Source organism: Solanum dulcamara, chromosome 3 (genome assembly GCF_947179165.1).
Source record: "Solanum dulcamara chromosome 3, daSolDulc1.2, whole genome shotgun sequence".
NCBI classification, from domain to species: domain Eukaryota; kingdom Viridiplantae; phylum Streptophyta; class Magnoliopsida; order Solanales; family Solanaceae; genus Solanum; species Solanum dulcamara.
The window spans coordinates 4,719,195-4,843,404 of NC_077239.1; the positions used below are offsets into that span (position 1 = coordinate 4,719,195).

Genomic DNA, 124,210 nt, shown 5'->3' on the forward strand with positions numbered 1-124,210 from the left:
TAGTCCACTAGCAGGAGTGATGGAGCAAGTTGTGTGTTATGCAGACGAATAAAACATACCTGCATGGTGTAAGTTTTGCCACTCCCTGTAGCACCATAAGCAAATATTGTTACATTGCGACCTTGTAATATCCCGGGGATCAAAGGACTGACTTCTTTGCCAAATATTTTTCTTATATTGTTATCTTCTTGACCGAAAAATGCATCCAACTTGTAGCATTCATTACGACTGCAGTCAAAAACAAAAGGGCTCCCAGGATAAGGTTGTAGAAAGACAGATATAATCTTAGTGCATGACAATAATTGAGGAAAAACTGACCTAGTTTCATGATCTTTGAGATGAACTGTGACATCCTCAGAAGGCTCACATTCTGAATTGAGAACAGAGACACAAGAGATTGGTTTTCCATCTATCGAGTTAATTTCTCGAGGAAGAAAGGGACGAACTCTAACTATAACTCTAACTTTTGTGACCACAGTGGATTCTAACTGCTGTACTTTTCCAGGAGTTGAGTTTTCTGTTTGACATGTTTTAAGACCATTCATTTGCATATTACTCCCAGGGACAATAGAACCTGTTTATTTAACAACAATAAAATAAATACCATTAGCATTTTAAAAAATGTAGTCTTGTTGAACAAAGTATTTTCTCAATAAACAGCATCCCAGATTAATCTTTTGAACAAATGATTCTTCTTTTTATGGAACAACTCATCTACTTCTGAAAGGAACATCACGAAAAAGTTTCAACTGAGAGCATAAAGCAATTTACAGTTTGATTTGTTCTATGAATACTTCAGTATCATGGGATATTTCCTTTTCCTTTCAATCTTTATTTATCTATCCTGTCTATTTGAAACTGGTTAAACACCTACCCAAGAATAACAACAACAACAATATATCCGGTGTAGTTCCACAAAGTGGGTCTGGGGAGGATAGAGTGTATGTAGACCTTACCCCTACCTTTATGATAGACCCTCGCCTCAAGAAAAACCAATCCAAAGCAATCTAAAAAAAGAAAAGAAATGACGGATGTGAAAGCATAACAAAGCAATAATTCTATAATCAAAGTACAAGAAACAACCAAATCCGATAGTTACAAAAGTAGAACAAATAGAAACTACAAGAGTAATACTACGACTACTACTAGTATGGAAGGATTAGCCAGACACCTCTACTACCTTACTAACATACTACCCTAATCCGTGTCTTCCGCAACCTACCCAAGAATGTGAAATAATTTTAAAATCAGTTTAACAACCTCAGAAAGTGAGGATTTTTAACTATTTAATACAAAAAAATATATATATTCTCAATTCTACAAAGAATTGAGCTCAAAATGTCCCCTTTAATCAACATTGTACCAAATTACTAGCTTAACCATCCATTTACATTAGGGTTTAAGTTCTATTCACTGACATCATACTTTAAAACTACTATGTGATAATACAACTTAAATCCTTTAAAAATAAAACAAATAGCTCTCCGATCAAACAGTAAACCCAGTTCTTTTTCCGGCAAGAATAATCAAATTTAGAGTAAAATTGACTAAGATCATTCAATTTTTTTTTAAAAAATAAAATATTTATCGACAAAATTAAAACCAAAACTCAAGAGAATCTTAGTAGCTTATTTGATTGGCTAACTAAACTTCCATCTTGTTCGTGAGAATTGGATTCGTAATCCCTTACTCATTTCCCCTTCCCCTGTTCCCAATTTTTACAAAAAAGAAAAATCAAAGAATTATGTACTTACTTTGAAGATTTACTAACCTTTGGCTTTGTAGATCAGATCACACTCCAAAATTCAAAACTGTTTTTCCCTTTGTAACACTGTGTGTTTATGAAGAAAGAGTGCGTTTTTGAGATTAGTAATTTCAAATTCTCAAATGGCGGTCTCGGGTTTTGAAATTTTTTGAATTAAAGTGTTTTGGGCCTCTTGACTTTGGTACTTGGGTTTGCGTGGCCCACCCCCAACCCATTCCGCTATTTCCATTACTAAAATTTTTAGTCAAGTTTTCAAAAATTACTGAAATTGGTCAAAACTTCTCCTTCTTCCTTCCAATTCGTCATTAATGGCTTCTAATCTTCTTCTTCCTTCCCATTTCGCCATCAATGGCTTCTTTTCCTTTTTCCTTCCTCCTTCTCCCTCTGCATCGTCTTTCTGAGTCGTCGTTTTTTCTTTAAAATTTGACGTACAATCTCGATCTCCTCACTCATGGCACACTTTCTATATTTTCATTTTTTATATGCTGTGGGGCTTGTGAATCGTTTCGAACGAATTATATATCAAAAGACATGAAATATCAAAATAAATTCATAGCTAAAATTTAAGACTGTTTAGAGGTGATTTCAAGTTGATTGAGATTGAATAATCAATGTACTTCTAACAAATTTTTTTATCGTGCATTATATATAAATGCAACCAGTTTTTATTGTACAATATCGATACATACACTATATGTCATATATACACATTTATACACAACTATACAATATTGATACATTATATAATCTATTTATATAATGTATATGTATAGTATAAACAATGCATATTGATATATATACATTTTCATACGTAGATATACATCATATATATATATGATTATACAGTATGTATATAATATCGATATACTGCATGACTATTTATACAATATCGATACATTACATGTGCAACAATTATTTTTGTTGAATTTGTTTTGGTCACATATATGAAAGAGGTAAAAAATTGCTCCATCACGTTATTTTCATTTTTAATGTGAGAAATACCTTGAGAAGCCGTGTATATGTATAAGAAGGGAAAATAAAAAAGTTTGGCTCATAGTAGTAGCAGAGTTGCATATTGTGTGGTGATAATCTAGAACTGAAAGATGGACAGGAGTATGATTGGTGATTTAATTTAGATACTCTTCCTCAAGAAGACCAGCTTAGAATGGCTGCTATGATTGACTAGCTTCATAGTAGCCAAAGCATATGGGGTTGGGATGTTTTAGTCCTTCATATATAGCAAGTAGTCGAAATCATCTTTAATGTAGGAAAAATTGATTATTTTAATGCTTCATATATACCACGAAGAAATATTCCATAATATATAAAAAAAGTGATCATTTTAATCCTAAATCTTAAAGGCGACAATGCAAGATCAACGTATTGTGCCCATTTATTGGAAACAATTCTCCATATAATTATCAATAAACATTTGATGAGATCCAAAGTTTTTCTTTAACTTTGTAAGATAAACAAGACACAAGAAGTTTTAGCTATGTCAAGTTTGAGTACCAAATTACTAATGTGATTTTCGTATTTATTTTGGATGTAATGAAGAAGGTTTTCTTCCTATTAATAATACTAATAAAACGAGATAGGCTTCGTCCACTACATTTTTGGTATGGAATAGGGGTTAGCATGGTATGGTATGATACGGTACAGTATTTGAAACTTTGGTATGATAATTTCGATATTCGATTTTTAAAACTATTATACCATTATCATACTAATTTAATTCGGTATGGTTCGGTATTTTGAAGTTCGGTCTCGATATTTTGCAGTATGGTAAATCGGTAACTATAGTTTGTTCAACTTTGACTAATATATACTCGTATAATAGAGTATTATGACTTCAACAATTCAAAAAAAATATCATAATTTTATCATACTAACACATTACATATGTAGAAATGTATATTCAAAGGAAAGTACAAACAACTCCTTTTGTTAATCAATTACATTTAAAATACATTTCAATCAAAATAGAGTATTGGAAATTTCTACTTCTAAGCATTTAGCTTATACTAATACTATGTTGAATATTTGGAAGGGGAGTCTTAGAGTAACTGGTAAGTTGTTGCCATTTAATCAGGAGGTCACGGGTTCAAGCTTTGGAAACAGTCTTTGGCAGAAATGCAAGGTAAGGTTGTGTATAATAGACCCTTGTGGTCGGGCCCTTCCCCGGACCCTGCGCATAGCGGGAGCTTTAATGCACCGGACTGCCCTTTTTTATTTTGAATATTTGTTAGTATTTTAATAATATATATATATATATATATATATATATGTTATTTATGTAACTATATACTTCGATATGGTATTCGATATTTCTGTATGTTATTTCTAAATACCAAACACCGTATTGAATACCAAAAATATTTAAAATGTTTATCATATACCATACCAAATATCATAATAACAAAAATGTGGGGTCCAGTCCCCACTTTTTTGGTCAAAAGAAGGTTGCTGCCCATTTCCTTCTTAGTAAAAAAAATGGCTGCCAATTTTTCCTGCAAAGGTTTGTCAATAAAATGGGCAAGGTTGTGGGAAGAGTTCCTATAAAAGGAGTTCTTCAACTCCTCATTTTACACAACCAAGATAAGAGAGGAAAATAAATTAAAGAGCAAAGTAAGGTATTCCATAGACTATAAGAAAATAGTTTGTGGGAAAAAAAGTGAGAGCGATATTTTTAGTAAGGTGGAGATCAAAAAAATGTTATTCCTTTTGAGTCTGTGATAGTCATTTTTGAGTATTGTATTTGGTACTATCCAGTGTAAAATTTTATACTATAGTGATATCAGTTGCTCCTCTTAGCCTGTGGTTTTTTTCATTACTTAAAAGAGTTTCCACGTAAAATTCTTAATGTCATTATTTTCTCATTTTATTTCATTATTTGGACCATATATATTTTTGTATTAGTCCGTATTTTTCTAACAAATTGGTATCAGAGCAAGGTTTTATCTGAGTATGCTATGTGATTTCGGCATAGTCTAAACTTTCACATTAGAAAAGATTTTACTTTGATTTGCTATAGTTATATTTTTTGGGAGAAAACGATGGAAGCCAACACTAGTAAAATGATTACTCTGAATGGTGTTAATTATGTCATTTGAAAAGAGAAAAGAAGATTTGTTTTATGTCAAAAAATTTTATCAACCAGTTTTTACTAGTGTAAAGCCTGATAATAAAATAGATGAAGAGTAAAATTTGTTACATAGACAGATTTGTGGATTTATTAGGCAATGGATTGACGATAATGTGTTGAACCATATTTCTGGGGAGACACATGCTCGTATCCTATGGGAACATCTTGAAAGCTTATATGCTCGAAAGACTGGAATATAAAATGTTCTTAATAAAGCAGATGTTAAGTTTAAAGTATCATGATGGTTCTCCGATGACAGATCGCCTCAATAATTTTCAGGGAATTATGAATCAGTTGTCTGCTATGGGCATTAAATTTGACGAAGAAATTCAAATCTTGCTTCTACTTGGTTTTCTATCAGACTCTTAGGAAATATTTAGAACTGCATTGTCTAATTCTGTTCTGGATGGTGTGATCTCTATGGATTCCGCCAAGAGTAGTGTCTTGAACAAAGAGATGAGAAGAAAATCTCAAGGTTCTTCTTCTTCGTCAGATGTTCTACTAATTGGCTTCAGGGGAGAAATAAAAATCGTGGTTCTTAGAATAGAGAAGATAGCAGAAGCAAATTCAGAGGCAGGCTTATGGATATTGAGTGCTATCATTGTGGCATGAAATGGCACACAAAGAAGTTCTGTCGGAAATTGAAGAGGGAGAACAAAGACAAAGAGGAAAATAAAGAAGATGGCAATGAAAATTGCCTAGCCACCGTCTCCACCAAAGATCTTGTTACAGTATTTGATGCAGATCTGATAAATATAGCTTGAGATGAGTCAAGTTGGGTTGTGGACACTGGTGCCGCATCTCATGTGACATCAAGGAAGGAAATTTTCTCTTCATATACTCCTGGTGACTTTTGAACTTTGAGTATGAGTAATGAGATTGTATCTAGGGTGGTTGGTGTTGGTACAATTTGTTTGGAAACTAGTATTGAAACTAAACTAGTTTTGAACAATGTAAAACATGCACCTGATGTTCTTCTGCACTTAATTTCTGTTGGTGTTCTAGATAATGAAAGATATGTTAGTATTAGTGGAGGTGGAAAATGGAAACTTATTAAGGGTTCCTTGGTTGTGGCTCGTGGTAACAAACGTCGAGGTTTATATTGGACTACGACTTCTACTTGTGCCAATATGGTGAATGCAGTTGAGAGCGATAACTCCTCAACGTTATGGCATAAGAGGCTTAGCCACATCAGTGAGAAAAGACTTAATGTTTTAGCCAAGAAGAAATTATTGTCAAATTTCCAAAGTGCTAAATTAGAAAAGTGTGAGTACTGCTTGGCTGGAAAATAAAATAGAGTTTTCTTTAAGTCTAACCCTCTTTCAAGAAAGATAGAGTTGCTTGAGTTGGTGTACTTTGAATTATGCGGTCCAATGAAGACAAGGACTCTAGGTAGTACACTCTACTTTATCACTTTCATTGATAACTGCTCAAGAAAGCTTTAGATCTATGTCTTGAAAACTAAAGACCAAGTCTTGGGTGTCTTTAAGCAGTTTCAGGCTTCAGTTGAAAGAGAAACCGAAAAGAAACTGAAATGTATCGTACTGATAATGGTGATGAATATTGTGGACCATTTGATGAATACTGCAAGCATCAAGGTATTAGACACCAGAAGACTCTTCCTAAGACTCTTCAGCTTAATGGGTTGGCTAAGAGGATGAACATGACCTTGATAGAAAGAGTTAGATGTTTGCTTTCTGAAGTAAAGTTGTCGAATTTCTTTTGGGGTGAAGCCTTATTAACCGCTGCACATGTTATTAACTTATTTTCTGTTGTTGTTTTGCAAAATAATGTTCCAAATAGAGTTTGGTATGGAAAAGATATTTCTTATAACCATTTGAGAGTAATTGGTTGCAAAGCTTTTATACATGTGCCGAAAGATGAGAGGTTAAAGTTAAATGCCAAGACAAGGCAATGCATCTTTGTTGGATGTGGCCTTGATGAATTTGGTTACCTGCTATATGATCCAATCGAAAAGAAGCTTGTAAGAATCCGCGATATCGTCTTCATGGAGAATCAAATCATTAAAGATATTGACATAGCGAAAAAGCTAGAATCTTCAAGTTCTGATGGCATAGTCCATCTTGATCAAGTTCCTCATACAAGTGTGTATGACGTTGGTGGGCTTGATAATAATGGTGATCCTCAAAATCAAGTTCCAGATCAACATATTGATGATAAAAATGATGTTGTTATTAATGATGAACTTTCTTATGAAGTTGTGGACAAATCAAATATTTCTCTTAGTAGGTCCATAAGACAACGAATTCCTTTCTCTTGTTATTCACCTAATGAATATGTGCTACTCTATGACGGGGGTGAACCTGAATATTATGAGGAATCCATGAGAGATGAGATTAAATCTTTGCATGAGAACTATGCTTATGAGTTGGTGACACTGCCTAAAGCCATGAGAGCTTTAAAGAATAAGTGAGTGTTCAAAGTTAAAGTTGAAGAACACAGCTTGAAACCCAAATACAAAGCTAGATTGGTTGTTAAGGTATTTGATCAAAGAAAGGGTATTGACTTTGACGAAATATTTTCTCCTGTCGTAAAAATGTCCTCAATTCATACAGTTCTTGATTTGACTCCTAGTCGTAATTTAGAGATTGAGAAGATAGATGTGAAGACGACTTTTCTTCACGGTGACCTAGAAGAGGAGATTTATATGGAATAATTTAAGGGCTTCAAAGTAAATAGTAGAAAATTTTTTGTGAGCAAACTCAAAAAGAGTCTTTATAGGCTAAAGCAAGCTCCTAGACAGTGATACAAAATGTTTGAATCTGTTATGAGAGAGCAAGGCTATAAGAAGACTTCTTCAAATCATTGTGTATTTGTACAAAAAATTTCTGACGATGATTTTAGTATTCTCTTGCTATATGTGGACGATATGTTGATTGTGGGCAGGAATACTTCCAAGATTGATGAGTTGAAGAAAACATTGTGTAAGTCTTTTGCTATGAAAGACTTGGGTCATGACAAGCAAATTTTGGGCATGAGAATTACTCGTCTCAGGAATGAAAGAAAAATTTATCTATCATAAGAGAAGTACATGAACGTGTACAGAAACGCTTCAACATAAAAAATGCTAAGCCTGTTAGCACACCTCTTGCTGGTCATATAAAGTTGAGCAAGAAGATGTGTCCTACAACTCTGGAGGAAAAATGAAACATGACCAAAGTTTCATATTCCTCCATCGTCGGAAGTTTAATGTATGCAATGATATGCACTAGACCTGATATTGCTCACGCAGTTGGTGTTGTCAGCAGATTTCTCGACAATCCAAGAAAACAACATTGGAAAGCTGTAAAGTGAATACTCAAGTATCTGAGAGGAAGCTCAGATAAATGTATGTGTTTTGAAGGATCAAATCCAATCTTGAAAGGCTATGCAGATGCTAATATGGCAGGGGACCTTGATAACAAAAATTTCACTATTGGATATTTGTTCACTTTTTCAGAAAGAGCTATATCATGGAAGTCAAAGTTGCAGAAGTATGTTGCACTATCTACAACTGAAACTGAGTATATTGCGGCTACTGAAGCTGGCAAGGAGATGATATAGCTCAAGTAATTTCTTCAAGAGCTTGGCTTGCATCAGAAAGAGTATGTTGTCTATTGTGATAGCCAAAGTGCAATAGACTTGAGCAAGGACTCCATGTACCATGCAAGGACGAAACACATAAACGTGAGATATCACTGGATTCGAGAAAAGATAGAAAACAAATCTATGCAGGTTCAAAAGATCTACAAATAAGAATCCTGCAAATATGCTGACCAAAGTGGTAATAAGGGATAAGTTTAAATTGTGCAAAGAACTTGTTGGGATGAGCTCTCTTTGAGAAGATGAAGATACCTCCTTCTAGTGAATGAGACTGGAGGGGGAGATTTGTGGGGTCCAGTCCCCACTTTTTTTTTATCAAAAGAAGGTTGCAGCCTATTTTCTTCATAGTCAAACATGGCTGCCAATTTTTCCTGCAAATTGCAAAGGTTTGTCAACAAAGTGGGCAAGGTTGGTGGGAAGAGTTCCTATAAAAGAAGTTTTTCAGCTCCTCATTTTACACAACCAAGATAAGAGACATAAAAAATTAGAGAGCAAAGTAAGGTATTCCATAGATTATAAGAAAATAGTCTGTAAAAAAAATAGAGAGTGAACGACATTTTTAGTAAGGTGGGAGATCAAAAGAGTGTTATTACTTTTGAGTATGTGGTTGTCATTTTTGAGTATTATACTTGGTACTATCCAGTGTAAAATTCCTTACTATAGTGGTATCAGTTGCTCCTCTTGGCCCGTGGTTTTTCCCTTATTTAAAAGGGTTTTCACGTAAAATTCTCGGTGTCAGTTTTTCATATTTTATTTTATTATTTGGACCAGATATATTTTTGTGTTAGTCCGCGTTTTTCCAACAAAAATCACGGTATCAAAAATTTCGAAATGGTATGATAATTCGGTGTATACCATACCATGCCCACCCCTAGTATATGGAAGGTAGGCTTCGTCCACTACATTTTTGGTATGGGAAAATGATGCGAATAAGCAAATATATACAAGTTAATTAATTAACATAGTTATATTTTAGCTAATTTATAATTTGCCACTAACATTTAGCATTAATTACGGTTCAAATTTGTATAATTCGAAATTTGTATAACTTTTGTTTAATATAATTTTATATAATATAATTTATATAACTATTTAAAATTTAGATGTTTGTGCTTGTATAAATTTATTATTTTGAGTTTACACAAAAACAACTCAATCATCCGCAAATTATATAAATGGGGCAGCTTAGACTATAGCTACAACCCGTAAATATGCAAACTATAGCTAAGAAACCTAATTAAGTTTATTATAATGGTTATCTGCGAAATTTCCCATTTTGATATTGTATCAAGTTGATTTTTACCATAACAAAGTAATAATCCACACAAAGCTTCAAAGAATTAGATGGTTGTATAGATATAAATAAAAATAGTGTCATTCTTCTTACGTAAATCCAATATATTTTATTCTAATTATACATTGTGCCATTATTTCACTCTAAACTTCAAAAGAAGTTGAGTGAAAATAATCTATCCACACAAAATTACAATATTTTTTTTTAAAAAAATGCATCTCCACATACAATTTCATTTTTAAATATTTTTTTTTAAAAAAAATTAACTTCAAATACTTTTTCTTAAATATCACTCGGCACATGTTCAAATGCCTACTAAATGGTTCTTACATTCAATTTCTTTTCTCAATGTTACTTTAATTTGTGGGTTAACTAATATATATACAAAAAGCAAATAGAGTAGAAGGAATATCATAAAGATTTAACAAGGTTCGATCAAATTCGAAATGAAAAACAGTGAGAGTTTCCATATGCTCATGGAACTTCTAATTCTTATTAAGATGAATAACACTTTAATTGTTACTAATTACTAAAATCTTCTTCTGATATAATCCAAAATCACTTATAAGCCTTGAAGCCAAATAACCTCTTTCATGCTTCCACAATTGCATTTGTAATATCAAATAAGGAAAATGATATAAAAGTTTATAATCAATAGTATATGCAGAATTTAAAGGAAGTGGTATTATTTTATTGTCACAATTTTAATTAGTGGATGAGGATGTGAAATTTTAATGAGATTTTACTTTTATTTTCAAACTAAATATTTACTTTACATTATTTTTAAGCAATATTAATCTATTGTGTAGTGTTTCCAGAAAAAAGATATTGTGTACATATATATATATATTCAAAAGTATCGACAAGAATTCTAGTAGAGTGGTAAGTACTCCTTCATCCTTAATCAGAGGTTTCGGGTTCGAGTTCCCTTGGATTAAGTTGAACTCTAATGTGGATATCGAACACCGAATGAAAAAAAAAAGGGCAGTCCGATGCACTAAAGCTCCCGCTATGCGCAGCGTCCGAGGAAGGAACCCTGTGAATAGATATTTCTGCCACGTGAATTTATTACTCCTCTAGCAAAAGAACTACGAACCTAACATTAATAAATGCTTTAAAAAAATTTCAATTATATACATTCAATGTTTGAGTCGAAAGTGATGGAACCAAATTGTTCCTTGAGAGACTTGATAATCAACTAAGATTTTTTCATCACAAACAAATTAGATTAGAGGTGATGGAATTTTTAGTTTATAGATTCTAAATTATATTTCTTTTTGTTTATTGAATTTTAAGTAAAACATATATTAAATACTTTTTTAATAAAAAAATCAGTTTGGATTAGCTAATCGTAATAACTAATGAACTTTAAATGTTGAAATTAGTTACATTAATAAATGGTTATATGTTTGGATAGAAATAATCTTTTTCTACTTTACAAGATAGAGGTAAAGTGTGCATACACACCACATTTTATATACTTTGCTTGTGGGGTTACACAATGGATTTATTGTAGTTGTTGTAGTAGTGTTTCAATAAAAGTGTTGGAACCACTAATAAGCTATTGATGTAAGTAGTAAAAAAATATCGATAAGTTATTCTATGTTAGAATGACTAAAATACCCTTATATTTTTTTGTCAAAAATTATAACTTTAAAAGTATCATTGTAAAGAAATAATAAACAACGAACAAAATGAAGGGGAAAATAAATTAATAAAATATTTGATGAAAATAAAAGTGCTTATAAGCGGAAAAGCTATAAGTTAGGATGATCATCTTATGATTTTTGATTTGATTTTGAAAAATAAGTATTTTGGTTTTTATCACATGTGTAGTATGCTGAAAAATACTTATAAGGTTGAAATTGCCCGACTTGCCATTAAACTGGGTTGAGTTTTAATTTTTTCGCTTTAGCAGCTGAACTTGTGACATAAGTTTTTGAGAAAGTGAAATCATGTGGGAAATAACTTAAAAATATTACGATACAAAAATATATGCTTATGCTGCACAATTTTTTTTATGAGGGACATAAATTAAAAATCAACACGAAATAAAGGACGCTACTGCACACAACAAAGCTTTATAGGAGTGGAGGGGTTGGGATGAGGTAAGGGGAGCACAATTCTTTGAATCAAAGGTTCGAATGAATTCTTTTTAGATATCAAAATCTAAATCAAATGGCACAGATAGAATTACAAATTGAACCTATTCACTTTTGACAGTATGATGATTGATTGTTCACGATCTAGCTATTCAACTGAGTTCTGGATGAATTAGCTCCTTGCTTGCAATTAAGGGTGGCCTTATTTCAATAGGTGAAAAATAAAATGCCACACTAGAGAGTTAGGAATGTTCACTACAACGAAAGAGATTCACACTTTTCATCAAGATAATCTATCAACAGAAAGAACCGAGGTTAATTTCTTTGTCGTGGTTGTTCTACACTAACCACAAGGATATAGAAAATCTTTATTTCATCTTTCGTGCCATTGCTAGAATCACGAATACATTACATCATATTTGCAACGGTCTGAGAAGTCGAAAGGAGACAAATGCTCCCAAAACAGACCTAACATTTGCTCCAATTAAAGCTTATTCTCTTCTACTCTCGAAATTTTGATAGTTATTTCTTGAAGTCTTATAAAAGAATTCATGACTAGCACAAATGTCACACATCTTTTTTAGCCAAATCTATTGAGTCCTACCGGATCATCCGCTTCGGAATTAAATCTCCACCACTCATTTCTAATCTAACGGTCAACAATTGCCCGGGAAGGGTAAACACCACTAAGAACAAAGCTTTCCACATTTATTAATCCCTCAAAAGTGTGCCGTTTGATGTTCAAACTTTTGTCTCTTAACGTACCCCAATAAAACCGTTAACGCCGTTACTCTATTTTCACATCCCTTCCATTTCCATAAGCACAAAAACGTAACGACTAATTAACGGCACCGTCAATTACCCTTTCTCCATATATTCGTTATGTACAAATATATATATATATATATATTTTTTTTATAATATTACGAAGAAATATACACTTTTTTTTTTCATTCAACGGGCAAAGGTTTTCTCAATTTCTCTCACTAGCAACTCTTAAGATTATTATTTTTTGCTTTTGTGGTTCAAAGGGTTCGATCTTCGATGAGTTTTAGCTGATTTTCTTGTCATTTTTCTGCTAATTTGAGGTTTGTTTACTGTTGGATTATTGAATTTTTCGTGAAAAGTTTCGTTTTTTCCATCAATTTTAGCTTTGATTTCATCTAATTCAACTGGATTTCGGTTAATTTCAATTGGGTTTTGGTTATTTTTTTGATGGGTGTTGAGTTTTGGGATTGGGTTGTTTCTTGTTTGATATGAAGATGGGGTTGTGGGATCTGGGATTGTTTATATTCCAAGTAATTGTGTAATAAAGTTACTTATTGGGATTTTTATGAGTTTTACTTAGTTGGGTATTTGTTATCTTTGAATTTGTTGAAGTTTTTTTTATTGATTTGCTGATGTTTTCAATTGATTGTGGGATTTAATTGGTTATTATAAAGGTTATGGTAAGAGGAAGATGGATGAATTGAAGGTAGAGGAGTGCTGTACTGAGAATAAGCAATCAGCTGCTGCTTCGAGTTCGTCGGTTTCTGAAAATAGTGGTAGTGTTACTTTAAGGTCACCAGCAGTATCTAGCCCAACCCCTGCATCACCAACTCACAGGTATTTTTTTTTAATTTGCTAAATTTGTTTAGCTTGGTACAACAACAACAATATACTAAGTGTAATCTCATAAATGGGTTCTGGGGAGGGTAGTGTGTATTGTATGCAGCCGCACCCTTACATTGTGAAGGTAGATTTACTATTTTCGATAGATCGTCAGATCAAGTAAAGGATAATAAAATCAAGTATGGAAAGGAAAACATAGTAGTGAAGCAGTCATGCTGAACATAGTGGAGAAATTTTGTTTAGCTGGGTAACAAAACTAGAATTTCACCTCGTAAAGTTTGGTTCATAATTGGTTTTAACAATAACAAAATTCATGATTATTTCTTTTAGTACTTCAGCTGATAGTTTGGGATCTTCCAAACTGGTATCTCTGTGCATCTTGTTGCATTATAGTTAATTATTTTCGCGCTTTAATTTAGATAAGATTAGAACTAACTATGTACGCGTGAGCGAGCATAGTATAGCTGGTTCACACCCTGGATAAAGGAAGAGGATTGCGGTAGGTTGTTAATCAACGTATAATAACTAGTTTAACTATGATGAATCCTTTGAATAATGAACTTAAATAGAGCTAGTGCATGCAGAGAGTTCATTAGCCCCAACCCTAATGAATTTGTAATGGAGGCATAGTTGAATGTTGTGAACAAGAGACAAACTGAGTGGAATCCATTTTCGAGACATAAGAAAGTGATTGAACTTTGCATAACTATCAAGCTTATTATTAGAACTATTACTGAAAATGTCCTGGTCCACAATCAGCCAAATCAGACTGAAAATCACTTGAAGCAAATTACTCAACTATAGGGATTCTTTGATATCATGTATTTTGTGCTAATTCTCAAGTCCTGGATGAAAATTTAAAATTAACATTTTCTGCTTGTTTTGTGTGAATTTTGCAGGAGAACCACTGGTCCAATAAGGCGAGCAAAGGGTGGTTGGACTCCTGAGGAGGTGAAAAGAATTCTTTATATTTCTAATGAATAATCTTTTTTGCAAGATATCTTCATAGCTTTAAAGCCTAAGATAAGTTATCACAATTTAAATAATTTCAAGTTTTCGACAGTGAATACTACTGGCTGTTACTAGTAAAAGGTAGAATACTGGAACAGTTTGATTTTGGCATAATGATTTGTGAATGTAGAGTTCTTGATGCTTGTACAACCCTCACTCCTTCAGTATCATTGTTATTGTGCACCAGTTGGAACTTCTTTATAATTGCTTCTTTTATTTTAAACAGAAAGTTCAGCTTTTGGTTTTGCTCCTTGGAATTATGTGTTGATTAGATAAAATCTCCTTTGCCACAGGATGATACTTTGAAAAGGGCTGTTTCAGTTTACAGAGGGAAATGTTGGAAGAAAATAGGTATTATCTCTTAGCTAGTCTCTTTAGTAACAATAACAAATAGAACAATATCGTGATGCAGGTGTTAGCTTTTAATGAGGCAACTTCGTTCACCTTGACATGTCTAGATGCTTTGAATTAAATAGGTATCTGATGTGGAAATATTGCTATATGACTTATTTGATGATCACATTCAATGTACTTGATCATTGGTTGGTTGTAGTCATGAATATATTGCCATATGAACTTTTGATATATGTATGTTTGGGTGCCATAATGTTCTTAGTGCATCTTTGATGACATGCCAAGTCAATATATCCATACATATCATTACTTGTATGATTTGGTTGCTTAGATTTAGGCATTTGTTTATGCAATTTGGATAGGGAAAAGGGGTCAAATTCACCGATGTAGTATTTGACATTCAGAAACTTTGCCCTCCATTAGACTTTTGGTTTAATTTTACCATGCCATTAGGAAAAAGTTTCATTATTTCCCCGTAACGGAGCTCACGGAGCTCCAATCTGAAGGTGATTTCAAACCCTAGTCAAAAGTTTTGGGGTAAATTTGGACCTTTTCTTTTGGAAAATTTGGACGTGTAGTGTCCACCCATTTTACGATGGAGCTCTGTTAATGGTGAGGACAAGTACAAAGGATTTAGTAATTGCAAAGGAATGAATGGACCATAGGCGTTAGGACAAAATTGAGCAATTCCGAATAGCACATGGGAAGATTTGGTTCTTCTCCAATTAGATATCATTACAGTCATCCCCTATCTCTCTCGCACACTTTTCTTTTCAAATTTCAGACTTTACCCTTAAAGATTTGTGTTTGTAATTTGAAATAGAATTGAGAATTTGGAAATTATGAAGTCTATATTGATGTTCTTCAAACTTAGATTACTAGTTGTTGGCTGGAATTTTTTATTTTTATTTTTTCATAGAGGTGGTTTTCAGGTCGGCTTATACATACATAGAGTCCTAGACGTATCCGGTTACTGCTACCTTCCATTAACATAGGTATCGGGTAACTCTGTTCACCAAGGCATAGTTAGATGGGAAGAAATCATCTAGTGTTTTGTCTCTGTTAGGATTTGAATCCTAGTCTCTTGGGTGCTTGGTAGCAGGAAATTATAGCCTTGTATCAAAGGATAGATCTTTGACTTCGTTGATCTCTGAAGTCTTTAACTTTTTTGACCAATTTGTAAGTCAGTCCAAGTGGTTATCATCTTGTGTATGATGGATTCTTTTGGTTTCATGGGTTAACATATTGTATCCATGTAAATGAAAATGTGAATTTAGCCAAATATTGATTCACTTGCAGCTGAGTTCTTCCCGGATAGATCAGAAGTGCAATGTCTGCATCGCTGGCAGAAGGTCATCAATCCAGAACTTGTTAAAGGACCCTGGACTCGGGAGGTTTGTTTGCTTTCTACTTTTTAGTTGCCCTCTGTGTTAATAGGATAATCTGAATTGTGATTAGACTCTCTGGATGATTCCTGATGCTTTTCAACTTTTTGTTAACAGGAGGATGATAAGATCATTGAACTGGTCGCTAAGTATGGGCCTATAAAATGGTCTGTCATAGCTAAATCATTGACTGGTCGAATAGGGAAGCAATGTCGTGAGAGGTATGATCAGAAATAGTTTGCATATATACCTGTAATGTGTTGTCTTTGCTATGGTTCCACTGAATAAGCTCTTGTATTAATGAAGGTTAATTGTTTTACGACCAGCTTTGCCTTCTTTTGATTTATTACCAACTTAGTAAGAGTTAATCTGCTGATAACTTTCCTTCTGTTGTTAGCTGTAAGTGCTATAGCTTCAGTAGTGCGTATCTATCTATCTTGCTCCCGATACAAGTGCTTTGTGTTCACGAGGCTCTTAAAATTCATATTGATTTCATTGTTCTCAAGTTCATTTTTAGGCACTTGTCTTTGTTTGTCTGACAGTTTGTCAGATAATAAAGCCTACTATGTGGTTGGTTGTTGTGGGTTAATTGTTATTGCTTTAAATTTGATCAGATGGCACAATCATTTGAATCCCAATATCAAAAAAGATGCTTGGACACTAGAGGAGGAACGGGCACTTATAGATGCTCATCGGATCCATGGTAACAAGTGGGCTGAAATTGCTAAAGTTCTACCGGGAAGGTAATAATGCATAAAGAATTGATAGTTTCTTCATTCAGTTGAATAAAGAGATCTGAATGGCTTCCATATTGAAGCCTTTTTATTAAAACTTACTCGGTCGCGTAATATATTAGTAGTTTGTATGACTATGGTTTAGTCCAACATTTCCTAAATATTTTTAACTTTTAAATAGTTTGTATGACTATGGTTTAGTCCAACACTTCTATATAGCTTGTAATATGTCAAAATTTCTTTTCAAAGATCAAGCACTTGATGTGAGAAATCACCCCAAAAGATTACAAGGTTTGACTCTTAAACTCTTGAACCAGTAATTCCTTTGGGACAGAGGGAGTAAAAAAGGTTCCTGAAGATTGTATCAGAAGCTTCTGATCAGTTATTCTTCCTTTCCGCTGAAAAAAATGCCACTATCAAGGAGCTAATGAAATAAGCTTATTAAGACAGTTGCTGATGCTTCTAATTGTCCAATGTGACTTGGGTCCATACTGCAAAGACCTCATCTATATGTTTATAAAGCACATGGGGTAGAGGGTAGTGGGTAGTTTAGTTGTTAAGGTTGAGGACCAAGGGCTAAGAACGTAATGTTTGTTATTTTACTTTTATCTAAGATATGTTTGCCCCAATGATCATACGGGTTGTCTATGTCCCAATGAGTAGAGAAAATATCATTGGCCCTGAGTTTGGCTCTTAAGATGGCTAGGTACTGAAGTTAAAGCAAGACTTTTCCTCCATTATAGATAGAATATTTCTTATGCATTGTTTGGTTTAGTGTATTTAAAATAGCATGCATAGCATAAAATATTTATTTACAAAAATATCCTCAACAATTATGGTGGAAAAGATGTAAAAAAGATTTTGAGGGGTAACTGGGTCTTTAATCATATTAATGCATGCATTAAATCCCCTTGCATTACTAATACCTAGAAATCCATGGTATTAGTAATACACACCTTAATACACAATAGAGTGTACATAATATGAAAAAGTGTACCAAACAAGGTACTACTAATACACCTAATTAATGCATGCATTAATTTTGCTAATACACTCTACCAAACGACCCCTATGTCTCTTAACTTTAATTCTTTCTTATTCCTGGGCCTAATTTTATACACAGGACTGATAATGGTATCAAGAATCATTGGAACAGCTCCTTGAAGAAAAAGTTGGACTTTTATGTAGCTACTGGAAACCTTCCACCTGCTACTGGAACAGCTAAAGCTGAAGAGTTGCTAGTTTGGTCAAATAAAACATCAGAAGGAGCTGAAGTAGTTTCATCAGGAACTACAGATACATGTAAAATAGAAAATGGATGGCAGGTGGCAGAAATCAGTGCTTCCAATGGTGGTCCTCAAACTGAGCCCACTGATTCTGAAGTCGTCAGGTTGGAATCTCAATCACCAGAAGAAGATGCTATTCAACACATGAAACCAAGTACAGAACCAGAAAACAGGTATGAAGGATGGAGCATAGATAGTGCAGTAGGTCGATTACAAGTTTTTGAACCACCATTTCCTCGTGAAATCCCTACATGTGGTATGTTATGCTATGAACCACCAAGGTCAGAAAGTTGTATTCCACTGGACTCAGATCTTCTAAATATCTGCTGGGCACAATGTGAATCTGATGCAAGTCCAAGTCCATCACCAAATGGTTTCTTCACTCCACCTAGTACAAAGGGCCATAGTCTATGTGCACAAACTCCTGAATCTGTACTGAGAATTGCTGCTAGAAGCTTCCCAAATACGCCTTCGATATTAAGGAAAAGAAAGACTCAAGGTGAACTTTCGACGCCAACTAATAAAATGGATAAGTCAGATGGAGATTTCTGTAAGGAAAAACCTATTGATGCGCGTGACGAGATCCAATATGGCAGCTCAGACAAATCTAGCATGCATAATGGAGTTTCTTCAAGAAATACTTTCAATGGTGGTCTGTACAACAGTCAAGCATTTAATGCCTCTCCTCCCTATCGATTAAGGTCTAAACGGACATCTATCTTTAAGTCTGTGGAGAAGCAGCTTCAGTTTGCACTCAACAAAGAGAAGCATGATACAAGTAATGGGTTCAGTGATTCAACTGTTAATGAGATATCACATGCAGCCAAAGATTGTTCACAGTATACAGTAAGTTCCATCTTTTCCTTTTTCTTCTCTATCTTTCTGTCCCCTTGTTTTTGGGTGAGTTGGGAGTTGGGTAGCTGAGGATGGAATAAATTAATTGCCATGGTGTCTGTCCCTCTTTCTCTTTACAATGTAGTGTGTAAATATCATTCATTTCCAAATGAAGAATTTTTCCCTCTTAACATTGTAGTGCCCGAATTGTCTTTAAGTAAAGAATCTGTCTTCCGGTCAGTTGATTGGGTAAAACTTTGATGTCAATATGCATTTCTAGTGTTTGAGAAGAATAGGGAGGGATGTTAATAGCCTACAAGGACTGCCTTTCTAAGCTTGATGTTCTGAGGTGGTATTGATGCCAATTTGTTCGTTGCCTAATGTGATTTCTTCTGTATCTTGGCGAATTAACATTGTGGTGGGTTAAAAAGGTAGCTATTCAAATTTTTCTAATAGATGATTTAACCATCCTTTCTGAGCTGATAACTTAGAAAGGGATGCTGTTGGAACAATTTTTGGATGGGATTGGCTACAATGCAGATAAAAAAAAGGCAGTTCAAATCAATTTTTTGTGGGAAAAAGCAAACCATTCCAAATAACCAAGGATAGACAACTAGACAGGAACCAATTGAAATGGATCTTTTTAGCACAACTTTTTTTTATTTTTTATCTGAACACATTTCATTTCAAATATGATAGTTCATTTGATAACCAGTTTGGTAAATTATCATATAGTATCATTATCTTGAGAGGCTATACGAAACAAGAAGGGTCTAAATTTCATGAAAACAATCAAGCATAGAGAGTATTATTCACCTGACTTCTAGTAAGTGAATGAGTTATTACTTTTAGCAAATTTTTCTTTACATGCACTGGTCATTACCATAGTTTTATTTAGAGGACGTCACATCCAGATCCTCAATTGCTGCTTTAGCTACTGGCAGCAGTAACAGAGTTTTCCGACTTGTGGCTGCCATGTTTCCTCACATTCTTGTAGACTTGAGTATCTCTGAAAAGGAATTCTAAAGTTATTTGTGTAATGCAAAATATTATTTACTCTTGGATGTGACCTTTTTAACAATTGGATCTTTTGGTTTATTAGGATAACAAGGTGGAATAAGTGCTGAATGCTTGCAATTTCTAACAGTGGCTGGTAAGACCCATGGGATGGAGGTTCAGAAGCAATCAGTAATGGTCAGAAGAATTTTAGTTACCTCTTGAAACGTCGAAGGACTCGATCTTCCAGATACAGTTTTGTCAATTGTTAGGTGTACAAAGATTTCAGGTTATTGGCTATTGGTTGTTCGTAGATGTTACAGGCGATTTTCCTTATACGTTGAAAGATATTTGAAGCTGCAATTGATTTGTACAGAACAGCTTGAAAGAAGTCTTTGGAATAGGTTTACATTGAAATAAGTTGCTTAATAAGAGCACTTATCTGTTATATCATATAGCTCAATACTATTAATAAAATGTTTGGTAAGATAGCTTATAAATATTTTTAACTTATTTACGCCTTTGGTAAACATCTAAATGGCTTATAAGCTAAAATCAGTCCCAAAAAAAAAAAAGGCGCAAGTTGGATCGTGTTTTGGGAGGTCAAATGTGTTTTTTTTTTCTTTTTTAAAGAGTGCTTGTATTTGAAAAGTGAGGTGTTTTTTTAGTACTCTTTCCATCTTATTTCACCTTTTAACTTGAAACGGTATTTAAGAAAAACATTAAGACTTTTAAAACTTTGGTCTAAAATAATTTTTAGATATTTGTGTTAATGAAATTATTTTATTTAGGGTAAAAAAAAATTAATATTAAATTATTTCAAATTATAGTAAGTTGACATTCATTTTGAGACGGACTAAAAAAAAGAACATTTCTTTTGAAAACCTTTTGAGAAAATACAATTGGGGCCTGTTTGGTAGTGCGATATGAAATCATATTGATGTGAAGTTGAAGTTTTATTTGGACATGCAATTATAATTTTTTAAATTGTATTTTTCTTATAAACATGAAAACTCTACAAGTTGTGAAAACTATCAAAAAAAATTCTAATCTAATAAAATCTTACCAAATGAGAAAATCATAGTTCATAAACAAGATGTCAGAATATCCCGAAGCATTGATAAATCACATATCTCTATGTTTCTTTTATAAATAAATGTTTGCGATTACTTTTTTAAAAACACTTAATTTTATAAAGATTCACTAGTCAATAGTAGTAGTAACTAGTTATACTTTAATATAATTCTTCCACATGGTATGGACAATCTCTTCACGTTGATTATGAGTTTTATTTTTATTTTTTGCAAAAGTTAAAATAATGAATTTCTTACAAAATATAAACTTATGGGTCAAGTTTCATAATCTAAAAGATTTGAAATATGATTTGAATTTTTGGAGAATTTGAGATATGAAGTCATGATTTCAAATCATAATCCCAAATTGCAAACGTTGATATGAAACCACTACTTCATATTGCATGTCCAAACGCAACATTTAAAGCACTTTTTAAAATTGACCGAACATTAATTATCGTACAAAAGTGTTTTTTTGAATTAACTACTCAACCACAAATTGTCTTGCCACTTTTTTAAAACGTACTTTACAAAATAAATTAATTTTAGAAGTTTGAACAAACATGCTATTGATCATCCCAACTTATGATTTTTGGACTTATAGATCAAGTATTTTATTAATTTATCCTTAATATATATTTTTTAGTTTTCAAAATACTCTTCCTACATTAGGACTCCCAACTCCCTCTCCATCCCACTTTCTTAGTTTGTCCTATTATTTATACTTTTTGAAAATTACTTTCAAGGAAATATTCATCATTTTAGTAAGAAATATTGCTCGTCAGCAATTACTAACTAAGCACATCACAATTCACAACTGCATATTATTAATTTCAGTACTTTGTATCGAAACACAATTATTTATTCCTAAAATTTCAACGATTGAAAGGTGCTTTAATACTTATGAGTAACTTATAATTGGCTAATCCAAGCAGTCTCCAAGACCACCAAATAATTATTTTTTTCTAAAAAGAAGCATATTATAAATTCAGAACTGTACATACACAATTCATCCATTGCTTGACAATACTTCAATCATCATTGACATCAAGAACAGAAGAAGCCAAAGGGGAGGGAAGACCATATTGTTATGTAAAATGACATTCCATATACACTTGAAGGAGACCTTTGCAATTATCATATTACACATGAAGTACCATACTTATTCACATTTTCTGTACAACGAGGTGCCAACAACCAGCCATTCCATCTTCACCGCTGAGTCACTTTCATGGAATACAGGCATTCTATTCCGGTGGGCAAATCCTAATCATCTGTCATGAAGGAAACTTTAATTAATTAAAGATAAGATGAAGCAATGCATGATAAATTAGCCTCTCAAGACCTCACACAAGGAAGTATTCATCAGGAGAAGAAGGAAAACGAAATACAAACAAGAGTGTGCTGGTATACCTGAAAGGTGCATTCAAGTACAAATATCAAAACAAATAGGAGGAGATGATGCAAATTTGGGCAACCATAGTGAGGGTTTAAACAAACTTTAAGCAATGTTATAAGAGGCGATACAGTAAGGAAATTAAGCTCGCAGATATGGTTGCAACTCTAAAACATTTTTCAATTCAGTACTTGTGCTGTAGCAGGAGTTGATTTAGTAGCCCAAACGCATGACATTACACCCATCAATTTCTTTTTATAATCGATCGATATTACTGTGAAATTATCTCAAACTTAAGTCTTACACATTTTTCTGTACATTTGTGCATGTTAAAATGTTGCAAACAGACCTAGTCTAAAATTGGAAAGTGGTTGTGTTGCTGTATTAGCATCTGTTACTGCGCCGCACCTATGGGAGTGTTGACTTGGAAAATGTAGCACTGTCTGATCCATCACACAGTAAAATCATGTGCAATCCTTTGTTCTTTTTGAGAAAGTAAAATTTCATGTGCAATAAGGATGCCTAATATTTGTTTGCCATCTTTCCGTAGGTTTCCTAGTTTTCGGGACACTTATTGTATACGGACCCATTTTTGCCCAAATATTTAATAAAATTTATGTCCTACCCAAGTAATCTAACCCACCTTATATCTAAAATTATATTGATATTTTAAGGTTTCACCTGAATTTTTCGTGACACGGTTGGAGCTTATCATTCTTAGGAGGTCCGACAATTTACAAGTGTGCCTTCAGGATATTTTAATTCACCTGCTAACTGAAATCTACAGGAAGGAATGTAAAAGAGTGTTTTGGCAATGCACTAGTGACTATACTGATGCAGCCATGTGTCAGGAACTACGTTGCTCAGATTCTTCTAAAATATCCACGGGTGAATGTCGGATCCTCCAGAAGTAGTGCATTTTTGAAAGATTCGACACAGGTGCGACAACATTTTTGGAGAGTCCAAGCAACATAGTTCGGGAATAGGCCAGATTTTTAAAATATTTGAAGTACCATCATAAGAGAATGTTAAGATATTCTGATGATGAAATAATTTTAAAAACAGTCTTTTAAGAGATTTTGATGTTGAAATAATCATAAAATACTGTCTGATGAGTCTCGCTGATGAAACAAGCAAATGAAACTGCTACTATTCATAGTGCAGAATAGACGAAGCGAAAATATAGGGAGGAGATAGTTACAGACTAACCTCAATAATCTATACATGAACAGCACGAGAACACATTAACAGAGGACTTCCTGTATCCTAGGGGGTAATAACAAAATTGTTATCATCTTTAACATATTTGAGTCAGATATAACCTGCAATTGTCAAATGAACTAATGAAAAACAATACCGAAGGTAATAATTGAAGAAACAGATAAAGCAAAATACGACTAATATTAAACTTTCATCAAACCTACACAAGCATAAAATGGCAAGCTAAAGCATGAAGAATGCGCCAATAGTTGTCTGACGAAGCACATTTGAACTTCGATCTAACCCATGAGAAGCCACCTAGAATTTGGAGAGAAAAAAATCAGCAGGCAAGTACAACCTTGGAAAATAATAATTGTCACTCGATGTTCATTCAACAGAAATGACAAAAGTTTAATTCCTTAGTAAAATAACAGGACAACTGTTTGAGGAATGGGGAGGAGGGTTGTACTAAGAGATGCTTGGAAACAAATCAACAAAAAAGTATTAAATTAAAAATAATAAATAAAAATATTTTTTTGAAGGGGCAAATTTTGTGGAGCATCAAAAGTTCCCTTTTGCTACCTTTTTTTCTTGTGTATATGTAAGAAAGGACATAACATATTGTATATAGTTGGATGAAAGTTTCGGGGCAGATTGGTGTGATATAAGTGAGATCATTTTGACTTATCAGAAGATAAAAAGAACCACGAAGCAAAAATGACCAGACTGCCAGCTTAATTTTTGGTAAATCAAAGATGTATTACCACAGTGATAATGTAGAACATGTCTAAACTCTAGTCTACAGAAAGTGCTCTAAGCAGTTGATACAATGACGTCCTCTAAACCAGCTAACTAACAAAATGATACCTAAGTTATCACTCAATTTTCGCACTTCAAATGCACTGCATTATTAACTCTCAGCACTTAAAGTTACATGATTCTGTCATCACCATCTTAGTTTGCTTTCCCATCAGACCATTTATCAGAGAATTCCATGCTTCCTACTATCAATTATATATTTGCTTTTACGAATTATGAAGAATTCATTTTCAATAATCAATTTAAATTTTGACTCTGGTGTATCTTGCTCAAACTGATAAATAGACCTGAAGTTATAGCTAAATTCTTTTCCCCCCTAATATAATGGGCATTCTCCTTCATTTTTGTCTTGTTTTACTCTTCAATGTACACTTAAATCAGACCACATTAAAGCTAGCACGATAACACACAACTAGTCACAAGAAGTTAATTTGCTTACCATATGAGTTAAGGCAGCATAACGTTCCTCATTTAGATACAATGGCTTGCCCCTATGCATGTCAATATCCTGCACAATAAGAGAGGAAGTATTAAGATCCAAGTTGATATGTGGACATGCTGGTTTAGAGCCCAGATGCCCCTACCAAAAGAATTTTACCAGAAATCAAAGCTTAAGACACACAATTCATATATATTTGTAAACAAAGTCTTGAAAATAACTAGAAACAACTATTTGAATGAAAACAGGGGGAGAGGAAATAGATAAAGGAAAAGGGAGGGGGAAAAAGAAAAGAAAAATAATGACAAACCGATCCATCAGAATTCGAAGAAATATCGAGTGAAGTTTAAATCCATACTTGTTACGAGTTATGACTAGGGAAATTGGTGAACATATATTAACTTGCATTCAACTTGGGCAAAAATTTTACTTCCAATGTTTGACGTGAAAACATATCTGTAATTGAATTGAAGGCATTTGAGGACACAACTGTCTTCCTGTTGTCTTCTCTCCCCAAAACACTCATTTCATTGTTTCATAGTTTTCCATCTAAATCATATAACAGGGGCCCTGTAAAGCACCTTTGCTGGAAAAGAAAAGGTACATGTCATTATGTGCTTGGATTATTTTGAGTTTCGTGGCTTGGGATAGCGACAACAAACTTACAGAAAAGACTTCAAAGCTGCTGCTTGATGCTTTGTTGCATATCTAATTTGTAATGCTTCTAAGAGCTATGCTATTAGTATTTCAAGCCACAAGTAAAATTTCCCTTTTCCATCAACTCTCACAAAATGAAAATAAAGAGAAGCTTGTTTTCAACTTAACACCCTTAGTTTCTCTGAAGCTCTTCTATGATAGCTAAATGCAACCACTAATTTACCTCTTCTCCGAATACGTCCAAATAAGGTGACGGCCACGGTGCCTGACGAGCAGATCTTTGGAGCAATATAGTGGTTTTCTACAGTGAAAAGTAAAATTTCATTAAGCCATTACAGGGTCCTTAAAGACAGTATTGTGCAGATCAAAAGGCCAAGAGAAATAAGTAAAAAGAAAAAGAAAACAACACTTACTCTGATCAACAAGAACACCCCAGTAACAGCACCACATGCCATTGCATGAGTTTGACACCCACTTTCCCTGGAGTTCAATCAAATGCATCAGACACAATATTAAATATCATAAGGTAAAAACAGAGGTGCAGCCCAAGTGAATTTTGAACCTGCAGCATGTCTTCCAACTTGCCGAGCACAATTTACCACATAGCAAGCACAATGCAGGATCCTTCTGAACAGCTCCACAGTCTGGGCAATTCTGTTTTATATACCTGAAGGTAACATAAAAATATCTTGAGTTTTAGTTCGTCTACACAAAAATAGAATACTAGTAAAATACTCTCTCTATCCATATCTAGAACCAACCTCTGCAAGAGGTCCTGATAAAGATGAGGCAAAAGCATCATTTTAAAAGGGGCTGCAGGAGTGGAATACAGAACACCCTTTAGACCACGAGTTTCAAACTGCTTGTAAAAATGATCGAGCCATTTTTGAACCACTAAACGAATTGTGACATCATTAAAAACATTATCAAGTGACGGAATCTTTAATATCTTCTCCAACTTTTCAATCTGAATGAGCTCGGCTGCATTGTTTTCGCCACACTCCATCAGTTCATTTGTTGAATATGCTGATCCATCTGATATGTTGGTTCCATCATTAAATGGCACCACTCTAGAAGAATGAATCAATTTCCACAACAATGCACATCTTCTTAAGTACGGAAAGGTCAGACTGCGAATTGCATCTTTGATATCATAAGAAGTTTCTATAAAATTAGAATCAAAATATTGGTGAGCAACTCCTTTTTCTCCAATTACTTTATAGATGTCAGTAACTAGAGAATCATCGCATCCTAACTCAAGCAAACTGCATTGACGCTTTCTGCAATAGGTTATTATAGCCTGCAAAGAAACGACAAGGATCTTTTGCTAGCCATCTTGGAAACAAAGAAGTGCAAAGAGGTCTCATCTAATCTCTACCCCCAAAAAAAGATCATCAGAAGGGAAAATTGTGTAACCTGAGTAACCGCAACTGCATAGAAAAGATGAACAAGAGACAAGAAGGCATCTTCGCATGACAACAATGGACATGGAAGGCAATATGTTATCCACATAAATGAAGAAAAAGCATCATGTGCAAGAACTGGATCAGCGGACCATCTCCAGAACTGAATATCAGGATACTGTTCTGTTTCAGCGCATTCCAAGATGTCTTGCATATTACCTGCAAAGCATATCTTCCCATGATCTCATCTTTCGCTTTTACAAAGTTAAAGAAACTTAAAAGATAAATCCATGGAACAGCAACATACCTCCAACAGACGGATCTGAAATTTCATCTGCAGAAGTGCCAGTACATATAGACTCTGCAAACAGCTGAATGCCTCTCAGTCTCAAGAGGACAGTGAGTGAGTTCTCCGTTCGTGTGCTTTGTACAATACTTAGCAACAAAGCAAGTATAAAGCCATTTGAAGTTTGGAGTTCTTTGTACAAGGCATCAAGACTGTAGTTTGGAGCTAATGATGTCTTTCCAGATCGAGTAGCAATTTCAGTTGATATAAGTGAGTACTTAAGAGTGTCATACAGAATCAGAGAGTGACTAAGCCTACCAGATTCTGAAATCTTATCATTGTCTGGAAAGTACATTCCACACAATACACGATACAAAGATTCAAGGTTTACTCTGATCCGCCCAAACTGCTGAAGTGGAAGTCTTTGGAAAATCTCTCTACTCCCAGAAACATCAGCAGCACTTTGTAGTAGAAATAAAGCCTTTTGAAAATGAAGTGCATCTACCACTCCACTTGACGAAGGTGAAGGGACAACAGCATCTGATGAACTAGAAGATGAATGAAGGGGTGTGAACCTACCAAAATCTACAGGTAATGCTGGCAGGACCGAGTTGGCAAGTCCACGGCATACAGGACAGAGGAACTCCCCCTGAAAATAAGAAAATTCAGCAATTCATTCCACCACATAGAAAAAGGTAAATTAGGACGTCTTGTACCTGATCTGGATCTACAATATGACCTCCTTCAAAAACAATTCTTCTGGTATATCTGTACAAGAGTGATGAGACAGTTAATTCTCTGAACTTAATGAATAGGACTACCAGGCTAATTATAGAACATAATATTACATGTATTTTCTAAACTCTAATGCAGAATCCATTTAAGCTTGAGGACATACTAGCTTAAGAAAATTCAAGATAAGGTCAGAAAAAGAAAAGCAAATCCTAGAAAGAGAACAAAAACTCACAAGACGCCCCGTTAATAAATCCATCATTAGGCCAAGAAAAGAAGATAGGGAGAACCAAAGATTAAAAATAATTCATGTCGAATTTACTAGAGGATTAGACAATAGCCTCAAAGAAAGAGGTAAAAATGAAGGGATAAAAAGAGTTACCTTTCCTTTAGAGACAATAAATAGCGGTCAAGACATCCCTGATGCACAGCGTGTCCACACGATGAAAGATAAATTCTGTCACAATCTGAGGGACCAAATCCTTCATAAGCTGTAAGCGGCATTCTTGACTCTAATTGTGTCTTGTGTGCACTTTCAGATGCAGGACTATTAAGATTTTCTCCTGCAAGAGAAGAAATGTACTTCCCAAGCAAAAGTGACTCAACATTCCCACCACCTCCTCCTGCAGAAAGTTTCTTACCATTTCTTGAAAGATCCCAATGCCACGAATTGACATCCATTCTTTCCCGAATCAACGAGTATATTTGTTTTTCTAGCATCTCAAGAGAAAAATCTGTCTCTTTGTCGTCATTTCTTGATGTGCAAGGCAGTTGAATCTTCAATGCTGGGAATCTTGCCCTAATATATTCGAAAAATGCTCCTACATCCTTAGGTTGCCCTTCCAGAGCAAATTCATTTATTGCATTTTGAATCAATTGGGTCAACCAAGGAGATGAAATCACTTCTTGGCTGCTTGATAAAATGCTCCTTTGAGATGATATATTTGTCATTCTTTGAGCAGAAAATTCCGGTTCTTTCCCAGAATTTTGAGTTCTTTTCCATGAAGGAGGCCCTCTATTAATGAAAGTCAAAAGCCTGGATTTCTTATTTCAAGAACCACGATAAAATAAGTAAAAAATTAACTCTAATAGATTCACCAAGCACAAATTACTCAGATAAATCAGCATAGATATCCAAGCACAATGAAGTGACATAAAAATAAAGGACAGACCTCAAGAAGAATCAGGTATGATAGAGGACTTTTTGAATTTGGATCATGGCAAAGAGAGCAAATGACTTGAGTAGCCTCTTCATAATTACGTCTAACATCTGAATCACTTCTTTCTTTACCAAGTTTAGAATCATCCGGACCAGCTTCTGCAGAGGAATCAATGCTCTTTAAAAACTTGGATTGTTGCACCCTCATCTTCTCCTGCGATGTAGACATGGAATATATATGAAAGTGACCGAGTCAAACTTGATCAACTGAGAATAGAAGGAATAGGTTAGTCTGGTTCTACAATGAGTTCAACTTACAATGGCCAGAAACTACCTGAACTGTAAAATATGGCAATATAGCACAATGAAAACATGAACAGCACTAGATCAAGTACAGGAAACACGAGCACGTTGGAAGATGAATTATGTGCCGTTTTTCATGAAACCATATATATTGCTAGGATGGAATTCCTGTAAAATCTCCAATTTTGATTATAGAGGCTAAAGCAAAGCTGCAACCAACTATGGTTGAACTTAAATTGAGTATCTACTCTTCCATCCCATCATATCTTGCTCTGAATTAACATCCCAAAGCACAAGTTTTCCAACTTTTTTCGTGTTTCTTTGGACCCTATACACAAGGGACATCTGACCTACAAGGATTTTGCTTCCATTATGAGTGCTTATATTTCGCTTGCTTGTTTCAATATTTCATATGACAGATTTTTCTGTATCCCTTTTTAACCATATACACACGGGGTATCTGATCTGTAAGGATTCTGCATCTGAGTTAGAGACCTTACTTGCGCAGTTAGTATTTCACTTGCATGTTCTGTCTTTCACATGCTTTCCTAGAACATGTAAAACATGCATGCTAGATAAGGATTTTCAAGTTCTTGAACAAATAGCTTACACTCGGTCATAGCAGAACCACAACAAAAAAGCAACAATTTGAAGTTAATTGCCTAGAGAGTAACAAACACATTCCGTGTTTAGCAAAATATTTAACAAGATATCCTTAGTATTCTCTTTAAAACTATACCATTATAGCAGCTTGCCTCTCTCGAGCTTTAGCCTTGCGCTTATCACTTTCTGAAACTGATTCGAAGTTGTTAGTATCACCAGTTGAAACGGATTGCGCCAGTTGATTGACCACCTCAGGTGCAAGGTCTTGCAGTTTTATCTTGCATCCAGATTGAAGTTCAGCAAATTTTTTCAGAAGACTTCCAATGATGGAGGACAGGTTGAAAATTCCAGCTTCCACAAAGTTGTTTTCTTTCCTATATTTCCTCATCAACAAAACCAGAAGAGACAACAAGCTCTGATCACCATATTTACTCAATGACAATTCCTCACTAGCCAGTGCTAAAATTGGAATGACATCGTCCCCAAAACAACAATGTTCACCAGATTCTCTATGCATATAACAAATATCTAATGCAAGAGATAACAAATGCAATGCTGTTAACAATACACCATCTGGAGCACGTGAAGCATTTGATTTATCAGAGAAAACAGCATAAAATACAACAGCACGGACTATTTGGAGTACTGTCTTGCAAGTAGCTATTTTAGCTATTCCACCGAGAGGTGGATAAATCTTTGTCCATTTTGGAAGCTGACTGGTCAATGCCGATACATTACAGAACTGCATATATCTCTCTTCAGCTACTTGCAACTCCTTTGAGTTCCAACGAGGATGATATAAATCTAGCTCCTTCCAATAGGGTGTCCGCAGTTTATACATACCCTGAAATAGATGGGACATTAGGATCATAGGACTAAGACTGATCAAATGGATTTCACATGACAATGTACAGAGATTAAAGAATGAACAAAGTGTCACAGACAAACCTGATTTATGCCAGAGGGATTGGAATACACTGCTATCCTATCTAGAACTTCTTGAAGTTTATCGATCTTGGACAAGTCACGGGGCAGAGACTTCACCAACTGGCTACGAGTGGCATCACCAGTTGACAGTTTATATACCAATTCCCTTTGCAAACACTCACTGGGAGATAACCCAGAAAACCGTCGTTCCTTCACTATTTGTATGATCAGTGTAAGCATCTCCTGAACTATAATCGGCTCATACCTGGGTAAAGTGTTAAAATAGAAGAATCCAAAATGCAGTTAAATACTCCAGAAACAGAAATTGGAGATTTGACAGAATCATGCCAAATTATAAACAAAAAGGTTGAAGAAAATTAAGAAATTTAAATATACAAAATTTGATGTCCATCAAATTCGAGCATCAAAAATTGTACAGGGCCACGAAATAATCTCAGATAACTCAAAATAAACTCATTCTTTTTTAGCAAGTTACTTCTAACTCGGTAGTGATCCATCAAATTGCACCAAAGGATCTTATATTCTCTATCTCTGGAAAAATGACCAAAATCATGGCATGCGATAAAAATTAAGGTATATCTACTTAAATGTATACTGAAGGATGATGACATAGCATGCACATCAGACATAAGTATATACACCTAGCCACTGTCTAATTTCTTTTTCTGTTCTCTAGTGTCAAACATCTAAAATTGTTGCATAAAACACCATTATGAAATAACACACACATTAACATCTTAGTTCTAGTGAAACTACAAAATCTAACCAAACAATTATGCAACCAACTAGGCCCCAATTTCGATTAGTTGGGGTCAACTATATGGATCATTTGTATCCACTCCTCTCTATTCATTACCATTTCATTACAATACAAATTAATATATCTTTTAAGGTGAATTAGGAGTTTCCTATAACTAGATATTCTTCAAAGCACACACTAAAACCTACAGAGATATAACCAGTCTGTTCCTAGGACAAACACCAAATCTAATGCAAGTGTAACAATAACAACTAACCCTTAATCAACAACTAGCTTGTATTGCCAATATGTCAATTATTCCGATTATATCATGTTCTTAGTAGGTAATATGATCCGAGAAATTGAACTACTTCCTTCTATGGAACGTTAGGACTATTACCTTTTTGTTATCTTCACTCATCATATTGTGTGCTCAAGACTGGTGCATATAAATATTTATGTAAAATATGATCTCAAGTAACCTATGCTAATTACATCCTCTGTGAGTGCTACCTGCACCCACTCTTTGATGTTATTCTAATGGCGGAATACATTGACAACCCCTTAAATTTGTCAATGTATTTCATTAAGACATTCGAACTAAATGTTCCAATTGAGCACCTGAACATATGATAAAAGTGTTCCTATTAGACACTTTCCGCTCAAATTTTGGAAAAGCTTTTGCTATAGTTCTCAAGCATCCATTACGTAGCTAAGTTAATAGTGCATACTAATAAACAAAACAAAAAATTAATCGTGCATCAACAGATGTTTCGAAAAGCTAAATGTGACTCAGCCACACATGTGTAACTAATAAATTTGAAAGTCATTTGAGGAATCTATTTGGAAGATGGAAAATATAACTCAGAAATCCTCAATCTATCTATCACACCATCAACATTCATAACTTCTTCTGATCAATATGGATTTGTTACTAGATCAATCCTAAAATAATAATGATTTAGTCCATGTTGAATGCAAATATATACATCCAGCAATACTTATAAAAATCATATAAATATATAAACACACAAATCTATGAGTAACAAACTAATGACAACATAGAACTAACAAGAGGATATTGGTTTTGCTTAGTTAGGTAAACATCACAAGATGTCACCCTTTATGACATTAGCGATGTGACAAATCAAATTTATGTACTCTGGGAATCCTGTAGTATTGTACCATCAAATAAGAGGGAAAAAAAATTTATGCTTAGCAAGGTAAGTAGCAAACAAGTAATTGGATAATGAAACTCATTGAAGACAGATAAGGGATGAGTTACACACTCATTAGAGCGTTCGAGATTCAAGGAAGGGTAATCTGAGAGCTCAAAACGTTCTAAAATCCTTGTAACATATTGATCAGCAGGGCCTAGTGCAGCACAACACTGGAGCAGAAATAGATCAAGCTCTAGACCTTGCTCAGACCTGCACAAAGAGTACAAAAGAATAAAGACTTTAAGAAATATGAGTAATCTTTGTACACGAAATCTCAAGTAAATTAGCACATAAAGGAAGTTCAAATCCTAAGGCCCAAATGAGGTATTGCCTACATACCAACGAACAGAGCGATACCACTCACAGGATAATATGGAAGCATCACCATTCCTACGCCACATTCCAGCATGCACCTGCGCACAGAACACCTTAATTCGGAGAGCATGTTCCATAATGAAGGCAGAAAAGCCAAGTGGGTGGCAGCCTCCCAATATATGGCCAAAAAAGTCATGATAAACAGCAGATGACGAATTGGAAAAACTACCCCCTAGGGCAGTTTCACCATAACATTGTCTGAGTGCCCTCTGTAAAACCATTGAAAGTAACCGATGCAGTGGAACATGAACTGATATATCCTGCAAACTGACTTTATATGCTATATCAGGCCAATCAGACAAACTCAGCACCCGGAGAGCTTCCAACTCTAGGGCATAATCTATTTGAAGCATACTGTTCTCACTACCACCAAAGCTTGCAGTTTCCTGGGGCAAATTCTGTCCAGAATTTAAGGCAACACCACCATTCGGTGACGAATAAGAATATAGCTTATTGCAACCTTCAGTTGAACTTGGGAGTCCAATGCCATCTGAAGGACTATGAGATCTAATAGTTTGCCTGCCCCTGCTAAACTTCGAAAGTGTTCTTTTCAGCGCAAAGAAATTATTTCCAGAAGTAGCGATTGTTTTCGGAGATAAGATGTGAAGGAGAGGTCCTGATGTGTTATCCACTCCCAAACAATTCTCAATGGCCTTCAGGCACTCAAACGTCAACCATAGAACAGATAACGGTACAGGAGAACTATCAGATTTTGATTCAGGAGTCCTGGATGCATGTTCTAGTGGACTCCTTCCAGCCAAGCTACTAACAGAACTTTCCTGTGATAGCCTTCCAACTTTTGCATGTCGTTGACTATCTTGGTCTTCAAAATCTTGTTTATCCGTGTTGAACAAAGCATCATCAGCATCTTCAGTGCCACTAATAGAGAATGCACCACCCACCAATAGAGAATGAATATTTGCAATTGTATGACCCAAAACAAAAGGCAAATGCATATTTTCATCCTCATCTTCTATATGGATGCCAGTTTCTCTCTTTTGAGGGTTCATTCCTTGTACAAAAGTCAACAGCTTCATCCACATCCTAAGTATATCTCGCCTATCACGAGTCACATATCTGGGTACGGCAGAATGACTCATGACAAATCGTATGTCTTCAACCACACGAAGAGTAGTTTCATACAAATTTCCCCATTTATTGACCTATAATAAGTAAAATGACTTCATCAAGCAAGGTAATGCTGCCGTTTTTAAAAGTCAACTGCTAAGACAACATTAGTTGATAAACAATGCTGAAAAATAAACAAGATAGTTCAATTGTTGCTGAAAAAGACTTCCTAGCACACTCCTATGTTGTTCAGTGTTTTCTCTTAAGTGGATATAACACAAAAATAAACTACCACCGGTCAATTACTGTGAGAACTACTACAATATCTAAATGAAGAACCATTTAACGCAAAGGTATAATTGTATTCGTATTACAGAAAATATTGAAATTATGTAAGTATATGTATCTACTATGAACTCATTATGCAAGCTTTTACGATTATTTATAATCAGTCCATTTTTCTATATGAAAAGTCAGTGCATAGACCTGCCATACTAGATTTTAAAAAAGGCATAATGCATTTATTTCCATCCAATAACTACAACCTATGTTGCTCGGACTCAGGTGTGGGTATCCGAGATGGGTGTAGATCCGAGAGTCGGATTCGGCAAAATCTAAGTTTTAAGATGTGGGGGTACGAATCCGAGTATGGATAAAGGTGCGGGGATTCGGCTAAAAAAGTTCAACATTATAAAAATAGAGTTATAAAGATATTCTAAATTTGAAAGATATTTTGTGATAAACCTACATGTATATTGTAGAATTCAATCTTTCATTCAAAGTTTTGTTGGTTTTAATTTTAAGAAATCGAATATTGTCGTAAATTTGTTTTCTTTTAATTTTAAGAAATCGAATTCTCAATTTTCCCCCCAAATTTGTTCTTGACTCTGGTCAAAGTATCCGGATGATTGACCGAATCTGACATGCACCTGCACCCACACCAGTGTCGCGTCGAGACAGGTTCGGCCACAAAAACGAAGAGTCTGCGGAACATAGACTACAACCAAACTATTAAAGATATCTTCTATGTGAGAGGATTTAAGAGACAAACTACAATATTCAAACATCACCAATATACTGATATCATAATCAAACTTAGAAAAAACAGTATAATTATCCAAACTCCTTACACAAGGCTGAAATCAAATTAACATAGCAATACCTTCAATCTACCATTTTCTCCTGCACAAGATATGAGTATGTCCCCTAAACAGTCCAGCAGCATGGCTAAAAGATTCATCTCCTTCACAAGACGTGGGGTCAAAGTAGGCACCGTAAATATCTGCACAGAAAAAGTTGAGAGAAGCGGATACTTTTGGAAGACTGTATCATTACTTTCCTTTACTGCTTCATTCACAACAGTTGAGTAATAGCTCAGAAATACTTTAGCAAACTCATATTTGAATTGAGGTTCACCCAACATTTTCAAGAGCAATTCATGGAGCTTCCTGACAATAGAACCACTGATCAAAAACCTCTCTGCCTTCACCAGAACATCTAATAAACCTTCTGAAGAGAATACCCTCCTAGAGATAAAACTCAGCAAACTTTCACTATCCTTGCAGAAACCCAAGAGCATCTCTACCACTGCTGATGTCAACTCATCTGTGATACCTTTATAATCAGTTGCATGACTATTTAGTCTTGGACTTTGCTCAGAGATGCTTCCCGCAAATAGGAGCCCTTTTCTCCAACAAGACAACAAGGAATCAAGAACAGGGCCTAACGAATTAGCACATTCTTCCGGAAGAGGTTGTATCTGCTCCGCGCCTTTATGTTTGGAACAAAATCCCTCACGTTTCCATGCAGTTACATCTCCACAATCACAGCAGCCACCACCTGTATATATGATTGAGTAATCATGGTCCTTGTGGTTTCCATTCTGGAAACATGGAACACATATTGCACATGTTGGATCATGCTCACATGTACGGCAACGGTACGCTATATCATTGTTCCCCCAAATAGACCCACAAACACCACGCGGGCCAATGTTAGCTAGGTTATCTAGTGCTCTTCTTGGTTCCCCTTCAAACATCAACCATTGTAACCACATCATACTTTCTTGGAATAAATCTTTAACGGCTGAGCTGCCTGTTGATTTTGGATAATCCGTCTGCATATCTATAATACTGTCCATTGCCTCTTCATTAGTAGGCAAAAGAGCAGAGACAAGCTCTTCTATTTGAGACTTGTTCTTCTTCACATAAACAATTAGACCAGGCTGTCGATGCTCCAAATTTTCTGCAGGAACTCCAAGATTCTCAAGCCTCTGACAGTAGAACGTCAAAATGCATTTTTCAGGCCTCATCTTGAACAAAATAATAGACAGGGTAAAGATGTGTGTGCGTGTGTGTGTGAATATGCATGTACATATTTTTGCCTATGTCTATGCAATAAAAACACACAGAGAAAGTAAGGAGTAAAAAGCTTCTCAAACCTCGCTTGGCATACTTACTATCCACCCACCTTTAAAAGGTTATAAAGATGATCTGGAAATGGCAGAGCAATCAGAAATCACCACATTGAATTGTTCATTTTATTCCCCATAGTTAAGACACAATTGTCGGCCAGTTGGTTCCTTTTCTTTTTTATTTTTAAAAGAAATAGTAGGATACTTGATTGATGGGATATTTGCAGAGCTTTTGCTGCCGGGAAAGGGATAAGTGCACTTCTGAACCATAAGTGGGTAACATCAAAATCATGAAAACCAACAGGAAGCATTTGCATTTTGTTCCCAAAAAAAAATGCTCAATAGCCACTTAAAAGATAATAAAGTATATTCCAAATAAGCCAGCACACATAACCAGAAAAAACAGAGAATGTCGTAGTACAATACTTGGACCATTGCATAACTTGGTGAATGAAAAAAAAAAACAAATAAATATTACATACAAGTCAGGAGGAAATGCAACACCTTCAAAGGCAGAAGACAGAAGATGGTCAGTAGAATAAGTAATGAAGTGTAAATTCATCCTTCCAATGGACAAAGTAAAGAGTTATGAACTATTTGACTTTTAGAAGATAATCTATTAGATGTTCTCTTAGCCTCTCTTTTGTTTTCCTTTTTCGGCTTGGGGTGAGGGGCTCTATTTAGTGATTCCCAACACATGAAACTGCCTGGGAAGCAGAACCATAGAAGATCTATCCATCTCATTTCATGTCCATAGAAATAAGAGACTCCCCCTCGGTTCCAAGTTAATGGTATATCTAGGACGTTGCAAACTATTCCAGATTTCTTTTCATTTTTGGAAGCCATTATGTCTGGGACAACTTGCATAGACCTCGACTTATTCCACAGAATACCCACCAACAATAGGTACGAGGTAACTTTGTCCTAACCTAAAGAAATCATCTAGTGTTTTTGTCTCTGCTGAGATTTGAACCCGAGAGGGTTCTCAACCCACTTCATTGACCACTAGCCACAACTTGGGTTCTAAATTCTGCTTACTCCAGACTTCTTCTAAGAATACTATTTATTCAACCTTCACAAATTGACAGATCTGATCGGGTATTCATAATATAGAGTAAACCAGTTGACTGATTGAGTTTCCTTAAAGAAATCTGATATAGATCGAAGTTTATCTCAAAAATAGGAGTAAGCTTTTAACAAAACTAGAGTTGCTTAGTAGTAGTAGTAGTAATAAACAAGCTCTGAAATCATGGACAGCATAATCCAATGCCTTCCCCATTTAACTTGTTTTTTAGGTTTCTCAAGTGTCCAGTATCCACATTGGAGCCAGATTAATCCAAATTAGCACTGCGTAAAATCTATTCCGTGGAAGCTTTCCCATTTAATTTCAGAATTTATGGGTCTCCAGGAAACAGCCGTCCTACCTTGGTAGGAGTAAGGTCTGCGTACATTCTACCCTCCCCAGACCCCATATTGTGGGATTTCACTGGGTTGTTGTTGTTGTTGTTGTATGGTATAGATAATGCAAGCACAAGCTCCCGCTATGCAAGGGGTTCGGGGAAGGGTCGGACCACAAGAGTCTATTGTGCGCAGCCTAACTCTGCATTTCTGCAAGAGGTTGTTTCCACAGCTCGAACCCGTGACCTCTAGGCTACATGGGCAACTTTACCAATTACACCAAGACTCCCCTTCTTTTTAGCTCATAAACACTTCTCATTATTCAAAATCCCGAACTTATAAATCACATGACTTTCATAACCCTACAATATAGGATCCATTGTAAGTTAGTTTCAATTGTATAAGTTCCACTAATTATTGATAAAAGCATGATGATTGATTACTTTCTCATCCCACATCAATCATCAGACATCAGTTCACTTATCTTCCATTAAACTACCTAGTAGTGGGACTAGATCTCTCGTGAAACTCCAGTTCCTAACAATTGTGACCAACCTTATCTTGGGTCTATAGAAATATATCTCCTGACTTAAGTAACAAGGACATTTGTGCAGCACTCGTGCAACTGGAAGGTCCTTTCTTGCCTTACGGAACTAGTGACGACAAATGGGCAGCTTAGGTCGAATTTGGCCAGTGTTATCAAAAGCAAAAAGCGCAAAAAACCTCTCTCAGGTTCGTTGAGCTTTAAGCGCAAAATGCAAATAAAGTGTGGGCTTTAATAAAAAAAATGCACAAAGGGAGCAACAATACAAATATATATGTTTAGTCCAAGACTAATATTTTTAAACATGAATGACAAATATATGAACAAAGAAACTGGAAAAAAAAAAAGAAGTAAAATCTCAATTGTTTAATGCCGCCTCTTCAAAAGAGGCTCATTGGCAAGGAAAAGTATGTCTTAAAACCTTGATTACAACAACACATTTTGAGCCACGATTCAGGGCTTAAGCGTGCCTTTGACAATACTGATTTGGTCCTTCTCCGTAAAATAATTGAAAAACTAAAAGAAAAAAATGAAAAAGCTTAAGTATCAAAATATATCTCGAGGTATCTAAAAAGAAAAATCAAAGCAATGAGGCTTGAGCAATTCAGAAACTGTTCCACCCAATACCACACTTGAAGTCCCCCTACAAATCAAACTCTATCAAAATAGCAAAACTTGAAAATGGGTTTACCCATATTTTCAACGGGCTGGTCGAATACGGATTGATCGCAGGGGTTGGGCAGGTCAAATAAATTTGATTTAAAATTGCCACCACTACTGTTAGAAAACTAAACATAGTATATACACAAAAGGACATACAAAAGCAAATAATATGTGAGATAATTTCAACCATTTTAACTCTCATTCATTGATAATTTTCTTCAATTTTTACTATGCTTCTCCTAAAATTCCATCTAAAAGAAATCAACCTTACACCTAAGGGTGTGGCCTAGTAGTAACTGCTATGTAGGCTTTTGTCCAGCAGAAATAAAGCACTAGGTGATTTCTTTCCCTTATGTGCTAATCATGGTGGACATAGTTAACTGCTACTTGTTGTTGGTGGGAGGTGAACACGTATCTCATCGAATTAGTCGAGCTGCACTCAAACATCACGGCTATCAAAAAAAAAAAATCAACCTTCCAATATCATTTTTCCAGTTCAATGATGCACAATATAAAACTCAACTGAACTACAACTCAATCCCAAATTATTTGGTTTCAACAAAATGAATGAATTCTTATCTATTCCACTCTTTTCTTCAAAATTTCAAAGTCTCTAAAAATCTCAATACTTGTGAATCTCACATAATTGCAGAGTTCAAAATACAAAAAAATTAGTTCGATAGTTTCAAATAAACCGGAGTACCTGAAGAATAAATTCCTGCGGAGTTGTCATAATCAGCGCTGGCGAAGAATCAATCTCCATTCGGAAAATAAACCGAATCCAATCGGCGCAACTACAATCCCCAATTCCACAATTATTGTTCCCCAGGGCTGAACAGTACTGTCAGTCTTCCACCATCAAACACTCAAAATTATACGAAATTCTGAAACCCTAACTGATTTCTAGAGACGTACGATCCTTGAATTGGTGTTTCAGCTTTTAACATTTTGTAGTTTTGTACAATTGAAATTATGTGATGGATTTTACAAATTCTTTGATGGATTCATAGGTAATAATGTAATATTCCTCTTAATTGCATTTTATATTAAACTGTGGTCCCTTTCAGAATAGTCTGATTTGGCACCGAATTTTAAATAATAGATATTATATTTTAATTTTGTGGATCTAAATTAAAGTTATGTTAAATATATTAAAATGTCTTTTAATCTTGTCGCATTAGACATGTCAAGTGAAAATAAAAATTTAAGTATTATTAAAAACATACTAAAAAGTAGAGTAGGTAATTCTTTTTTTAAACGGAGAGAGCATTAAGGATATGCCTAATTATATACTCCCTTCCTTCTAAAATATTTCGCACGTTTCATAGTTAATTTAATTAATTTAAGTTGGATTTAAATTGAATAATTTAATGTTTTAAAATAATTTTAAATATTAAGAAACTATAAAAAAAAAAATTATACTTACTAATTTTAGTCCTTAAAGTATTTAAATAGTTATCAGATTTGGTCTCTTATCCATTTTTATACAAATAACTTAGATTTATATTAACAGAACTCATGCATTCATGAAATTAAATTTTTAACCCATTTTTCAGTTGTTTCTCTCTTTCTACTATTTTTTTAAAAAAATTACTATTATAAAAAGAATCAAAACCTCAACGATTCAAAATTACATTAATAAATAAAGAAGATATAAGTCTTAATTTTATTCAATTAAGAATAAAATGAAGCATATTATTGTTGCTAATGACTTGAATATGCTATGTTTTCTTCGTTAACGATTAACGATACATAATCATCACAAAATTTTTAATTCTATTTTTCATACAAAAAAAAATAAGAGATTTTATCTTATTGCTCAAATTTCTCTACGTAAAATAAAATGAACAAAATAATAAAATCGGTCTATTTTAAAATATAAAAAAAAACTAATAAAAGTTGCAAATCTACCATTTTATAAATTTCAACTTTTGAATAATTAAATAAATTTCCTTCAATAAAGTCATTGGAGTATAAAATTTGGAATCAAAATGTGAGAATAAAACTTTTAATTTTATTCATATTGTAAGAAATTTGCTTCTATTAAATATAAATAAATCTCTCCCACACCTATCGATACAACTTCTAATGGTTTTGATGATGTCCATGGAGGCTTTGGTTTTGGGGAAAGGAATGGTAGCGGGTTATCTCTTTTGGAGTTTGCTAAAGCTTTTGAGTTGGTTTATTGCTAACTGGTGTTTTCCGAAGAGGATAACCAATTGGTCACCTTTAGTTGCATGGTAGGTAGGACTCAGATTGACTACTTACTTCTCCGGAAGGGTAATAGAGGCCTTGTAAGAATTGTAAGGTTATTTCGAGTGAAAAAATATTACTACCCAACATAAACTTTTGGTGATGGACTTTAAGATTAAGTGGGATAGGAGAAAGAAGACCCTTTATGACTGACCGAGAATTAGATGGGGGGCCTAAACCCCGTCCTTTCTCAGGAGATGGGGAGAAGTTGATTGACTTATGTGCCTGGAGTAGTAGATGGGATATGAACAATGTGTGGGACACAACTGCTAGTTGCATTAGAAAAGTAGCTACCGAGGTTCTAGGGGTATCGAGAGGAATCTTTGGTGGTCGTCAAGGAGATTGGTGGTGGAATAGAGAAGTACTAGGCAAGGTGAAAGCTAAGAAGGTTGCCTATACGGAGTGGTTGGAGTTTGTGGATGAGGAGGAGAAGACTAGGCTTAAAGATATCTACATGAAGGCGAAGACGGAAGAGAAATAGGCGGTCACCAATGCTAAGACGACAACTTTTGAACGCCTATATGTCGAGTTAGGAAAAAAAGGTGGCGATAAGAGATTGTATAGGCTCGCCAAAGCGAGAGAGAGAAAAGCCCGCGACCTGAATCTAATAAATTGTATCAAGGACGAGGAAGGTAAAGTGTTAGTGGATGCGACATCTATCAAGAAAAGGTGGCAAGCTTACTTCCACAACAAATGAAAAAGAAGACAGAGATATTGTACTGGGTGATATGACGTACTCTCATAGTCTTCGAGACTTTGGGTATTGCAGGTGTTTTAGGGTTAAGGAGGTTAGACATGCTATTATCAGGATGAGGAGGGGGAGAGCGACCGGGCCCGATAAGATTCTGATAGACTTTTGGAAGAGCACTAACAAGGCAGGTTTAGAGTAGTTTACTAAGTTGTTTAATGTTATTTTAAAGACCGCTAAGATGTCCGATGAATAGAGGTGGAGTACTATGGTTCCATTGTAAAAGAACAAGGGTGATATTCAAAACTATAATAACTACATGGGTATCAAACTGCTAAGCCACACTATGAAGATTTGGGAGAGAGTGGTAAAGATGAGGGGTGAGTAGAGGAGTGTCAATTTCAGAGAATCAGTTCGGATTCATGCCGGGACAGTCAACTATTGAAACAATCCATCTTATGCGGAGGTTATAGGAGAAATTTAGAGAAAGAAAAAGGGATCTCCATATGGTATTCATTGACCTTGAAAAGGCCTGCGACAAAGTTCTGAGGGATGTTCTCTAGAGTTGTATGAAGGCTAAAGGTGACCCGATGGTGTATATTAGGACGATAAAGGACATATATGGTGGAGCCAAGACTCGGGTTAGGACTGTGGGATGTGATTCACAATATTTTACTATTGAGATGGAACTACATCAGGGATTTGTGCTGAGTTCTTTTCTTCTTGCCTTGGTGATGGATGAGCTGACACGGTCTATTCAGGAGGAGGTTCTATGGTGTATGCTATTTGCGGACGACATAACTCTAATTGACGAAGCTCGGGATAGAGTTAATGATAAGTTGAAGGTTTGGAGACAAACTCTGGAGTCCAAAGGGTTCAGATTGAGCAGAACCAAAACATAATACTTGGAGTGCAAATTTAGTATTGCGATGGATAAAGCAGGCATGGAAGTGAGGCTTGCCAATCAATCTATCCTAAGACAGAAAGCTTTAAATATCTTGTATCCATCATCCAGATTAGTGGGGACATCGATGATGATGTCACGCATTGCATTGGACAAGCGTGGATGAAATTGAGGCTTGCCTCTGGAGTCCTATATGATAAAAAAAATACCACCTAAACTTAAAGAGAAGTTCTACAGAATGGTGGTTAGATCGGCGTTGTTATATGGAGTGGAGTGCTAGACATTAAAGAACTCCCATGCTCTCGTGTGTCGTTTTAGGGTGGTTGTAGGTCTAGGCGTGCATGTATAGTTGTGTCGTTATTGCCTTTGATTATTACATTATTTTGCTATTGTTATTGTTCTTATCTTGTAAAATTTGCACCGCTTGTCGTTTTTGTCATTATACTATATATATTATTTTTCTCTCTTACTTGGGAATATGACTTTTGAGTTGAGAGTCTTTCGAAAACAGCCTCTTTATCTCCATGAGGTAGTGGTAAGGTTTGCGTACATCCTACCCTTCTCAGACCCCACTTGTGGGATTACATTGGGTATGTTGTTGTTTATAATAAATTTAGTATTTTCAAATCATTAGTAGTAATAATATGATTCATTTTATCCTCCGTTGAATAAAATTATAACTTATATTTTCTTTCCTCGTAAATTTTATTTTGAATTGTTGAGGTAATGTTCTTTTCATAAGAGTAATTTGAAGAAAAAATAGCAGAAAAGATAAATAACTGAAAAAAGAGGTTAATAATTTAATTTAACGAGGCATAGATTCCGTTAATATATATTTAAATTTGTGTAAAAAATGAATAAGAAACCAAACCTGATAACTATTTAAATACTTAAAGGTGTAAAATCGATAATGTATAGTTAAAGGACCAAACATGATAAATTTTTGAATAATGAAAGTACTAAATTCGGTAAGGTATAATTAACTAATTAAGGGACCATGCTAGACCTACTCTTATAGTTAAGGGACAATTTATGACATTTCTTTCTCATAAAATTGTGGCTTAAGTTATCAACAACCATCCAAAGTTGTCCGCATATTTCACTTAAACACCTGAATTTAGATTTGTACTTATTGAACACCCCTACCCCTTCAAATTTAAATCATTTGAACCTTTTTTTAACAATCAACAAAAAATATAAAGTGAGTGAAATACATTCACATGACATTTTGACAAATTAAATAATGATATGTGTTATTTGGGTCCAAAAAATTATTTTAAAATGTATTATAGAATAAAAGAAAAATAAAATTATTTTTTAAGTAAAAAAAAATAAAAAATCTGAAACTCACCCACCCCCCTCAAACACTTCCCCTGCAATCGGAGCACACAACCATCTCCTTTCCTCTTTTTTTTTTCTTCTTTCTTCTTTATACACACCAATCCTCCAACAAAGAGAAACAAATCCAAATGAAAGTCCATATATTTACGCAAATGTATATCAATTTGACATCAAACATTACATTAACAATAAAAAGATAAATTTGAATCACAAATTAACATGGTGAAAATGATAGTAACAATAATGGCAACGATGGTTGTAATGATGGTGAAAACATCCACGTACAAATTAATATGGGCAGAAATAATGGTGGTAAGAAAGATGGTAATGAGAATAGTAATGGAAAAAATTTAAAATCAACGCAGATATCTGCTCAAAAGAGTGACAAAAATGGCGAAGGGCAGCTAAATGACAGTGATGGCCAAAACAAGAACGATTGTGGCGGTAGCGGTGCTAGCAATTCTAACTACAATGAGGCAAAAAAAGACGCTGGTTATAGAGAAGGCTAAGTGTTTGGAGGAAAAAGAAAGGAAGAAGAAAGGTGTATGGTGGCAGCGGCGGCAGCGAACGAGTGATTATGATGGAGGAAGTTATGGCATAAAGGCCAGGAAGAAGAAAGTAAAAAAACTCTCAAAAAATGACTAATCTCAAATTCGGAAAGGTAGAGGTGTTCAAAATTTAAGTGTCTAAATAAATTATACAGACAACTCTTACCGCAGATGACTTAAATCTAAAATTATTATTTCTACTAAACACAGAGAAAGACGACTCAATATTTCATATATTAAATTGTGGACAAAATCAACATTAAAAATAAATGAAAGATTAGAGGAGGAGCAAAATGCACTTTTGCAAGCAAACATGAACTATTAGCACTCTATATCTCTTTCAATAACCAGAGATATCTAGCATATATCAAAACTCAGTTAAGTTCTCCACCTTAACGACAGAAAATAAGATTGATCAAATTCTATCGATTCATCCTTTCCACTAAGAAGGCATGCAGTCCAATGCAATGCCAATCAAATTATACTAGCACAAGAAATAGAGTAAGCAATATTTAATAAGATGTTACTTACTGAAAGATATAAGCACATTATGTTGTCGCGAAGTTGCAACAAATCCTTTGCAGATACAAAAAATACAAGTAGCAGGCTATTATAGAATTATCATATCAATGCATAAACGAAGACATAGAAAACCAAATAGAAGGTGGTGATCAAACAAAAAGTTTACAGTAAGAAAAGTTGTGGCAATGTGAAAGAACCATCTTAGGTGGCAAGGAAACACAAAAGAACTCATGGCTTAGCTTGCAGCTTTGCTTTAGCGGCCACCATTAGGTTCTGAGAGTCTTGATGATTGGCATCCCATCTGCTCAAGAAACTTAGCGAGGCGCAGGTGTTTGGAAGCCCATTGCTCTGCCAATTTCTGCTCCTTTGCTTCTGCATCCCTCCTTAAACCTGCTAGTTGCTCCTTGTATTCTGCTTCAATTCTGTCTAATGTTGCTTTCTGTTCTTCCCTCAGAGCTTTCATTTTTGCTTCAATTTCCTCCATCTTCTCCCTAACTTTGCTTGCTTTCTCTGATTCCAGTTGTAACTCCACCCTCCTTAACCTCCAAGCTGCTTCCTTCTTATGTGCAGTCCAAGTACGATGTCCTTCATCTAAATCCTTGCAGCATTCTGCAAGTTCAGTGATAAAGGGATTTTCTCCACAAGGAGCAACACCATGATGTGGAAAACTGCTCAAGATGAGGGGAGCATTTTCAGGTCCTCTATCTGTCTGTAGCCACGGAATGCCAGGCGTGGGTGTAGGTGGCACTGTTGAGGGGGAGAGACTTAAAGTCACAGATGGAGATGATGATCTGACAGTTGGAGCAGTTGAATTAGAAAGCCATGGAGGAAGAAGAGTTTGTGGTGTAGGAGTTGGTGCATCGGTATGGAGGAAACCTCCATTAGAAGTAGCCATATGTAAGCCAGGGACACTCCGCTCTTTCACAATCTTCTCTGCAAAGGTTTCAAGAATGTGGTCGTATTTTCCCTCGTCTAATGGATCAACAACCTTGTTGTTTTCTTTCTGCTCTCTCTGTTGCTTCTCTTTGAATACTTCCCACCACTTTCCTAATCTTTTAGCAGTTCGACCTGGTACTTCAGCTGCTATTTTCTTCCATTTGTTACCGTGTTTGGCCTGCAGTTGGATAACAAGACGCTGCTCCTCTTCAGTGAGTGATCCTTTTTTAATCCCTGGTTTGAGGTAGTTTTTCCACCTTTCTAAACAAGACTTAGCGTCCCTATTAAGGGGTGTGTTCATACGCTGTGATACAAGGTGCCATTCTTTTGGTCCATACTGTCTCACGTATGCCCGCAACAAAGCATCCTCTTCAGCTCGCCACCTTTGCCTCTCCCTCATTTCCAGGTGTAAACACCAGTTCCCATCGTCCCAAACTCCTCATAATTTACCTGAAAGAAAGATTAGCACCATTTTACTTTGAATGTTTAGCACCATTTTACTTTCAATACTAAAGTAGAGAGAATCAGCACCATATCTTAAGCACGCTATTGATCACGAAGAAAGTCTGATACATGAAAGTGCATCACATTTAAGGTAGTTACTGGCACAACATAGAAATAATACTAACTTGAAAGGTAAGTCATTACAGCGCCCACAAGTAAAATACCTTCCCAGAAACAAAATATTATACATTAGCACTTGAACAAAGGAAACTCGTGCAATGTTCCATTACTCGTGACTTTCCCCAGTCAAGAATACAACCGATTGATAGTATACAAAACTCAAACTGGTAAGACTTGAGAAAATATCATGAGAAATAGGAACGCAGTAAGTAGAAAAAATCCCTCAAGTTCACTAAATTATGCATGCATGATACTATACAAAACTCAAACTGGTAAGACTTGAGAAAATATCATCCGAAATAGAAACGCACCAAGTAGAAAATCCCTCAAGTTCACTAAATTATGCATACACTGAACAAGCTGTTAGGGTATCCTGTTACTAGCCAACCTCAAAAATAGAAGCAAAAAAAAAAAGAATATAAAATAAAACTGGAATTAGACAAGTCATAATAGGAGTGAGGCCAGGGTGAGTGAACAAGTATTCCCATGTGTTGGCACAAAGCAACGCACCATAAATCTTGGTAGACAGTTCATTAAAATAAGTTTTCCAAATTGATCAGTGAATATTGAGATGCAGCTTATCAAATATGCTGTGACTTAACTAATATGATTGTTCAAAGTTGAAAATAAAAAAAGGTAGTCCATATTAAATACTCCCTTTGACCCAATCTAAGCGACACTTTCATTTCTAGTCCGTCCAAAAAAAGAATGACAACTCTATATTTAGTAATAATAAACTTTAAAATGACTATGTTACTCTTAATGAGATAATTCATAAACATACAAATATCTGTCTTATTTTAAAGAACAAGTGTCAAAAGTCTTCACTTTATTTCTTAAACACCGTGGCCAATCAATCACGATCACATAAATTGTGATGGGGGAGTAACTCTTTTCCAACCTCATAGTTTAGGGGTATCCAGTCATAGTTTTCTAGAAAGAGCTGCTATGTCACTATGATATCCACTTCTCATGACCAGATCAATATTAAAAATGATATAAAGTTGAGTTTGCATTTCAAGAAACAAAATTAATCATATAGAATCAAGATAAGATTAGAAGAATATAGATTCACATTTAATTTTGTTCAGACCCTTCAGCACAGAGATCTTTACATAAATAGAGACCAGACTAGCGACATTTGAAGGTCACTGCTTCCAGATAAATGCAGAGAAGACGGTAAAGAAAAAACAAAAGCAACGTGTATGCACCCAAGTAGATCGACAGAAGCATGCTTACATAAATCATTTGATGCAATATCAATAATCATGTACAGCATACTTATATGATTGCACATATCATTAATAATCAGATAACCTCTAATTTGCACACGGCTACACTATGCAGATAAGCATTGAATAACAAGATTTTGCAAGCGCATACAATGCACATTAAGTAGATCACTAGATAAGTTTAGTTTCTCCCATAATAGAACTCAGCTGAATATGTTGATACAAATTAAACTTCCTTCGTCCTAGATTACTTAACTCATTTACATTTAGCTCAATTGCAAAAAAAAAAAAAAAAAAAAAACCTTTAAAGTACAGAAGTTTTCATGTACAAATATATTTACAAGACATCAAGCTCTGCAACAACCCTGAGACTACAACAACCACATAACAAGTGTAGTCCCACAAGTGGGATAGACCTTACCCCTATCTTTACCGCGGGGCAGAGAGGTTGTTTCCAATACACCCTCCCCGCTCAAAAAAGAAATTTTTGAAGCAAGGCAAAAAAAATAACAGAATAACAAGATACAAAGCAAGTGAAATGGCAGAAAGTACCACACTTAGACTAACAACAGAAATTCGGTGACTCATATCTTCAATATACTAAGATTGAGAATAAAACTAGCAAAAAATAGAAAACACAAAAAAGCTGGGAGCAGTTTATGCAAAAATGTAATTTGGTAGATATGTCAGAAAATGCAGTGATCGCAAATAGAAAGATTAAAGACCGACAATGTACAAACAATTCTTAATAATATCTGAGGTAAGAACAAACATGGTGGAGATTCAAGATTTTCCTAGTTATAGTTGAAGCCAGATTGTGCATAATGGCAGAAAGACAATGGAAATGCAGAGAATTACATATAAAAAGATAGATTGATTTATCTTCTCCACATATAGCATAAAAAGCCATACATATAAATGTAAGAACAAAAAGACACAATTCATTATAAAACAAGCATCTTTAGTAGATTTATCCACAAACAAGACCAACCCTGAAAAAAAGCTTACACACAACAAAGTAGGAAGCATCCATCATATCAATTTGATCACAAAACAAAAAAGGGAGCAAAACTTAAAGACACTTACAAGAAACCTCTTAAGAAGCCCAATTCTTGCTTCGATCCATGAGATCTTTTTCGAACAAAATGGGAAAGAAAAAATGGTAATGCAGAGACCACTACAACAAAAAGATGGATTCTTTATCTCAACTAGATATACATGTAAATACTTGAAAGAACAAGAAAACACCAATTCAGTAAAAATAAAAATAAAAACTTTATAGGATTATCCCACAACCAAAAGCCAGCCCTGAAAAGAACTATTTAACAAAACACACAACAAAGCGGGAAAAATTACCATAACAATAAAAGGGGACAACTTTAAGGGTTTCAAAAAATCTTACAAGAAACCTCTAAAGAATCTTAGCTCTTCGTTCGACTAATTTGGTCTCTTTTGTTGTTTTAAAGAAAATATAAGCAAAAAGAGTACGGATGAAGAGATCAGATTATGCAAAATGGAAGAGAAAAAAATGGTAATGCAGACACCACTACAGCAAAAAGATAGAATCGTTATCTCTATCACATATACCTATACATATTAATGCTTGTTAGAACAAGACACAATTCATGTAAAAAAAGAAAAAACAGCAACTTTATAAGATTTTCCCACAACAGAACACACAACAAATTTGGACAATAAATTACCCATCAAATCATTTTGATCACAGAACCAAAAAAGGAGACAACTTTAAAGAAGTTCGAAGAAACCTCTTAGGAATCCAGTTCTTAGCTCGACCCATTTGTCCTATCTTGTTGTTTTTCAAGAAAATATGAGCAAAAAGAGAAGATGCAGAGACCAAAATGTGCAAAATGGGAAATAAATAATAGTAATGCAGAAACCACTGCAGCAAAAAGATAGATTCTTTAATAAGATTATCCCACAACAGAACACATAACAAATTTGGAAAAATATCCATCAAATCATTTCGCTCACAGAACCAAAACAAAAGACAGCTTTAAGTAATTTACAAAAGAACTTACAAGAAATAACTTAGGCATCCCAGTTTTTAGCTCGACTCATATGATCTTTTTAGTTGTTTTAAAAGAAAATATGAGCAAAAAGAGAAGATGCAGAGACTATGGAAAATGGGAGAAAAATAATAGCAATGTAGAGACCACTACAGCAAAAAGATAGATTCTTTATCTCCACAAGTAAATGCTTGTTAGAACAAAAGCACACAATTCAGTGGGAAAAAAAAGTAAGCAACTTAATAAGATTATCCCACAACAAAATAGGAAAAATACCCATCAAATCATTTTGCTCACAGAACCAAAAAAGAAGACAACTTTAAGAGATTTACTTACAAGAAACAACTCAGGCATCCCAGTTTTTTGCTCTACCCATATGATCTTTTTTGTTGTTTTTTCAAGAAAATATGAGGAAAAAAGAGAAAAGATTGAAGGAGATAATGTGTTTTTAGCAAAAGAGCTAAATGAGGGAAGAAGAAAGATGAAACAGAAGAGGGGGGAATTGCAGGCTAATAAGAGAGAAAAAGGCTAAGGTATGGCCCTCCTTTAGGTGACGTGTATAGAGAATGTGATGACGAAGACGGCAATGGCGTCTTTAACCAGAAAGGTTATTTGTACACACGCACTATTATGCAAGGAGTATTGTACACCTTGTTGAGGGTAAAGTTGAAAAGTAAATACAACAACAACAACAACCCAGTGAAATCCCACATCGTGGGGTCTGGAAAGTTGAAAAGTAAATAAGAGTGAAAAATTCATAAAAACAAAACTAAGACAACCTCAATTCAATTATCAATTAGGGATTTTATTTAATTAATAAAAACGTTCAATCCATACAAGAAAAAACTAATTTATATGAGATATATTCTTTCTAAAGCTTTTGATATAAAAGAAGAAGATGCTTCCAATACATAAAGTTGATTTGTATCTAAATATAATACATATGGTGATTATATTCAACAGAAAATGAAAAAATAATTGATATAATTTAATCAACTTTAAGATATATATATATTTTATTTTATTTTACAAAATAAGAATATTATTGATAAAATAATATGAGTATAAATTTATTTGTTCTTTTGATTCTTTTTTTTTGGATTTTCTCATTGATTCAAGAGTCGTTTGTGACGTATCTCTCGAACTAGTTAGGATGATTTTTGATTTGATCTTCATCGTGATTCGAGGATCGTTAGTGATGTATTTCTCGAACTAGCTAGAATGATTTGAACTTTATTTCCGTGAAAAAATTTGTGAATCTTTTTGAAGTACTTGATTATCAAAAAAAAATTGACATATTTTAATCTCTTTATAAATATTTTATGATTTTGTAGAATTTTTGAGATTTTTTAAGATATATTTTAATTCACAAATAAGGATAGTTTAGATAATAAAATGGAACAGTTGATAACAGTTGATATTGTACTTTTTACCATATAATCTTTTCTTTTTTCTACTAGGGATCAAAACAATATCATAAGTTTTTCTTGAGAAAAATATAGTGTGATTTGATAAAAATAAAAGTAAACCTAAGAAAGAAAGATTTTGAATTTTTCTTATTAGGTGGTGCACGGATCAATTTGATGGAAATATTTGTCTGCTTTCGTGGGAGCAACAAATTTCATTTTGAAAATTAATTTCAATTAAATAATAGAATAATAATAAGTAAAAGAGAGTCGGTAAATTAAAACCAACAATTTTTTTTATGATCTAAAAGCATTTAAGCTCTTAAATTCATAATTCAATTTTAAGTTTAAGATAAAATATTCAAAGTTTAAGCTCAAGGACAAAGTATGAAATCAAGATTCAAAGAGTACAAGATCAAATCATATAATTGTGTTATTTGAATTCAAGATCATCATTCATTGTGATAATTCTACAAATTTAAGCATAGCAAATGAAAAAAAAAATCACTTTTACAATTATTATTAAAAAATTTGAATTCTAATATCACACAACTTCTGCCTCTTCTAAAAATGTATGTTAGGCTAAGTGTGTAGCTTGATTAATGGTTCATTATATTAGGTTGTATTTTAGTTGTTATGCATTTTATAATTAATATATGTATAAATTATTTTAGAATTATGTATTACTTTCTGCGACATACACTGAAAATGGAATAACAAAATTTTGCCTAATTAATTCTTACATTATTAATATTACATAACTAAAAGAGATGTTTAGTTATTGATTAATGTCATGCAAGTATTATTCTTATTAGAGTTATATGCTAAATTTTATAATAATATCAAATATTTATTAGTAATATTAGTTTTAATATGAATGAATAATTAATACATTCTTTATTGAAATAGTAGCTTTTATAGTTTAGTTTTTGCAGAAAATACAGACCTCTAGTGCAGAAAATGGGTTCATAATTGAAATATTAGTCTGTTTATAGAGTAGTTTTTAGACTGTATTTCCTAGTTTGTGATGTTCAAGAATCTTTCTTTATCAGAACTAGACAAACTCACATGACCCCTTTGCCATGAGAATTTTCATTTTATTTAAAATTAATGTTTGATCATAAAAATATTAAATATCACTTAAAATAAAAACACTCAAAATTTTATTTTCATTTTTTAATTTTTATTTTATTTCATAGTTTTTTTTTTTTTTTTGAGATTTCTCACTCAGTATCCGAAGTCTATTGAGCTCCGACTAAATTCAGATCGCGCACTATATGGACCATTCAGGATAGCGCTTCCAACAAAAAAAAATCCAACCTCAAAACTCAAATCTTAAATCTCCGATTAAAGATTAAACAGTCTGATCACTGCAACATAATTCATATTCATATTATATTTTATTTTATAGTCAAACACTCACATAATATGATTGAATTCAAGTAAAAATAATTTTAAAAAAATGTTTTTGGGTTATAAAGAATCATAATATGCAATAATGTCAAGTAAGGGGACAGACAGTAGTACTGATTAGCATCTGCCTAGTTCTTTGAAACTATCATCATCAAAAGTCTTGCATTTATTTTTATTATTATTATTATTATTGCTTTTTGAGAGGTGGGAATAAACTGTTTTGATTTTTCTTGTTTCTAACTTTATTATTTATGAGATCTTTTAACTATTTTCCTGATAAACCTGCTTCCTACTTGAAGTGACTATACTCTTTACTGCCACCTCTTTAACCCTACTTGGAAAAAAAAAAGGAGTAGCATCACAGTATCACCTTGATACTAGTGCCTTTTTTTAAAAAAAATAAAAACTTTAACTTGTTTTTTTGAAAAGAGAAATATTGAAAATACATCATAATTGTACTTGAACTATTAATATATTTAAAATATCTTTTTAATTATCTAATTGAACATAAATACACTGTTGATCTTACAATATAAGTAAAATACATTTCTAAATTCTCGTCTAATTTAAGAGTGTTTTTAATATGTTCTACGCTTTTTATTAAGAGCTTCGTGCTTCTGTAAGAGTTTGAGATCACTTATTATGTCACGTGGTAGATTAGGGTATTTTTACGTTTAGTTAGTAAAATAGAGGGTGTTTTTAAACCAGTCAATAATTCGAGGATGAAACTAATAATTTGCGCCAAGTTGAAAGGTTGTCAATACTTTTCTCATTTTTGGAAGGTTATATTCTTCTAAAGATTTTAGTTTCATTTTACTAATGTAAAAAAAATAAATTAATACGTATATATGAATAACTTAACCTTATATAACTAATCACTACATAAAAAAATACATAATTTTTTTTGATAACCAACAATTTATGTATTATTAATATTTGTATAAGTATAATCAACTATTAAATGATCCCTAACAATATATGCAGTGTAATCTCATTAATAAATTTAAGATAGAATAGAATATACAAAAATCTGATCTCTTTCTTCGTGGAATAGAGATGTTTTTAAATACAGAAAAATATTATTCTTTTTTGATAAATTGGAACATGAGGAATAGCTTTTTTACAAGTATTGAAGCTTAATTTTTTATGTCTTTGATTGATAATTAATTAAAAGTACTATTATATGAATTTGTATTATGTATGGGCTGTAAAAAAAATGACGATAAAATAAGACAATAGGAAATTTGTATGTTTGTATCTCTGGTCATCATTAGTTACGGGACTTACGAGGAATGAAATGACAACTAGCTATAGCCTTTGGGACCAGAAAGCCTAATTTATTTTTCGAATATTTCCTTAAAAGGGAATACAAATATTCGAAAAAAATAATATGATTTTACATTTACCTCAAGAAATCAAAAAAATTATAAAAATATATTACTAAGTTGTATTTACTCTAGCTATTAGATTTTATATTTTATTCAATAGGAAGGTCGTCTGGTTGAAAATAAGTTATTTCGAAATTAATTATTCTGAGATAAGTTATCATGAATAAGTTATTCCATCATATATATAAGATAACTTATTTCATTATTAAGGTATATAAAATATGAGAAAAATAATCTCAGGACTATTTAATACTTCCAACCAAATAAAGAATGAAATAGTCCTGCATTTTATGTATGGATTATTATACCTATCAAACGACTCCTTACAGTTCTGGTTCCTCTCAATGAGGTTTTTTTTGTGTTATTTTCATCATCTTAATTAATATCGCTCGTTTTTAAAAAAAATTAATTTGTTCAAACAAAGAATATCATATTTATTTAATAATAACATACTCAATATAATTTACAAATAAAAAATTAATTTGTTCAAACAAAGAAAATCAAGACGAAGAATTACGACAATATCACCTTTTTATTATTAAAATTTATTTATCTATAAAAAAATTTCTCTTTAATAAAAAGATTTTATATAAAAAAAAAGGGCAGTCCAGTACACTTAAGCTTCCGCTATGCCTAAGATCCGGAGAAAGGCCCGACCACAAGGGTCTATTGTACGCAGTCTTACCTTGCATTTCTGCGAGAAGCTGTTTTCAAGTCTTGAACCCATGACCTCCTGATCACATAGCAGCAACTTTACTCCAACACTCCCATTCAACAACAAAAAAAGATTTTATATAACTACAGAATTTATTTTTTAAAACAAAAAAAAAATCTTTTTTTTTAAGGAGGGAGTGGGGGTAAAAATGGGGTTGGGGTGGGTGAGGGTAGAGTGACAGGGACTGTAGTCCGGGTTTCCCGGCATAAGGAGACGAAGATTGAAAGAGACAGGACTTGACTGCCCTCTTTCTTCTCTATGGCATTTGTCAGTGATACGTTACATCTCTTCTTTTTCCCCTTCCCTACCCCCTTTACCCCTATCTCTACTATTACACAAAACAAACTACACTTTTTTTTTTGAGATCGGTTCTCTTTTAATTAGAAGTTTCAAATTTAAATTTTAAATATAAAAACAATTTAGTTAAAAGTGTTTTTTTCCGAATAAGGTCTTATACAGTATCAATTTAAAATAATTAAACTTTAATGCAAATATAAAATATTATCTGAAAAGTTAATAAGAAAGAAAACAAACTACACTCCACCAATAACTTTTTTTCTAATTCTTATTTCACCCCTCCTCTTACTCCATATTCACTAACACTTGCCCTTTGAAACATTTCAGATCTTTAATATTCAGCAACTCTTTAACTTCAATATTTTAGTGATATATATATATATATATATATATATAAAAGAAGACAAGATTAAGAATATTGTGATATATATGAGATCCAAAAATATGTTACTTTTTCATCAATATATCATGGATGAGCCTAATAGTTGTGTGTATCTGGATTTTCTACTTTTTCAAATTATGTATCAAGATAAATAAATTAAAATAGAAGTAGTATTATGTTATATATTAATTAAGGATGTGGTTGGATGGTGAGTATTGTTTGATCATTTAATTAAAGATTTTTAATTTGAATTATGAAAACAAAATTATTTTTTGTAAAAAATCTTACCTCCTAAAATATAACTTTTCTAATACAAATTCAAATTAATCGACTAGAAAAATCAATAAATGAAAAGATACTTATTATGTGTTTAATAATCTTTTGTACCTCCTCATTTCACCATCAAAATTTCCGTGGTGGAGATTTTTAAATCCGTGACCCACCAAGTTTAAGTGCTACTATACAAAATGAAATACAATTAATATTTCAATAATTCACTTTCAAACGATTTTTTCTAACAAGAGAAAAGGGGTTTAGTAAAAAAGAGAAAAAGGGAGGGTAGTTTTGGAAAGTGGGGGAAAACGATGTAGACAAGTCAAAGGAATTGTAAAATTTAGGGAGATCCTCCCTCTAAACTCAGTGTGGAGCCCATAGTCAGATAATAGGCCCCACTACCCCTCTCCATTCTGAAAAGGAAAACGGGATGGCCTTTGCGGTAGGAATTCAAGCATCTCCTCATCCCTTCGTAATATGAGTGTATTTGAATGAACTTATTTTAAATAATTTATAAGTTGAAAATTATTTATAAATTAAAAATTAATAAATAGGTGCAGTCTAACTTGTTTTTTACTTATAAATTGTTTTCAACTTATAAGTTGCTTAAAATTAGTCTATTCAAACAAATTCAATTATTTATTGTAGCTTATTTTAAGTATAAAATGACTTTAATTAACCAGTCAAATACTCAAAAAACTGAAAACAACTTACAAGTCAATTTAAACGGGCTCTATGCTCACATTAATGAGACTGTTTCATTTTTAATTAAATATTTTTAATTCGAATTTTGAATATGAATTTTTTTTGTTGAGAGTGTTATCTCTAAATATACTTTTGTAGTAAGTAATTCAAATTTAGTTAGAGCTTTAATGCGTAAAACCCCCCCAAAAAAAAAATTCTTCCATTAGATAGGTTAATTTGGATTCATATTGGAGAGGGTTTTTTTGGGAATAAAGTTTCATGCAAAAAAAAATATTAGTATCTAAAACACAACGTCAAAACCTTTAATTAAACAAAAGAACAATCTCATCCACAATATATAATGGTAGTGATTATCATCTAACTATTCTACTCTCACTTGTCCCCCTGCTAGTAAACCAATGGACCCAAACAAAAGTTATGGGGATTCATGAATTGCATATATACACTTCATTAGATTTTAATCCCTCTCCAAAAAAATAAATAAATTATGGGGTGGTTTGGTTTCAATAAGTTATATTGTTCCAACCAAAAGAAAAAAGTTATATTGCATTGTGGTTCAGCCAAAAAAAAAAAGAAGTAGTTATATTGTGATTGTAATTTGAGAATTATAATATTGGTACTATTAAAGATATATCTTTATTGATATATATTTGATTTATTCAAATTAAACATGAAATATACGGTGTACAGTATAAATATATGTTTGTGTGTTATCCTCAAAGCATTGAAAAAGACAGAAAACTTGCCCAGTGAGAGTCTTACAATGGATAAAAGGGTACTTTTATTTTAATACAATTGTTATTTAAAGAATAAGATTATTATTATTATTATTATTATTATATTGAACAATCCCCACATGTTTATACCCAAAATAAAGAATTCATTTAAATGCAGGATAAATAATCTTCATTTTATTCTAAAATTATTAACTTTTATCCCTGTAACCAAATGATCCCTAATTATGTAAACCTTTGAGAATTTTTTCCAAGTGCTTTAGCTTAAACTTTGTCCAGTACTTCAGTTTTTATCTTATTTTTTATATGCTTTATTTGATCAATGGTCTATTAAAAACAATTTCTTTTATTTTCACAAATATAGGAATAAGGTTGCATGTTATACACCAACCTTTTAAGTAACTGAATATGTTATTGTTGTAGCATTTTAAATTTTTTCTACAATATTTTATTGGTATAATACATTAATATGCCATTTAACTTGAATTCAGATTACAACTATGCCTTTCAACTTTGGGTGTGCACAATTCAGAACTTAAACTTGTATAAAATTGAACAAGTAGACACACACATCCTACGTGACATAATACACGTAGGATGCTATATATGATACAAAATTGTTAGGTAGGATGTCACGTAGGATAAATATATCTATTTGTTCAATTTTGTATAAGTTTAAGTGTCTACTTCTACATACCCAAAGTTAGAGGACATATATATCAGTTGAGACCAAGTTAAAAGACACGTTTATGTATTATGCATATTTTATTTTCATGCTTATATTAAATATGTTTTACTTGACCAAAGATCTATCGAAAATAATTTATTTACCTTTACAAAGATAGAAATAAGACTATGTATATATCAATCTTTTCAAACCTCGCTCATAGAATATTAAAATTACATCTTAAAATTTTGCTATGATGTTACAGAGTTCAACTTTGAATTTTTTATTTTATTGTTTTCAATAGGATTATTCATTATATTATTGTGTACAACTTGTTAGCAATTCTATTTGTGCAAGCTATGTTGTCTACACCAATTTGGACTTGGTGTTGGGGCATCACTCTCTGGCTTTTGGGTATCATATCAAGGGTGGAACTTGGAACAGTTACTTAAAAAAGTATTTCGACAAACAAACGTGTTTGAATAATTGTTTTCAACATTTTTTGTTTTATTTGTAGATTTTCCAATAAAGGATCTCCTTATTGCCTAATATCTTTTTTTAAAAAGATTGTTTAAAATAGACGTAACTAATATGCAATCCACAAAAGGAGCTGAGGCAGAGTTTCTATTACGGATTCAGTCAAATTCAATAGTTTTGATTCAAATTAATACTTGTTTAAAAATATACATTGAGTGTATGCAAATTATTAAAGATCTTCCTTTGCTCCAGTCGGTTGGATTAACCAATGTACCCATGTATAAGACCCTTTTCTGAAAGAGGTTGAATAATTCTTCTCCCTTAAAACTCGACACTCTGAAGGACTAGAATCCTGAATTTAAAAACTTCAAATTGTGAGTTTGGTTGCTCTGTTTCAGAGTTAATCTAGTCATCCCAATTTACTGATTATCTTATATTATGCCCCTATCTTATATTGTCTATACTCAATATGAACTTCAGTCTTGAACATACAAGGGAGGAATTATGTTAGAGTCTCACATTCGCGTGTGTGATGAGAAGATTGGACTCCTTTATATGGTCTCGACAATCGTTATTTCTTAAGCTAAACTTTCAAGATTGACTTTGAATCAGATTCAAAGTTCATTTCTTTATAATTTAGAGCATTTTGTTGAGATAATTAATTTTTAACTTTTAATCATAAATTTCAAATTCAAGCTTTAAAAATAATTTATTTTCTTAATTTGCATTTTTATTCAATATAAATCCAAATCAATTTCGTAAGTAAAGTTTGGATATCAAATTTCCAAATTTTTTAAAAAGATTGTGTTTGCAATGAGGCCAAAGAAGCACGTCAAAAGTGTAGGGTGGCATGTGTTGTATGCTGTAGAAGTGACAGAGGAAAAAAGAGAAAAAGATAAGACACAAATGACAATGCAATAGCATATCAGCCCACCAAGTAGAGAAATTATTACTATTACTATTGAAAATACAGTACAAGGAAAGAAAAGCCTGCACATCTTATGGGGATCTGCAAATTAATAAGCCAAAGGTCCCCCCCATTAACATTTCTCTTCTCTCTTTTGTACTATATCACCATAATTATTTTAAAATCTGATTAATTTAAATTTTCATATATAAATCTCACTATTAGGATATTATTTAATATCAGAAGTGATTTCATTTCTCATAAATATTTTACTATTTTTATGTATTATTTTTATGATATTAAATTTAGATTAAAATTTTAATTTTTTTATAAATTATTTTTCTTTACTTGAATTTTTTAAAATAAATTTATGTTAATTCTATTATAAATTTGAATTGAATATAAGTACAATTAACCTTCACAAATACTAAATATGCAAAAATTTAAATTAATGGGCAAATAATATAATGTACTTTAGAATTATCGAAAATAATAAACATTCATATAGAACTTAAAATAAAATTTTCAATTGTGTAATATTTATTTAATTATATTTCGTTAGTGATGTCACTTTTATTTGTGTTATCCATTATTATATATAATATGTAATATTTGCTAGCCATTTATATTATTTAAAAAATTATAATATAAAATAATTTTATATTAGACGACTATAATTTGAAACAATATAAAAATTATATATAGTGAATGTTTTAGAAAGAATTTTGTTTTATGAAATAAAAAAATATAAATGAAATAAAAAATAATAATATAATAATAAAAAAAAAAAACTTTTTAATGTAAAATTTGGTGCAGGAGTTGATTTATACTAAATTTGATGTTTGAGTTGGAGATGACCACACAAATTCAATACCTTTAGTTAAGGATATCACAGTCTTAAATAGTTTTTTCTCCTTTCAAATAAAAACAAAACAAACACTATTAAGAAGTGGGGAAAATCAGTCAGTCCCATTTCAAATAAGAACAAAAACAATTAAGAAGTAGGGGAAATTATTAGTCCCTCCAACCATGAACTACCTTAGCTTTTTTGAAATAGATACTAAGATATAATATCCAAATAAAATATGTACATGTGTGAAATAGTTTAGTTTAATTCGGATATTATAAAAAAATATTTTTAGAATTAAGTTATTTATATGATAAAGATTTAAATTATATGTATTGATAGTCAGAGTTGGATTAAGATTCGAAGTTTATGTGTTTTGGATTCTAATTTTTTAAGTTATTGAGTTCTAAATTAATAATACGTATATATTCAATGGATTTTAAAGATAATTATAAGATAATTTTAGAATTTGAATCAAATTTACTGAAATTCGATTGAACCCCATCGGATACTCTAGCTCGCCCCTATTAATAGTGGTAAAACTTTTTTATACTATTAGTGTAATTCGATCAATTATAGATGAACATTACTTCGAAGTGTTACCTACATATTTAGGGAAAATTAATAATTTTTACTCGTATTATGTATATGTGTTAAAATATTTATTAAATATTTATTTGTGAACATATTTATTATTATTGTATATTAATTAAGATGATAATAGAAATTAATAAATTTCAATTACTGAATCCACTCAAATCACAATATCAAACTTATTAGGGGTAGTTATCTGTTAATTAAATATTAATTGATAACGTGATAAAAATAATAACTAACTTACTATTACACCTTGAACTACATTTTTAATTATATTAAAAAAATTCATCGTGTATACCTACAATAATATATATGAAGTGTAATCATACAAATGAGGTATGAGAAGGATGGTGTGTATTCAATATGCTCTTACCTTATGAAGATAGAATAATTATTTTTCATAAATCATCGTCTCCAATAACATATCAAAAACAAATATGGAAAAAAAATATAGTATCAAAAAACCATGTAAAAAATAAAAGAAAACGATAACAACAACAAATTAACCTACGAAACAAGTGAAACTCCAACAACTAAAATTTAATAGACGTACTATAAGAGGGAAGATTAACAATTAATGAAAATAACTTAATATTTATTTGGGTTAATTACACCCAGTAGCCATTGTAAATTTGTTTACAAATAAACTGGCCATGATATTTTGTCTTACCAAAAAAATAGCTAATGGCCACTCGACTGTGCAAATGTTTCTTCGGCCATTTGGCGATTTGTTTTCTTATCTAAAAATAAAAATAAAAATTGTTGTCTTATTTAAAGAAAAAAAATATCGTCGACTTAATTTATTTTTTTGCCCTTTTTTTATTTTTTTATTTTATAATTGTTTCACTTCTTTTATGGAAAAAATAAATATTTATGTCCTTTTATTTTTTTGTTTATTCTCTTATTTATTAAGATGAAAATGCATAATAGTCAAATAAATATCCATACATTACATAATTATTTATATAATATCTATACATGATTATACATATTTATACAATATCAATATATTACATAGACACTACATAGTTATTTATACATCATACGTACATATTTATACAATACCGATATATTACATATACACTACATAATTATTTGTATATTATATATACATGTTTATATACTATTTATACAATATTGATACATATTTATATATGATTTATACAATATCGATACATTATATATACACTACATAATTGTTTGTATATAATATATACATGTTTTTACACCAATTATACAATATTGATAGATGAAATTTTTTTTGTAAAAAAAGAGGAATTTTTTTATTTAAAAAAAACAGCAAACTAATTTTTATTTTTATTTTAAAAAAAATCAATACTGCAAAGGAAAAATGAAAAAGAAAAAAAAAGGAAGCAAAAAAACACCTAATGGCCTTGGGCCAAATTGAGCCTTGTAATGTTCATGGACCTCTTTTTGGCTATTTTGTGTGTAAATAAAATATGAAAAAATTATCAGGAGAACACTTTTTAATAAATAATTATTGATTTTAACGATACTTTTTATTTATTACCATCTATAATAATACATAACAATATTATGATATATTTGCTATGTATTAAAGATGAATTATGCATGCAATATAAATGTATTATAAGTGTTTTGAAATAAATTATACTTATTTGGTAAGAAATTGACACAATGTATTATAAGTGTATTAAAGTGTGTGATAAATATATTATCTATGAATAAAACTTGTATTATATGAGTTTTATAAATTATTCTCGCTAATATGTATTAAAATTGTATTATAAGTGTCCAGTAAAAAAAATATTATTGCTATAAATAATAAATATTTTTTTAATATAGTATATTTATGTAAGTTACCCATAAAACATGTTTATATTTATTGTAAACTAATTAGTTTATTGTATATATTTGAAATTGTCTCTGTTTATTTTACAACTTGGTCCATTATTACTACTTCAACATGAATAATTCACTCACTAAGTTGGCTCTTGGACAACATTTGGTTGAAGTTGAAAAAGACAAAGTATTTGAAGATGAAATTAAAAAACATTACTTAGAAGTTTGTTGTGTTTGGACATAAATTTAACTCATAAAAAAATGAAGATTTGTAAGAGAAAATCGTTATTGCACTTGAAATATTCCTCAAACCAGTCTTACAATATTAAATTTTCTAGCTCAAATTAAAATAATGAATCAAATCATTTAACGGATTAACAAATAATATTTTAATTAAGCTATAACTGAAATAGATTTATTCACTTGTAATAATAAACCAAATCATATAATCGATTAACAAATAATATTGGGTTGTGGTAGTTCATATACCAATTGAACCAAATAGAATTGTTCACTTGTAATACTAAGTAATAAATATTCAATATGTGGAGGGGAAAAAACTTTAAAAGTTATGAATCTATACCGTTCGGCCAATTAATTCATTTATACGGTCAAATTACGCATAACATATATATTATTAGTGTATATATATGTATACGATATGTATATTTAGTATAAAATATATATAATTTATATATTTTGTACATATTTTATAAATTAGATGACGGAATGTTTCACGTCCGTAGCTATTCCAATAAAAGATCTACTGAAAGAAGACTAAAACCAGAAGTAAAAAACACTTTTACGAAAAATCATTACATTCATTATAATTTAACTTGAGAAAGCATAACCCCAAGAAATTTTATATAGAACTTAGTTAGATTATGAGTTAGCATATTTTATTTTCGAAGGATATATATAAATTTGATATTTTCGAAAAAACTCATCAATCTCCATGTATTCTCGCAAATGGTATCTATCTCACAAGCATTTTTTTTGTAATATTTGTACTACACTCTTTGCGTCTGATAGTATATGAATCATTGACCAATTATTTTGTAATATTCTTTTTAGTGCCTGTCGAATTGTTAGTGCTACGGCGTTTATGTTTTTCCCTACAATTTGAATATGGGTACCAAAGACATGAAGAAAATGACCACAACTCTCTACAGTCGTCGTCAATATTTCAATTTTTACCTTTTTCCTTTTCAGTTGTAAACTGTATTTGTGGAAATAACAATCTCATCTTGTGCAATAGTAATATCTTCATCATGAATCCTATTAGATATTGAAGTTAAACCAGATGAAACTAACGAAGCACTATCATATTCACGTAAATGATATAAAGACTTATTAATTGTGTCATTGATTCATATATATCATTGTTAAAACATAAATAACTCCTAGCTTTTCATATTTGCCACAAGAAAAAACACTTAATCGCATTAGCTCAAAGGCATTTGGGTATTGACATGTATCGATAAATAATTCATTTTATCACCTTGCAAAAACACTAATCTTTTCTAAATAAAGCCAGTTTATAGAAAATAATGTTCACATTAACTGAGCTTTCAGACACCCAAAAAACATATGATCATTTTTTTTTTAAACCGCATATCATGCAAACATTTGAATCAATCTCTTAAAAATGTGCATTAACATGTAAACTATGATATTTTAACTCGTATTAGTTAAAATTAATGTGAGAATATATATAACTAGTAGTCATAACTAAATGATACTATTATATTTAACACACATCATACATTTATTAATCTATTAATTATAAACATGACATACAAAAATGAGTTTCATATTATTATATTCATTTTGACATTTTAATAATCTATAAATGTGAAATTTTGCTAGAATTTCAAACTCCATGAACGATTCTTGGAGTACCAATCTTTATCAGTTTAAATTTCAGAAATGTTTTATGCAATTCAAATTCCAGGAATTTTTCTTTGGAGTTTTTTCGTATTTTAACTAGAATTATTTTCTTTATATTTTGTGGCTGCATTAAAAAGCGGTTAAACATTGAATAATATTAAAACTATGGCTAAAATTGAAAATTTCTTCCTGTTTTAATTGCTGAAGGCCTTAACTGGGCCGATAAGACTACGCATGAAGACATTTTACCCCTTCAGCCCGTTACGTTTTCCTATAAGAAGTTTTCATAAATGGACACACGTGGAAATTTCATTAGTTTTTAAGCTAATTACTTAGATACACTGTAGTTTATAATATTACGAATCTTATCAAATTTTGGTGCATTCAGATACATCAAAAAGTGTCCAGATACATATTTCTCGGGATATATGAGGTCAAAATTAGGTGTAATTTATTCTAGATATACTGTATCCAAATGAATTCACATGTATTTGGGATACATAGACAAATCTCGCTTGCCTTCCTCACATCTTGCTAACCACTCTTTTTTATATTTGGTCTTTCAGATACATGCAAATCACACCAGATATATACATATACATGTATCTAGTGTGTATCTAATATGATACACATGTATCTGAGATACATGACTATCTCGCTCGCCTCTCTCTCCACCTCTCTCGCTTATCTCTCTATTTTTAGTGTATTTGGTAGAAATAATATATGTATCTAGATGTACATTCCTCGATATATGGTAGAAAAATCTTAATTAATGATAAGATATATAACTATTTGAAAGTATAGATAAAATTAATACATATGGTATGGATGTATGTCTAATAATGTAGTTTGTCCTTTCATAAATAGGTTTGTTTTTGCAAAATGTAGCAGTATTTTTTCTTAAAAAAATGTAATAAAATACACAATATAGTTTTTGATTGTAATTATATATGTACATATGTGTGGCCAATTGTATATGTATGTATGGTTTTCAAAAAAGAATATGGATATATGTGTGTATGTATGTGAAGACGTCGACTATAAGTATGATCAACTAGATCACAAAAGTTTTCAAACTGTATATACACAACATTGGCCAACTGTATGAGAATTATTTTCATAGGATTTTTCTCTAATAAGATTTTAACAAGACATTATCTATTAATAAATATACAAGGTACAACAACAACAACAACAACAACAAACCCAGTATAATCCCATAATGTAGGGTCTGGGGAGGGTAGAGTGTACGTAGACCTAACCCCCACCTTGAAAGGTAGGGCGGCTGTTTCCGAAAGACCTTCGGCTTTAAGAGAGGACAAGATAAAAGGTCAGATAGGGGCAAACATATAGAAAACAAGATGAAAACAGGAATAGCAAAAGGGAAAGTCATGGTAGAGTGGTACGGGAAGAAAGAGGCATAACTACAATAAATAAATAAATAAATAAGATAAGATAAGATAGATAAGACAGTCAAAGTACAACGACGCCACAACTATAAACAACAATACAATGCAGAAATCAAAAGGCAATAAACAATGGGCAGAACTACAACTACTATGGTGCAAAAGATGAATCACTTAGCCTTTAATCCTAATTTGAGTCCTCCACAAAGGAAATTATAGTGCGCTAATGCGCCTACTAGTAGGGTAGGATAACGCGACTATGTACTAGCCTTCTACCCGAATGCGGGTCCTCCACACACTCCTATCTAAGGTCATGTCCTCGGTAAGCTGTAACTGCGCCATGTCTTGTCTAATCACCTCTCCCCAATATTTCTTCGGCCTAACCCTACCTCTTCTGAAGCCATCCATGGCCAACCTCTCACACCTCCTCACTGGGGCATCCGTGTCTCTCCTCTTCACATGCCCAAACCACCTAAGTCGCATTTCCCGCATCTTGTCTTCCACTGAGGCCACTCCTACCTTATCCCGAATAGCCTCGTTTCTAATCCTGTCGCTCCTGGTATGCCCCCACATCCATCTCAACATTCTCATCTCGGCTACTTTCATCTTTTGGACGTGAGAGACCTTAATTGGCCAACACTCCACCCCATATAACATAGTCGGTCTAACAACCACTTTGTAGAACTTGCTCTTAAGTTGTGGTGGCACCTTCTTGTCACAGAGCACCCCGGAAGTGAGCCTCCATTTCATCCACCCTGCCCCAATATGATGTGTGACATCGTCGTCAATCTCCCCGCTGCCTTGCATGATAGACCCCAGGTACTTGAAACTACCTTTCTTTTGGATAGCCTGGTCACCAAGCATAACTTTCGCGCCAACCTCATGGGGTGTCTCACTGAACTTGCACTCTAAGTACTCTGTCTTGGTCCTACTCAGCTTAAACCCTTTAGACTCCAGGGTGTGTCTTCAATCCTCCAGCTTAGTGTTAACTCCGCTACGAGTCTCATCGATCAGGACTATATCGTCCGCAAAAAGCATACACCATGGCACCTCACCTTGAATTTGTCGCGTCAATACATCTATCACCAAGGCAAATAAAAATGGACTAAGGGCTGATCCTTGATGTAACCCCATCACAACTGGGAAGTGCTCTGAGTCTCCTCCTACTGTCCTTACCCTGGTTTTGGCGCCCTCGTACATATCCTTGATCACTCTAATGTACGCCACCGGTACACCTTTAGCCTCCAAACATCTCTATAGTATTTCTCGTGGAACTTTATCATAAGCCTTTTCTAGATCAATGAATACCATATGCAAGTCTCTCTTTCTCTCTCTATACCGCTCCACCAGTCTCTTCATAAGATGGATAGCTTCAGTAGTTGAGCGTCCCGGCATAAATCCAAACTGGTTCTCTGAAATAGACATGCCTCTCCTAACCCTCATCTCCACCACTCTTTCCCACACTTTCATAGTATGGCTTAGAAGCTTGATACCCCTATAGTTGTTGCAACTCTGGATATCTCCCTTGTTTTTGTATAGAGGGATTAGTATGCTCGACCTCCATTCTTCGGGCATCGTTGCTGTCCTAAAGATGACATTAAATAACCTAGTCAGCCACTCCAAACCTACCTGGCTCGTGCTCTTCCAAAATTCACCAGGGATCTCGTCAGGTCCGATCGCTCTTCCCCAGCGCATCCTACGCACAGCACCCTTAAGCTCTTCGACCGAAATACTCCTGCAACACTCACCAACGCGAAGCCTCCCCGTGTGTTCCAAATCTCCCAACATAATCTCTCTGTCTCCTTCTTCGTTCAAGAGTTTATGGAAGTACGACTGCTATCTCTGTTTAATGAGGGTTTCATCTACCAATACTTTTCCATGTTCGTCCTTAATGCACTTCACTTGATCCACATCGCGCGCCCTTCGCTCCCGCATCCTGGCTAGCTTGAATAATTTCCTATCCCCGCCTTTTTCTTCTAGTTCAGCATAAAGGCGTTCAAAAGCTGCCATTTTTGCCATCGAAACCGCCGACTTTGCCTCCTTCCTCGCTATCTTATAAAGTTCCCTATTCGTCCACTTCTCCACCTCATCCTTGCTTTTTATCAGCTTCGCATACGCTATCTTCTTCGCTTCCACCTTTTCTTGCACTTCTCCATTCCACAACCAGTCCCCTCAGTGCCGGCCACGGCTACCTGTCGAGACTTCCAACACTTCCCTTGCTACAACCCTAATACAACTAGCCGTCCTATCCCACATAGTGTTCGCATCCCCACTACTATCCCAGGCCCCCATATCCTTCAATTTCTCCCCCATCTCCAGGGCGCTAGTCGTGGTCAAACTCCCCCATCTGATCCTAGGTCGGTCATCCCCGATCCTCTTCTTCCTCGTCATCTTGATCCCTAAATCCATCACCAAGAGCTTATGTAATAAATATACAAGGTAAAGTGTTATAAATATACTATATTATGAATGTTCACTTAAGTACACAACTGCTACAGAAACTTGCAATCAAGCACATAACTTACAAAATAATTTTTTGAAAAAAATCTTGCAATGTCTTCCTTAGGCTTGCAAGTAACTCAATCGTAACTTCCAAATAACTCAACCAGATAGCTTGCAATCAGCTCAACTTATTCGTCACTTTTAAAAAGCCTCGCAGTAACTTTTTTTTTTAATATATAAATACGTATAAGGTCAAATTAGTTCATTTATATTTCACTTTGAAGTGAAATAATATATCAATCTCTCTCTACATTTTGCTTTTCTCTCTTTGTAAGTTTTATTATTTATTCGAAGAGTTAACATTTTTTTAAGACATCAATTAATTAAATAGTCATGCCTTATTGATAATCTGAAAAATACCGTACAACTTTAACCTTAAATTTGTAGATCTCAAGGGACTTTGATAATTACATTATCATGATATAAATTAAAAGGTCACATTTTGATTTAAAGAGTTCTGGAAGATAGAAAAAGACATTTATTAAAACCAAAAAAATAATCCAAAATAGGACTAATCATCGAGAATCCAACAACCTTAAAAAGACAAAAAAAAAATCACAGTAGAAAATCCAACAGCTAATCAGCTCTACCTATTTGTTGAAATCAATTTCAGTTGTACTATGTGGGAGTATTTCATAATTTGAAGTTTATGACCTCGGAATTTTAATTATTTTGAGTTACTAATTTGAAGTGTATTAAATGATTTCTCAAGATAAAAATTAAATTTGAACAAAAATTCTTGATTATGTTGAAACTGCTTAGCGTATAATGGGGAATTTAGTATTTGAAATTTACGAATTTCTATAATAATTTCAAGTTAACATATGATAATAATTGTGATTACAATCAAATATTTATAAATATTTAATAGATTACTTATTACGACATCTACACTAAAGCTATTATAGTTCCTATGTAATAACACGTCATATAGTCGATCTGCCTTTGCTGACACACTAGCTTTGCCCTTGAGGTGTGGTAAGACGAGTAAGTTTTCATTATTTTCAATTAGAAAATCTTGAGTTCGAGTTAAGGAAATGAAAAAGTCCAAAAATAGGAAGTACATTTCCTTTTTAATTGATCCATGGTAATACAAATGTGAATTAATTGGTACGAGATGTTTATATAAAGAAAGATTCAAATTTCAGCTGTAAACAGGCTTATTTTATACTAATAATCTTTTTATTGATCAACTAATAAAGCTACTTTTCTGAAAAAATTTCCCTTGTGTTTGAATTTGATGAGTTTCTTGGTCCTACCAGAAGAAGACTAAGTCAACCTCTTCAGCTGAAAAAGTCCAAAAAAGGCTTCTTCTAGGAAAACCAATAGAGAATCAAGAAATCATATTTTTAATATAAAAAAAATATCCCCTTTTCTTCTGTCCTTTTACTTGCAACTCTCTTTACTTAAATTTTGGTTCAAAAATGATTACAACCCAAGTTCATTTTGCAACTTCTTTGGCTTTCCCATTACTTTTTCTTTACAACTAAGGAAAATTTGTTCTTGGTGAAATAGATAAAGAGGGAATTTGTTTTTTGAGTTCATATTAGATCTAGGTTCACTGGCCCTGTGGGGTTTTGTGTTTGAAGTTTTTATATGCATATTTCAAATGAATTCTTGAAATTGGTTGTTATTTGTATTTTGGCTTGCGGGGTTGTAAAGTTGGAATCTTTTTGAGGTTTTTGTTGTGATGGGGATTTGCCTGAGCAATGAAATCAAGGCTGAGACTACAATTTTTACTGGTACAGGTATATTTCATTTAACTATCTTCTTTTACAATTTGATTCTGTACCAGTCTGTGCTTTCCTGTGCTTGGGTATGGTGGGGTTGGTGGGGATGGGGGAGGGGGTGGGGGACCAGAAAGACTGAATTGTGGGTCTGTCTTGGTTTTGGCATTAGTATTATTTTTGTTCTTCAGTTTATTCACTTTATTTGCTGCATAATTCTGGCTCTGCATTATTCAAATGATTTTTGCACTATTTTGGTGATGTTAATGTTCCTTGCTTGTATGCTTTGCTCTACTTTCTATTAGTTGTTATGTTTTCCTCACTGCCGTTTTTCCTTTCCATTACTACTTTGATTCACTTTATTTGAGCTGAGTTTCTTTTGTAAGCAGTCTTTCTACCTCCACGAATAGGATTTGGACCAAAACTACTAGGTTCTGTCGAACCCCTAAACTTCATCGTAGCTTGGCCTCTGAATGTTGTTGTTAATGTTTCTTTTATATATATAGAAATTTGAAGGTTGTGATGGTAGTAATAATTGGCTTTCAGATGTGCATTCATTTCTTGTTCTTAGTGTCATTTGACTGCAACATGTAGATGGATTCTTTCAGGGGTTGGTTCTAGAAATGTCAGTGGAAATGGTACTGAGACTAGTAATTTGAATAGCAAAGTGTCATCAGGCTCCGTACCCCCAACTCCGCGGAGTGAGGGCGAGATCTTGCAGTCGTCCAACTTGAGGAGCTTTACTTTCAATGAACTCAAAGCATCAACTAGAAACTTTCGTCCTGACAGTGTTCTAGGAGAAGGAGGTTTCGGTTCTGTTTTCAAGGGCTGGGTTGATGAACAAACTCTTTTAGCATCAAAGCCTGGTGCTGGCATTGTGATAGCTGTGAAGAAGTTAAACCAAGAAGGTTTGCAGGGGCACCGTGAATGGTTGGTGAGAGCAGTTTTTCCCCTTGTATTTACAACATGATCTTAGAATTGATTTCCCCCCTGTAGTATACGTGATCCTCTTCTCAAGTTTGTTATGTAAAACCGAATGAATTTGGTTTTGAACTGTTACCATGTTGGCAATCTAAAGGAAAGCCTTGACTGAACTGGTAAAGTTGTATCTATGTGACCTCAGATTCAAGCTGTTGAAACAACCTCTTGTAGAAATACAGGGTAAGGCTGTGTACAATAGACCCTTGTGGTCCGGCCCTTCTCCGGATCCAGACCCGCATATAGTGGGAGCTTAGTGCACCGGACTGCCCTTTTATCACGTTGGCAATCTGCATGCTTCATTGTTCGAATCATACGTATTTATTACTGACTTTCCATTGTATTTCGTAGTTAAATTGGGGTTAATAATATGGTCAATAAAGTTGTTATCAGTGAGTAGGATTACTTAATTTTCATCTAGTTCACAGGATGAACTTAGAACTTTCCAATTAAATGACAGCTACATTGTTAAAGCAAGGTAGCTCAATGTCTTATTCTTCTTGAACTCACGAAATTGCAGGCTGAAATTAATTATCTTGGTCAACTACGTCATCCGAATCTTGTAAGATTGCTTGGTTATTGCTTAGAGGATGATCACAGGCTTCTAGTATATGAGTTCATGCCTAAGGGTAGCCTGGAGAATCATTTATTCAGGAGTAAGTTCTAAGTCTCTCTCGTATGCTACAAGTCGTTTGGTTATTATGTGTCATCTGACTGGCTTGTTAGATCCTATGTAACATGAGGTTTTCCTTGAATCAGGAGGTTCATACTTTGAACCGCTTTCTTGGCGTATCCGTATGAAAGTTGCTGTTGGTGCTGCAAGGGGCCTTGCATTTCTTCACAATGCTGAAACAAGTGTTATATACAGGGATTTTAAGACTGCCAATATATTGCTTGATTCAGTAAGTATATGTCATGTTGAATGGTCACTTAGCTCTCTTTCGTTCTCTGACCATTTATACGGTAATGCAAGCTTCTGCTGTTTGTCGATTCTGGTTTGATATACTCATTTTTTTGCTTCACATCTACAGAATTACAATGCCAAGCTTTCTGATTTTGGGTTGGCCAGGGATGGACCAACCGGTGACAAAAGCCACGTCTCTACAAGGGTTATGGGAACTTATGGATATGCTGCTCCAGAGTATCTATCCACAGGTTTGTCATTCATGCCAACTAGTTCCGCTCCATCTTTTCCATCTAATGACAGTATTTGTATAGCTCCTTTTTGTTGCATTGGATGAATTTCATGTACTCCCTCCGTTTCACTTTGTTTGTCTGGTTTTGAATTGACATGGGGTTTCAGAAAGTAAAAAAGACTTTGAATCTTGTAGACTAAGGATATGTAAAATGTACCAAAATCCTCTTTAATCTTGTGATTTTAAATATGTCAGGTGGAAAATTAAAATTAAAGAGTTGTCAAAAAAGGAAAAAGTCAAATACTTTTTGAAACTGGGTTCGTCTGAACTCGCAACTAATGATCTAACTCACACAGTAAAATGGCACATCTAGTTTCTGACCTCGATATGTTTCTCGTATTTGGAAGGTCATCTTACTGCCAAGAGTGATGTATACAGCTTTGGAGTTGTTCTCTTGGAAATTCTATCTGGTAAGAAAGCAATAGACAAGAATCGACCAACAGGGGAACACAATCTTGTCGAGTGCTCAAGACCTTACTTGACCAGCAAACGTAGAGTGTTTCGTGTTCTAGATTCCAGGCTTGAAGGACAATATTCACTCACTCGTGCCCTTAAGGTGGCGAACATTGCACTTCAATGCCTAGCCATGGACCCCAGGTCAAGACCAACAATGGATGAGGTAGTAACAGCTCTAGAGCAGCTTCAGGAGTCCAAGGATAGCACGAAAAATGATAAAAACAAGGATGAACAGTTAAGTCGGCTTAGCAGTCAATCAAGTGGCGAGCTCAACAAGTCATTCAGAAGCAATTCAGAAGTGACTCCGCGTGTAGCAAAATATCCCAGACCTTCAGCTTCGCTTCGTTCTATCTAAAAAGACAAGAATGACATTTTTGGCGTGTCAGTTGTTAACATCCAATTTTAAGGAACTTCTGGCATGCAAGTACAACAATAACAACATATCCAGTGTAAGTCCTATAAAATGGGGCATGTAAGTGTATCAATATAATCAACATGTATAGTTTTTTTTCCCTGTTTTCTTTTTTGTTGATGTTTACTTTATTACTAGATGACTGTTGAAATGAGGATTCATGAAATGATGTATAATGCATTGCAAGTAAAAATTTTGTTATGTTGGAAGTGCAGAGTTTTGTTGTAAATGCATATCATAAGTTGTTTTTCACAAGTATACTGATAATGTAAGAAAACATTTGCAATGTCCTATCACCCTTTGAACTTTTTTTTTTGTTGTTGGTATTATTTGTCCCCTTCACTCTGATTAAAAAAAAATGTTAAAGCATTTAATGTGCATACTCGGCAAAAAAAAAAAAAATGAGCAGCTTGAGGCGTGTCAAAAAAAAATGAGTTTTAATGTCTTATTTATTGGAAAAATTAGAGATCACATAAATTCTCGTAGCTTGAGATGTGTCAAAGACACTATTCTTAAGAATATTTCATTCAATATAGATATATTCCTTAGAATTCAACAAGATGTTCTTGTATAAAATTAGGAACACAAAAACTAACAAAAATTTTAAGTCGTCCCTCACAAGAGAAAAGGAGATGTATATATAGGAGTGGAGTGAGTAAAGATTAGCTATGAATTAATTTGATAGTGGTAACTTCAATTTTAAGTCACATAATGATATGAATAATTTGTACTACTAATATCATAGTTAGCTACGTATTAATTATACATTTTACAATACCAAACAGAGTTCATAATTAATATAAATATAGTAGTACTTGAAAATTCTACCAAATAAAAAATTAAATAATATCATATCTAAAGCGTTGATTTGGTCAAATCTAAAAATCAATTTATAAAGTCGTTTGAAAGAGTCAACCTTTCTGCTCCTTTAGAAGTGACACTAAACATTATATCCATCATAAAGAAATTATTTATTTATACTATATTGAAATAATGCACAAGTATTTTCTATTAATCTACTATAATTGAAATTGCTAGGACATATCTTAGTTATACATGAGTTTGATTACCTCCGAATTATTTTAAAGTGTAATAAACACATCCTTCAATGCTAAGGTGACACAAAAAGTGTGTTCACTCTCTTGAAGGCATGTGAGAGACGAAAAAAAGTATTAAAATCTGATTAATTTGGACACATGTGCATTTTCAGTTGGGCATTTTCATTATTAATTAATAAACATAAGTAGTTAATATTAAAACTTAAGTTGATATTTTTTAAATTAAAATTTCTTTTTTTCCATTATGAAATAGAGCCCAATTTTATCATTTTTAGAAATATAAATACTTTTTTCACAACATACTTAAATTGCCGGTGGTCTTTTTTCAGATATTTCATCAATTCTTATAATATCGAAATAATTTTTCTTTTTCTTTTTATTTTTGACTCAAACACTTAGCATGAAATTTGAATATTTTTTTGCATATTATAGATTTAGTTTAGGTAATATATGGTGAGCACAATTTAAATTAAATTCTTTTTTCTTAAAAAATATATTTTTTAATTTTTTAATTTTTTTAGATCTGACGATTTTTTTTAGATCGAATAATTTTTTTTAGATCTGATGATTTTTATTTTCTTTTTTAATCTGACGATTTTTTATTTTTTTTTAAGATCTAACGATTTAGTGACGTGGTGCTGACGTAAGGATAATGCGGAGGCGAGTGTAAAACACCTCCCTTCATGTGAATGATTATATAAGTTTTAGGGTGTGTTTATTACACTTTAATTCAGGGAGATAATATGACTCATGTATAGTTAATTTGTGTCATAGCAATTTCGATCATAGTTAAGGGGGATACTTGTGTATTATCCCTACTTGAAAATCCTTTGCAAGTGGGATAGCGCCATGAAGAGAAAAAAAAAGTTAATGTTTGGGGTTACTCAACTAAGTTATCATCTTTTATTTTAATAAATATTTAAATTTTTAAAAAGTAATTATTAATTGAGTGATCATATAAAAAATCAACTCGGTAATGTTACCTTCAAAGTTCAAATTCGTTATAAAAGACATCTATCATCGGAAAGTTTTTAACCCTAGTGTTATGACCCGTCACTTGATCTTGAAGAAGGTAGAAGAATCTAGAGTCTTGGAGAGGTTAGTGGAAGACTCTAGATCCTTATAGAAGCTTGTAGAGAAGTGTTGAAAGACTTGAAATTCTCTAGAGTGTCTAGAGAATTCTAGAGAGGGACTTCTTTATAAATATGGAGGGACTTGTATAGTAAATTTTATTTACACTTAGGCCCCTTAAGGAGTAGTATAAATAGAGGGGACATTCATTTGTAGCAAACCATCAAGCAATTAAGCATTCTTCTAAAGCAATACAAAAGCCTTCTTCATAAAAGCTCTCCTGTTTTCTTACAATCTAGCGTTCCCTTAGCGATCTAGTTTTAAAGGCTTACTTGAGCTTGCAAGATCGTGAAAGATTCATGAGTAAGTTGTCAAGTGCCGCACGAAAGTCTTAGTGTGAAGTCTAAGTCCGTGACAACGTGGTATCAGAGCGAGGTTCTACTAAGGGATATGACAAGTGAGAGAGACATCAACGCCACTACCGCCACCAACGTCAAGCAAGATGTTGGAAGGAAGCATCACAAGGGAAAGAAGAACTCTAAGAGAAGTGAGGAGGTGCCATTTGAGCCTACACCAAGCGAGGCCCTTACATTCTACTCACCCTCGGCCACTGAGTTTAGTGACGATGAGCGAGGTGAGGAGCCCATGAATGTCACGCTCGTCATGGAGTGGATTGCAAGGGTGGATGCTGCCCGACAAGCTGTGGAGATATTAGGCAAGCGCTTGAACAAGTTCGACGGCAAGTTCAAGTCTCTAGAGGAGTTCACCCTTGAGGAGAACGACAACATTCGGAAGGAGTTGGAGGTGCGTAAGGCTGCCGAGTACGAGATAAATGAGGTGATCACTTCCTTGAAGTGTCGGCTCATGGACACGCTAAGCATGATGGAGACCATGAAGGCCGAGATGGCAGCACTCAAAAGAGACATAGATGTTGGGAGATGCATGATGTCCAGTGCGGACCGGGAGGCCAAGATTGAGGCTCCCAAGCCACCAATGTTCAAAGGTGCCCGTGATACATAAAAGGTGGAGAACTTCCTTTGGCACTTAGAGAATTACTTCAAGTGTAACAAAGTGAAGAATGACGAGACGAGGATCAACACGGCCGTGCTATAACTCTTGGAGATGGATATGCTGTGGTGGAAGTGCAAGGAGTCCGGGAAGGTTTTATGCACTATCAACACCTGGGAACAGTTTCAGAATAGTTCAAGAAGGCCTTCTTCCCCAACAATGTCATCTATGAGGCCAAACGCAAGTTCCGAGAACTGAAGCAAACGGGTAGCATACGGGCTTATGTGAAGGAGTTCACTACCCTCATGATTCAAATCCCCAACCTTACAGATGAAGATATACTCTTCCACTTCATGGATGAGCTGTAGAGTTGGGCCAAGATGGAGTTGGAGCACCATCACGTCAGCACCATCGATGAGGCGATCACCTAAGCCGAAGCCCTGACAGACTTTAGGCATGACAAGAGCAAAGGCAAAGAGACAAGGAGTAGTCATGCCAAAGGTGGGGGAGATCTTGGCAAAGTCAAAGAGCAACATCCTCCACCCAGGAGCCATGATTCCAACAAGTTTGAAGGTAGGAGGTTTGGGCGACAGGGCTACGCCGAGAGAAAGGAGCAGACCACGAAGGGCAGTGACTGCTACATATGTGGAGGTCCTCACAGTTATGCTAGGTGTCTAGAGATGAAGAACCTTGGTGCCATACTGCAGGAGCGAAAGGACAAGGAAGTAGACCAAAGGCAGGGTTCGGACACGACTCAGCTAGGCATGATCGGGCTATGCGGAGCCATCACGAAGCAAACTGAGAAGGCGGGGGATTACTCTGCCCAGTATGTTTACATATCCATCAATGGATGACCAGCTTGTGCTATGGTGGATTGTGGAGCTGAAGCCAATAGTATGACCTAGACGGCGACAGCAAGGTTGGAGCTAAGTTATGGGCCAAGTAACACCCGCCTGAAGACGGTTAATTCCCCATTGACTCCCATGTGTAAAGTCGCTCATGGAGTAGACATCACGTTGGGCAAGTGGCAAGGTAAGACAAGCTTCACTGTCGCCCCTTTAGATATCTTTGATATCATACTTGGGTAGGAATTCTTCCAATGATACCACACGATGATCGATCCTTACCTCCAACAACTCTTGGTGATGGAGCGAGAGGGACCCTGTATAGTACCTCTAGTCAAGATGCCGAAGAAGGAAGGACAAGCCCACCTGTCGGCCATGCAGCTTGTAAAGGGCCTAAAGAAAGGGGAGCCAACGTTCGTAGCCACCATTGCTAGCTTGGATCAAGATAATGGCGCTAAAGAGACCTTGCCACCTTGTATAGAGAAGGTGCTTGAAGAAAACAAGGACGTGATGCCCGAAGAGTTGCCAAGACACCTACCTCTAAGGCGCGAGGTAGACCAAAGGATCGAGCTAGAGCCAGGAGTGAGGCCGCCCGCATACCCACCATACCGCATGGCTCCACCCGAGTTAGAGGAGCTGAGGAAGTAGTTAAAGGAGCTCCTCGAGGCCGATTATATCCGTCCATCCAAGGCACCCTATGGCACACCGATGTTATTTTAAAAAAATAAGAATGGCTCATTGCACCTATGCATAGACTATCGAACGCTCAATAAGGTGACCGTGAAGAATAAGTACCCCATTCCGCTCATTGCCGACTTATTTGATAGACTTGGACAAGCCAAGTACTTCACCAAGGTGGATCTAAGGAAGGGCTACTAGCAGGTATGCATAGCGGAGGGAGATGAACCGAAGATAATATATGTAATGAGGTACGAAGCTTATGAGTGGTTGGTGATGCCCTACGGCTTAACCAATGCACCCGCCACCTTTTTCACACTAATGAAAAAGATCTTTCACCACTACTTAGATTAGTTCATGGTAGTCTACTTAGATGACATAGTCATCTATAGCAACACCTTGGATGAGCACGTGGAGCATCTAAAGAAAGTGTTCCAAGTCCTGCGCGAGAATGAGCTCTTCATCAAGTGGGAGAGGTGCGAGTTTGCCCAATATGAAGTGCACTTCTTGGGACATGTTTGCCTCACTTTAGCTAGGCTGAGAATACAATTTTCGACATTGAACTTCAAATCAGCCAGGGAGAGCTATGGATGGACGAGGCAAAAGTTTGGGCCATTAAAGAGTGGGAGGCACCCACAAAGGTAACCAAACTTAGATCTTTTCTTGGACTTGCTAACTATTACCGCAGGTTCATAAGTGCTTACTCTACCAAAGCCGCTCCACTTACTGAGCTATTGAGGAAGAATAAGCCGTGGGTTTGGAGCGAGGAGTGCAAGGAGGCCTTTGAAGACCTCAAGGTTGCCGTAATAGAGGAGCCAGTCCTAGCGTTGCCTGACTTCTCCAATACATTTGAAGTGCATACAGATGCCTCCGACTATGCCATTGGGGGAGTATTAATGCAAAAGAGGCACCCTATCACCTTCGAGAGTTGCAAGTTGAATGAGAAAGAACGATGGTACCCCATGCAGGAAAAGGAGATGACAGCCATCGTCTATTACCTACGCACGTGGAGACACTAATTACTTGGCTCCAAGTTCTTAGTCAAGACCGACAACGTGGCCACTAGCTACTTCCAGTCACAAAAGAAACTCACCCCGAAGCAAGCTAGGTGGAAAGACTTCTTGGCCGTATTTGACTACGAGCTGGAGTACAAACCGGGCAAAGGCAATATTATGGTCGATGCCCTTAGCAGGAAGTTCAAGCTGGCTTCCATCACCATAGCACATTGTGACATCCAGGATGTAATCAAGGATAGTCTGCAGCATGATCTAGAGGCAAAGAGGCTTATGGAGATAGCCATTCAGGGCAAGACAAGGCGCTTCTAAGTAGAAGATGGACTCTTGCTTACCGTCGGGCAAAGGATCTATGTGCCAAAATTCGTAACTATCAAGCGATGAATCATGAAGGAAAGTCACGACACATTATGGGCCGGACATCCAGGGCAGGATCGCACAAGGGTATTGATTGAGGCAATTTACTACTGGCCACGCATGCGAGATGATATTGAATGCTATGTACAGACTTGTCTTGTGTGCCAGCAAGACAAAGTAGAGCAGCGTCAACCAGGAGGACTCTTGGAGCCCCTGCCCATAGCGGAACATCCATGGGAAAGCGTAACCATGGACTTCATCATATGCTTGCCAAAGTCCGACGGGTATGGGATAATTATGGTCGTGGTGGACAGGTTCTCCAAGTATGCCAGCTTCATGATCACCACTGCAGGTTGCACTCCTAAGGAGGCCGCCATACTATTTTTCAAGAACGTGGTGAAGTGTTGGGGATTGCCAAGGCACATCATTAGCGACAGAGACCCATGATTCACCGGGAACTTTTGGAGAGAATTATTTGAGATTCTTGGCATGAAATTGCACTTCTCCACTAGTTTCCACCCGCAGACCGACGGACAGACGGACCGAGTCAATGCCCTGCTGGAGTGCTACTTGAGGCATTTTATGAGCTCACATCAGAAGGATTGGGCGAGGCTGCTAGACGTAGCCCAATTCTCATATAACCTACAGTAGAGCGAGGCCATAAGGCGGACACTATTTGAGCTAGCCACAGGCCAACAACCACAAACTCCACATTCACTACCGGCCGTGTTCGAGGGCAAGAGTTTGGGGGCCTATCACATGGCCAAGGGCTTTGAGGAGTATCTCGACACTGCCAAGTCTTATTTGGACAAGGCAGTAAAAAAAATAAAGAAGTTTGCCGACCGCCAGCGTCATCCCATGGATTACCAAGTTGGAGACATGGTCTTGGTCAAGTTCAACCCGAGGCAATTTAAGGCATTGCGAGGCATGCATCAAAACTTGGTGCAAAAGTACAAGGGCCCATTCAGGATAGTTGCTAAGGTTGGCAAGATCTCATATCGGTTGGAACTACCATCGCATCTTAAGGTTCATCCCGTCTTCCATGCCAGCGTCCTCAAGTCATACCATAAAGATAAGGATGATCCTAGCCGAGGAGAATCAAGTCGGGCACCACTTACAATCACCATCTTCTATGATCGAGACATCAAGACCATTGTGGACTACCAAGCCAAGCAAAAACAGGGACAACAGGCCACTGCCATGTTCTTAGTCCATTGGAAGGGACAATCTCCGGAGGAGGTCACCTGGGAGAGATATGAAGACCTGTGGCAGTTCCAAGATAAAATCCGGGAGTTCTTGTAGCAGTAGTGCGCATCGGTCATCGCCACATCAGGTGGGGGAGAGTGTTATGACCCGCCACTTGATCTTGAAGAAGGTACAAGAATCTAGAGGTTAGTGGAAGATTCTAGATCCTTATAGAAGCTTGTAGAAAAATCTTGAAAGACTTGAAATTCTCTAGAGTGTCTAGAGAATTCTAGAGAAGGACTTCTTTATAAATATGGAGGGACTTGTATATTAAATTTTATTTATACTTAGACCCCTTAAGGAGTAGTATAAATAGAGAGGGCATTCATTTGTAGCAAACCATCAAGCAATAAAGCATTCTTCCAAAGCAATACAAAAGTCTTCTTCATAAAAGCTCTCCTATTTTCTTACAATCTAGCGTTCCCTTAGCGATTCAGTCTTAAAGGTTTACTTGAGCTTGCAAGATTGTGAAAGATTCGTGAGTAAGTTGTCAAGTGTCGCACGGAAGTCTTAGTGTGAAGTCTAAGTCCGTGACACTAGGCTATATTTGCTTTGGCACTTGCTTGTTAGTTAGTGTCAAGTTACATACGTTTTCTAATTGGGGTTTTTACATTGTATAGTCATCTATCAAACTAATAGTTGATAATATTTTTCTATTTTATATTTTAGTATATCTAGTATATACTTTTTTATATGTTTGACTAGCGATTGCAATTACTTTTAAGATGAACTTTCAAAAATAACAAAGATTTAAAATATAATTAGACTTCTTAGCTATAGTTTACCTAATTATGTTCTATAGTTATAGTTTCAGTTGATATGCCAATTTTTTTTGTATACCTTATTGCATTGTACAAATTTAACTTTTTCATTTGTATATCTCAATGTATTATACAAATAGGACTTTCAAAGATATTGTATATACAAATACAAATTTGATTTAAAGATTTGTATATGAGCCCCTAAATTCGTTTTGTATACAATACAAATATTTAGGGGTCGTTTGGTTTATGTAATGATCCATTAGGTCATTTTGAAAACTAAAGCTTTTTCTTTCATAAAAGACTCATACCATAAATTTTAAAAGAGTATTTTGGACTATTCGATAATTACGGTTATTTAATTGCGGATAAATTTAGATAACTAATTTAATTAATGAGTTAAAGTTATAATTTATTTAATACTCTATACGACTTATCTCATATTATTAAAATAAGTAGTGGGATTTATCATTTTTAATACAAGAGATTTAGAAAAGAATAGAAAAAAGGAGAAATACTCACCTGTGTGGAGAAACACCGAACAAGGGACAACCGAAGGCTTCACGTAAAAAGAAAGTATATAACCAATCCTTAATTCTTGTAATAGTATATATGGGTAGGGATATTATTTATTTATTGGAGTCGAGAAAGAAGAAATCAAATCTCAATTTTAAAGTTGAAGGTTTTCTACTGCTACTGTGTTAGGAATTGGGGGTAAAGATTTTATGGGTAATGATGAGCAATTCAACCACTTGTCTGTTGTTATACATTTATCATTGTATTGTTATTTTTTTACATTACTTTTTGTTTAATAAAGGACCTCGAAACTGAAAATAATATTAAAGAACAAAATAAAAAAATTGAGACTTGATTAGATATTTTTGAATATGTCTCTTTAACAATTTATGATTATTAATAGGCTGAATGTATTGAGCTTATGCTTTCTTATAACATCCCATGCAAGTCATGATTCTCTAGTAAACGAGACAAATACTTTGAAATTGGGGCCAAGGCTTTGGCGGGTAATATAGGTGTCTATGGACTCAGTGAATATTGTATGTTTAATAGATTGAAAATATGAGGCATTGAAGAAAGGAAAAACATTGGTGAATTGGCTTACTTGACTTCGGTTCTTCGATTGAGGTAAGTTATGATTTATTCTATATCATAGATAGACTCTTAATAGTGATTGATAGTCATTGTCTCACTGAGTAATGTGTGAAGTTTATTATGCATTTAATTGTTGTGGTTTGGATGATTGATATGTTGTTGTGATTGTTCTGAAATCCAAAATAGTGAAATCCATAATCTTGAACTTGCCCTATCAAAGGTGATGCATTGAATAAAGAAAGCTTGATGAAATATTGTTAATGAAGTGAGATGTGATTATAAATAATGATAAGTTAATTATATTTGGATCGGATGTCATATTCCGATACAGTATATTTGGATCGGGTATCACATTCTGGAATAATATATTTAGATCGAGTGTCACATTCCGACACGATATTATTAGATTGGGTGTCACGTTCTGACATGGTAATATTAAAGGGAAACAAATTAAAATGACTTAATGATACCCAATCTCTAATAACTCCTTTTTCAAAAGAGCGTGATGTGGAGGCCTAAGTCCTCATGTGTGATTTTGATATTGTTGACTGGTTATGTAATTGTTCATTGTGTTGTCAATTGATTTTGATCTTGTTGGTTGCCACATGTTAAGTGTTGTGGTTGATTTTTCGCTATTACTTTATGCATATTAATTTCTATTTTGAGTCGGACGATGATACCTACCCAGTACATATTGTCTTGTACTGACCCCTACTTGCTTTTTTCTTTGTTTTATTTTTTGGAGTGCAGCGAGTGTTCCATCGACTTTGACTCGACCTCAGCTCTAGCCAATGTCCAGCACATCAGGTTCCAGGGTGAGCTATTCCTTCTAGATCGTGTTGGATTCTCTCAGTCATGACATGATGTCCTTAGTTTTCAGACACAAACTATGTTATTTATTTTATTCTAGTATTTGATATTTTCAGACTTAGTATTTTAGAATTAGATGTCCTTGATGTGATGACTTTTAGATTTTGGGAATGATATATAATAGACCCTAGTGAATTATTGTTTCTTATTTTCGTAAGTTGGACTTCCGCATTATTGAAGTATTCCATAAGTTGAATCGCTAACATAAGTTGGGGTTTGTAGCGTTGGTTCTCCCACCTAGGAGGTTAAGTGTGGGTGCCACTCATGACACATTTTGGGTTGTGACAGTTTGAATACAAGTTATGATGTAATTAGTTATGATGAGATTAACTATGATGGAATAAGTTATGTTGAAATTATTTCTTATTGATTGTTTGGTTTGTTGCATTCAAAATAATATGCATGCGTAAATTTTAAGAACAAGTTGTTTGACAAAAATACCCTTCATTTTATTTAGTTTTTTTATATTTTCTTAGCAAACTTTATTATTCATTCTTAAAAATAAAACTCTCATCTTATTTAACTTAAATATTTTCGTGTGTGCATTCCCATGATGGTACCGTATATATTTAAAAATAAAACTTTCATCTTATTTAGCTTAAAAATAGAACTCCATCTTAAATTTGTTAAAGTAAAAGAGAATTTATTATTTATATCACTTCATTTAAGCACATAGCACTCTTAAATTGTAAAGTTTTAATTAAAGTTTTCATTTTAATTGATATATAAACTACAAGCTTTCAAGTGACTAAAATAATATATAATTAAAAATTTGTAATTTAGAAGTAAAGAAATCAAAACATAAATAAACATAAGAATTAGTCAAATAAATTAATAAATAAAAACTATATTTGTATAGGGTAATATTTTAATAGAAAATCTGAAGAATTCTCATCTTATTTAGCTTAAAAATAGAACTCCATCTTAAATTTGTTAAAGTAAAAGAGAATTTATTATTTATATCACTTTATTTAAGCACATATCACTCTGAAATTGCAAAGTATTAATTAAAGTTTTCATTTTAATTGATATATAAACTACAAGCTTTCAAGTGACTAAAAGAATATATAATTAAAAATATGTAATTTAGAAGTAGAGAAGTCAAAACATAAATAAACATAAGAATTAGTCAAATAAATTAATAAATAAAAATTATATTTGTATAGGGTAATATTTTAATAGAAAACATGAGGAGTTCTCATAAAAATAAGGAGTCGTGAAGGTTGTGAATATTATTATACATGATATTAATAATAATGAGAATATACACGAATGTGAAAAATGCTGTATAAAAGGGATTTAAAAGATATTTTTGTCGTTTTCTCTATTTTATTCGGGGATGAGTTATCCCGAAATTACTATCACCCAAGAGGAAGGATAACTTATCCTGGTATTAATTATTAATCTCGAAATAAGTTATCCCGAACTTGCCAACTAAACAACAAATCAAGTGACACTATAATTTAATCTCGAGACTATTCGATGTTATCCTTCACACCAAACGACCCCTTAGAGATTTGTGTATGAGCCCCACAGATTTGTATATGAGCCCTAAAATATACAAATACAAAAAAATAATAATACAAATTTGCTTTAGAGATTTGTATATAATCTCCTAAATTCGCTTTCAGATTTGTATATGAGCCCCCAGATTTAATTTGTATAATAGAAAAATTTACTAAACTGTATTCACGATTCATAATTATGTAAAATTATAGTTATATTAAATAATACATTAATAATATTTATCAATTAGACTTTTCCTTTCTAATTTGACAATGTTGTGTTAAATCACGACAAAGCCCACTAGATCCTTTCTCAACCCAATTTTGAGAAAATATGAAGAATAACATGACGAGGCTATATATATAATTTGAATTTGAGGGATATTGGGTGATTTGGACATAAAATTCAGCATTGAAATCGAGTTGAAAAAACTAAAAGAGAAATATCACATTGATTTATCAAAGAGAAATTCAGTAACTAAAAGAAAGATCGATTCTTTGAGATAGTTTCTTTCTTTAAACTAGGTCGATTCTTGAAATAACTTTTTAAATATACCTCAATATTCTGATTATTCATGAAATGTGAGAAGCAAATAATCAATCATATATTTTCGAAAACTTCCAAAGAATTTCTTGAGGATCCTACAAGATTTGCTTGTTCCTTTTTTTTTTCCTTATCAAAACTTCATTTGATTTTGAATCATATTGAGAGGTTCAGTAGAGATAAAAAAAATTATTAAAGAAACACCAATATCTTTCTGTTATTCTTTTTGAGCGATCCAAAAAAATAAGAAAAAGAAAATAGTTAATACACTCAAAATAATTACTTATTTGCATGTTCAAATATTGTTTCAATTCATCAGATTAGAGATGTGATATGGTTCTTAAGGATAAGCTGGATATCAAAAATTCAACAAAATTTTATTCTTGAACAAAAATTTAATTTTTGATGTATTTTATCTATTTTATAATCAGAATACGGATGAATACATGTTAAACTATTATTTTATTTCAGAAAAGAGATTAAAGAAATGACTGATCTATTCACATTATTTATAACCAATTTGGATTTGGTGTATCATAATGGATCTACCATTCTATTGATGCCCACAAATTGAATTAAAAATAATTCTTAAATAAGTTTAGAGATGAATCTAAAAAACTAAAATCGTTATTAATTCTCCCTCATATTTTTTATGAAGAGAGTGAATTTTCTCCTCAAAAGATCATTAAAAAAAGGGGTTCAAATACAGGGATGATATGGTAGATCCAAAAATAAAAAAATTGATATTTATTAGAAATAATAGTTACTCAATATAATTGATCCAAATCAACGTCCTCAAATCTTATATGGTTATATAAAAAAATGTATTGAAATACTAACAAAATATACACATATATATAGTGATATATAATGATTTACAAGTATATACAATAAGAAGATAAATAAGGAGAAGAAGATGTTAGATATTCATATCCAGAGAAATTGATGCTCTAAACCGTAAAGTGCAATCTACAACACTGGAGGATTAAGAGCAATATACTAAGAACTCTATTAGGTGTATTGAAATTTTATTTTGTTGGTATGGTAATATTTACCATTATTATAAAGATATTATTATTAATATATAAAATATATATATTTATTGAGTATTATTTTAAGTAATTTTTACCTAAATTTCATAGCAATTCTTCTCAATTACACTCTATTTCTACTCTTTAAAAAATTACCCAAAATCCCTTCCTTTTTGTGGAATTCAGATACATCACGTAAAGTGATGTATCAGACCGATTCATCACATAAAGTGATGTATCCGACGTCCTGATATATCACGTAAATGATGTATATGACGTCCTGATACATCACGTAAAGTGATGTATCCGACCGATATATCGCGTACAGTGATGTATCAGAGAATAGAAAAGAGTAGAGATTTTTGTAATTTTTTCAAATGGTAGAAATTTTTAGAGAATATGGTAAAATAAATTGTGTATTTAGGTGATTTTTTTATTTGAATGGACGTCTAAACAGTATAAAACTCCTTCTAATAATTCAATTGCACAAAAAATAGAACAAACAACACAAATCTCACTAGTTTAGGACCTCTTCATTTTAGTTTTTAAAATTATCTTCCTTACCACATTTACTTCTGTAATGACCAGTTAGGTCATTTTGGGAAATAGTCATCTTCTCTTCATAAAAGACTCCTTCCGTACATTTAAATTGAGAATTTTGGACTATTCGATAACTTCGGTTAATTAGTTGATGGGTGATTTTAAACAATTAATTTAATTGATGGGCTAAAATGTTAACTTATTTAATATCACTTTTATTATATTTATTAAAATAGTTTAATAGGGTTTGTTACTTTAGTACCTAATAAAAAAAATAAAAAAAAAAGAACGAGAAATTAAGTTCTTTTTTTAAAAATAATAATAAATAAATGAAAAGGAAAAATAAATAAATTAAGATAGGGGTCTGATGGCATTGGAGCCATCAAACGTGAGCAACAAATAACAGCGCCGCTGAATGCAGAAACACTAAAAAAAATACGAAGGAAAAAAGAAAAGAAAGGGGAAAAGAAAAATAAAGGAGAAGAGAAAAATAGAGATTTTCATTCTAAAGCGTCAACGTAATTATTCTCATTCTTTTCATTAAATTTTTATGTGATTATGAATATATTTTTAGGGTATATTGGTGGAGAAATAACGCTGAAATAAGAAAATATGACCTTAGGGTTCTTCACATAAAATCTTGATTTGAGGATCGAATAACGATCCGTTTTAGCTGAAATTTGACATGTGAGTTTTTTTTATCATAAGTGACCATAATCGAAAAGAAAATTTCAGATTTGACTTCAATGACTCGGGATGACTTTTTGACCTAATTTTTTATCCGAAAATAAATATAGCAATATGGGTGTCATTGGATTCGTATTCTTATAAAGATTATGTATTTGAACAGATTTTGATCATTCGGAAGCGTTAAGAAAGGCTCAAGTTTTAAAGTGATTATTCAATTTAATTGAGGCAAGTGAATTTCTAAACTTCAGTTTAAGCTTGTAGATGCTTGTATTTTCGTGTTATGTGTACTGGGGAGTAATTAAAATTATACTGGGTTATTGACTGTATGATTGGCCTTAAAAATGAAGATGAGGGTATAAAATGGTGATCTAATGACATGTATTGGTGGAATTGATATGTTGTGATTATGAATTTATTTTGGATATGTGAAATGACTATGTTGATGTGAGATAGGAAAAATCATTGTTGTTGTCATGTTATTATCGTGAATCATATAAACATGAATTGATTGCATTGGTTCTAACATACTGTGCTGAGACTGAAAATGATATGAAATAAAGGGATCGGGCCACACGCTCAGTGGCAGGTATTACGAAATAAAGGGCTCGGGCCACACACTCCGTGGCAGGATATGTATATTGAGGGGACGGACCACACGCTCCGTGGTAGGTAACATGGACAGAAATGTCCCCCATGGGTTTCGGATTGTAATTCAACGGATGTGTACCGATAGGACAGACATACATCATCTCATTGCATTGCATCACATTTTGTTGATATTTGTGATCGTGTTTACCACTTATTGCTCTGTATATGTTGAATTTGACTTGATATGATTCACTTGATAAGACTTCCAATGAATATTCGTGGATTGTATTGTTATTATTGTGTAGAGTGTAGAGTTGAGCTGGTTTTATGCAAGTTGTAATTGAGGAGGTTCGGTTGAGATGACAAGAGTACTTGTATCTATCGAGCTTTGCTTAGTTTTAGTTATCCACTTGCTGAGTACCGTGTTGTTTGGTACTCATCCCTTGCTTCTACACTTGTGTAAGTTATGAGCTCGAACCTGCTTGATCTTCTAGTGTTTTCTACTACTTCCGAGGCTATCATCTCGAGTGTTGAGATAGCTGTTACATCCATCTAGTGGACACCTCTTACTCTTTTAATATGTTTTAGTCCTATTCTAGAGACAAAGACATTATGACTGTATTTTTCTTTCATACTTCGTTAATGTATTAGTGTCTTGTACACATGATAACCAATCTTGGGGGAGTTTGAGTTTGTTTTACATATTTTCGTTTAAGTTAAATTTTGATTTATTCCATTTTCTTCCGCATCTACTTTCCGTTGGGTATTAGGCTGACTTGTCTCGGTGGGTTGAGATGAGTGCCATCATACCCGAATTTGGGTCGTGACAACTTTGCCAAATACATATAGCTGGCACACTCAGATACATGTATCTTTGATACATGCGGGTTAAATTAGGTGTAATTTAGTTTTAGATACACCGTATCTAAACGTGATTCGCAATCTGGAATACACTAACTCTCTCTCTCTCTTGCCTCTCCCTATATCGCTCTCCTCTCTCGCTAGCCTCTCTCCCTATATGTGTGGATTTCAACATGTATCTGGTATCAAAAATACATGTATTTAGTGTGATTCATATATATATTTGGGATACACCGACTCTCTCGATCACCTTTCTCCTATCTTACTCGCCTCTCTCTTTATGAATCTGTATTTCAAAATATATCTAGTATCAAAGATATATATATATATATATATATATATATATATATATATATATCTGACTTGAAATTTGAAGGGGATCTAGTGTATCTAATTTGAAATCTAGTACGAAAATATTAATTAGTAAGATACAATATGTAATTATTTCAAACTATAGAGTGGATTAGTATTTATGGTAAAAATGTTTATGTAATTAAATAGTTTTTCCCAAAAAGAATCAACATTAATTACTTATTTCTCAAATCATTTATTAAGACCTATGACTAAACACCAATTTATATGAATATTGTGGCAAAATACTCATGTCGATTATTATTTTACAAAGTCTAAAGTGAATAAGTAAAAGGGTGTTGTTCGTAGGATGCACTGGAGAAGAGCAACCGGATCTGACTAGATTCGTGGAGAATTTTGGAAGAGCACGAGCTCGGTGGGTTTGGAGTGGCCGACTAGGTTAATTAATGTCATCTTTAAGGCGGCAATGATGTCCGAAGAATAGAGGTCGAGCGTAATGATCCCCCTATACAAGAACAAGGGGGATATCCAGAGCTGCAACAACTACAGAGGTATCAAGCTTCTAAGCCATACTATGAAAGTGTGGGAAAGAGTGGTGTAGATGAGGGTGAGGAGAGGCGTGTCTATTTTAGAGAATCAGTTCGGATTTATGCCGGAACGCTCAACTATAGAAGCCATCCATCTTATGAAGAGACTGGTGGAGCAGTATAGGAAAAGAAAAAGGGACTTATGGTATTCATCGACTTAGAAAAGGCTTATGATAAAGTTCTACGAGAGATACTATGGAAATGTCTGGAGGCTAAAGGTGTACCGGTGGCGTACATTAGAGTGATCAAGGGCATGTATGAGGGTGCCAAAACCAGGGTAAGGACAGTAGGAGGGGAATCAGAGCACTTCCCAGTTGTGATGGGTTGCATCAAGGATCAGCTCTCAGTCCATTTCTATTTGCCTTGGTGATGGATGGATTGACGCGATAAATTCAGGTGAGGTACCATGGTGTATGCTTTTTGCGGATGATATAGTCCTGATTGATGAGACTCGTAGTGGAGTTAATGCTAAGCTGGAGGATTAGAGACATACCTTAAAGTCTAAAGAATTTAAGTTGAGTAGGACCAAGACAGAGTACTTAGAGTGCAAGTTCAGTGAGACACCTTAGGAGGTTGGCGCGACCTTGGGTCTATTATGCAAGGCAGCGGAGAGATTGATGATGATGTCACATACCATAGTGGGGCAAGGTGGATGAAATGGAGGCTTGCTTCTGGTGTGCTATGTGACAAGAAGGTGACACCACAACTTAAGGGCAAGTTCTACAAAGTGGTAATTAGACCGGCTATATTTTATGGGGCGGAGTGTTGGCTAGTTAAGATCTCTCACGTTCAAAAGATGAAAGTTGCCGAGATGAGAATATTGAGATGGATGTGTGGGCATACCAGGAGCAACATGATTAGAAACGAGGCTAATCGGAACAAGGTAGGAGTGGCCTCAGTGGAAGACAAAATGCGAGAAATATGATTGAGATGGTTTGGGTATGTGAAGAGGATAGACACAAATGCCCCAGTGCGGAGGTGTGAGAGGTTGGTCATGGATGGTTTCAGAAGAGGTAGGGGTAGGCCGAAGAAATATTGGAGAAAGGTGATTAAACAGGACATGACGCAGTTAGAGCTTACCGAGGACATGACCTTAGATAAGAGGGTGTGGAGAACACACATTAGGGTATAAGGCTAGTACATAGTCTCGTTATTCTCCCTTATTAGTAGGCACATTAGCACACTATAATTTCTTGTGCTCTGATTTCTGTTATTATCTATTACTTTTTGTACTTTTATTACTCTATTTTATTAGTTTCGCTCTCATTAGTTGCTTTTCCATATCGTTTTGAACTTCTTAGCCTTATCTAACCTCTTTTTATGCTTTTATTGAGCCGGGAGTTTTTCGGAAACAGCCGTCCTACCTTGGTAGGAGTAAGGTCTGCGTACACTTTACCCTCCCCAGACCCCACATTGTGGAATTTCACTGGGTTGTTGTTGTTGTATTCAAATTTTGAGATATTGATTATAATAAAGACCAATTTGCCCTCTTATCTATATGGTCCTAGTCTCTAGCTTGCTAGTAATGCTATATTAAGTGGTCTTTACAATCAACATATTACTAACATTTTGTCTATCTTTAAGTTAAATTTTTGGGTTGATTCTTTGCTGTCTTTCATTAGATTTGGCAAAAATATCTTTCTCTAGGAGTGAAAAAAGAAAAAAAGAAATCAGTGGGAGAAAGAAAAGATGCTCATTTTTCTTCTAAATATTTGGTGGGGGGTGGTAGGAATTAGGATTGTCAATTGTGGAATTGCTTTTGCTAAAAGAATCATATCACAAATTTAGGAAATATATTTAAATGTTGTATTGCATTATGATTAATTTTATTTGGAACTTTTATAAATTGAGAATCTTTCATTATTATTTTTACAATACTCGTAATGTAATTCTTTATGAGTGTAATCTTGTTATTAGTGTAAATCTATTTAAGACAGTTTTGTGAGGTATTCGTTGGATATTTTGGTACTTTTTTTTATATTAGTAGATTATTTATCTCCTCTTATATAATGGATATAGGTGATCAAATTACGTAAAATTATTATATCTCTTTTAATTTTCTTTTCTTTTTATTATCTCATTTATTGGTGTTTAAAAGTTTACAATATTAATTTTTGCATGACATATTGTTATTCCAATCCTAATACTTTCCTTACTCACATAGTGTAGTAATCAAAAATGAAAATTATGTGATAAAACATAAACCAAAGCCTTATATATACACGAAATATCAGTAGTTTAATTTTAAAAAAATATAATATAGCAATAGTTATTAAAGGCTTTATTGTAGATACATGTGATATATTTATTGAATGCATACTAAAACACTTTTTAAGTGCATATATACAATGTATTTCATTATTAATTATTACGTGCGCATGTATAATCTATATCGCTATGGATTATTGTATATGCGTGGAAACATGGTGTATTCTGCTAGGTTTTGAAATCAAAATATTGCTACATTTCATAATTAAGCATAATCTCCCTTTTTAAAACATAAATCTGATGCAAATGCGAAATTTTTTCCTAAATAACGGCCCAACCGGCAATACTATCTGTCTGCGACAAAACTGTATATTTTTTTGTTTTTTCATTTGGTATCTTCTACTCGTATTCGAGCCCGATTATAAAGAATTTTTTTCATACTCAGGACTCGAATCTGATTAAGGAAGAAACAACTTCATCCTTACACCACATCCTTTAATGGTGAAAAAAACTATAACTTATACGAGTTACTACCCCTTGATCACTTACACTGCCCCAAATATTTGACTGTATTTTCCAATTGAAATGTAATATTACTACCGTGTAATTCTCACCTTCACTACCTCATGACATTTTCCTCACATTCTCAAGTGTTAATGTCATGTTCATCACACCTTTTAATGTTCCTCTATGTACGTAGCTCTATAAATAGAGATTGAGAATTATATCGGAAATACTTGTATACTTGGAGATTTGACCGTAATATATCTGAAAAAATAAGAAAGCTCTCATCTCTTATTTTTTTTTTATTTACTTTATCTATATTTCTTATTTACTTTTATTTTATAAAAACATGAATTTTATAAAGATATATTCCCGAAGACAAAAAAAAGTGTATTACAAAAATTTAAAAGGTATAAATTCATCTCGAATTGCATATATTTGGCTATCAATATATAGATCCCAAAAATGTCTATCTGGTTGACTAAATTAACTTTAAGAACAATAGGAATTTTTTCTTTGCCATGAAAAAGAGCTAGGGATTGTCAAGTGTCAAGTGGTCCTGACTTAGGTATATTTTAAGGATGTATTTGGTATGGAGGAAAATATTTTTTGAGAAAAAAGTATTTAAATTTTTTTTATGTTTGATTGGTCAAAATATTTTTAAAAATATTTGCTCTACGATAGTAAGTTTCTTAAAGATGAGTAAATAGTGAAAGTAGGAAAAACAAGTTTCATAAGTGACATTTCAACTTTATTGTCTCCTCCCCATCCATCCAATGCCCCAATCCCCACCCTTGACCATTCCGCCTCCGACCCCCATTCTCGAGTCTCGACCCATTCTCACCTCCATAATATTTTTCTAGGTTATATGTAATTGCTCATGGGATAAATTTTTTTTTTTGCAAATTTACCAAACACTAGAAAATAAATAAGAACCCCACTTGTTTCAAGAAAACATCCTCCCCCCCCCCCCCCCGCGCCACAACCCAATACCAAACACACTCTAAGGGGTCGTTAATTTTATTGCTACTAAAGAAACAACTTATTCAGGTATTAATTTCTGTGTAAATTATATAACGTTTGACAACTAATTATGAAATAAGTTATTCATTAATAAAATTGATACGATGTTTAGTTTGCAATTTTAAAACCTGCATAAGTTATATATGAGGAAAAGTGTAGTATCTTGTGCGTATGGAATAACTAATTATATCTATATTACTTAATACCTACATAATTTTAACCAGCTACGGACTCCAAAGTAATTTCATTTTTAATTCATTCGTTGCATAAAAAAGATAAGGTATATATTCCTATTTGACTTATCCCTACTTTTTTTTTACCTCTTTGAAGAAAACAAAAAAAGTAGTTAAAACCCTATATATATTTTTCAATGTGACAATTGACAAATATCTTTGTAGAACCAAAGGCAAAAGGAATTGGCATTGATGCTTTCTATTCTAAGTGTCAATAGAACGCATTTCTACTAGCCTCATATTTTCTATTTCTATCTTATTCTAAACAATTTTGTGTTTTTATCATTATCAAACATATACTATATAGGTCAAAATGGAATATTTTGCCCTTGATATTTTGTTTTAATCTATACATTTTGTGTTTTTTTTGTCCATCCAATCGTAGGTAAAAATGGAATATTAGCCGCCCTCCATGGGATAACAATATTTTTATATCCTATCACTTTATCTTATTAGAGCAAAAAATATCTTATATTGGTTTGCAATGCAAAAAGATCAACTTTTGATGGTAAACCCATTGAATACTTGTATTGAATTTCAAGACTTTTTGAGACTTTATTACTTTAATGTCCGAAAGAGATTTTGAGTCTCCTAAAGTGATTTTTCCTATCAAACTAGGTGCTTACCCTTAGATAAGTTTGGTTGTCTTTAACATATTGTGCTTTTTTTTTCATCCGATGACATATATCTTTTTTTTAATTTGCGCCTAAATAATATGATTTACCTTAAGAAGTGTGCAACATTAAGCGATAACATATTCCTTATTCAAGATGACTATACATTTTCAATGCTCAAGTCTGAAACTCCTGGTTAAGAATTGAGGGGGTACATACCACCACTACAACCTTATGCGGCAACATATTGTGCTTTGATGTTTCCAAACCAAGCTAAAAATGGAATATTATCCTAGGGAATAAAATGCCAAGATGAATGTCATATAGTGTGGAATAGAACCAAAAATAAAAAATAAAATAATGGTATCAATTTGTGAAAGTGAGAATTATGAGAATGTTGCTTACCCCAAAATTACATTTTTCACCCTATGATATTATTTGTTGATTTTTTTTCTTTTCTTTTTAATTGTTGGGGGAATTTTCACTCTAGGATATATATATCCTTCAGAATCGATAGTCAATTCTATTTTCGATAGGGACAATTCACAATTAAATCAGATTTTGACCATTATTTTCATATATATTCGTAATAGTGCGAAAAGAAGGCCCGAATCCAAGTTGTTCAAGCAGAGTGGCGTTAAGTTTCTCAACTCTTTGACTTAGAATTAAAAAAATCTTAATCAACAAGTTGACTATGTAATTAAGAGTAAAATGAAATAGAGACGTTTAAAATTTAATAAAAAATATTAATCTTTTCGAAATAGATTAAATAAAAAGAAGTATCGTATCAGATCTCGATAGAGACATATAATTAGAATTTCACCAAAAGAGAAATCATGACTTGATAAGTGTACTGATTCTTAAGTGGTCCATGAAATGAATGTGGTCACCTCTAGAATGTGATTAGTCACAAACAAAATAGTACTACATGCATGTTGGAAAAACTATGAACATGAGCTCTAAATTATTTTCACTAAATGCATGATTGTAGTTCAATGAAATCACAAGTACTCTTAGCCCTACATTGGGTCCAAGACTCGATGCAATGGGTAGGTATAAGAAAATAAGAAATTAGCGGTAGATAAAACTTTGTAGCTAAATAATATTCATGTTAATTTCATTTATCTACGAATTAGCGATGAATTATAAGAAAATTCAATTAGCTCAGAGATTTTTTGCGATGGATTAACAAGAGATTTCCAATAAATTCTGAGCTGATTTCATGTTTTGTAGTAATGATCTTGGCTTTTATTGTATGAGCCATCAATCATCACTACTGCAACAAAAAAAAAAATTAGCGACAATAAATATGCACATTAATAACAATAAGTGTTAAAGTATTTATCGATATTAGTTAATTGTCATTAAATCCAATGTTGTTATAGATTTTAAGGACATCTACAAAAAATGTTAACTGCCTCTAAAACAACATAATTAGCAACTAATTAAGCTATTTTCACTAATCAATTGATGCTAAAAATCATTTTGATATAGTACATACAAAGTAACCACATGTTAGGGTTTTTGTTTTGTGTCTCATGAGAAGACTATGTGGGGCTAAGAATGTTGAGTAATGATATTGCCCTGGTGGAATTCGAAATTTTGGTAAGGAAATTAAAATTAAAAATTAAAAAAATGTCACATTTGAAATTGAATCTAAGAAACAAACTAATTTTTTGAATTTCATTCGCTACTATATATTTACTTATATGTACAATATAATTTTTCAACGAACGGACTCTACCCTAGTTAGAAGTGCTTGGTAATGTTTGGAGGTGTAGGTTTTTGATTGTGCGGTAAAATTAAAATTGATGATATAGGAGTTGACAATGGTGATTAATGGTGCTTGATGATGGTTGTTGGTACTTCTTCAATCTTAAATTATCTGTCATATTTTTTCTTTTATATATTTCTTTAAAAAAAACATTAATTAGAAGAAGGTTCTGATTATTTTTTTATATTTTATTAAATATTTCTTTTATTGAAATGCTTCTAGTCTTCAAGAATAATTACTATTAATTTTTTTAAAAAAAATAATTTATTTTATTTTAAACTTTTAAAATGATAAATAATATAAGATTACTAATTTTAAAATTCACGATAAATAATTTGATACGAAAAGTTTGAGAAATAAAATAAAAATGCTGCCAAACAGGACTACAAAGTTGTAACAGAGTCATATAAGTATATCAGTCAATAAATACCAAAAATAATGATAGAAGAACATTAATATCGGTATTTAAGTCATGCTTAAAATGGCTGCGTGAAATAGGAAAAGGAGTCAGTATTTCTATCGAGAAGTTTTAAAATATAAAGATATAAATATATAAAAAAGTTTTAAAAAATAATTTAATATCTCTATATAAATATAAAATTTATTTTAATTATATATAAATAATAGAATTTTTTATCAAAAATATTTAAACGAACCTCGAAAAATCATAATCAAATTAATTAAACACAGCAAAGCGACAGAGCTGAAGTGTTGTAGAAAAGTCCTACATAATTCAGAACATCCCCCCACTCTCATTAATCTTTAGTAAATTTATATTCATTGTTCAATTATTATTGCTTTAAAGTTTTTAAATTTTAAATAAAATATTCAGTTTTGGTAAAAGATTGTTACTTATTCATTGTATCACTTTTACGTCTTTGACCAAATATTAAATATTCAGTGAAAAAAGCAACTTACCAAAATTAGTGTTGCTTTTCTTGAAGTCGGTGAATAATGCTGTTCATTTTAGTATCTTTTAGTAACTTTTTCCATTGCTGTCATAAATATACCAAAATTAAGGAATTGTCTCTTATTAGTTTTGGATAAATTGAACCATTTCAAGAAAGGCGAATGTAGTTTATATTAGTTCCGTTCATTTTTACGTATTATATTTAAATTTGATACATTTATTAAAAAAAAAATTAATATATTTATTTTATTATAATACGCCTAATAATTAATGTTTAGTATTCTATTGTGTTTTGAAAAATAATTTGATAAATAAGTAATTAGTGATAAGGATAAAATATGAAGCATTTTTTTTTTAATATGTTAAAAGTGATAATCTATTTTTGGAATAGTAAACAAAGAAAGTATGCTATTAAGATTTACTTTGTTATTTTATTTGTTTCATATTTGACTTAACATTCCTTTTAAGAAAAAAATTATTATGGGTTTATTTTGCTAAAACAAACCTTATTCATTACTAAATAGGCTTTGAAAATTTTAATTTAACTACGAGTATTTTATTTAGATATTCAATGCTATAGGTAATATTGGAAGAAAATAAAAAAAATTCTCTTGATTTGCTAAAATGAACAAGTATATAAAAATATATTTTTAACATAAAGATAAAGTAAAAATGAAATGAGGAGACTATAAATTTAAAACTATTGAGTTCCTACATAGGTGGGTGATTGAGTATTTAATTTTCTCATATGATTTTGAACAATTTTTACTTAAATATTTTAATTTTTTAGGTTAAATTAGACTTATAATTTATTTTTTAATATGATATCAAAGCTGGGCACATTACAGTTTATGAATTATCCAATGTTCATTTTATATTGTCCACACTTAAAATATTCAATCTTAAGCGCGCTGAATGTATAAAGTTCATACAAGTAATAGCATTATTTGATTTCGAACAATCATCACCTCATAAATTAATTTTTAAAATTAAATTAAATATCCATTTCTTATCTCTATATTAAAAATAAGTACAAATGTTATATTTCAAACTCAACCAATGAAATGAAAATTGTAGATTTTAAAAACCAGCCAGCACAATGAAACAATAGACCATATCAGAAATGAACTTAGCTAGAAAAAGCAAAGGCCAAAATCTTTATATAAAACAGAAAAGTATATATATTATATCTTTGGTGTTCATTCATAGGAAATACATGATGTCTATTACACCCCAACTCCCAAATGAAATCTGGGGTACATGATTCGAATTTAGTAGAAAAACAAAATAAAACATACCAAACAGAGCTGCGGGCTACATGCTTTTACCCTAATCTTTTTTGGGTGCCTTTGCAGCCGCTTCAACCCACTTCATAACACAAAATGTAAAATAAAAAAGATACTAAAGTTATAAAAATAAAAAAAAACAATTCCCCATAAAGTTTATAATAAAAGTAAAAAAAGATACTAATTCCCCATAGACTTCAATACTTTCCCAGTAAAAAAGAGAAACAAATGAAATCCAGGAAAAATCATTTGTTTGTGGTTATATAACTTGTAAGTAATTCTGTTTTTGGGTCGGGTTGGGTCAGTGATAGTGGGTTATGGATCTAAACCCGGAAATTCTTGCCTTCAAAGGTTTGTCCAAACTGCCAATTAGATGGTGCCACGTTGAAAGTAGTGACACTACGATGATCACTAGCTTTAACCCGAATAGAAAGGGCTTGACCCACAAGAGGTGAATTAGTTTGCCAATTTTGCCCCCAGTTACGGCTCATTGCTATCCACTGTGTGTTTGTTCCTTTAATTAGGACCTTTTGTATGTCTCCTGCACCCGCAACGTTTGTTACCAATAACAAGTTGAAGTAACGGAAACCGTTTATGGTGAATCGGATCCCTCCTTCTTTTCTGCATGCTACTCTGTAAATCATTTAACAAAACAAGTTAATCGAGCTAGTAAATTTTAAATAAAATAATTATGCCCCTGCTGCACGGATGGTGGGGCGTGGGATAATGTGAGCCATGTTTCGAATTACTGAATTCGAAGCAAAAGGAACAAATACCAATTTGTTTGGTCACAGTTAAAGAATGGAATGAGACATTTCCCTTGTTACCCTCAAAGTCACCTAAAAATTGCAACTTTAACATTTCCTTTTACACAGTAGTAGGAAACGCGTCATACTCCTTTCGCACAAAATAAATTGAGTTAAAATGCCGCTTATTTTGAACCGAAGTAAATATTTACTTATATCATCGGGGGACCAACCCCTGATTCAAATAATTATTAAAGTGATAACAAAACTAGCCTCACCATGTTAGAGATATGGTGGCAAGTTTATTACAAACCTACAATTATTGTCGGTGTCCCAAATGAAACCATATTTTAAAGACTTTTTAACAAGAACTAACTTTCTAATATTTCAACATACTCACTCGGCTAGCATTAAATTACAATATGGTCCAAAAATGGTGAAAACAGTAGCAATTTTCTGCCCACAAAACAAAAACCGCCAATTTCTCCACAGATCAAATCTTTTCCCATACCTTAATGAAAATGTCAAAAATACCCCTAATATTGCAAAAACGACAACAACACATACTGGTGCAAACCATAAAACGGAATTGCGCATCGGGAAACTCACCGGCGATAAGTGACGGGGACAATTCCGGCACGGTACTGACCGATTTTGAGGAACATAGGCATGGCGAGATCGAAATGAGGACGTGGAGGGTTGCACCACCCGCCGTCATCGTTAGGCAAAGCGAAGTTCGGCGGGCAAAAATTTGTTGCCGTCACGAAAATGGATGGATTTCCAGGAAGACACCATTTCCCATCGTTAACACACTTTATCTCAAAGCAAGCTCCACAGCTTAGTCCATTGTTAAATAGCGCTGTGCTTAGCGCTGCATTGTTCACTCCGTACCCTTGGCTGTACAGATTACCATATCCACAAGCTCCACCTGCAATTTTAAACAAAATTCAAAAAATTCCGCCCAAATTTCAAACACATATGGATGATTCACTGTCACCGAGCCAAAATTTCAATTTGATGAGTTTTGAATTTAAGAACAGCAATTATAACCGGTTGTTTGACCATGAAAATACATTTAGCCATTACATTCACGAAAATTTCGAAATTCAACTCGAAGAAAAGTGATTTCACTTTTTCCATACCAAAACAAACTCTAAATTGTACTCGTTTTCAAATATTATTTTTCACTTTGAATACCAAAAAATATTTCATGGCTAAACACTCCCTAAGTGATTATAACTAAGTTCTAAATCTAATATTTCTGTATATTTTAACAAATTTCTTGACACAAATATACTGTTTGAACAAAAACTACTGGATTCGAGCTCCACCACTGAGAGAGAGAGTCGAGAGAGTGGTAAATACCCATAGTGCCAGATGCGTCAGAGCCACCATAGAAGGTGGCGTGGGCGCTTTGCCATGGGCCACCGGTGTAAACTCCGGGGATTCTAGCATTGACGGCGGTGAGAAAACAGAGAAGAGTAGTAATGCAGAGCTTCATAGTGACAGCCATTTTTCTCATGCTCGCTCGTTAGCTGCTCAATATGAAGAGAGAGAAAGTAGAGAGAGAAATGGAAAAAAGGGGCTTTGGAGGTGAATGAAGAGCGGGAGGAAGATGAAGGGGTACTTATTGAGTAGAAAGAAAGTCACAAGGGCAGGGCATGTAATTAATGCTTTTTTAATTATTATTTTATTTTTATTTTTTAACTTTCTAGCAATTTAGTTATACCATCTTTTTTACTATGTTAATGGGGAAAAAAAAAGAAAGATTGGAAATTAATTTTGTCCTAACAAATATACATGTGAGTTGCACGTGTCGATGAAGAGACCTAATTCTTCGCACTAGGGACGGAGCTAGAAGCTCGGGGTATGAGTTTGGCTAAACTTAGTAATTTTTACTTAAATAGTATATTTATATTAAGAGACTTAATAAAGATGTATTAATATTTTGAAATTGTCGTTATAAAATTCAGAATTTATAAGATTAAATTTTTGATTTCGTCTGAGCTGAGTTGGTACATGGGAAATGAAATAATGGAAGTTTTAATGATTTTTGCTTAAATTTATGGAAAAAATATTGAAGAATGGAACATTGAGATTCTTATTGTGCGGTTATACAATCTTTCTGTCATATTAATTGATTATTATACTAAAAATAATTATCTTGTATTAGTTGTTCATTTTACTAATCAAGAAAGTATTAATTATTTTTTTTCTATATTATCCTTGTAATTAATTCTTTTTTAAAGTGTTCATATTTGTCTGTAAAGTTCTTGAGAAGTTTTTTAAGGAGTGTATTAGCAAAATTTTCTTTTTATTTATGATTTTTTAAGCACAATGCAAAATAAAAAATGATCAATTAATATGGAACGAAGGGAGTAATATTTTAGTTTGTGATTTGGAGAAATTGTTTGTGTAATTTTTGTACTTTGCAAATCATATTTATATGTATTCAGTGTTCGATTTTTACAAGTTTTATTGGAATGGAGTATCGATGCACCTAACAAATGAAAATGTTTATTAAATTCTTGTTGCTTTTGTTGCTCAATTTTGAACAAGTTGCTTAGGATATTTTGATATGATAATATTAGAGGTAGTGATTAAATTTTAATTTTTAGTAAAAATTAACAAGTTCGACTGAGTTCATATCTGAGCTTTTTGGTGTGCCCTTCTATAATAAATCATGCAATGGCAAATATTCTAAAAGGGATGAATGGGTGATACATATCTTATTTTAAAAAATAAATGGTGTAAATTAAATTAATTAAAATAAAATTCTTAACCATAATTGGAATAATGAATATTTTTCATATATTTCTCCCAAAATATTGACAATATATCCTAGATTCTGGCAAATGCACTAAGTAATCTTTTATTACATTTTTCATGCAAATCAATCTACATAATTTCTCGTATTCTTTATGGTAATAAAATATCGTTATTTTGAACGGTAGTGATATTTTCCAAAATATCATGTGTTTGAGTGATTTCAATTCAATTATTGGTGCTTGAGCAAGTTACGCTTTAATTATTTTAAAGGCAGAATGATTTGAGAGATTTTTGTATTTGGCTCGGATTGTAAATTGAATATTTCTACTTATGACTTTGTCAATTGAATCCTTAAATTCATTTAAACTCAATCTTTTAAACCCCTCCTACTCATTGTGACTCTCAATCTGAACCACATACAAGAATCTTCGAGATCATTCCGTCTTTTTTAAATAATGATCAGTATTTTATCTATACTGATTAATGTTTTTTTATTTAAAAAAATGCAGGCTAACAAAAATTCTAAATATAAAATAGTTTTAATTTGGAAAAGTTGAATAGTTAGTTGCTAGATGTTTTGTTATAAATAGAAGATCATAATTCAACTGCCATAATTATAAATTACCAAACTTTTTTGCAAGCAAATATATGAAAGTATATATTACAAAGACATACTTTGAATTCGTAATTTTAAAAATATAATATCTTTAATAGTTAAAAAAGAGAGAGAGAAAATTACGTGAATAAGCAAACACATACTAGTTAATTAGCTAATATAGTTATAGTTTAGCTAATTTACAATTTGCTACTAACATTTAGCGTTAATTACGGTTCAAGTTCGTATAATTCACACATTTATATAACTTTTATATAATGTAATTTTGTATAATTGTTTAAAGTTCAGATGTTTGTACTTGTATAAATTCGCTAGTTCAAGTTATACAAAAATAGTTTAATTATTCGCGAATTATACAAACCCGCTAATTATACAAATTCACGAATTATACAAACGTGACAACTTAAACCATAGTTTCAGCCCGTAAATATGCAAATTATAGCTAAAATACCTAATTAAGTTTATTACAGTAGCTATTTGATAAATTTTCCAAAAAAGAAATAAACTAAAGAATTGAGCCGGTCAAATTATATATTGGATCCATCTCTTTCATAATAACTCACTCATCTTTATATGTTAATATAGAATCAAATAATCCATATATCACTTTATTATTTTCTCCATTCTAATTTATGTGACACTATTTGATTATACACAAAATTTAAGAAACTTTTGAAATTTATGATGTCAAACAAACCTTAGATATTTATATGACTATAAAATATGATAATCTTGAGGCATATGACAAAATATGAAGACCAATAATAAAAATTGGCTATGTATTTTTAAAGAAAATATTAAGTGATATTTATCCTCATGGTATTTAGCAATACTAAGACATCATTTGAACTACTCTCAACCTTCTTATTTTTATAAATAAAAATATTACTAAACACCGTTCATTTATTTAAAAAATTATGATAATTAGTAGTATTAAACTAGACACATAATGTATGTAATAATTGTTAAACGAGCCTAAAGCGTTGTGTTTAGAACCTACAATTAGCTACTTAGGACGTAATCCTAACATAATTAAGCCGCACATGTGAATCTCGAGACACTTTGTCAATGTTCACCTAAAGAAAAATTTCAAAATTGTTTTATAAAGCACTGATTATCACTAGCTAACTTCAAAAATACTGCATCTCAACGAAAGGTATTTGTAAGTTAAAATTTTATTAGTAAAAATTTAAAATCAAACTTACGAAAATTTATTTTTCAAAACCTTAACTTTTAATTTAAAATTGAATTAATGAGCTAATTTAAAGCAAATATTTATTTAAAACATTGGTGAGGAACATTACAAGAGTGAAATTCCCACTTGCATCCAAATTAATGTCTATCATGCAGTGTCGATTCCCAGAATCTCTCAGACCTATAATAGAGTGTGGGAAAATATTTCTTGGGGAAATCAAATAATTTTATCTATAGAAAGTTAAAATTAAAATAAAAAATATTTTAATTAAGTAATATATATTTGTAATAATGACACATCTTATATTTAGTTTATTTATTTAATTTAGTATACAAAAGGTGTATTGGAGATTTAAAGAAGATGGATGAATTATTACAAGGAGATGAATCTATAATCTAAATTTGACTGATTTAACCTTTTAGATTCTTATCATAAATTAAAATAAAAAGACATTCTATTTAATTTTTTTTATGTCCAAATTTATATAGTAGACTTCTTTTTTTTTAGTTTGTTTTGAAAAAATGTTACTTTCTTATAATTAAAAATAATTTAATTATAATTTTTCTCTTTCATTCTTAATTAAAAAATTTGTCATCATTTTTCTATTTGAAAGTGATTTTACTTTTATTTATGAAGGTGTGATGTTTTGAGTACTAATAAAGTTTATTGGTTATCTTCTTCTGGTGATGTAAATTTTATAGTATGATAGTAATATATTAAAAGAAATTATGATTCCTTTAATGTTTGAAAGTTGAGATCTTCGAATTGAATTGCATCTCCTAATAGTTTTGGTATCATTGTATTATTTATGCTTGTAAAAAATTATATTAGAAGTATTGTTTTTCATGAGTTTTTTTAATTTTTTAAAACTATTAATGTATCTTGTTATTATTATACTATTTTACTACATTATCAATTAAAAATTTACTCATACATGCATACTTACGTCTCATGACTCGAGACTTAATTAAATCTCGTCCCATATAAATTAAATGCCCTGCATTATACCTTTGACTTTGAAAACACTTGTGGTAATACGTACTATAAAGGAAAAAAAGCATAAATTCTCCATTAATTTTTTTTTGAAACGTCAGTTACACGCTTAAACTATCATTGCGATGTATTATGCACTTAATTTTGTTCAAAGTGTTATTAATACCCCCTTTCAAAGATAATATCAGTTTTTAAATGAAAAGGTGTTATACACGCGGTTTGACACATAAATAATATTGTTTAAATTTTTTTAAAATATTTTTTCCTTAAAATTTTCTTACATTTTGCAAAACAATAATTTCTACTCTTTGTGCGTTCTTTCTCCTCTCACCATACACATCGATCTCTCTTTTTAAAATCTATTTCTTCTTCCTATATTATTCGTAAATTAAAGGAAAGGAAAGAGAAATTTGAAGAGAAAATAGGGAACAGTAAGACGATTATAAAGTACAGATGCGGTGGGCAACACCATTAATGCAGGTGAAACAAATAAAAACTTTTAGATCAGTAAAATTCTTTTAAAATCTTGATAACAATGGATGAAAATTAGGCATTTCATTTGTATTTTTGTGTGTAATGAATAATCAAATATATTATTGATGGTTGTTTGAGACAAAAATGTGATGATTGTAGGTGGTGCTCCGACGAGAATAGAGAAGACAAAGATAGAGTAATCATTTTTTTCGACGAATTTTTGATAAATTTAGGCAATATAATTACGATTTTTATGCATATATGCCATAAAATTTTCAATAGAAGCCATTATATTTCTTATAATTTTTTTCTAGGTGATCTTATCCGGTGGATCCTCCGGTGAGTTTGAGTAGAAAAATCATGATCTTTAAGTTGAAACATTATTAACTTTTGAGATAAATGTTAAAAACACACCTAAATTATCATCTTTTTTTGAGTTTTATATCTAAACTAATGAAAATGTGAGTTTCATATCTAAACTATCACTTATTAGTTTGAGAAAGTGGTGGTGGGGTTATGGTGAGAGTAAGTGTTGGAGTGAGGTAATAAAAATATTTTATATTTCATTTTATAATTTTTTTGGGTAGGAGATTGTAATACTTTAATCTTTATTTTTAACTAATTCTAATAATCTATTTAATTTTTGTTAAGGTGGAATATTTTGTTCATGTGGAGTGTGATATGATAATTTTTTTAAAAATAAAAGAGAGAGTGTAGTACACACTCCATGATGAGAGTGGAATAAAAGAGAGATGTGTGTTTCTCAAACTAATAAGTGATAGTTTATGTATGAAATTCGCACTCTCAATAGTTTAGGTATGAAAGTCAAAAAAAAAAAATAGTCCAGATGTGTTTTTGACGCTTTTCTCTGAACTTTTCGATGAAAATCACCATCTTCTCCGTTCCTTTCTGTTTCGTTTTAGAGTTCCTCTTAATGGATAAAGTGTTGAATAGACTTCCATGGAGATAAAATGAAGAAATAACCAATGGTCACAAATGATAATGAATTGTCGAAAAAAGAAGAACTCAAAACAAAGTAAAATGTAAAAGCTTACAAAAAATATACATCCTCTATTCCATATTAATTGAATTTGTCAGGTAATGCACATATATTAAGAAAAACATTTAAAGACATAATTTGAACCATAATTTCCGCTATTGTCTTTTGTAAAATCATAAATATAACTTTGCAAGTAGTGTGATTTATATCCTAGAAAATATAAAACTTCAATAAATGAAAGGGCAAACATGTAAAAAGTTTCAAACATCCATCTTGAACTTTGAACAATTTAATTATTTTGAATAATAAAAAATCCCTCAAAAATTCAATTAATATGAAATAGAGGAATTAAAAAAGAAAGAAAATTGACATAATTAATATATTAGAAAGTACAACAATAACATATCCAGTCAATTCTCACTAAGTGGGGTCTGAAGAGGATAAAATGTACCTAGACCTTACTACTACCTCGAGGAGGTCGAGACTGTTTCTGAAAGACCCAATATTAGAAATTATAATACTCAATAGTATAATGATCAATAAAATAGTGTTAACATATTCAAATTCGTCATTTTAACATTTCTTTTCTTCTTCTCACGCACATTAAGGAAGGTGAAGACACTTTCTCTGCAATATCACCTTTTAAGGGGTATTAATATCACTTTAAATAAAATTAAATATGTAATAGATCGCCATAATTGTTTAAACATATAACTGACTTGTCGAATCAAATTTAGAAAAAAAAAATTATGATTTTTTCTTACAATAAACTATATTCAATAATTGGAACACCAATTTTAGGTAATTGAGTCATGCATATAACTGAAACCATGTGATATTTTTTTTTGTGTTTCCTATCATATAATAGCACCACAAAATGGATAGGAAAAGACAAAGTTATCCATTCGAAATTACGTTCTATAAAACTTGAAAATGCATTGTCACCCACGTATATTCTGGGATCATTTTTTAGTTAGATTTTGAAATATCTAAAACAAATGTCACAGATAAGAAGATTTAGAGATCAATGATTGGGATATAGTAGATAGTCATGCGTTATATAGATTTCTTGTCAGTATTATTTTTATTACTTTTTTACTAGCTAATTAATTTTTGATTTTAGTATTTCTTTAACTTCGATTGTCATATTATATTGGAAAAAAAGCATAGTACCACTTAGGCGTGTCAAGTGAAACAAAATGACAATCGAAGTTAAGGAAATACTAAAATCAAAAGTCAATTAGCTAGTAAAAAAGTAATAAAAATAATAATGACAAGGAATCTATATAACGCATGACTATCTACTTTATCTCAAAATGGTACTTAATTTTTACTTAAAATTAAAGATTTCGGATTCGTAATTTGAAGATGAAGTTTTCCTTCAAAGGGAGTGTTCCCATAATGGACTTAGCTTTTTATATATAAGGTGATTCCGCATTAATCGAGTCGATAAATTTTAGATACCAAATAATTGGAAAAAAATAATTTCATTACCTCAATTTGTTATTTGAGAGATCAATTTTGTGTTTTCACATTAAGTTATTTTAGATCAAACTTTTTTAAAATATATTATTAAAGTCTTAATTCTAATGATCACAACATGGATAAACTCAATTTACTTTAAAGTGTGGATATACTATAAAGTATAACGAAATGCCTCTTCCCTTTTAATTTATTTTTCTTTTTAATTTATTTTTAAAAAATATTTCTTTCTTCTTTTGAGAATTATGATCACACGTGATTAAAAGTCTTAAATTTAATATCAAATGAAAATCAGATAAACAAATTACAAACGATATAATTTGTAACATCTAAGAAGGAACGAGAAATATAGTAAGTAGAAGAAAAGCCATAGAAGAACATGTGAATAGAATAATTATTCATTTTAGTTAGCTTTTACTTACATCTGCAAAACTCAACCTCCCATGTGCATTCACTTATTGCCCGTCTTTTCCTCTTTTTATTTTTTCAATTTTTAATTAAATTATTAGTATCATCTTCATTTAACATAAAAGGATGACTCAATAAAATTAGAAATTTAAATCCTTGATTTATTTAGTTCATCTCCAAATTATGCTAAATTTTATATCAAATATTATATTTAGTGTAAAATTCAGTGTAAAGTTGCTTCAATCCATGCTAAATTTTGCACTAAATTTGATGTGTGAATATTCATCACACCAATTGTCTTTTATTATTATTTTATTATACAATAATTTTAATTAAATATTATATAAATTGATATGTTTTAATTAAAATATTTTATTAGTTTTACGTAATATTTTTATAATATTAATTTTAGATTAAAATTTTAATTTTTTTTATATATTATTTTTCTTTACTTGAAATTTTTAAAAAAATTAAATTTATGTTAATTCTACTATAAATTTGAATTGGATATAAGTACAATTAACCTTGACAAAAATTAAATATGAAAAAAATAAATCTCGACATAAAAAAATTAAGGACAAAGAAGCTTATTTTGAACTGCGTAATAGAGAATTTATGGGAACACCGTAGTAATCTTGAAAGTTAAATATTCATGTAGAACATAAAATAAAATTTTTAATTGTGTAATATTTATTTAATTATATTTTGTTAATGATTTCACTTTTATTTGTGTTATCCATTATTATGTATAATTTGTAATATTTGCTAGTAATTTATATTATTTAAAAAATTATGATATAAAATAATTTTATATTAAATGACTATAATTTAAAATAATATGAAAATTATATATAGTGAATGTTTTTTAGAAAGAATTTTATTTTATGAAATAAGAAAATATAAATGAAATAAGAAATAATAATATAATAATGAAGAGAGAGAAAATAAATTCTTTTTTAATGTAAAACTTGATTTGGTGTTAGGGTCGGGGATGCCCTTACAATAACTTAGTTGAAATTGGAAAAGCCAGCCAAAATAGGGAAAAAAATGGCTAGGCATAAGGTTTGTATTCATTTTTTATTTTTTTAAAAAATAATATTTTGGGGGTGAGGTGGGGTGTCAATTTGGGTCAATGATCTAATGCAACTTAAAATAGTGGCAAATGTTACTAATTATACTAACATATACTCAAAATATGTTACTACTAATTAATTAAGTGCAACTATAATGCGGTATTTTCACGTCTATTAGCATAAGCACATTTCTCTAATTATGGTTTTGTTAATTAATACTCACACTATATAGTATTTACTTAAAAAAGAAGCTACAATGTATTTCTTATGCTAACTTTATATATTTACTTTAGAGAAAGATACAATATTTTTCTTGTAATTATTAAATTTTTCAATATTCAATCGGACACAATAGTTATTAACTTATTTCACAAGTATTACTACATTATAGATCCAGAGGCGGCTAGAAGCATATAATTGTTCGTCAATATGCTTGCTTCCAGGTATTTTTGGAAATTCAATATTTTTACGGATTCAATTTATTTTTCTTATTTTTTTAAACCTGTTATATATTTAAAAATTACATAAAAGATATTATAAATCACAATAATAATAATAATAATAATAATAATTTAAAAGATTTAACGAGCACATAATTTACTTCTGTGTTGATATGTGATTATGTATCTAGTATTATATTATTTTTTTAATTTTTACTCGGTGTTTGGAGTAAGGTCTGCGTACATTCTACCCTCCCCAGATCCCATGTTGTGGGATTTCACTGGGTTGTTGTTGTTGTTGTTGTTTGGAGCCTGTGGAGTCCTAACTAAGTCCGAATCACGCACTGTTGACCCATTCATGAGTAGCACTTCTAATAGAATTTTTTTCATATTCAAAACTTAAATTCGAAACCTTTGATTAAGGATGAAACGATTCCACCACTGCGTCATAATGCATGTTGGTGTATCTAGTATTATATATATTGTGTGTACATGCAAACAAAATCTAACAATTCGTGTGAAAGAAAATACAATATTTCATTGTTTAACATGACCAACCAAATTTAGGAAATCTGCCAGATCATCATAAAATATTTAAAACCAAATATTTTACAGCAACCCCAAAAATCTTATAAGAAGCCCATGTATGGCAATGCATGTGAATTTGTCACCAAGCTAACCCCACCTTAGTTACCTACCAAACATTATGACTATCAACCGTAAATTCTAAATTTTATATACGTATGAGAAATTTTAATACTTTTTGATTGATTTTCTAAATTTTTATTAGATGAGGGTTCAGTTCTTTGTCTTGTAATCCCTTTTTTCATTTCTCCATCATCCTCTGAGTCATGGTTGTATTTTCGAAATGTATCTAGGGTTTAAAATATTGATTCAAATTTTGATAATTGCTTTGAAGATGAGTTACGTAGGTATATAAATAATATCATGTTTGATAGTTGGTTATGAGGTAAACTATTTATTTATAAAATTAATATGGGATAGGATTTGTAATTTAGAAAACTTCATAACTAAAATATGTGTAATTTATGAAAAAATCTATATATTATTTTATGCTGGTTAGAAGTTGAAATAAATAATAATATATAAATAACTAAACCATGCATAATTAATTTCTTCATAAAATAATGCATAAATTTTATCATAATTAATTTATATATTATTAATACTTGCATAGCTCTAACTAGCTATCAAATGAACCCAAAGTTCTAACACTCCACATATTATATTTGTATGATTTCATGGCTCAGATTTTGATTTTTAATTTTATTTTTATTTCTATTTTTACTTTTTATTTATTTATTTATTATTATTTTTTCTTTATGCTATATATATTATTTTTTTCTCTCGTACTTGAAACTGTGACTTTCAAGCCGAGGGTCTTTCGAAAACAACCTCTCCAGTGTACATCCTACCCTCCCCAGACCCCACTTGTGGGATTCCACTGGGTTGTTGTTGTTGTATCATAAATATTACTTATATTACTATATAAGTAACGCGATTGTATAAATATTTTGTATATCATTCGACATTCATGTATAAAATTTTGGGTGATTTATAAAAATTTCACTAGTATAGAAGCTAATTACTTAGATTCACATTAGTTTGTAATATTATGAATCTTATCAAATTTTTGAATTTCGTATACATGTATCTGACGCGTCCAGATACATCTAGATACATGTATCTCGAATACATGAGGTCAAAATTATATTTAATTTATTCTTGATACACTATATACAAGTTGATTCGTATATATCTGACTCTCTTACTCACCTCTCTCCCTCGCCTCTTTCCCTGTATTTAGTATCCCATATACATGTATCTATTATCCAAATACATATATTTTGTATGATTCACATGTATCTGGGTTACATAGACTATCTCGTTCGCATCTATCGTTCTCTCGCTCGCCTTCCTACTTTTTCACTCGCCTCTCTCATTCTCTCACTTGCCTCTCTCCCTATTTTAATATATTTTATAGTAAAAATACATGTATCTATGCATATTTGATTTTTTTCCAACTTAAATTCTTTATCTATATCCTACCCCACCCACATAAAACCAGCCCAATCCTAGTGTCCATGTACACGTGTAGACATGTGAACTATATACCAACTCTTTTAGCTGACCAAGAATTTATTAGCCGCGGTGACCTTTCTTCATAAATCAGCTCTAGTGTCAGCTGAATTTATGGTGGCTCGCTGAGAACACCCACCTTGTTCACATTACTTACGCATGTAGATATGGCCGGAGTTAGAAGTTCGGATACGAGTTTACGTCAATTCAGTAATTTTTATTTAAATTAAGTATTTATGATAAATAATTTATTAAATATTTAGCTGTTATTGTGGTTATTATTATAACATATTAATTTAAAATTATTATAAAAATTATAAATTTTAAATTCGTCTCTACGTGGATGCCTAGAAAATCAAACACTAAAAATAGAAAGTGGAAAAACCTCATCATATATGCCTTCAATTACCTTAGACATACCCACACATAACAACATGGATGCTATATACACCCACTTTTAGGAAGAGATCCTGTAAAATTAGGGTAGTTTGAAGTTCGGTAGCTGTGTATTAATAACGTAGGAATTAATTATAAGAAATTTTATATATTATTTTGTATAGGTGTTAATTATGAGGGTTCTAAATATAATACTCCATCCGTTTCAAAAAGAATGACTTAGTTTGACTTAAAACGGAGTATATAAAAAAATAAAGAATTTTTTTTCATCTTGTGGTTCTAAATTAAAGTTATGTTAAATGTACCAAAATACCCTTTTATCTTGTGGTCTTAAACATGCCACGTGGAAAGTTGAAATTCAAATTTTACTAAAAAAGAAAATGGGTCATTTTTTTAAACAGATTAAAAATGAAAGGAGGTCATTTTTTTTGAAACAGAGAAAAAATATAGATTTTTTAATAACTTAATATATGTATTATTATGTGGGTTTTTAAGTTGCAAATTACATATCGTATTAATTTTTATACATGAATAATAAACTTACCTCCTAATAAGCTGTTGAATGTGATATTCCGTCTTAATTTATCAGAATACGAAGTTTAACAAATAAAGTGATGATCAAAGACTTCTGATTTTTTTATTTTTTTTTAAAAAAGTAGTTCTATCATACTAAATACACCTCTAGGGTCGAGCTTGCACATTTTCATTGTGCAGCTAGCATTGTTTGAAAACTACAAATTTAGACCACAAATTTTCAAATTCAAACGTTGAAAAAAATTAAAGTTTTTTTTTTGGTAAACAAAATTAAAGATTATTAACTATTCAACCAACCACATTGTTGATCATTACACACATTGCAACACAAAAAATGCTTCCTCACATTTATGCTTAACTTTTCATTTATTTAAAGAGGATTAAAAAATAAAAACATTAATGTTGCTTTTAAAATTTACTTTTTGGATAAAAGGGTAGCTGGTTTGTTATTTTATGTATTATATCATAATGAATGGTAAATTTAATAAAACGAAATATTTCGTTAACAATATGAAATTCGCTATTTGAGACGTATATTATTACAATGGAATGATCGATGGTAGGTGTATCATGTATTTATCGATACTACATAGAAATTTGAGATGCAAGCATGTAAACAACTTAATTATATGATACGTATACTCAAATATCTTCATAGAAAAGTCTCTTGCATGCTACTCTAGTGAGATATGTTATAATTGAAATAGGGAATATATAACATGAACATGATTAGATTGCATTAAAATATGTATACTTTTTCGACAACAACTTGATTCTCCAACAATAATACCAGTGACAGAGGCAGAAATTTATACAAATAAGGACGACAAATATACAATTCGGGTTATAAATTTAATAGAATTGAGTAATTTTAATCAAAGCTTTATTTATTTTAAGAAATCTATTTGATATTACATAAATTATTAATTTAAAAGTTAACAATTCAAATTTTGAAGCCGTAAACATTAAAAATCTTAAAATAAAATGTTGAGTTGACCTTCAAAGGGTTTTGACTTTTTATATGGAAGTTGAGTGACGTTCGAAGGGTTTTGACTTATATATGGAAGTTCTTGGGATTCTATTGTTTTAAAGTTTAAAAGATTAAATTAAGAATAATTTACATAAATCACATAGTGCTAAGAGTTAATTACATTATTTCTCTACTGTTTTTCAAATTACAAAAAAATCTTAAAATTTATGGATTTCGGATACATCAGCAGACATCCGGATACATAGAAGAGGGATGTATCAGAGAGGAGATAGAGATGTATTAGAGAAGGAATATGACATCCGGGTACATAAGGAAAGTGATATTGCTCAGTCCTAGTTGGTTTTGGTGATTTAACAAACTCAGGGAACATGTAAAGGACCTGGCCCCTTTGAGGACACTTTGCTGATAACGACAGTAGAAAAATAGTACAAAACAGATCCTGCCAAGTCTGTAGGTCTGTGTGTACATGATCGAATTCTTGTGCAGAGGGTCAGTTGTCTAATCAATACAAAGCGTCCAACGAATGTATATAATTTATATATACATTCTTTACAACCATTCTCACTTGGCTTTTTGGAATCATTGAAAAAGAAAAATCCACTGAAGCTTATGGTCTCAAAAATCTAAAATTTGCTGAAGAAGAAGACCAAGAACCTGATAGAGTTACCAATCTTTTGTTCTTGTTTTTAGGGTTGTAATTTCTTAGTCTTAATCTTGTAAGGTCTACTCCTAATCTATAAAAGAAGTTAGACCAATTCATTGTTTTTTCGTTTCAGTTATTCATCTTGTCGAAATAACTAATGTTAATTATGGAGACTAATTGAAGTCTGAGTCAGCTATGAGTCAAGTGATTTAGGAAGCAGTAGAGTTATTGCTTCAAATCTGTAACAGAGTTGTTACAAGGAGAGAGAAGGGATTGTGAGTGCAATTCCTAGATTGTAAGATCTTGTAATCTAAATCTTTGGCTCAGTTGTTTAGTGAATATTAAGCTAAAATCCTATGGGATAGGTCGTGCTTTTTCTCCCTTGAGCAAGGAGTTTGTACTTAAAATCTTGAGCCTGAGTTTACCTTTCTGTTCTTTATATTTCTGTACTGATTTCTGATAAAGGACCTGATCCCGACTGTTCTGGTGGAAGCATACATTCTAACAATTGGTATTAGAGCGAGTTTTCTCTATCTGGTTACACCAAGAGAAGGTCCTGTGAAGATAAATGTTTCATTCAGATACCCTAAAGGACAGAAAATCAACAGACCTCCAGTGTTTAAGAGAAAATACTTCTTACTGTGGAAAGAAAGAATGAAAGCTTTTATTCAGGCTAAAGACTATAAACTCTAGACAAGAATTACTGATGGTCCTGAATATCTAATGAAGAGAGATCGTGAAGGTAATGATGTGAAAAAGGAAGGGAGTGAATATGAAGTGGATGATTTTAGATTAATTGAAAAGAATACAGAAGCTAAACTTTTACTTATCTGTGGTTTTGGACCAGATGAGTATGCTCAAGTATTCAACTGTACCACTGCAAAGCAAATCTAGGACGCTCTCATAGAAACATATGAAGTGGAAAATGACAAAATTGATTCTGGTTCAATGGTTGCTCTCATGGCTCAATTAAAAGTTGAGAAAGAAGTTGAATAAGAGGTAACACTTCTTGATGTTAAACAGAACCTACATACTTATTCTGTGAAAAATTAAGAAGTCTTGCTGTTGTATTGATAGATTCAATTATTGAGTTATCAAATGATAAGGATTAAGTATTAACTGCTCATATACTTCTCAAGATGATAATCTGTCTCTAGTTTTATAAATATTAGATTTAGAAGAACAAATAATGGTCTTAGTAACAGAAAATACAAATCTTACTCTTGATCTTAAGAAGTTGAACCAAAATTATGTTAATGGCAAAGGAATAATCAGTAGTGTACAACTTGAGCTAGAAGGAAAGCTTAGTGATGCCGAATTAAAGTTGGCTATGATTCTTGATAGAAATGTACATCTTGAAAAGGATCTAGCCTTGGCAAAAGAAGAATGATTTAAATCATTGAAATGGACTGTTTCTCCAAAGATTCTTGAAAATGCTATTGATCAGAGTAACAATGGTAGAAGGAGTCTAGAAAAATCTTAAAATCAGTCCCTCTTTCAATTCTAGTGGCAAGTATGATTCAGAATTTAAAAATTGACTATGTCTTCACTGTGGTCGTGATGGTCATTTGAAAAAGGATTGTCTAGCTTTGAAAAGGTCTCTAGAGAAGGTCTCATTTTATGATGAACATAAAGTGATGCAGATAAAGAAACCTGGTCCTAAAGATAAAGGAACCTGATCCTAACTCTGAACTTAATCATAAGATGAGAAAAGATACTTTACCTCATTGGACAAAAAAATCTCTTGTTACTCCCTTTTCTAATTATTGAGAACTTAGATTGAAATGGGTTCCTAAATTTAACAAATGATTTGTGCTGTAGGAAAATGGGAAAAGTAACAAACAGTGTTGGTTCAGAGATAGTGGTTGCTCAAAGCACGTGACTGACAAGATCGAAAACTTTCTCTCGCTTAAGGAACTTCAAGTTGGAGGTGTCTTATTTGGAAATAGCAAGAAAGGATACATTCTAGAAGTGGGAAGAATTGATAAATATCTCAAACACTCTATTGAAAATATATACTACATGAACGGTTTGAAATATAGTCTCTCAAAAATATGACAAAGAAAATGAGGTTAGATTTCGTTCCGAGATGTGTATTGTTACAAATCTAAAATCAGGAGAAGTAATTCTGACTGCTCATAGATGCAAAAACATGTATGTTGCTGATCTAGATACTGCTCAAGGGAATGATCTCACTTGCTTGAGTGCTCAAAGTAAGAGTGTTGATTTGTGGCACAGAAGGTTGGGTCATGTAAGCTCGTCACTACTGAATAAACATGTATCCAAGGACCTGGTCCGTGGGATGCTCTAGTAAAGTTTTCAGATAACAAAGTGTGTGATGCCTGTGTCAAAGGAAAGCAAATCAAATCCTCTTTTAAGCCTAAGAAACAAGTAAGTACCACATGACCTCTCGAGTTAATTCATATGGACTTGTATGGTTCTGTGAAAATTCAAAGCAGAGAAGGAAAGAAATATATTCTTGTGATAGTGGCTGACTACTCTCGATACGCCTGGACTATGTTTTTAAAATCTAAGGATGAGATATATGATGTATTGTTGATATTTTCTAAGATGATTCAGACAAAGTTGAACCGCAAGATTGATAGAATCAGGTCTGATCATGGCACATAATTTGAAAATATGAAAATTGATAACTTCTGTGCTGAAAGTGGGATACATTATAATTTCTCAATTTCAAGAACTCCTCAGTAAAATGGTGTAGTTAAAAAGAAGAACAGAACTCCGTTGACATTGCCAGGACCATGCTCATTGACTCAAATCTTCCTAAAAACTTCTGGGCAGAAGATATTAACACATCTTGTTATTTGACCAACAAATATTTAATAAGGTTAATTCTGAACAAAACTCCCTCTGAGCTACTCAATAATAAGAAGCCCAAATTGAGCTATTTAAGAGCATTTGAATGCAAATGTTTTGTATTGAACAACGAAAAAGATGATCTTAGAAAGTTTGATCCTATAAGTGATGAAGAAATTTTTGTAGAATATTCCACTTCGAGCAGGGCTACAGGGTTAATAATAAAAGAACTCTATGCATTGAAGAGAGTGCTCATGTGATTTTAGATAAAAATGGTGAAATCAAAGATCTGAAAAGTAGAGATGAGGTTGAATTGGAAAAATTCTTACAAATTCAGAGAGATACCTTTAATGAAGTCACCACAAGTGATGTGCATCATGTTACTAATGTGGCTGAATCTGAATAAGATGAAGGAACAAATAAGGACATCGAACCTGAAGAGGGACCTGGTCTCCTTGATAACTCTCCAGTGAATGATATTATTCAAACTGAAAATGAGAATCTGGAAAATGAGAATGAGGAAGTTGAGCAATCTACTCAATCCTCAACATCCAGAATGGGGTGAAAACACAAAAAGTCTCATTCACTTGATAATCTGATTTCTCCATTGGATTTTGGAATACAAACTAGGTCCAAGACAAGAAATCTAATGGCATTCTCAGTATTTATTTTAAATATTGAACCAAAAAAATATCAAGGAAGCTTTGAGGGATGCTGACTAGGTGAACTCTATGCAAGAAGAATTACATCCGTTCGAAAGAAGTAAGGTATAACATCTAGTTTCTAGACCTTCTGATAGAATCATAATTGAGAAAAGGTGGGTGTTTAGGAACAAACTAGATGAAAATGGAATCATTACAAGAAACAAGTCAAGATTGGCAGTGCAGGGATATGACCAAGAAGAAAGAATAGATTATGATGAGATATTTTCTCCTGTTGCAAGGATGAAAACCATCAGAATTCGTATTGCCTTTGCAACCTTTATGGAGTTTAAACTGTTTCAAATGAATGTAAAAAGTGCATTCTTAAATGGCTTTCTAAAGGAAGAAGTTTATGCGAAACAGCCTTCTAGATTTGAGGATGTTAATCATCCAAATCATGTTCTCAAATTGGACAAGGCTTTATATGGACTAAAGCAAGCTCCTATATCATTAAGGAACTACTAAAAAAGTTTCACATGATAAAGCTCCACATGATGGATGCAAAGCCTATTGATACCCCCACGTGAACAAATCTAAAGTTGGATGCTGCTGAAACTAATCCTGTAGTTAATGAGTCTATGTATGGAGGGATAATTGGGTCCCTACTATATCTAACTGTTAGCAAGCTTGATATTGTGTTAAGTGTTTGCATGTGTGCTAGGTTCCAAGCTTGTCCAAATGAATCACATTTAAAAGTTTCTAAGAGAATTCTAAGATATCTTAAGAAGACAAATGACCTGGTCTTATTTTATCCATCAGAAATTTCTTTTGATTTGGTGGAATATGCAGATGTAGACTATGCAGGGTATCAGGTTGACAGGAAGAGTACATCAGTAAGGGCTCAATTCTTGGGCTCATGTCTTATTTCTTGGAGAACTAAGAAGCAAAATTATGTTGCTCTTTCAACAGCTGAAACTGAATATGTAGCAGCTGCATCATGTTATCCACAACTGCTATATATTAAGCAACAACTGAAAGACTTTGGAATTTTCACTCATACAATTCCTCTCTTATATGACAACACCACTGTTCGAAATATGGAAACAAATCTAGTGCAACACAAGAGAACAAAACACATAGATATCAGGCATCATTTTCTAAGAGACAATATTAAAAAGGGGCATATTTTTATGAAAGTTTTTTGGAAATCTATCATTTTCAAAAATATTTCATTGTCTTTAGTACGACCAAGGATCAAATTGCTGACATTTTCACAAAGGCTCTGAACATGGATCAATTCGAGAAGAAAAAACTGAAGTTAGGATTGCTAAAGCTGAACTGATCTGTGCATTATCTGAAGCTTGCAAATCTCATTGACTATGATCAGGATGCAAGTATCTTTAATCATCATTGATTTATTTATGAAGAGTCAATCTAGTACCCGTACAGGTATACACTCACAAGAATTTTGATTGAATAAAAGGAGAACTTAAAGGCTAGAAAATTTATTTTTTAAACTGTGGAGGGGGACCTAGTCCTGTCTCAAAGTTAGTATTCTTTACATTGCTCAACTGATTGCGTGAACCATTGTGATTGCCACATGTCAGCCATATGTCTTCGAACCGTTGTTTAATAAGTCAAAACTCAATTGTTGTGTTCTTGTCAAAGGAACCTAACTCACCAGTTCAAAGCCTTTTTTTTCTTTCTTTCATTTTTCCCCTTTCCTTTCCCCTCTCCTTGGTCATCAACACATTAATCATACTTTTTAATATCTCTTCCAAAGATTGATTGTTAAGCAATCATTCTCCATGAATATTTGGTTGAGTGCGAATGTGTTGAGAAAAGAACTGGACAAGTAAGCAGGATATCTGAATTGTTGTTTGAGCAGGGGCAGTTGAAGCATGAGTTGGAAGATATGACAACACTCTTAAGTGCTAAAGATGCTGAGATTGCGAGACTTAAGGCACAACTAGCTACAGCACAATCAGAGGGATCAGGTTTTTCTGAGTTGCAAGCACTCAAAGAAAAAAATGCTAGCCTTGCAGTCCAGGTCATTAATCTCAAAGACAAACTGCTTCTATATCATAAGATCCATGCTGATCATATGTCCCTTCTCCTCAAATCCCTCTCCCAACCCCCCATCCACCTAGTGTCATCATGTGTTGTCACTTCCCTTTCTTGAACTGATCACAATGGTTTACTTTTCAGTTAGTTTGTAATGTTTTGAATATTGCCTTTTATTTGTGATGAATGAATGTTTTTGTTTCTCCAGTCAATCTCCTAATTCATTACTTATTGGCTTGTGCTTGTGTTGCGCTTAGTGGCTATGACTTTTCTATGATAATGCATGCGTCGATTTTAGTTTACTATTTTTCATTTTAATAATGTCAAAAGGGGGAATATATTGTAAGATGATGATAGGAGAAGATATTGGTGAAAGAGGGAAATTTATTTCTTATTTCTGTTACTTGGATATTGGCGAAAGGGGGAATAATTGTCTGTTCTCAGGTGGTAAAGGGAGAATGTTGTAAAGGAGCTTGCCATCATAAAAGGGGGAAATTGATAATGCTCAGTGCTAGTTTGTTTTGATAATTTAACAAACTCAGGGAACAGTTAAAGGACCTGGTCCCTTTGAGGACTCAACAACAAATAGTACAGAGCAGATCCTGCCAAACTTGCAGGTCTGTGTGTACGCGATGAGCTCTTTTGCAGCGGATCAGTTGTCTAACCAATACAAAGAAAAAGAAATACATTCTTACAACCATTCTTACTTGGATTTTTGGAATCATTGAAAAAGAAAAATCCAGTGAAGCTCATGCTCTCAAGAATCTGAAATTCGCTTTTGAAGAAGACCAAGGACCTGATTGTAATTTCTTGGTCTTAATCTTGTAAGTTCTACTCCTAATCTATAAAGGAAGTTAGACCAGTTCATTATTTTTTCGTTTCAGTTGTTCATCTTGTCGAAATAACTAGAGCTAGTTATGGAGACTACTTGAAGTCTAAGTATGCTAGGAGTCTAGTGATTTAGGAAGCAGTAGAGTCATTGCTTCAGATTTGTAACAGAGTTGTTACAAGAAGAGGGAAGGGATTGTGAGTGCAATTTCTATATTGGAAGAACTTGTAATCTAAACCTTTGGGTCAGTTGTTTAGTGAAGATTGAGCTAAAATCCTATGGGACAGAGTGTGGTTTTTCTCCCTTGAGCAAGGAGTTTCCACGTAAAATCTTGAGTCTGATTTTATCTTTCTGTTCTTTAAGTTTTTGTACTAATTTCCGATAAAGAATCTAGTCCCGACTGTTCTGGTGGAAACATACATTCTAACAGGAGGGATGTATCCGAGAGGGGATAGGGATGTATCAACGAGAAGAGAGTGATGTATCCAAAAGGAGATTTTTGACTTTTTTTAAATGATAAAGAATTTAAGAGATTATGATAAAATAAGACGTGTATTTAGGTCATTTTTCCTTAAATTAATATAATCTTATAAAGGGAGAGAACCTGTTTTTGTAAATGATCGTTGGTTCAAGTAAACAAAGTAAAGCTTAAAAGTCAATATTCGTGATCTCACTTTAATCTTACATATTGTAATAATGTGATAAAAATAATAACGAATCTTATCCAACTTGGTTCTTGATTTTTTTAATAAAAAAGAAAATGTCAGCAATTTTTTATTTTATTTTTATTTTTAAAAAAACTAATTTGGAGAAATTTGATCATAACATGGGCAGAGTATTCAACTTGTCGATTATAAATTAATAAAAAATCTATAAAGAAAAAAAGACAATCATAGAGAAAAAAATATTAGTCTAAAAATAATAATCATAATGTACATTCCTTAACGAACATGTTTTATTAATTTAGTGTGTATATATAATTAATTAAGACTAATGTGTAAACTAAGCAAAAGACTGATAGTCCACTTGCTTCATACCACTTTCTTCCCAAGGTTAAGGAATGCTAATTACTTTTTATCTCTTTTTTATTAAAAAAAAATTGGAGGCAGAGGAAAGGGACAAGATGATAATGTTCAGATGGCAAGCACCCTCCGTCTCTAATCTTAAGATCATGAGTTTGAGTCACCAAGTAAGTAAAAAGGCGAAAGCTCCAAAGAGGGATAAAAGTTAAAAAAGGATAACACGCATAAATCTAGAAATGGTCCAAATTGGAGTAAAGGAAGAGAAAACGAGGGAGGATTTACAAAGAGAGAAATCGAGCCTCCACCAACAAAATAAAAATTCAAATAACTAAACAACTAAGATAGTAAGACATTATGCTAGAGTAGACCTTTTAAAAATAGCAATCTTTGTGTATAACTAGTTTTCTTAAAGAATTTAACTTTTATATACTTCTAAGTCAAGAAGGAAAAACAAAGTTACACGGTGATAACATAAATACTTGAATTATGAGCATGTGTGTATACCTCCCAAAAAGGAGACAACAAAATTCAAAGATATGAAAATTAAATGATCAATATCTTGTACTATAAAGTGTTTTTCATTTTCACAGAATTACTATCACTTATGTCCTTTACACAAATTAATTTTTTCAGAATTAAGTCCACATGTTTTTTTTTTTTATATACTTTTCTTGAAGGGGGTCCTTAAATAATATGTGAAAATAACCAACACAGAACATGAATGTGGGGACTAAGAAATAGATAATAAAATTTATATATTAGATCTTGTAATTTCTATCTATTATTTAGGTTGAATGGTCATCATCATATCTATCATATTTTGCATATGATTTATAAGCAAAATTCTAAATATATATCCACATTGATTTTGGCTGACTACTATTTTAACACAAGGTATAAAGACACTAAAATTCAATGTCCTTTCTTTGTCAGTTGCTCATCAAGTTCTTGTTTTTGATATATCGCTATGAAAATACCATAGTATTCTTTTTATTGGTTAATTTTGATTATTTTATTAATTATGAAGAGGAGAAGGTTTATTAAAAGTGCAGATTAAAAATATGTGGATACAAGAGAGAATCAGAGGAAAAATTGGGGATTATCAAAGAAATCTTTTAATAAATTAAGTATATTTTCTGCTTTTCTTCTAAGAAGATTTTTTTGGTGGCTTATTTGAATGGAATAGAAGCTCACTCTCTCAAATGGAAGTGTAAAACATACTTTTTAATTTTTATCATGTCAATCTAAAGTATTCATTAGACACAGTTATGTCAACTTCAAATGCCGATCACTGACTAAGTTTGAATGTCTATCTTATAAAATGTGTCAAGTGTAAGAGGCTATCAAGCTATTTCGCCAAAAACAATTCATTTACCTAACTTGAAATCATTTTATAAGTTTAAAAAAGAAATATGAAATTCTTGAGAAAAAAAACACATCACGAGATATTTACTATTTTCTATCAGGTACTGCATAATCATGCCCACAAAGGCTTGGACAAATAGAATGTAATCACCTATTTTTTTTTACCTATATTGAAATTTAAATCCGAAACCTCATAATATTCTTCCTCACTTCATTGACCACAAGGACATATCTTTAGGTATAAAAGGAAGATCCTATTTTTCACTGAAGGTCCAAAACTAAAATGAAACATTACAACACACTATTGAAGGCATCACCTAAGTCAAATTCAAACAAACACATCAAGAAATGCAACATGAGAGAGCTAAGAATGTTTCGAATGCCAGCAGGAGTTTTAACTTTGTATGGAGTTCAAAAATACTCTTTCATCTTGTGATCTTAAACATGTCGTGTCTAAAGTTAGAATTAAAAGGTTATCAAAAAAAGGAAAGAGACATTTTTTTAAAACCAACTAAAAATAAAGATAAGACAAACAAATTGAAATGGAGAGAGTA

At 32.7% G+C, this 124,210-nt stretch overlaps 6 protein-coding genes across 13 annotated transcripts in view; 2 read left to right on the forward strand and 4 right to left on the reverse strand.

The window, feature by feature from the left end:
* The window catches only part of LOC129882250 (kinesin-like protein KIN-10B), a 6,181-nt gene extending 4,301 nt beyond the window's left edge, over window positions 1-1,880 (reverse strand). Inside the window, exons 1-4 of one of the 5 annotated variants that reach the window (XM_055956450.1) lie at window positions 1,772-1,880; window positions 963-1,007; window positions 319-574; window positions 60-228 (exon numbers count right to left, since the gene is read on the reverse strand). In XM_055956450.1, coding sequence (XP_055812425.1) covers window positions 60-228; window positions 319-551 — 402 coding nt within the window. In that variant the 5' untranslated portion in view covers window positions 552-574; window positions 963-1,007; window positions 1,772-1,880. Of the gene's footprint in view, window positions 1-59; window positions 229-318; window positions 575-956; window positions 1,008-1,754 lie in introns of all 5 variants that reach the window. The other 4 variants (XM_055956452.1, XM_055956448.1, XM_055956451.1 and 1 more) reach the window with 4 other exon arrangements.
* A 10,957-nt stretch (window positions 1,881-12,837) lies between these two features.
* Window positions 12,838-20,575, forward strand: LOC129882253 (transcription factor MYB3R-3). Of its 2 annotated transcripts, none has more exons than XM_055956457.1 (9): window positions 12,838-12,876; window positions 13,352-13,514; window positions 14,420-14,471; window positions 14,825-14,882; window positions 16,185-16,279; window positions 16,388-16,491; window positions 16,885-17,013; window positions 18,128-19,136; window positions 20,227-20,575. In XM_055956457.1, exons 2-9 carry the CDS (start codon window positions 13,369-13,371, stop codon window positions 20,242-20,244), a joined length of 1,611 nt encoding a protein of 536 aa, XP_055812432.1. In that variant the 5' UTR covers window positions 12,838-12,876; window positions 13,352-13,368; the 3' UTR covers window positions 20,245-20,575. The 2 variants fall into 2 exon arrangements, with proteins under 2 accessions (XP_055812432.1, XP_055812431.1); XM_055956456.1 differs by having other exon boundaries at window positions 12,850-12,997.
* A 1,596-nt stretch (window positions 20,576-22,171) lies between these two features.
* Window positions 22,172-40,561, reverse strand: LOC129882254 (E3 ubiquitin-protein ligase PRT6). The gene is made up of 19 exons (XM_055956458.1): window positions 40,262-40,561; window positions 35,703-36,812; window positions 33,437-34,635; window positions 33,167-33,307; window positions 31,139-31,382; window positions 30,327-31,034; window positions 29,298-29,498; window positions 28,508-29,169; window positions 28,110-28,161; window positions 27,415-28,042; window positions 27,121-27,326; window positions 26,466-27,004; window positions 26,267-26,371; window positions 26,118-26,184; window positions 25,928-26,005; window positions 25,048-25,116; window positions 24,014-24,107; window positions 23,799-23,911; window positions 22,172-22,467 (listed from the first exon to the last, which is right to left on the reverse strand). Exons 1-17 carry the CDS (start codon window positions 40,319-40,321, stop codon window positions 24,033-24,035), a joined length of 6,144 nt encoding a protein of 2,047 aa, XP_055812433.1. The 5' UTR covers window positions 40,322-40,561; the 3' UTR covers window positions 22,172-22,467; window positions 23,799-23,911; window positions 24,014-24,032.
* Window positions 40,562-45,819: 5,258 nt separating this feature from the next.
* On the reverse strand, window positions 45,820-51,216 carry LOC129882255 (transcription factor AS1). Of its 3 annotated transcripts, none has more exons than XM_055956459.1 (2): window positions 50,970-51,216; window positions 45,820-47,200 (listed from the first exon to the last, which is right to left on the reverse strand). In XM_055956459.1, the coding sequence occupies exon 2, from the start codon at window positions 47,148-47,150 to the stop codon at window positions 46,068-46,070; it is 1,083 nt and encodes a 360-aa protein (XP_055812434.1). In that variant the 5' UTR covers window positions 47,151-47,200; window positions 50,970-51,216; the 3' UTR covers window positions 45,820-46,067. The 3 variants fall into 3 exon arrangements, with proteins under 3 accessions (XP_055812434.1, XP_055812435.1, XP_055812436.1); XM_055956460.1 differs by lacking the exon at window positions 50,970-51,216 and adding an exon at window positions 50,646-50,742; XM_055956461.1 differs by lacking the exon at window positions 50,970-51,216 and adding an exon at window positions 49,693-49,750.
* Window positions 51,217-70,462: 19,246 nt separating this feature from the next.
* On the forward strand, window positions 70,463-74,033 carry LOC129882256 (probable serine/threonine-protein kinase PBL11). Its single transcript, XM_055956462.1, has 6 exons — window positions 70,463-70,811; window positions 71,399-71,724; window positions 72,289-72,424; window positions 72,528-72,670; window positions 72,800-72,923; window positions 73,312-74,033. Exons 1-6 carry the CDS (start codon window positions 70,754-70,756, stop codon window positions 73,773-73,775), a joined length of 1,251 nt encoding a protein of 416 aa, XP_055812437.1. The 5' UTR covers window positions 70,463-70,753; the 3' UTR covers window positions 73,776-74,033.
* Window positions 74,034-98,929: 24,896 nt separating this feature from the next.
* On the reverse strand, window positions 98,930-101,413 carry LOC129882257 (expansin-A3-like). Its single transcript, XM_055956464.1, has 3 exons — window positions 101,170-101,413; window positions 100,414-100,732; window positions 98,930-99,691 (listed from the first exon to the last, which is right to left on the reverse strand). Exons 1-3 carry the CDS (start codon window positions 101,324-101,326, stop codon window positions 99,382-99,384), a joined length of 786 nt encoding a protein of 261 aa, XP_055812439.1. The 5' UTR covers window positions 101,327-101,413; the 3' UTR covers window positions 98,930-99,381.
* Between the last annotated feature and the right edge of the window lie 22,797 nt (window positions 101,414-124,210).

Excerpts from the sequence above, each read along its gene's own strand:
- LOC129882253 (XM_055956457.1), top strand. The coding sequence starts at position 13,369 with ATGGATGAATTGAAGGTAGAGGAGTGCTGTACTGAGAATAAGCAATCA. Across the intron at positions 16,492-16,884 it reads GGGAAGCAATGTCGTGAGAG|ATGGCACAATCATTTGAATC; the intron begins GTATGATCAGAA and ends AAATTTGATCAG. Across the intron at positions 17,014-18,127 it reads GCTAAAGTTCTACCGGGAAG|GACTGATAATGGTATCAAGA; the intron begins GTAATAATGCAT and ends TTTTATACACAG.
- LOC129882254 (XM_055956458.1), bottom strand. The coding sequence starts at position 40,321 with ATGGAGATTGATTCTTCGCCAGCGCTGATTATGACAACTCCGCAGGAA. Across the intron at positions 28,162-28,507 it reads TTATTGTCTCTAAAGGAAAG|ATATACCAGAAGAATTGTTT; the intron begins GTAACTCTTTTT and ends ACTCTTGTACAG. Across the intron at positions 26,185-26,266 it reads AGTTGGAAGACATGCTGCAG|GGAAAGTGGGTGTCAAACTC; the intron begins GTTCAAAATTCA and ends ATTGAACTCCAG.
- LOC129882255 (XM_055956459.1), bottom strand. The coding sequence starts at position 47,150 with ATGAGGGAGAGGCAAAGGTGGCGAGCTGAAGAGGATGCTTTGTTGCGG.
- LOC129882257 (XM_055956464.1), bottom strand. The coding sequence starts at position 101,326 with ATGAGAAAAATGGCTGTCACTATGAAGCTCTGCATTACTACTCTTCTC. Across the intron at positions 100,733-101,169 it reads TGACGCATCTGGCACTATGG|GTGGAGCTTGTGGATATGGT; the intron begins GTATTTACCACT and ends TTAAAATTGCAG. Across the intron at positions 99,692-100,413 it reads GTCCCCGTCACTTATCGCCG|AGTAGCATGCAGAAAAGAAG; the intron begins GTGAGTTTCCCG and ends AATGATTTACAG.
- LOC129882256 (XM_055956462.1), top strand. The coding sequence starts at position 70,754 with ATGGGGATTTGCCTGAGCAATGAAATCAAGGCTGAGACTACAATTTTT. Across the intron at positions 72,425-72,527 it reads GGAGAATCATTTATTCAGGA|GAGGTTCATACTTTGAACCG; the intron begins GTAAGTTCTAAG and ends TCCTTGAATCAG. Across the intron at positions 72,924-73,311 it reads TCCAGAGTATCTATCCACAG|GTCATCTTACTGCCAAGAGT; the intron begins GTTTGTCATTCA and ends CGTATTTGGAAG.